General features: G+C 35.9%; 1 protein-coding gene across 1 annotated transcript; it reads right to left on the minus strand.

Annotated features, from left to right (window-relative positions):
* Positions 1-21,242: 21,242 nt before the first annotated feature.
* Positions 21,243-118,636, minus strand: LOC148955981 (uncharacterized). Its single transcript, XM_089088758.1, has 8 exons — positions 118,087-118,636; positions 93,885-94,011; positions 67,498-67,724; positions 53,307-53,593; positions 37,827-38,212; positions 35,849-37,255; positions 25,802-25,908; positions 21,243-21,545 (listed from the first exon to the last, which is right to left on the minus strand). Exons 3-8 carry the CDS (start codon positions 67,609-67,611, stop codon positions 21,243-21,245), a joined length of 2,604 nt encoding a protein of 867 aa, XP_088944884.1. The 5' UTR covers positions 67,612-67,724; positions 93,885-94,011; positions 118,087-118,636.
* Between the last annotated feature and the right edge of the window lie 6,886 nt (positions 118,637-125,522).

Below are 125,522 nucleotides of genomic sequence, written 5' to 3' on the forward strand. Positions count from 1 at the left end.
TTTGGGAGAATTATATGAACAAATTTATGCAAAATCTATGCGCAAATCTTTGTGCAAAATTTATACGCAAAATCCCAAGAATAAACTAGCCGATTTCTTTATTTAGGAAATAAACAGAGACAAAGTTGGCGTGTTAAAGATTCCGATTGCATTTGTATACTTATTTTGAAGTTTGAAATGCTTTTTAAATCGTTGATTACGTTAAAAGATCCAATTTTTAAAATCTCCACCCAAAGATTTTATTTCCTTGAATGAATAATAACAAATTGGTTAGGTAACAATTTTATTTCCACTACTTAACAACCAAATGCTACTAGAAAAAGTTTCAAACAATTCGATAGGTTTTCGGAGAACATTGTGAAGAGAATTTCAACACGCACAAAAAAGTCCAAAAAATAACGACAAATTTAGCAACTTCATTTATTTTAGAAACTAACGTAGATGATATTTACAAATGAAAGTTTTGTATTGCGTTTTTCTGCTTATTAGAAATTTGAAATAATGTTGTAATTAGTTGATTACATTTAAAGATCCGATTCTTTAAATTTCTACCCAGTGAATGCGTTTTCGCGAATAATAAATTTTAGTTAGGTAACTAAAATTTAGTAAATTTAGTAAATTTAGTAAATTTAGTAAAATTTAGTAAAATTTAGTAAAATTTAGTAAAATTTTAAAATTTAGTAAAATTTAGTAATTTAAGTAAATTTAGTAAATTTTACTAAAATTTCATTTTATTTTAATTTCATTAAAATTTCATTAAAGTTTTAGGTGCCGCAACTTTAGATCAAGCAACTGGCAGCACTGGTCGATTCATTTTTATTTTCCGAGGCTACCGGTTTGACCCCCCCCCCCCGAAATGTTTGTCTGACTCTTAAAAACGTAACAAAAATGGACATAAACCAATTTCATTAAAGTTTCATTAAATACAAATATCTCTATCTCTGGCACAAAACTGGAGAATTTAAATGTTTTTTCTAAGATTTCCAAGAAAGTAGGTGTCGGCTTTCAAAATTTCATTTTAAAATTTTACTAAAATTTAGTAAATTTTAGTGAGGTAACAATTTTGTTTCTATGAGCAAAGAGACAATTGCTAGTGACAAAATATGTCCGAAAATATGTCTCTGTTACATTCAGGGGTCAAATAAGGGGGAGGGAAATCGAGCCCCTAGATTTTGAAGAACATCTTTTTTGGATATTTTCATTGAAAGAAAATCTAAGAATGCCCTTAAGCTAGAATTGAAAAACGACTGTTTTGCATCTTTATTAGAAAATTGAGAAAAACTTCCCCCTCCAAAAGATTTCGTAAAGAGTTACTCCTGAGTTCATTTAGTTCATGTGTCTTGCGCTTTTTGTAAAACCACTCTGCTTTGCTCGCGGGGACTCATCTGCTGCATGACAAATAAAAAGAATAATAATAAACAGAAACTGTAGTTTAGTATAAAATTGTTTCAAGTTCTAATCATCTAAAATATTTTAAGGATAATCATGGATGAATGCTTGGCCTCCGTTAGAAAATCTCGACGATGATGCCATTCCAAGCTTCGTAGAGATTGATGCCATTCCAAGCTTTTTTCCCAGGAAAAAAGAAAGACTACTTCGCTATATTTCCTTCATTCCTTATTTAAGGACAGACAACCCCGCTATATACCGGTTTTAAGACTTCCTCGGTGAATATGTGAGCAATAAAAGATCGAAAAGGTTTTGAGCCACAATATTTTAAGAACTATTTTTCTTTCTCTGTTTTACAAATAAGATTGAAAACTAAGAAGAAATCACATTAGACAAAACCTGAATGAGAACACTCCTAGGAAACCGGTACCGGCATCGGAAAAGAAAAATGAACCATCGACTGGTGTTGCCAGTTACTTGATCTAAAGTTGCGGCACCTAAAAGTGAAAATGCATCGAAAACTCTATTTTTCTAGCGAAAATGCGCCGAATGAACGATTTTTCTCCTAAAAAATGCGCCAATTTGAAAAATTCAATGCGCAACCGCTTTAAATAAGCGCCAAAATGGCGCAAATGCGCCCCGTCTGGTCACTCTGCTGCCGACACAGGCGGAAGTGTAAAGTAAAGCATATGTTAGTCCAGTGTTGCCCACGGTTTGGATCACTACCCGGCACTGGCTCGTAGAAAAATTTTGCCGAGTCGCAATTGTAAAAACAAAAAGAAGCCAAAAATTGTAAAAGCGCAGCCAAAAACACAATTGTAAAAACACATCTCTTTATATATATTTTTTTACATCCTTGAGACTCTAGAAATAGTGGCAAAGTTGTGCATTTGTACTGTTTCATATTGCTCAATCCCCCACACGTTAGGCTGCTAATGAAGCTAGGTCTCACTCAGGATTCTTTCAAGGTGGTTCCTGTTAGTTTGCCGTCTTCAATATTTTGTGACTGTTGTGTTCTTCCAAAAGGGTATCTCTGCTTATTGTTGGATGTATCACCGATGAGAAAAAATGACGTAAGAGCCAAGTTTTCTGTATTTAACATGGTTTCAACTGAGAATAATTCTTATTTTTTTCTTATATATCCTTTTTAAAGTCTTTACGTTGGAAGAAATCAGACAAAAACTAAATTTTTGTAAGAAATAAAATTGGATTTTCTAAATAAGGGGACTTTTGTCATGACGTGGGTCACGATAAATTAAAAAAAAAACTCCTACCGACTCGCAATCAAACAGTTTGGGAAATGCTGAGTTAGTCCTTCGTTAGAATCACAGGAGTGTTTCGTTCGTAAATGTCTAACACTAGGAGTTCACAATAATAATTCGAAATCAGGCTATAAAGCAATAATTCTTTTCGAGAGAGGAAGGGGAGCAAAACTTAAAAAAAAACAACAGTTGAAATTGTGACAAGATAATTGTAAGTAGAAATTTAAGATCTCAGGGAGGGAGGGGCCGCGGTTCCTCGCTGCATCCATCCCTGTTAGAAGCACAAAATACAAACGCTAGATTTACGAAATTCAGCTCTTGCAAAAAGATTTTTGATGTAGAATGTAGGATTATCAAGAAACAAAAGTCTTACAAATCTGGTTAATGCTGAAAATTGGACTTTCAGGATTCGAAATGTGAAAAAAAAAGCATTGGATTCGAAAATTCAGTGAGAATGAGTATAGAAATAATTCATTGATAATATTAAAAGTATTACATTGATCCCAAATCAAAGTTGTAAAAAGGGAATGAGAAAAAAAACTAAATGCTTTAAATAAAATATGTATACTTTTAGTGACTGTCCTACCAGCAATGCCCGAAAAAAAAATAATGAAAAATTATCATTATTTTTCAACAAGATGGACCAGGAAAATAATTTTTAATTTGATAAGCTTTGCAACAAGCAAAACCTAACCGAGAAGCCAATATTCATCCAAATCTTAAAAACTTGAGTTTTTCTTTTTTTCCTGAATAATTTTACAAAGAAAGAAAAGATTAATCAAAATGACAATTTTATTTTCGAAGTATCGGATTAAAATATTTTTTGGATCAGATTATTAAGAAAAATAACTTTTGGAAGGGCCGTTGGCCTGTTTTAATTCTCTATTCATAAAGGTTTGAAATCCTTGCAAGGTACCCGCTGAAACATGGTACAACATAACTACGTTTCCAAAAAGGGTTGTGGTTGGAATGGAAAGGAAATGTGGTGGATATGGAACCTGTCTACAATAACATATTTTTATCATGATGGCCACTATTGTTTTAACAATTTAATATCATAACAAGAACTTTTGGTACTGGTGTGTTATATGGTCACTTTTATATATTGTACAAGGAAATCAGTCACAAAAAACCCGCCAGACGGGTTATTTTCAAGAGACCGCTATAGAGAAATGCTAATGTGCAAATACTACTGCTACTACTAACAACTCACCATAGCACCTATCTGCCTAAGGCCAACAAAGATGCGCACGCTCCTCATACATCCCAATATATTCAAAGCCTCTCTTTTTACACCCGCCCATGAAGCTCCCTTTAAATCTTTTTTTTATAACGTCCTCGCCCCCCGGACGAGGACGACCTGCTTTTCGTTCAGCCCTAAACGGTTGGTCAAAAAGAACAGTCTTCGGCAATCTGTCATCCCTGATCTGCACAACGTACCCTAGCCACCTCAACCTTTCTTTCATTATCAAACAGTTCGTGGTAACGAACTGTAAGTAAGGAGCGACCCGGCTCAATGGTAACCGAAACTCTAAAAAACGGAATTTTGATACCAATAGATACATCAAAAGAATCAGATTTTAATTCTGATTTTAAATATATAAGTTTCATCAAGTTTAATTTTACTTATGAAAAGTTACGTACCTAAAAAAATTTGGCTTATTTTCATGAAAAGGGGGAAAGACCCCATAGAAGTTACAGAAAGTCAATGAAAATCACACCATCATATTCATCGTATACGAGAAACCTACTGTAGAGGTTTCAAACTCCTATCTACAAAAATGTGGAATTTTCCATTTTTTTGCCAGAAGAAAGATCACGGATGCGTGTTTATTTGTTTTTTTTTGTTTTTTGTTTTTTGTTTTTTTCTTTTCCCCAGGGGTGATCGTATCGATCCAGTGGTCCTAGAATATCGTGGGAGAGCTCATTGGAATAGAAATTAAAAGCTCTAGTGCCCTTTTTAAGTGACCAAAAAAATGGAGGGCAACTAGGCCCCCTCCGACGCTCATTTTTTTCCCAAAGTCACCTGATCAAAATTTTGAGATAGCCATTTTGTTCAGCATGGTCGAAAATATTATAACTATGTCTTTTAGGATGACTTAATCCCTCAAAGCAATCCCTCAAAGCCCCCAGGGGGAGGGCTGAAAGTTATGAACTTTACCCACTGTTAACATATAGTATTGGTTATTGGGAAGTATACAGTACAGACGTTTTCAGGGGAGATTTTTCCTGGTAGTGGGGGGGTTCGGGGGTTATGTGGGAGGATCTTTCCATGAAGGAAGTTTTTATGTGGGAAGGGACATTGCTATGAGGGGACGCCGGACTTCCCAGCATTATTTAAAAAAAGATCAGAAATCAAATATAAAAAAAACAAGTTTTTCAACTGCAACAGCAGCAACATCAAAACTTTAATCGAACAGAAAATATTACATATATGATTGGGTTCACCTCCTAGTCAATACCTCACTCTTTAAGCCAGATATTTTTTAGTACTTTCATAAGAGCTATTTATTCTAATTAACGGCCTTTGTGATTAAGCGGTCAGTTTTAAAGAATTGGAAGAAAATTCGAACTTTCGCTGAAAGAGCAAGGTATTGACTAGGGGGCGAACCCCCTAATATACGTATTAAAAATATATGAATATAGAAGTTCGTTACGTAAATTAATTCGTAAGTTACGTATATTTATTACTAATAAAAACGTTCGTAAATAAAATGAAACCAGTTTCGAGAAAGCCATTTAACCAAATAAAAGTAAATTAATATGAAAATTTTGTTTTAATTATTTATGTACTGTGAGCCAAGATCAAAACTTTCATTTATTCAAAAACGTTAAAAAATTAAATAAAAAAAAAAGTTTTTTTAACTGAAATTAAGGAGTGACATTAGAAATTAAAACAAACAGAAATTATTCCGTATATGAAAGGTGCTGTTCTCTTCTCAACGCTTCGCTCTTTAAGCTAAAGTTTGACTTTCTCACATCTCTTTTTTTTTTAAACAATAAAAAACTTTAGCGTAAAGAGCGGGGCGTTGAGGAGGGAACACCCCCTTTCATATACAGAATAACTTCTGTTCGTTTTAAGTTTTAACGTCGTTCCTTACTTTCAGCTAAAAAAACTTGTTTTTTTTATTTAATTGCCCTAGAGAGCGGCATTGAACCACATTTTTCGTATAGCCTATTGTTTGAAATACGGTCAGTCAGCCGTGTACCCAGAACAATCCTTAAGCAATTTCTCTGGAAAACATCTAACAAATCTTCATCCGCTTTTCGGAGCTCCCATGCTTCAGAGCCATATTTGACCACTGTCATCACCGTACCTTCCAATATTCTAATCTTGGTTTGCAGACTTATCTTCCTATTTTTCCAAACTTTTTTTAACTGTGAAAAAACACCCTGAGCCTTGGCTATTCTACTTTTAACATCTTCACAGCTCCCACCATCTTAACTAATAATACTACCAAGGTAAGTGAAGCTGCCCACCTGATCAATCTTTTCATTACCCAACGTCACCTTTTCATCTTCACTTAATCCTAGCCTTAGTGACTTAGTCTTCTTAACATTAATTTTCAAACCTATTCTAGCACCCTGAGCTCACAAAACTTCTAAAACTTCATTCTTTCTGCTCACACTTTTATCTAGGATGCTTAAATCATCAGCATAATTTAAGCCCAGGAGACTTTTTCCTCCCCATTTGATTCCGTGGTCTCCCATTGCCTTTCCTGTGCTCCTTAAGACAAAGTCCATCAAAATAATCCATATAAAGGGGGATAGAACACACCCCTGCTTAACTCCTGATTCAATACAAAACCAGCTGCTTACCTCATTTCCTACCTTAACCGCAGCAGTGTTATTCTCGTACATAGCACTAATCACTTTAATGTATTTATCTGGTATACCATACAAGGATAAAATCTTTACTAAAGCTCTTCTATCAACAGAATAGAATGTGCAAATATATATCCAAAATTTTTTTATAAACTATTATATATTCATTCTATTTTATTTTATTTCATTAGCATTAACCAAACTTGATTTTTTAGAAGTGACCATTTAACGCACCAGTACCGAACTTTATTGACTGATTATAAAGGTCAACCAAATTTGGTCAACCAAATTTCACAAATGGATTGTAACAAAATATCGACGTTGGTGGGATTATATATTTATAGTTGAATACTTTACACCTGGGACTATATTTATGCGTAAATATAGATCGGAAACTCTATATTTATATGATGGGAGAGCCACTTGTCCACTTTGGTTAAGCTATCATATAAACCTAAAAAAATCCTCGCGTGGTCTGTCTAAAGACGGTACAACATTCCTATATTTCTGCTAAAAAGTTGACTGGTATTTCGATGAAAAATACGGAAATTTTAATAGTAATTGACCGAAATTACTAACCACCAGCACCGTATCCAGGATTTCTTTCGGGGGGGGGGGAGGGGATGTTTTACAAAAGAATTTTCTTCGGGGGGATGAGGGTTTGCAAAAAAACTAAAAAAAAACACATAAAAATTTGTATAGCCTATATCCATTTTTGTTACGTTTTTACGAGGCAGACAAACATTTCGGGGGGTAGGGGGTTTGTAGTCAATTCTACAAATTGAGTACCTGGTCAATTAGTATAATATTGACAGATGCTACAAAGACTATCAATTCCGACAACAAAACGCTACAATTTCAATCAGTTCCGAGCACCTTGACTACAGACTGGTCTACGATTCGTCAAAATTGACAATGTGAAGCTATCAAAAACGTCGACATACAATTCAACAAATATGGGTTCTCATCACACCTATGAATCACAGCTACAATATGAATATAAGGGTTATCATCACGCACTATTTTTTTTTGGGGGGGGGGGGTATTGTTATCGGTGATGTTTACCACAAGAATTTTTTTCGGGGGGATGGGGGTTTACACAATAAAAACTAAAAAAAACGCATAAAAATTTGTTTATATCCATTTTTGTTACGTTTTTAAGAATCAAACAAGCCTTTGGGGGGGGGGGGGTTAAACCCCACTCCCCTGGATACGGCCTTGCCCCCAAGCCTGTTTTAGCAACGAATAGGAGTATTTTGTTGATCGCGTAGAACTCCGGTAAAAGCAAACATAAAGCTATTTGCTGCCTCAGCTCAAGCTAAGAAACAGTCAGAGCTGTTCAAACAGTTCGTGGTAACGAACTGTAAGTAAGGAGCAACCCGGCTGAATAGTAACCGAAACTCTAAAAAGCGGAATTTTCAAACCAATAGATATATCAAAAGAATCAGGTTTTTATGCTAATTTCAATATATAAGTTTCATCAAGTTTAGTCCTACCCATCAAAAAATAGGCGCCTGATATCCTGATAGTAGAATATTGACAGATGCTACAAAGACTATCAATTCCGACAACAAAACGCTACAATTTCTATCAGTTCCGAGCACGTTGACCATAGGCTGGTCTACAATTCGTCAAAATTAACAATGTGAAGCTATCAAAATCAAGACTATCAATTCCGACAACAAAACGCTACAATTTCTATCAGTTCCGAGCACGTTGACTACAGGCTGGTCTACGATTCGATAAACTCCCTAAGGACATGTCCAGGAGGGGTTTGGGGTTTTGACTCCCCCCCCCCCGAAATGTTTGTCTGACTCGTAAAAACGTAACACAAACGACTTTCATTTAAAATAAACCTGAAGAGGATATTAGAAATGAGCTTGAATTAATAGAATATTTTTTTTTAATTAAATAAAATTTTAAATTTTTTCAATACAAGGAAACGCCAAAACTTAAAAAGAACTGAAATTATTCTGTATTGGAGAGGGGCTGCTACCCATCAGTCCCCTACTCTCTAAGATAAAGGTAAAAATATTACCATTACTATCATTCACACTATTACAAAGAAAACTAAAAATTGCCTGTAAAACAATAACAAAGGAAAGGCAGTGTTTCGTAATATTTTCACCAATTAATCCGATTAAAATAGTTACTAGACAAAAAACAATTTCGCAACGCACCAATCATTTATGACATTAGTGAGTGAAAAAATAAAAGTATTGGTAGCCCATAGCAAATTTATCAAATAGTTCGGGACAGTGAACTGCAAGTAAAGAGCAACCCATGCCAATAATAACTAAAACCCTAAAAGATGAAATTTAATTTGTTGTAAATGCATAAAAACATACACATGAAATTTATTAAGTTTATTGTAACCCTCAAAATATTAGCATCTTAAAATTTGCAAATTTCAGAAAAAGCAGAATATTAGTGATAAAAATTAAATCATCAAATTCAAAACACTCGAGAACCCTAGAAAACAGATTTTGAGACTCTATCTACAAAAATGGAAAATTTTGAATTTTTCCAAATTTCGAAAATTTCGAAAATCTAATGGTAAGGCAGGGGAACATCTAGAGCAAAATCTTTGAGGAGGCCCCAATGTGACAAGGGCGCCAATGATCAAAATCTTGGGGGGGAGGATGCGACAAAGGTGCCAATTATTAACCAAATTGATAAATTTATTCTAAAAAGAGAGTAAAAAAAAGAAAAAATAGGATAAGAGGACGCCAAAAAATCTTGGGGGGGGGGGGGGCAACCTCATGGTAAAGTCAGTGGTATAAGTCCGAACGATGGCGCATTCACCCTTAAAGATGGATGAAATGAAGTCCATCCAAGCTAGTTGACTATGATACGCATTTATATAAAGTAGTATATATATGCGTACCAATTATTAATTAGTGCGCGAGGGGGGGGGGTGTGAACATCAAACTTGAATTTGCCCAAATTTCTATATATAATTTCTTTATACGGCTTGCTTTCTCTTTACCGACTCAATTGTACGCGTGGAGATGTTAAGAAGTATTGTCTGGGATAAATTTTCACCAGGACTGAGTTGTCCAGAGGATATTTCCGTGGGGAGGGGAATTTTTCCGTGGAGGTATTACTAGATTCCCTGGCGTAATTTAAAAAACGATCAGAAATTAAATAAATAAAACAAGTTCTTTCAACTGAAAGTAAGGAGTAACCTTAAATCTTAAAACGAACAGAAATTATTCAGTATATGAGGGGGCTGCTCTTCCTCAACACCTCGCTCTTTACGCTAAAGTATAAGTTTTGTCCCGATTCTTTAAAAACGACGCCTGAAACACAAGGATCGTTTAATATAAGTAACTATTTTTAAAGTACCGAAAAACTTTAGCGTAAAGAGCGAGGCGTTGAGGAGGGGACAGCTCCTTTCATATACGAAATAATTTCTGTTCGTTTTAAGTTTAAATGTTACTCCTTACTTTTAGTTGAAAAAACTTGTTTTTTTTTATTTAAGTTATTTTAAGTAATGTATAGCTGCGTGCCGATTATTAATCGGGGGGATTGTGACAATTTCTATGCCTCAAATGAAGCTTATTAGGGCAAATATCCTAAATTTCAGTTAGAATTGCTTCATATACATATGGTGGCAGGGTCCTCATTAATACCCTAGCCCTTGTTCGCTCTGAGAAGCTCCCCCTTGAAATAGCGCCCCTTCTACGGCGGAATAATAGTCTCCAGAGAAAAATATTTGCTGGAGCGATTTTGTCTGAAAAACCTAAAACATAAGACCATGAAATTCACTTTTAAATCTCACAGCCCCCTATCCCCTATAAGGGGTGAACTGTTCCATAGATTATCATCATTCTGGAAGTATTGCTATGCAAAAATTATGCTCAACATAAACAGCAACAGGTGAGGAGGGTGGAGGCCTTGCATCTAAGAGAACACGGATCAAACCGTCCTCATACCAAACTGTGAGTAAGAACAACCTTTGTCAATAGAAACTGAAACTTTCAAAATGGAACTCTGACACAATATACACAAGGTCGTAACCAGGGGGACTAGAGGGTTTGACCTCCCCCCTCCGTAAATTTCTGTCTGAGTCCTAAAAATGTAGCACAAATAAATATAAAGAAATTTTTGATGCGTTTTTAAAAGTTTTTTGTAGCCTCCCCCCCAACTAAAAGAAAATCCTGGACCCATCAAAAGTTAATAACAAAAAAATTGCATAACTTTAAAAAAAGAGATTAAACCCGCCAGAATATGGCACGATCTTGAGGAGACTTACACCATGAAATTTAACATTCCTGAAAACCCCATTTAAGCAGGCAACTTACAAAAAAGAGTCATATTTTCCCTTAAAAGTATGGTCACTAATGTTGCTGTTTTTTTTCTTCAGGGGTGATTATATCAAACCAGTGGTTATAGATTAAGAGCATAGGGCTCATAAGAACCAAAATTTTTAATTATAAATCCCTTTGTCAGCTAAAGGCAGGGGCACAGCTCCAGCATTTTTACTGGGGGGGGCAAGAGGGGTCCATATCTGGATAGTCAAGGGGCAATGGCTATGTAATATTTTTTCTCTCCAAATTATTTAGGGGGCAATTACCCCCCCCCTCCCAAACGACGTCTCTGGCTACAGTAAAGATAGATTTCAGCCGAAATAGGGTCAAACAAGAAATTTTTGACCAGTAGGGTAAAAAAATAGGACTGTAATAGAAAAACCTTCCCGACCAATAAAGTTATAGTTTGTCGAAGCAAACTATTTTTTAAAGAACAAATTTTGAGAAAAGGGGAGGGATTGAAAGATTATCATCGTGTATTTTCGAATTCCGAGTCCCTTTGAAGCAAAAATATTGCTCTCTATTAAGTAATATCCATAATATATTAGACAGCGCTTCGACGGCTTAGGATCCAAGTCTTGCATATCTTTTAAAACACCTTAAAAGTGTCTCCTAAAAATATTCCCAATAGTAATATACCTCCTTAGTATTTTTATCTGATGATCTCATTTTCAAGGGCATATTTACTTTATAGGAATTTGGCAGAGGGCTAGCCGCAACTGGAACGAAAAATGCGTCAGTGCTATCATATAAAAGACCAAGCTTTCTTTTAAGTATAACCCAACAGTACTAAAAATAATCGAAATTACCAGTAGTTACCACATTACAAATCATGAATTACCAAATTACCCAACGCCAATATTATTTTCCACAAAAAAACACGGTCATTAAAGGAAGTTGCTTTTATTCAAATATTTAACTTTTAGACAGGATTGCCGAAACTAAATTCTGATAAATATTTCCGAAATGAACCGCGAAATATTAGCTTATAAAATTTAATTGTTTTTGGCGGTAATAATATAGGCGTTCTAAACCATTGTGGCGCTTAACAGAAGTTTCTTTTTATTCAAATACTTAACTTTTAGACAGGAATGCCGAAAATAAAAGCTTATAAATTTAATTTTTTTGGGCGGTAATAACATAGGCGTTCTAATCCACTGTGGCGCTAAAATTGAATGCTTTTCTTTAGGGTGCCACTATTACTAACGCTGAAAAATCATTGTAGCGCCAAGCTACGTGTGACCAAAACTGCCCACCCCTTTCTGCTCAGAAGGGAAGCAAAAATGTTTAATTCTTATGACTATACAGTTTTGTTTTTAGGGGGATGTGGAGGTAGTATATAAATGGAGATTTGTCCCCTACTTTTTTCTTTATATACTTTTGACTTGCGTTTTCCTAGCGAAATGGTTCAAGCAAGGAATTGTCAAACCAGAACCCTGTATACATTAAGGCAAAATCATGTCATCACCCGTACTTTTTAATTATCTTAAGTGCTAAAATTAGCAATAAATTTTTAGATAAACTTAAAATTTTTAGTTTAAATTTTAGAATATTACAAAAAAAAACTAGGGGACATTTGGTCTCCCTGATCTTTTGATCCTATTGTATATTTTTTAAAGCACTTTTTTGTGTATTTCCGAAGAGAAATTCCCCTTTTTGGACCTTTCATTTAAAAATTGAAAAAAAATTGCCCCCTCCCTATTTTTTTTTAAACCATATTTTGAAAATTTTATTTTTCAAAATGCATTTTGAAATATAAAATGCAAAACTGCATTAAAAAAAAAAAATTTCGCCAATACTACTAATAATACTACTGACAATAAATCTTAGCAGCAGACTACGAGTGACCGAACCCCCCCCCCCCTATTTGTTGGTCGAGGATGGACGTCTACTCCACAAATTCATTTGATTCTCTGTCATGAAACTTTCATTTCCTTTGAATTCTTTCTTGTGACCTATTCAAAAACATCCTATATTTCCTTTTGCTCCAGATAGACTTCCAAGAAGCACGACCTTTGGCACCATATTATCTTTCACCCGTAAAGCGCAACTTAACAATCTCAGCGCAATATTTTATTATTTATAGCCCGAGAAAATGGGAAAGGATCGCGTTTTTCCATACAGCCTATTGCTTGAAAACTATCCTTGGACAATTCATGTAGAAAGAACCTAGTCTATCTTTGACAACATTGTAGTTCATGAAGAAAGAACCTAGTCTATCGTTCACAATATTCCAAAGTATCTTCGGTTCAGGACACTCAATTTTGTCAAGACCCATCGTCATATTTTTCCAAACTTTTTTCAGCTTCAAAAAGCACCCTTTAGCCTTTGCTGCTTTACGTTCTACATCTTCACCGCATCTAATCTGCTTACCAATGACGCCATCTACATAACTGAAGCTATTTAACTGAAGCTCCATCAATATCTGACGATTCAGATCGTCAGCATAATCAAGTTGAATTTTATCTTCTCATTTGAAATCATGTAACCGTTTTGCCTTTGCTGTGTTCCTTAGGACAAAGTCCAACAAAATAATTGATCTAAACTTGTGAAAAACACAGTCTTATATAATTCCTCATTAAATCAATTACTACCCTAGGTTCCTACCTTAACTACTAATAACAACAAATCACTGGGGCACCAACCCACCTTTGGCTGAAACAGCTGCACACGATCCTCTTTCATCCCAATCTACCCCTTCACTCTTTACCCCTAAACCAAAATCTCTAATTTTCTTTAAATCCTTCCTTATGACTTCTTTCCATCCAAATGGGGGGGGGGGAGGGAGGAACTGTTTTTTGCTTGGCCACAGAAATAATATTCCATATACAGCATTAATTACTTTATGTATTTATCTGGTATACCATACAATGATAGGGCCTGCTTTTTCATAGTTCATGAAAAATAGGGTTAATGGGGTCTGGTGATTCAAACATCTTTCGGTCACTAATCTAAGCGGGAAAACTTAGATTATTTTGGATCTTAGAAAACTTAGATCTGTTCCTAATACCATACTGTTTTTCTCTCAAAAGTTTATAGCAGCTTTTATTCTAATTAAATAAAAAAAAAGTTTTTTCAACTGAAAGTAAGGAACAATATCAAAATGTAAAACGAACAGAAATTATTACGTATATTAGGGGGTTTGCCCCCTAGTCAATACCTCGCTCTTTACGCTAGAGTTTGAATTTTGTTCCAATTCTTTAAGAATGACCCCTTAATCTCAAAGGCAGTTTAATTAGAATAGATAGCTCTTTTGAAAGTGCTAAAAAAAATTAGCGTAAAGAGCGAGGTATTGACTGGGGGGCGAACCCCCCTAATATACGTAATAATTTCTGTTCGTCTTAAGTTTTGATGTTGCTCCTTACTTTCAGTTGAAAAACTTATTTTTTTTATTTAATTTCTGATCGTTTTTTAAATAATGCTGGGCAATCCGGCACCTCCTTCATAGCAATGTCCTTTCCCCCATGAAAGCTTCCTCCGTGGAAAGATCCTCCCACGTAACCCCCTTAACCTACCCCCCCCCCCTACTACAATACAAATTCCCCCGGAAAACGTCTATATACTTCCCCAATACTACTTGACTTGACGTGCTTTATTTACTACTAATCCTATATGTAAACAATGGGCAAAGATCATAACTTGCAGCCCTTCCCCCGGGGACTTTGGGGGATTAAGTCATCCTCAAAGACATAGTTATATTTTTCGACCATGCTAAACAAAATGGCTATCTCTAAAGTTTGGTCAGACGACTTTGGGAAAAAATGAGCGTGGGAGGGGGCCTAGTTGCCCTTCATTTTTTTGGTCACTTAAAAAAGGGACTAGAGCTTTTATTTTCCGTTCAAATGAGCCCTCCTGCGATATTCTAAGACTATGGGTCGATGCGATCACTTGACTTAAGGCACCTGCCGAGGGTTCGGCGTAGAGAACGATGAGACTAGGCGCCTCCAGATTGACTTGTCGCTTGCCAGGATCGCAGCTTCTTCCACCGGGATATGGGCTTGGGTGAGAAATTCATTGGCTTTGTCTTTCCACCTAGTGTGTTGGCGTCCTCTGGGTCGCTTCCATACGTGTAGGGTGGGGTCGAAGTCAAATTCGACCAGTGCTGGGGCGTAACGTGGCATGCAAAGGAGGTGGCCGTACCACCAAAAAGTACGCTGGGCGAGCTGCGTGGAGAAAGGAGTTTGAGCCGTACGTGATAGGAGAGTCTGGTTGCTAACGAAGTCAGTCCAGTGAAGTCTTTCGATTCTTCGGAGATGTTTCGTCTGAGCGACATCGACGGCGCTGAGGATAGATTTGGCAGCTGGCCATGTCTCCGCTCCATACAGCAGGACGGTGCTGACTGACGCATTGTAGATGCGCATTTTGGTCAAGCGGCTTATGTTTGGCTTTCGCCAGATGTTGCTAAGCCTCCCAACAAGTGCTGAAGCTTTGGCAATTCGAGATGTAAGCTCTTTTGTGATCAATCCATCATTCGACAGAATAGATCCCAGGTAAGTGAAGTCTTCAACCACATCTACTCGGTTGCTTCCGATGTTGACTTCATTTACAGTAGAACGGGACGTGGGGGTCTTAAGGAGAATAACTTTGGTTTTCTGCCAGTTGATCTTCAGTCCAACTTTCGAGGCTTCTTCTGAAAGCAACTGGGTAGCTTTGGTCATCTTATCGACGGTGCTCGGAACTAGCGCTATGTCGTTGGCGAATTCAGCATCAGAGAGTACCCGGTCTCCGAACTGAAGACCAAATTGAAGGCGATTCATCGTGCTGGCCCTAAGATGGTTTATGACGCAATTGAAAAGCTCGGGAGCAGTGGTGCAACCTTGCCGCATGCCAGTCTTCACTGGGACGGTGGGACTGCGCCTTCCATTAACTTGCACGCCGCTTTCCGTATCCTCATAAAGCTTTTCAAAGAGTGAGCAATATTTCTTGGGTAGACCCGTAGTTCTTAGTATCAGCCAAAGTGAACGGCGATCAACAGAATCGAAGGTAGCCTTAAAGTCCACGAACGCGATGTACGCTTTTTGGTGGAACTCCCGCGTCTTCTCGATCAACTGACGCATAGTAAACATTTGCTCCGTCGTCAACCTGCCGGGCATGAATCCGGCTTGCTGGACTCTTCTCTTTCTACGAAAAAAAGTGGAACACCTGTCCAGGAGTGACATGGCGAAGAGTTTACCAGGAACGGAGAGAAGCGTGATCCCACGATAGTTGGAGCAGATTTGACGGCTGCCCTTACGTTTCCAGAGCGGCAATATGATGCCAGCACGCCAGTCATTCGGTATGCTTTCCGTCTTACATACAGCTGAGAAGATTAGCTGGAGCCACAGAATCATCGCTGAACCCCCGTACTTGAGGAGTTCTGGAGAAATACCACAGACGCCGGGGGCTCGATTATTATTTAACCATTTTACAGCATTTTGGATCTCACAGGTGGTAAACGGTTGTGATACGAGGTAAAAAGTGGCCTCGGGTGTGGTCATTCCTGCTTGAATCAGATCAGGGTCGGGATGAGCAACTGCCTCGGCATTCAGAAGCGTTGAGAAGTGACTGCTCCATGCAGAGGTTGGCCTGCATCGTCATCAGGCATGCTTCCGTCAGCAGAAAAGACACAGCTCACGGTGGAAGTCCTCCTTCCCGTCAGCTCGCGGAGGTGTTTGTAGAGGGAGCAGGTGTCTCCTTTTCTCGAGGCATCTTCAAGATTGCTGGCTTTCTTGTCGACGAAGGTCTTCCTGTCACTGTGCAGTAGGTTATTTCGCAGGCCATTGGGTCGTCCGTACTCTGGCATATTCTTTGCTAAACGAGCCTTCCAATGCAGCTTGATTACGGACAGAGTCTCCTGGGATATTCGGGGCTTATTCTTGAGTCTCGTGCAGCCAATAGTGTTGGCAGTAGAATCGAGTACGTTATATTTGAAAGACTTCCATACTATTTTAAGGTCGCCCAGAGCTTGGAGGCGGCTCAACTAGTTAGAGATATCGAGAGTATACTTCTGCTGCATCTGAGACGTAGCCAGACTACTCAGATCGAGCTTGGGAGGCCGTCTTTCTTGTCCTTGTGCTCTCAGGCGTAGCCTGAGTGTGGCAACTACCATCCTATGGTCTGTGTTTCCAAGCTCGGCCGACCTATAAGTCCAGCAATTTGTTATCGACGAGCGCCAGTGACACGAGATCATAACATAATCGATCACCTTCTTTGTCTGGCCGTCGTTACTATACAAATAGCATTTGTGTGTATTTCGTCTCTGAAAGAGTGTGTTTGAAATATCCAGGTTATGCCTAGTGGAGAGCTGGAAAAGCCGTTTTCCGTTTTCATTAAGTGAATCTGGAGTCACAGGGCCGAGAACACTTCTCCACATGCCCTCCCTGTCATTTACCGTCGCGTTAAGGTCTCCCAGAAGAGTGACGATGTCGTGGGGTGGGACTCTAGACAGGGTTGCTGAGAGCTCCGCATAGAACTGATCCTTCACTTCCGCAGAACTAAGATTGGTGGGAGCATAGCATACAATAATTGTCCACTTTCCATGCTTGTGCTGGAGCTGAGCCATCAGTATTCTATCTGAAATTTGTTTATAGGAGAGAAGGCATCTCTTGGCTCTAGCGTTCAGCGCGAGGCCTACACCATTTGTCATGCTTTTTGGGTCACCAGACCAGATCAGGTGATATCAAAATTCCGTTTTTAGAGTTTCGGTTACTAATGAGCCAGTTTGCTCCTTACTTACAGTTCGTTACCACGAACTGTTTGAGAAGTGTCATTATACTAAGCAATTTTTTTTCTACCAAAGTCAAGGTAATCACTCAGCAACCACTACTTTCATTCTTATTGTCTTTCTTATAAGAAGACATAAAAAATAAAAACTTAAAGTTTTTAAAAATAAAAACTCGCTGCAGTACTTCCGCCTCCCAAGTCAAAAGAAATTGCCCCAACCTCTTTTACCAAGTTCTATTCAAATCTTCATTTTTTAGCCCCTCCCACAGAATTTCAGTTTCATTTAAATCCTTTCACATGACCTATTTTCACCCCACTGGGGACGACCTGCTTTTTGTTTGGTCCTAGGTGGATGTCCAGAAATAAGTTCTGCAAAAAAAAAATAAAAAAATAATAGAAGTTTCTTAATAAATAGAACTTAAAAATTTTTAATAAAATTAAAATTAAAATTTAAATTTATTATTTTTATTAATTATTACAAATTTAAATTAATTATTAATTATTTTAAATTAATTTATTTTAATTAAAATTTAAATTAAAATAAAATTAAAATTTAAATAAAATTAAAGTTTTTTAATAAAAGACATTTTAATAAATAGAACTTTTGATAAAAGTTCTGCAAAAATCACTAGGTGTTTTTCCTTTACCAAAAATCAGACTGATAATTTTTCAGCATCTTATCTCTAACTTTGTACCCATTACATATACAAAATATCTGTATCAAACCTAACCTATCATTACCTTGGCCTCATTATTTCTTATTTATGTTGGTACCTTCAGTAACTCCTCTTTACGGAATAAGTCTCCCCTTATTTCCAAATTGTTCATTAATTGCTCAATATAAATTGCTTATTATTCTCCACCTGTTAAACTTCCACTAGGGGACGTTAATATTTTTCTGGCCACCCTATTTGATGTTGTCTGCACTAAGTTTGTGTTTCTCCTACCAAATCTAATCAATATCTTAATAATTTAGAAAAAAAGCATAAAAGGAAAGTTTCTCTACTTTTTCCGGTTAGTACTACCTGATTCTTATTATTGGTAATGTCAGTAGCTTTTCTTGTCTCCTCCTTTCCTGTTTACGCCTTTTCTTTGTTTTTTTCGTCCCACCTCCATGTCCTTCAGAGATACTTTTTTTTACATACCTTTTTTACCTATATATTCTAAAATAACGTTAAAATACTTCCACAAAATACACTTACAATTTCAAAACTTATTAGCTGAGAAAATGAGAACAAGAGTTTGGGTTGCCATCTCGAATTAACCCACTCCAAAGACTTGGATATGAATCATCAGCAGGATACCTTCTTTTTTAGGCCATTTAGAAAATTACCCCTCAGTTTCCTTGTCAACACTTCTTTATTATTTTCTAGTAATGCCAACCTTCTTTAGAATCTATTAAATAAAAAAAAACAAGTTTTTTTAACTGAAAGTAAGGAGCGACATTAAAACTTAAAACAAACAGAAATTATTCCGTATATGAAAGGGGCTGTCCCCTCCTCAATGCCTCGCTCTTTACGCTAAATTTTTTTTAGTGCTCTTTACGCTAAAGTATCTCGAATTAACCCACTCCAAAGACCTGGATATGAATCATCAGCAAGATACCTTCTTTTTTAGTCCATTTAGAAAATTACCCCTCAGTTTCCTTGTAAACACTTCTTTATTATTTTCTAGTAATGCCAACCTTTTTTAGAATTTATTAAATAAAAAAAAAACAAGTTTTTTTTTTAACTGAAAGTAAGGAGCGACATTAAAACTTAAAACGAACAGAAATTATTCCGTATATAAAAGGGGCTGTCCCCTCCTCAATGCCTCGCTCTTTACGCTAAAGTTGTTTTTATTATTTTAAAAAATAGAGTTGTGAGAAAGAGTAAAACTTTAGCGTAAAAAGCGAGGCATTGAGGAGGGGACAGCCCCTTTTATATAGGGAATAATTTATGTTCGTTTTAAGTGATGAAACTTGATGAAACTTATATACTTGAAATCAGCATAAAAATCTGATTCTTTTGATGTATCTATTGGTGTCAAAATTACGTGTTTTAGGGTTTCGGTTTCCATTGAGCCGGGTCGCTCCTTACTTACAGTTTGTTACCACGGACTGTTTGAAATAGAAATCATTTTCTGACTTAAAATAAGTACGGTACTTTTTAGAATCAGTAGTGTTTTCTTTAATAATAAAAATAATTTTGTTTTCAATTAGCATACCAATTTCTTGCGCCATTTATTAGGACGCTTTTAGTTTCTATCAATTTGTTGACCCTTTTTTGTTATTTATAAATAAAAAATTCCAGGTTCAAAAAAAGAATCCTTTGAATGCTGCAGGACAATTTGTATATTGCAGAAAAAGTCCTTCAGCTGATTTATTTGAAGTGTTTTGGAAGTTTCATTATCCGAGTTGAGGTTTTATCATCCATTTTGCCTTTGCAGTTTTAGTGTTTACCTTTGCAGTTTTTGTGTTTTGCCTTTGTTTAGAGCTAATCCATTCTGCCTTTGTAGTTTTAGTGTTTGCTTTTGTAGTTTTTGGGTTTTACCTTTGTGTTGAGTTAATCCATTTTGCCTTTGCGGTTTTCCGAGGAAAATTTCATAGCAACACTGAAAGATGTGTTCCATTAGTCGCTATGAGAAGTTTTGGCTAATAAGTCTAAATTTTGTCTTATTTTGCACTATAGAAACTCAAAATGCAACAAAGGTTTGGCAATGTCAGAAGTTCCGACAAAATAAAACCTTGTACTAAACTAAAGAACATGATACCTTTTATTTTTTTTTTAATGGATAATTTTTTTATTAAGTTTGTTTTCTTCCGTTTTTAGATGTGGTGACGACTGATGCTGAATTTTGGCTAGACAAACGTCGTAAATCAAAGCTTCCTCTATTCAAGATTTTTTTGGCGTTTCCCTGAGTTTCCCTGAAAGAAAATTATATTCTTTGAAACCTCCCCAGAAGTTGATGTAAATGCGCGAACTTTATCCGAAAATACACAGCGTTAATTTTCGTTAACCTTAATTATCACGGAGATTTTGGAGAACCCAATTTCATTCCGGAGAAACCCGGGGAAAGGACAAATAAATTAGGGATTAGTAGAAACAGAGGGTAAGTAGTCGCAATTAATTGGGAAGCTTATTGGAAGCGTAAAATAAGGAGACAATGGGTGTTGCACACTTGTAATAAATGTGACTAATCTGATTAGAGTTTATATTACGTTCCTTTCAGTTGCAGTAAGATTACACCCATCCAGAGACTACTTTTAAGAGAGAAGAGATTCCTAAATAGTAAGAGAGGAGAGATTACTTCTTAGGAGAGATTCTTAAAAAATCTTAAGACAGATTTTCTACCAGAATTCACTTGCTCCAAGCTTGAGACGCAATGAGTCCGAATTAGACTTTCTTTTCAAGCAAATTTTTGATAGATAATGTCTTAACCAGGAAATGCAAATATTCCACTATTCCTGAATATTATTCCGGGAAGCAAATAAAGCCAGGAATGGCAAGTAAGATACTTCCACTCTCAAGGGAAGCATGCATAACACTAATGCCAATAAAACACCACAGGACCAAGCCGTCATAATCCAAATAACTGCAGATAATCCTCCCCCTCTTCAATAAAATTTCTTTTTTTATCTCTTTGGGGGTCCCTTAGGACCCCCAAGTCATTAAGATATTTTAATAAAATAGAAAACATTAAATATATTTAATGTTTCGTTAAACATAAACATTAAATATGTTTAATTATCTAAACAATAGAAAACAAGATTTTAATAAAATAGAAATACCTCTGTCAACTCTGTTGTCTCATTTACAGATTCTTCTTGTTTAGAATTTTTCTTCTTTTTATTAACTTGCGCATAAACTGGCTCTGATTTCTCAATCTCATCTTTAAGGGGAGTAGAAAGCTCCTCAGCATTCTCCTCAGATTTTAGCTCAATATCTTCATAAGCATCACTATCAGTTTCTTTATCCCCTCGTCTTTCAGTCGTGTTAGCAACATCATCATAAGAAAGCTCCTCCTTTTCGTTGTGTGTTGTGCCCTCAGGGCTCCTATCCTCTTGGTTTACATCCTATAATACAAGTCTATATTGACAAAAAGATAAAGAGCCACAACAGTTTCCCGGGGAAATTAGAAATAGTGGCCACACATTTCATACAGACGAGGCTTTTGTTAGAAAGCATATATAAACAAGCAAAATTAGAAGGAACTGCATTTGAAATTTTTTGTAATTATCACATATTTGAGAAAAATATGTCGACTCATTTCACGAATTTATATCTGAGGTAGAAATCCCATTAATTTATATTTGTTATATTTATATTTATACTGACTCGCAATATTTCAAACAGTAAGCTCTACGAAAAATGTGGCTCAATTCAGCTTTTTGGGCTATAATGAGAGAAAGGTTGAGATGGCTAGGATACGCTCTGCGGACAGTGTGACTTTCAGATCGTCTTTTTGGTCTTTCAGAACCATCATGTTGCTTTAAAAAAGCAGAACTGTCTTTCCATTTGCAAAATTCTGACTCAATGAAAGCCCTATTTCCAGCAGTTTCTCCAACCCTTAAAGTCCCCATAGAAAAATGGCGACAAGCAAAACAAAACAGGAAATTCAATTTTTTTGAGTATTCAATTCATTCGTAAGTCTTACAGTAATATGTACTGAATTTCGTTCCGTTAGAAGCGGAAGCCGGATATCTCTGAAGAATAAGTTCAGCTGGTTTGTCGTGACACGTCGTAGATATCTGAGAGACGTTCTTGAATGCTACTGCTACTGGAACCCAAAAGGGGTTCAGGAATGCAGACCTAACTTTCATGTTGACCTGAGGTATTTACTGATCCGCTTGTTTCCAAAAGACTGTTAAAGGTGAGGGAATTTATTTCCCGAGACTTTGAGCGCTGACACTATTGCCAGTTTCTTCATTTTTCTTACACATTTTCACCGCAAAAAATCCAAAGTATGTTGTCGCTTTCAACTCATAGTTTGATTTCGAATTCTTCACAAGAACAACAAAGAAATACTGACCAGCTGAAGCTTAGTTTTGAATAAACCATATTCAAATCGCATTTCCGGTCGAGGATTGGGTAATAAAATAGCGTAGACGCGCTCTTAAACATTTCAAAACAAGATTGTCTCCTAATGATAGAATTAGGGTGGTACAAGAGTTGGACAGATGGGATATTTCAAAACAAGGTCATCGAAAATTAATAGTGCTATTTAATATTTGAAAAAAAAACGAAGCACTGGGGTGACAAATAAAAACGACCAATTAGTCAGTCTCGCTGGTTTAATATAGCACATAACTAAAATAGAAAATAGCTGTGAAACATGGGCGCCCATAAGCTGAATGCCAGGGGGGAGCAAACCTCGTCTAATTGGCACTTTTAATGCTACATAATAGGAATCTCAGAACAAAAAAACAGGCAGCATCATTCAGCCAGGGGGGGGGGGCGGAGCCCCCCCCCTCGCTGCCCCCCATATGGACGCCCATGCTGTGCAATATAAATAAGAAGGTAATTTTCAAAGTCTGTCTGTGAATGAAAGATGACAGATTTCCAAAGATTGTCCTTGCCGGTCCACCATCTATGGTCAAACGTAATGCAGGCCGTCCCAGGATAGGTCGCAAGGAAAGATATAAGGGAAATGGGAACTTCATGGGAAGGTGTGAAGAGGGAGGCTTTGAATAGATTAGGATGGAGGAGGAGCGTGCGTAGCTGTGTTAGGCTCAGGCGGCTTGGTGCTGCGGTGATTTGTTATAATTTATTATTATTTTATTATTAATTGTAAACCTAACTTACGATTAAGAATTGTTGCAATAAGTTCTTTACTGTAAGTTCTTTGAACAGATTGGAATGGAGGAGGATTGTGCCTAGCTGCAGCACTAAGACACCTTCGTCCTTTTACTGAGTGTGGAGAGCTTAACACCGATGGCATTTTGTTTTAAACAGGATGTTCAAATTTTTCGCGCTTAATAGATGGTGCTGAAGCATATGCAAATCTTATCATCTCTGCTTTTTTTCGGCTAATACTGTTGAGATTTGAGAATTGAATTTATGATTTCGGGAAAGTATGTAAAAAGACGGTTTGTTTCAGCGTTTTCTAAAGAGTAGGTTGCGATCAGATTTGGATCCAAAAAAAATTAGTAAAATATCAGTTTAACAATAGGAATAGCGGGAAAGTGTATATCTACCCTTTCATATGCATTTATGTGCTGCTATGGGATCTGATGTTCATGCATCGTGCTACCAACATTGCTAAGTCGAAATACGTTTTTAAGCTCATATTTTTATGCCTACCGGTGATTTTGTGACCTTATTTATTGAATGAAGTGAATGAGTGGGAATTGACAAACTGTCATTGACGTTTGTTAAAAAAAACAAAAAAAAATTAAGAATAAGATATCAATTGGGTATGGGTGAGCTGTAGCAGCCGTAGGCAAGCATTGGGGGTAAAAAAAAAAACTTGCCATTAAATTTTCAATAAGTTTTGGAAGAATTAAATAGGAATAAGTTTTGGAAATAGATAAGGAAGAATTGGCCAAGTTTATAAATTACGAAAAATGTGGTCCATCAAAGAGTAAACTTTTTTCCGTTTCATGCCTGGAAATGGGGAAAGATCATAAACATGTGTTTTTGTATTGCAAGTCACGATCGCCTTCAAAAGGAAACGTTTTGAAACATCTATTTGAGCTAGGAGATGAAGGCTTATTGTTTCTGAATGAATACCCACCATATAAAATAGATGCGGATTGTCTAGTTAGGAATAGATTCCACAATTTCTGGTAGTTAATAAAGATAGGTTATTTGCCAAACATATTTGCTAAACTCAATTGACTGAGTTTGAATTTGAAAAGAATTATTTTAAAAATGGTCAAGTGTCAAAAAACGTTGGAACGATAATTGAAAAAGTGAACGTTTAAACAACGACTTTCAAAAAGAAATTTTAAACCCGTTAAAACTTCATATATTTTTTTCAAACCCATAAAATATGTGTTAGAGGAGATTTATGTGTAGAGACAGCATCAATTTCAATTCAAAAACATTTCTCCAAGATAATACTCAAGTTCAATTTTGTATTTTTAATAATTACACATAAGGAAATAAAAACAACACTTTAACGCAGGGTTTGCGATCGCGGGAAACTCCACGTAACTACTCAAATGTTAAATCAGATATTAATAAAATCCATTTAAAATAAATAGAAGTAAATAACTTACTAAATAAATAACAAATGATATCCAAAAATTTAAAAATAAAAATAAACTGAATTAAAAGCAATAGGTAAATTAACATATTAAAGATAACAAATCCAGCCTCTATCAGTCATCAATTTCTAACTACCACTCCTCCCTTCAACCCCCCTTCCTTCCCTAACCACTCTACCACTCATAATCAAATTCAAAAAATATCCCCCTCCTCCAAAATAATCTTTTAGTTTCTTTTTGAAATGGGACACATTTTTCAAGACTACTTTCCAAAATATTCCTTCAAATGGCATCTAAATTAAAGATCCCTTTTCTGTTAAAATTAAAAAGGAAGAAATATTTAATCTTAGCGACCAATAATCAATTTAAGAATTTAATTGAAATTCCATGCGACCCCGATCTAAAAAGGTGCTTGAAACTACACCTCTTATTAGATTTTGTTTGAGGTGTCAAAAGCAGCGTCCCAGCGTAAGCACAGAGCAATACAATCTTTTACCACATTTATTTGCGAAACTGCTTGCTCAGTCTTTGTGTCCTTAGAAATTAATACCCAACTAGGTTGAACATCCAAACCTGGTTTGAGAATAAAATTGAGCATCATTACGTCCAAATTTGAAATTATCATGTGATGATAGACGACATCATCGTTATTCCTAAGGACAAAATACGTTAAATAAATTACTTACTAAAGTTTTAAACTGATATAATTATTGATTTTTTAAATAAGGTAATATTGTAAATAACTGGATCTCCATTAAAAAAATTTGTTTGTATATAAGCCTTTTTTTTATTATTATTATTTAGTCTCGCCTATTTGTTTTCACTATCATTAACGGCCAAAGAAAATTGAAGGTTGATACCATTTGATTTACTGGACTAAGGATCCTCCGAAATCTTTAATCTTTAATTAATTAAATAAAACCTTTAATTTTATCAATCTCCTTTTTCTTTCTAGGAATGAGTTTTCGAGTAGTAGGACAATTTCGCTCTCAGGTCGTAAAATCCGGCTTTGCTAGAGCTTTTGATAAATCTTTAAAAATAATCAATTCATACACTCTTACTTTCCAATAATACTCAACTATAAAAAAAAAAAACCATATAAAATACCCAAGGCGTCTTACCAAAGAATCCGAGCTTATTGTTGAAGTGGTAGTATTTAAGCTCTCTTTCTGTATTTCAGCTTCGCCTCTCTCTGCCGTTACCTCTTCAGATGAGACATCTCTCTTGTCTAAATTTAAGAAAAAAAAAGTAAATACGAAATATGCAATTTTAAAAGCAGACGCTCTGAAATTGAACACAAGTAAAATTAGTTTTAATTTACTTCATATACTGAAAGACAAGGGATACATCTTTAGATAGTTTGATGCGGAAGTGGATATGGACACCCAAAATTGAAGATATTTTAAATTATTGCAGCCTGTTTCAGCTTTGTAAAAATAGAAACGAAAAATAGGCCTAGGTAAAATGCCAATATGCGCTAAAAGTGTTTTAAAAGATCAGGAAACTCAGAAATAGTATCGAGATATATCCTTTTCGATATCCTTGACTTTTCTGGAAGGTTTTCTGGAAGGAAGATTCGACTGGCAACAATTGTGAAGAACTAAGGCTGGTTATACGGGTTAAAATAGTTTTAGTGAGTCATCAAATTTAGAAATAATTTTGTCATATATTGAACTCAATATTCTAGTGTTCTTGATACCATCGGTACCACTTTTAAGTTATGAAAGGAATACAGAGTAAATTTTTAAATGACATTTCAGTCAATGACATTAGAAATGAATATCGGTAAAATAACAACATACTATTTTATACTATGTATATACTGGATTGGGTGGAGGGCGCCAGCTGGAACGGTTAAAAATCACGCGCACGATTTTGAATCCCTTCCCCACGAGGAGCAAAAATAATTAAAAAAACGTAATAACAGAGGAAAATGTGCAAAAGTCCCATTTAAATCCCGGTAAAAAATTCCTGGGGGGGGGGTACTTACCCCTCCCCCAGAAAAAATATTTTGGTGGCCTTCTTGTTACCAATTCATACATAAGACTGTTATTTTGGTATTAATACAATTTTGTTTTTTTGGTATTTGTATTTGGTTTTGGTATTTGTTTGGTTTGGTATTTGAATTTGGTATTTGGTATTTGTTATAAGACACAAATTTACAAGTTGATTAGTATTTCATAATGAAGTAGTATCTCGTAGTTCTAATGCAACAAATAATAATCAAATCCCAGTAGAAGAGAATCCCTGTTAATTACCTTGTTAATTACCCTGTTAATTACCTTGTTAGTTAAATGTGTGATAAAAAGGCCCAAAGGTGCTCTAAGTGGATTGTAAACAGGCAATTTCATCGAAACCATCATTAAAAGGGATCAGAAATCCATAAAAAGGAGGTATAGGACAGGCAGGTAAACAGGAATTGTTTTTGGGGATTGGAGCCGTTATCAAAAAGAATTATTTGAATGGGAAATGTCCAGAATTTGGAGAAATTCACGCTTTTGGTGGACCCGGACCCAGAGACTTCCTTACATACTCCCCTGGAATAGCATTTATAATGATATTTTGAATAAAATTTTTGAATGGAGGGTAAAGAAGAATTATTATAACATATTTCGAAATAACCAGAACTAATATATCCAGAACCTGAAAATTGATCGAGGAGCCAATCCGACAAGCGAAAAGGGATCTAACAGGGCTAATTACCATAGATCAGATGAATGGTTATCCTTCAAATGTAGCAGAAAAAATAAAATCCAAAATGTAAGTTTTCCCGATAAAGTGATTAAAAAAAAGACTTCAATAAAAATTGATCTTTCATCATAAATGAAACCGCTTATAAAAAAAGAACATGAAGAACAGGGCGTAATTTGCTATGGGGCAGGGGGCAACTACCCCTCCCATATCTCAGCTTGCCCCCCAGACCCCATTTTGCCCCCCTCCCCCATCTAAAATTTAGTTTCTTCCAAAATCTTGTCAAAGCTAAGATAAACCTACATAATTCAAACATCAACAGAAACAGATCAGTTTTTAGTACATATTTCCCTTTATAGTACGATAAGTTACCTTTATATAGTAGGCTACAATAATTTACCTTTATAATACTTTTAAAGTACTAGATAATACCTTCATGGTACCAAACGGCTTATTTTTTAGCTTTTACTGTCATTTTCACTTGATTTGGGAAAATTGGCTCCAACTCCCCCCCCAGGATTTTGACGAAATTACGCCCCTCATGAAGAAATCCTCAAGTCATTTGAAATTGATACTTTTGGGCATGCTGTGATCTCAATAAGAGGCGTAAGAAATATTTTCAGCCTTTCCATCAAAGTATCTTTCGAGGCTGATTAAAAATGGTTTAAGTAGTGTCAATTTAAAAAATGGAGCCTACTAAGTTGAAAATTTTTTCGAAGGCACAATTGAGAAGTTTTTTCTTTTTTTCTCGACTTTCATTTTTGAGCAATTATTTCTCGGCTTACTCATTTTTCGGAAAGTCAGCTAAGATTTGTAAAAATATGGAATTATCCTTGAAGTTGCCTCAAATTTAGCAGGATATTCTAAAGTGTTTGACTGTGTTAACCATGAACCCAATACAGGCAAAGATAAAGAATATAAACATTTTCAAAATGAACATAAGTTGACAGAATTATCTAAATAATAATTATCTTCAAGATGAATTTCAGCATATATGATTTTAATCCTACTGTACTGTTTTGAATTATTTTAGAGTCCTTTGCTTCTGTTTCACTCTCAAAAAGCTAGAAATTCCAAATACTTCCAGTATAAATTTAACGCATAGCTAATTTCCTTCTACATCCAGATTATAATAACAAGTCTGTGTAAAATCCAATTTATCTCCAGCGAACTCTTAGAAATTACCCAAATTGAAAACCGAAACTTAGAAAGTTTTCAAGGAAAGGAAATGTCAGCGTCCCATTAATTTTTATTAATAAAATTATTAGGATCAAATCAAGAGGATTCGAAAGTCAACTGGAATAATAGGATTTAGATTTCCAATCTAACCGACTTTCAGGTTTGTTTACACTTCCATCTTTTATTAGAAAGTATAAATGAATTCCATTTCCACTAAATTAGAAGGGGCAGAGGATAAGTAAATAAAACTTGTCTTATGAGTGATTATCATCGTTATTACCATATATTCCTAAGACGGTCTTTACTCCTAGTCTAAGATAATCTGGAAAATCCCATTACAGCATATAATGACTATCATCTTTTAGTTACCTGGGGATTGTTGTAGATTATTTCTTCTGAAACTTGGTGTCCTGACACTTGCACGTCACTTTTCAGGGGCGCCAATTGACGGGGGGGGTCTAACAATTACAACTCTCTAGATTTCGAAAATAATTCTTTTGGAATTTTTATAAAAAAAAACAAATCCCAATTAATCCCCAATTATTTTTTTTGCATTTTGATAAAAAATCAAAAAAGTATTTCTTCCCTCTACATTTTCATGAATTGACATCCCTGTTACTTAGTAGTATCAATGGGGTAGTGGAACGGGCGCTTGATAAATTACAAAATTAATCAGAAAATCGAAAATTTACGTTTATTAAAATAGAAGCGTGGAGTAGTCATGAAGCATTTTGTAACTGTTCAAAGACCTTCTGGACACCGTATCGGCGCGTACATGAAGACCTTATCATCGTTTTCTACCGGATATAGACCATCAAGGCCGTAGCCTGGGGGTTAGGGGGGTTTGAACCCCCCGCCGAAATGTTTGTCTGACTCGTAAAAACGTAACAAAAATGGATATAAACCAATTTTTTTTGCATTTTTGATTTTTTTTTGTTTAAACCCCCCCGAAAAAATTATTTCAGTAAACCCCTCCCCCCCCCAAAAAAAACAAGGAAAAACGGGGTACGAACGTATCGCCTCAGGCTTTTGTTTCTGGTTTTAAAATTTTAATCCTTCTGGATAGCAAGAAATAAAACTTTTTTTTTCCGTTTTATAGTCTTTGGAAGTACAAGAATTTTTCTTGAAGAATTTGTTTTATTTTAAATTATATAATCAGTTTTCAGGTTAAATTTTCCAAATAAATATCTTAAATTTGATCCAGTTCCTTTAGTTATTTATCGCCGTATTATAAACACACAAACGCAGCAGCGTCTGTAAGCTAATTAAAGTAATTTTAACTGTTATAGTTTAATTATTTAATTCATTTTATTTTGTTATGATTGTTTCGTGTATTGTCAATGGGAGTCAATATTTATACAAAGTTTTAGCTAAAACGGACAAAGGAGAGTTAAACCGGATAAACCCGTTTTAGCAAACCCATACGAGAATTCTATGCTAGCTAACTGATCGCTCAAAATTGCTTAAAATAATAAATCTCGATAAATTGTAGGTTCGGAGGTTCTCAAACAGTAGAAGAGGGTATGCTTTTTTAGAATTATTAATTCATATAAGAAAACAAGCTTTTTTCAATTTGAAAGTAATGAGCAACATTAAAACTTAAAACGAACAGAAATTATTCCATTGATGAGGGGGGCTGCCCCTTGCTCATCTCTCACTCTTTACGCTAAAGTCTTAAAAAATGCATCTCATTTAAATGTAACGACCCTTGTGTTTCAGGACTCGTTCTTAAAGAATTGGGAAAAAAGTAAAATTACATCGTAGAGTAAGGCATGAGGAAGTTTCACCCCCTCGTATTCGGAATAATTTCAGCTCGTTTTAAGTTTGAGTATTGCTGCTTACTTCCAGATGAAAAGACTTGTTTTTTATATTACTGTGTTTAGCAAAAATTTTATTTCTAACCGTTTTTCAGATCATGCCAGGAAATCCCCTCTCCCCTGGTGCAAGATGTCCCCTGTAAAATTCCCATCAGAAACTGCCCTCTCCACAAAAATTAGGAGAATCCCCCCCCTACAGAAAATTCCACTTCAAAAAATTTCTGTATATTTCCCAATAATAAATACTATATCTAAACAATAAGCAAATAGCATAATTTTCAGGCCTTTCTCCATGGGCGGTGGAAGGTCCTTTCATCCTCAGAGGGATAGTTATTCGACCTTTCAACCATGCAGAATTAAATGGCTATTTCAAAATTTTGATTGAATTTCTTTGGAGAAAAATGTGGCGTGGGAGGTGGGATAGTTGCCCTCCAATATTTTCAGTTACTTAGAAAGTGCAGTAGAACTTTTAATTTCCGTTCAAATATATCCTATACCAATCTTTTAGGAACAATGGTTTGGTGCGATCACCCCTGGAAAAAAACACCCCTATTTTTTTTTCTCTCACCTGGACCTAGATATTTTTTGTTCCTTATACAATCTGTAAATATATTAAACTTAGAGAAAAGAAAATGAACTGGTAACTCAAACAACAACAGGTAAAACAATGAAATATTAATCCAAGTCAGTGAATTTTTCATCCCTAAACGAATATTTCGGCACTTTATCCAAGGGATGTCCACAGCTGATTGTTGTAGTGACCGCATTTTATTGTAAGACTTATTTATATTTATATAAGTGCTTTGCCGAAGACGGCCCTTGGACACAGTGCCCAAATATTAATTTACGGATGTAAAATTTCACTCTCTTCCAATAATTGTTTTACCTGTTTTTATTTTTATAGTGGTAAGGCAGTCGGGTCTTCGTATTTATTTAGGAATGGTAATTTGTCTTTCTTAAGATTGTTGGATAATGAATCGTCTTGAGAGCGGTAAGTAAAATGGTAGCTTTTTTTTTTTACTTAAGATTATTGCATAACAAATTCCTTCACATTTTCTCATCTATATTAAGAATAAGATGAATTTATGGATTTCTCACGGTTGTTGCACAATCAACGTTAAATGTAAAATAGAGTTAAGATGACTTCACACAGTTTTTCAAGGACCAGAAAGTGAAAAATTCAAGTAAAAGCAGAACATCTATTCGAATTTTTAGAAAATTTTAAATCTTTTTTCCGCCTAACTTTTAAAATAAATCTGACAAATTATAATGATTGCCACCCCTTGGCAAAACATGAGCTGACCTGGTTCAAATGTGTTCTGAACAATAAAACTAAAAGCCTTAAAACGTTCCCATCTTCCTAGACCTAACAACCATCAATTCGTGCTATTTGACATTAACTATGGAATATTACTTTTAAATTAGGATTCATACATGATTTGTATAAGAAATTTGTGGATTTTCTGGTATGTTCAACCTTCCTATTTAACTCCCTCAGACTTTTCCAGATACCCGTTTCGGAGCGGGTCAACTCTGGCCGAGCTTAGAAAGTCACATCAATGGCTCCCGTAACAACAAAATCAGAATGATCAACCTTTTACTCATTATAGCTCTAGAAAGCGGGATTGAACCACACTTTTCATACAGCCCACTCTTTGAAATACGGTCAGTCAGCCAGGTACCCAGAACAATCCGCAGGCAATTTCTCTAGAAAAAATCTAGCAAATCTTCATCGGCTTTATGGAGCACCCATGCTTCAGAACCATATTTGACCACTAGTTTCAATTAGTGGCAATCACATTAGAAATTTCAGGATTGAAACTGGAAAGTACTACAGCTTCCATTCTATTAAACGAAAAGGGTGTTAAAAAAACAAAAACAAACCTTCTTTAGTCGTCAATTTTGGGAAGTAGAATTTACAACAGTTAAAGCTCAAAAATGGTATTATTAAGTACAACTGCTACTCATTGGAGCACGGAGCCATTAAAGGCCAGCGCAGCAACAACATTTATCCTCCATCCTCCTCAATTCGGAGCTTCACTTTTTAGTCAACTCCTGTGAAGTCCTTCTTCACTTCTTTAACCTTTCTTAAACAAACAAAAACAAGTTATTTTCAACTGAAATTAAGGACCGAGCAACAATAAAATTGAAAACGAGCCGATAATTCTTGTATGTGAGGAGGATACCCCTTCCTCATCCCTCAATTTTTACGAAAAAGTTTTAAATTTAAAAAAAAAAATACTTCAAATTCACGTTCAATGGCCACTGTGTTTCAGAAGTCACTCTTAAAGAATTGGGACAAAATATCGAACTTTAGCGCAAAGAGCGAAGGAATTCCCTCAAATACGGAATAATTTCGGTTCCTTTTAACTTTTAATGTTGCTCGTTACTTAAAGTTGAAAAAATTGTTGTTTAATTCAATTTCTACCAGTTTTTCAAATCATGCCACGAAATCCCCCTCCCCTTTGTAACATTCCGCCCAAAAACTATTATATCTATACAATCAAAACAAGCCTTTCTCCAGGGGCAGTGGAGGGCCAAGCCATCCCCAGAGTGATCGTTTTTGACCGTTCATGTACGCTGAACCACATGGCCATCTCAAAATTTGAATCAGATGTCTTTGTGAGAAAAACGGGTATGGGAGGAGGGAGTTACCCTTCGATCTTTTGGGCAAGTTAAAAAGGACACTAGAATTTCTAATACCCATTCAAATGAGCCCTGTAGTGGTCTCCCGTAACTACTGGTTCGATACGTTCACCCTTAAAAACAAAACAAAAAAACACGCATCTGTGATCTTTCTTCTTGTAAAAAATACAAAATTCCACGTTTTAAAAATAGGAAGTTGAAACCTCTACAGCAGTATTCTCTAATACCCTTAATCTGATGGGGTAATTTTCATGAAGATCACTTGAATTTTTTGGGGGTGGGTTTCCCCCTTTTTTGCGAAGGTCAGGCAGATTTTCTCAGGCTCGTAGCTTTCGATTGGTAGCATTAACCTTAATAAATTATATATATTTGGAATCAACACAAAAAGACAATTCTTTTTTTATTTGTTATCAAAATTCTATTTAAAGCTTTCGTTGCTATTGAGACGAATCGCTCCTTGCCTACAGTTTGTTACCATGAACTCTTTGATAATAACTTATTTCCATCTCATTCGAGCTGGGCCGCATCCAAGATTTTTTTGGTGAGGGGGGGGGGCTACAAGAAAACTTCAACCCCCTCCCCCCCCAAAAAAAAATATATTCATTTTTATAACGTTTTTGCGAGTCGGACAAATATTTCAAGGGGGGAGGGTTGGAGCACCCTAACCCCCCTGGATACGGCCTTGCATTCAAGGACACCCTGCTTTCGGAAAAATTAATGACTAAATAAAGTGTTCTCCTAAGCTGGGGAAAACAATTGCTGAAGTGGATCCCAAACTTTGAGTTCCGAAAAAGTTCTGTACATATGGCAAAACTACTTTTTATGGGCTATTAGGATAGGCCTTATTATGGGTTACTGAAATACCAAGGACGTCAAAATATAAACATTTTTACCCCCAGGCTCCATCTTACGTCTATTTATACCTGAAAACCAAGATGTCTACGAATTTTCTGTCGGGTGTTACACAAATATTAACATTTATTACATTTACAGAAATTACATTGCATTTACATCTATTATATATTAACATTTACAGAAAAGAATAGCCCAAACAGTCTGTCTAAAACGATATTTTTGGGGTTAATCAATAAACTAATACTTTGAAGTGTAATTAAGTATACTTCGGGTACACAGGTCTGGTAAAAGTGATGAAAGACTTCAAAACCTAATTAGTGTAAAGCAAATACAAATTGTATCTACGAGAGGCAAAGCTGGCACAACTTTTTCAGAGTTTAATATTACCTATATAATATTAGCAATTTAGACTTGAAATTTTTTGTCCGCGAGGACAGGGTTTCGGTTACTAGTGTTGTTGGTTATTTTGGTTTGAAGCAGGGGTCAGTGGCGAGACTCTAAGCTCAACCAGAGTCGACCCACCTCTAAATACTCACCTCGAGAAATTGGCGAGAGGTAAACAGGAAGGCTGTTCGAAAGCCCAGATTTACAGGTCACTCAGCCCCTTCATGGGCGCCCATAAGCGGAATTTTAGGGGGGGGGCTTACATGGTCTAATCGGCACTTCCAATGCTGTATAATAGAAATCTCAAAAAACAAAAATATAAAATATAAGGCAGCATCATTCAGCCAGGGGGGCTGGAGCCCCTATCTGCCCCCCCCATATGTGAGCCCATTGTCCCCTTGTACTTCCTTTCTGAAGGGTCACGAAACGCTGGGGTCCGGCCTCAAATCTGGCCACATAGTTTTTTTCTTAAAATTGGCAAATTGACATTTGTGGCCACAAAAACAATCTAAATAGGTCACAATTTTGAGAAATTCGTATTTTTCCTAGGGTGGCTGTACCGAGCCTGAAAAGGCTGAAATTGTCTGCAGTTAGAAGACAAACAGGAATCCGTGTAATGAAGCCTACCGCGTGCCGAGTGCCAGGGCCCGGCGGCAAAGCCGTCAGTAAGCTTACAGTTTTCAACGCAACAGAATGAACTTAATGAAATCGAATTACCGGAATTACATATATGACGAATGAAACATTACAAAAGGAACATTGCTCAGTATTAAATACCAAGTGTAATTAGTCTGTTTACAAAAGGCGTTTTAAGTAGTTTCATAATGCCTAGAGGACAAATGAACAACCTATACCTAACAAGGGATTACAAAAATTCAAACACCTTAAAAAAGAAAAAAAAAGAAATCTTGCGATACCCTAAACTCAGTAAGTGCTGTGTATAAGTCATTGGGACCCTTCAAAATTGTTTGTATTCACTGTGGAGCCCTCCATTTTCCAGAGGAAGTTTAATATAAAAAATAAAGAAGAAGTAAGAAAAATGTAAAGCACCTAAATTGTACGAGCTTCTAAATTATTATTATGAGCTAATTAGACTATTATTATTGAATTATATATGTCGTTACTGAACCTGGGTTATATCGATTTAAAAATTCTAAATGAGGAACACCCCATTGGCTTCTAATGCAAAAGACGATTTCATAACTGATTTTTTTTTTCAAGATTTTATATTTGAGCATTTATTATGCATGCAGGGCCGCATTCAGGATTTTTTTCGGGGGATATTTAACACAAGAGTTATTTTTTTTTGGGGGGGGACACAAAAAACGCATAAAAAATAAGTTTATATCCAAAGATATCGTCAGACAAACATTTCGGGGCGGGGAGGATCAAACCCCCTAGCCACCCTGGATATGGCCTTGTATACATGCCTACCTTCTGTCCCTTTCCGTGTCTCGTATGTCTTTCTACGAGTAAATAGCATATATGTACATGAATATCTAAACAATGAGCACTTGCCAATTCCACCAAAGGCTGGGAATGATTAGTAGGGATTGATAAGAAAAGTTAGAAAAAAGTAAGAAAAGAGTAAAGCACCTGCATTGTAAGAGCTTCTATGATCCTTATCCAGCTCAATAAAATTTGACCATCGAGATAAACGATTTTGGCCCATTGTTTCGTCTTTTTCATCAAACTCAAAATTTTCCACGAATCCCTCTCGCCTTCTGAATGCTTCTTCCAGAATTTTCTGCAGCCTTTCTTCCCTGAATTCCTCGTCAAAGCTATCCTGATTTAGATTTGTATTATCTCTGTTAATTTTTTGCTTTTCAACTACATCCGAAAATGATGATCGACAGCTTAAAAACTCATCTTTGTCTGAAGAATATTTCAGACTATCCACCCTTATATTTAGATTGTAGTCTCTCTCCACTTTGCCCTTATTTTTTCTTTGAATTTTAATGAACGCTTTGTCAATTTCTTCTTCAAATGACGAACGCCTTTCTGAAGCTAAAGGGCTTATTTGTGACAAAGAACTAGCACTTGAACTACTAGACATTAGCACATTACTGGTTTGAATGGTTATAACAGGTACAGAGGGAGAGCCCCATTTTCGTCTTTCATTCCGCTCTTGACTCTTAGGGGCAAATAAACTTTCATCAAAATCAATATCACTGCCGAAGTCATCACTGATAGAGACACTAGCTGAGGATTCACTATTATTAGCGGTTCTTAAGTGTTTGGTAAAATCATCAGGATCTTTATGTTGCTCTTGGTTCTCATTTGTTGGATATAATATTTTCTCACTGATACTGTCCTTGGATTTTATCATTTTCGGTGAAATAAGATGATCAATATGCTCGTCACTATGATTAGTGGTGGCGGTGAAAAATGCACCAGTACTACTAGGTGCCTCAAAATTTTCTTTCGACTTGGGCCGAACACTAACTACGTTAGGTTTTGGGGGGACTGCAGGTTTTCCTTTAACTACTTGTGAGGTTCTATCACTAGGTTTTGGTGGGACTAATGGTTTTTCTCTTAATAGCTCTGAGCTTTTATTGTCAGTATCTGGTGAATCTACAGACATCCTCAATAAGGGCGAACCAACGTCATCGGGTTTTGGTGCAACTACGGGTTTTGGTGCAACTACGGGTTTTGGTGCAACTACGGGTTTTGCAATTAATATGTGCGAGCTTTTATCAGTAGGTTCTGCTGGTGCTGCAGGTTTCTCTTTCAATAGGTTTAAACTTTCATCAGCAGACTTCAGCGGGACTACTGTAGGCTCTTTCAATGCTCGCGAAGTTTTGTCATTACGCTTTGGCGGGACAGGGTTGTCTTTCAATAGCGCTGGTTTTTTAACATTTTCAGGAGCAATATCTAAAGCATCTAAGCTCAAGGTTCTTGGGAGAGGTTTTGGATGGTTTCTATTTGCCTTCTTACGTGGGTTTGGCTTTGGTGTCTGTGGTTGTATATCAACTGGATGTGGGGTGTTAGTATAAGCAAGAACTAAAAAAGAAAAGCAAAAGGATAGAGGAGCCAAAACCAAAGCTAAAGCATCTAATCAAAATAACTACAAATAGCTAGGGTTATTTTAGTTTAAAAAAAATGACAGGAATTGTCCAGTAACAAACATTGTCAAATAAGACTACGAGTTTAATTAATTGTTTATTAATTTGTTATTGTGATAGATATTAAAAGATTTCTTCCAAATTTTGGAAATTCGAATGAAATCGTTCCATAGTTAATTTGAACTTTTTTCCTTTTTTTAAAAAAGTAAAAATACATCTTTACCCATTTTGGGCTAAATGTTACTTGGTACATTTAAACTACCTAAAGTACTCTTTCCGCCTAAACATAAATTTAGGAAGTAGAATTTAAAACTTATTTTAAATATTTTAATTTTGCAAATTAAAGCGTCAGGCTTTAAAAATACTTTGAGCTAAAATGTTCTAATTTTCTGCAACAAAATTTCAGTCTTATTTTTTAGCTTTCTGCTCAATTATATCTGAAAGTTGTTCTAAAAAAGAATTCCAGCTTCCATTATTAAAAGACGATGATGTTTTATTTCTAATCTTACCTTTCTTATTTATAGTATCTACAGGACTAGGTTTATCAACTATAACAGGGGGTTCTTCGACCTTTATTTCAACTTCTGGAGTGCGATTCGCCGTAGACTCCTCGGTTTTGGCAGTGGGAACTGGTTTAGCTTCTTCTACCATGCGTTCGTCAGTAGCTTCTGACGAGTTGACAACATTTGACGGTGGTGGTGGTGCCTTTTTGCTCTTCCTTAGCGCAGACAAAATACTCGAGGTGGAAGTTGAATTTGCCGTTGCGAGATTGCTAAGGGACAAACGGTTCCCAGCACGATTTTCATAAGCCAAATTGGAAGTTGATTTTGAAAAGGCACTCTGCAGCTTACTGGTCTCTGGCAGTTTTGATAAATGCTCTTTACTTAGAGGAGAGCTGAAAAAATAGTAATTCGTTAAAATCTGGACAAACAAAACAAATTATTTCCCTAGAATTTACAATTTCTTCATATAAAGTAAAACTCAATACAAATAATTCGCATACACTATTTGGATTGTAACAGATTCGAACTGAATAAATACAACCTAATAATTTCAGTGCAGGTATGTACACCATAATGTCGAAGTGGTTGGTGGGCTGAGTTGGGAATCATTTATCCGCTAGGCATGGGTTCGATCCCTGGCGTGGCCGGTTATTTGGTTTAGGACGGGGGTCAGTGGCGTGGCTCTGTAAGCTCAGCCAGATTCAGCTGATGGGCCACGAAACGGAGATCATTACCGCCGGTTTGGAAATTGAGGGTCTAGTGCTGTCATACTTACTTGCTTACTTTTCTAGGCAATAGGTGAAACTAAACAAGAGAAGAAACCGGCCGTATAGCCTCTATACAAAAAAAAAAACTTTAACAGATGCATCGAAATTTTTATGTTCACTTTGTTGCGTTTTTACGACTCGGACAAGCATTCCGGGGATCGGGGTTCAAACCTCTAACCCCCCCCCCCCACCCCCTCCATTCCTGGATACGGCCTTGGCTTACACTTAAGTAAATGCGAGTAAGTGTTATTAGCATGACGCTAAATGCTAAATAGTGGATTGAATTTCCAAAATTGTTTAAAATTTCTTTTTTGAAATTTTTGATTTTATTTGTTTCAAATTAAACAGATCATACGAGAATAATGGCCCATATTTTGTTTAATAGCCTCTATGATCATGAAAAAGAAGAAAATATCTGACTAAAATCTCAGAATTCTTCCACATGTATTCTCCAAACATTTTTCAAAGGGAGAGATGGTTTACATCGGTATTGGAAGACTTCCTGCTATCTCCTGTGCATTTATAATTTTACAAATGCTATGTAATCCCTGTCCCAACTACTCACCCTTGAAGAAATACGTGACATACTATGCAAAGCAAGAATGATCATGATTATCCATGGGGGGATAATAGCTACTAAAAGAGGATCCACAATCAATATCCACGAAGTATCAACTGAGAATGAAATAGATGATCTGTAAGTTAAGTAAAAAAAATGAGTTAGTCAAATGGGTCAAATTTTTACGTACCAAACGCAGATTCCAGTCTTATGCAGTCAAAGTCAAACCAATACTACTACTAACAACTCACCACAGCACCAAGCCACCTGAGGCCAACACAGCTATGCATGCTCCTCCTCCATCAAAGCCTTCCTCTTTACACCCTTCCAGGAAGCTCCCATTTCCCTTAAATCTTTATTTATGACATTCTCCCACCCCAACCGTGTTTAGCCCTAGACGGTTGGCCGAAAAGGACAATCTTCAGTCAAATTCAAAAGTTAGTCAAATATGTTTTTTTTTTAGACGTTAAGATGATTTGTATGTTAGTCAAATAATTGAAAACGATAAAAAAGACATAAAAAAAAAATGGTATGAAGTTTTCCACTTAAGCTCTTAAAAGCAACAGTTAGCTTAGTGACGATAATTCAAGATATTTAAGTCACCATTAATGGTAGTTCAAGCGTATAATTTAAGATAAGTCTTCTCACGAAAAAGAAATTCAAGTTCACATTATAATATACAGGATCTACTTTAAGATTAAAGCTTCCTTCAGAAACACCGATATTCCGCGCAAAACAACTCACTCCAACAACTCCACTCCAACTCATATGAGTTTTAACTATTTGATTCGAACTCCAATTTCCGAAGGTCTGTCTCTGATCCAAAGCGATGATTTCAAAAGAATTATATAACCTTATTGACTGTAAATATTAAGTAAGCAGTAAACTAGTAGCGAATCTACTCCACAACCTCACTTAAGGAGGAAACGATTATTTTCAACTATAATTAAAACTGAATTAATTTTAGTCATTTCAATACAACCAATAAGATAGTCCTTCAATAATAAAACAGACAATATTGCTCAAATCATCTAACTTGACTTTCATCAGCAAACTTTAGTAAGCTATTTCCAATGTACCCTTTCACCAGCATCTAAAGCCAAATTAATGTCAGGGGTGCTGACAAGGATGCTTTTTACGGGGATGCGGATTGAGGGGAAGTCAAGCGGAAAGCACCCCCCTCCCCCAGATTTTCAAAAATACTCTTATCTCACTGCTGCTTGACGAGAGGTGAATATGACCCTGTCCTTCAAGATTGCATTCATCTCAGAAGTGACTATTATTGCTGACAAACGATTTCCCTAGCTTCAGTAATTTCTCCCTTATTTACTATTAAAAAAATGAGCGGAGGAAGGAATTTTTTTTACATTAATATTATATTTTTATACGTGTTTTAGTTTTTATAATATACGTCCTATGTGCTAGTGATACATATGGCATTGAAAAAAAACTTTTTACAGGATTTAATTTCCCGATCAAAAATCAGATGTCACAACATGCTGACAAAATAGATGTCGTCAGCACTACCGATTCTAAACAAACTTAGGAAATCCATAAAATTTCAGAAATTTTTATTTTGAATTTAGACAAAATATCTGTGGCTCAAGTAGCTCACGTTCAAGACCCTGGATTACATAGAAAAAAAAACCCAGCTAATTTTACGACCGAAAATAAAGAGCGACATGAAAACAAATAGAAATCATCCTGTACGAGAGGGAAACCCCCACCTCCTAAACACTCCCCCTCTTTAAGGTAAAGTTTTACTAGTGTTTAATAGAAAGCTTCTTTGAGCGCAATAAATATTAGTTGTTCGATAATTACAAGGACTTCATTAGCCAATTACTTCACCAATAACTTGACTGCCGTTACTCGAGACGAATTTCACGACACATGAGAGAAATCAAGGTACTCTTGTACTAAACGGACTCTTTTATAACGGCAATGCATACCAGTCACGAAATAGACCGAGACACGTGATGAAAAAGAGGTTTACGCTGCCTTCTGGGATATAAACAAAGGCAAGAACTAAATTTAAATTGTTTTTTTGGGGTTTATAGGGGGGGGGGAGGTACCTAGGCTAGGTTAGGCTACGTATTTAATATATGGTATGCTTTGCCCCCCACACCCTCCTAATGTGCAAATATATAGCCCAAATTTGTTTAAAATAAAAGTTCGAAATAGGGACAAAATCCTTTTTAATAGACAGTGTAAAGAAAATTCACAAAAAATACCAGATATTTCGGTCACTTATACAGTGACCGTCATCAGTAGTAAAACTTTTGAGTTTTACTACTGATGACGGTCACTGTATATGTGACCAAAATATCTGGTTTTATTTTGTGAATTTTCTATACACTGTCTATTAAAAAGGATTTTATCCCTATTTTGAACTTTTATTTTATCGTCATGGAAAGGCAGTGTGGTCTCCGAAATTATGTACCAAATTTTTTTCTAAACTGTTATATATTCATCCCATTTTATTTTATTTCATTAGCATTAACCAAACTAGCACTATATAAAAGAGTCAGTTTAGTACAAAAGTACCGAAATCAACAAGGAAATAATACTACCCTTTCATAATGAGAATAAAAGAACATAGGAATGGGGGATTTCCAGACGGCATTAACATTGCAACTAAAATTAGAAATTTTTGATTATTATTGAATGAATATGTAGGCTACAAATTGGTAGAATTTTGTCGGTTTGAAGTGGGACTCTTTCAGCATATAATAGATTATAAGTAACAACCAAGCCTGTTGGATGTCAAAAGACGTATACAGAGGGCATATTCTCGAATCCTCAGTTTTCTTCAATTCTGGGCACTTCTAAATTATCGATTCGTTTCACTATCCCCCCCCCCCAAAAAAAAAATAATTAATGAATGATATGCATTAAAAAGGAAAAAAAAGGTAAGGTGTCCTCATTTGTTAAGACCAGAGAAAAATTGTCCCCCCCCCAAACACAAAACTTAAGAACCATCTCCGAAAAAAACTGCCCATGAGAGTATCAACTTGATGACCTAAACGAGAGAAAAAAAGTCAGACTTATCAAAACAAGGAAAAATTCATAGTTTGGTATACGAATTAAATATTTATTCACTCCATGTATTTGCATTCGCTTCTTTTCATGAACTATCACCCTAACTTAATCAATCAATCAATCAAGTTTATTATTACGCCAAAATATCCAAGAGAATAGAACTGGCATGTCAGAAAAAAAAGACATCACTGTAACATGTTATTATAATGTTTACAAAAGTATCAAACAGTTCGTGGTAACGAACTGTAAGTAAGGAGCGACCCGGCTCAATGGTAACCGAAACTCTAAAAAACGGGATTGTGATACCAATAGATACATCAAAAGAATCAGATTTTAATTCTGATTTCAAATATATAAGTTTCATTAAGTTTAATCTAACCCATCAAAAGTTACGTGCCTGAGAAAATTTGGCTGATTTTCGAAAATAGGGGGAAAGACCCCCTAAAAATTATAGAACCTTAATGAAAATCACACCGTCATATTCAGCGTATCAGAGAACCCTACTGAAGAGGTTTCAAGCTCCTATCTACAAAAATGTGGAATTTTACATTTTTTGCAAGAAGAAAGATCACGGATGCTTGGGTATTTGTTTGGTTGTTTGTTTTTTTTCTTTTCCCCAGGGGTGATCGTATCGACCCAGTGGTCCTAGAATATCGTGGGAGGGCTCATTGGAACGGGAATTAAAAGTTCTAGTGCCCTTTTTAAGTGACCAAAAAAATGGAGGGCAACTAGGTCCCCTCCCACGCTCATTTTTTTCGCAAAGTCACCCGATCAAAATTTTGCGATAGCCATTTTGTTTAGCATGGTCGAAAATATGATAAAAATGTCTTTTAGGATGACTTGATCCCCCAAAGTCCCCAGGGGGAGGGCTGAAAGTTATGAACTTTACTCAATGTTAACATATAGTCTTGGTTATTGGGAAGTATACAGACTTTTTCTGCGGAGTTTTTGTCTGGTAGGTGGGGGGAAGGCGCGGGGCGGGGGCTATAGGGACGGATCTGTCCATGAAGGAAGTGTTCAGGGGGGAAGGGACATTGCTATGAAGGGGGCGCCGGATTTCCCAGCATTATTAAAGAAAAAGATCAGGAATTAAATAAAAATAAAAAAAGTTTTTCAACTGATCAACTGATTGTGATTAAGAGGTCATTTTTAAAGAACTGGAAAAAATTCGAACATAGTTTAAAGAGCAGGGTATTGAATAGGGGGCGAACCCTCTAATATACGTGTTAAAAATTTATGAATATAGAAGTTCGTTACGTAAGTTAATTCTAAGTTACGTATATTTATTACTAATAAAAACGTTCGTAAATAAAATTAAACAAGTTTCGAGAAATCCATTTAACCAAATATAATATGAAAATATTGTTTTAATTATTCATTTACGTTTAGCAAAAATCAAAACCTGAATTAATTAAAAAACTTTAAAAAATTAAATAAAAAAAAAAATTTTTTTTAACTTAAAGTAAGGAACGACGTTAAAACTTAAAACGAACAGAAATTAGTCCGTATATGAAAGGGACTGTCCCCTCCTCAACGCCTCGCTCTTTACGCTAAAGTTTGACTTTCTAAAAACTCTATTTTTTTAAACAATAAAAAAACCTTCCCATAAAGAGCGAGGCGTTGAGGAGGGGACAGCCCCCTTCATATACGGAATAATTTCTTTTCGTTTTAAGTTTTAAAGTCGTTCCTTACTTTCAGTTAAAAAAACTTGTTTTTTTTATTTAATGGCACAAAGGAACGATCGTATCGCACACTACAATTAGCCAGAGGGAGCTTAATTTTTCTTTTCTCCAGTTTGACCCCCGGGTGGGTCGTGGATTTTCAAGAACTGGCGGAAACTCTGGAAGGATGCTACGAAAAAGATCCGACGGTAGGCAGGACCTTCCAAAAGTCATTAGCAGCTCGTGTCGCCTGGTAGATAGTGTATTCATGCCTAGTGATGTCAGACTCTCCTCATATGATCTATGTTCGTACCCACGGATGATTCGGCATGAACCTTTTTGAATTCGCTCGATTTTAAGATCCTGAGCTTTAGTGAGTCTGGGATGCCAAACTTGGCATCCATATTGCAGGGCAGGACGAACGTAGGTTTTATAGAGGTTGGTCAAGTTGTGGTGGGATAGTCCAAATCTTCGTAGCTGGGCAAATTGTCTGAGAAGACTGGCACCATTCTTCACCAATTCGGAGGTTTGGGAGTCCCAGCCAAGGTTATTGTCGATTATGATCCCAAGAATTTTCGCGGACTCCACTGCTTTAAGATCAACCTCAGATTATATTTGTTCCAGAATGTGCTTTGTAAAGTTGATTCGGAGGACCACACTTTTTTCATGTCTGATTTGAAGTTTGGCCTTGCTTGCTTGACGCCGTAGCTCCTCAAGGGTGTGCTTGAGTGCTTGCGATTTGGACGAGACTTTTAAGCTCAAAGCATTGCATCCTGTCGCTCAGAATACTGGCCATCTGCCTAACAAGAAAATGTCGAGCTTTCATTTCAGCTGTTCCAGAAACGACGATATAATGGTCTAAGAAGTCGAACGCCTTGACCATGTCCCCAATAAGAACATCGACGTAAGAGCCAGGATTTTCAAGGTGGCTCAGGATTTCTTCCATCACGATGACAAGGTAGTATAAAGTGCTGTGATTGGGGCGGAGTCCAAATTGCCGTGAATCAAGCGATTTCTTTATGTCGTCATAGAGCCAGCTAAATAGAAAATCTTCAAAGATTTTTGAGAAGTTGGCAGTCTTCGAGATAGGCCGCAGGTCTTTAGCTTGTGTCGGGTTCGGTATCTTTGGGATAGGGAAGATATACGCCACCTTAAATCGCTGGGGGAAGGTTCCTTGAACAAGGCACTAATTGAAAACGGCAGCAAGTGGTGTAGACAGTTCCTTCGAACACTGGGCAATGATTTTGATGGGGACTTCGAAGGGACATGATTCCTTATTCTGGTCCATCTTAAGAATCTTTTTCTCGACTTCTAGGGGAGTGATTGTCGGGATATTGTTCAGTGTTCCGTCGAATTCGGGTAGTTGCTTAAGAGGTCGATGTTTAGAGCAGATTTCTGTTTGTTTCAGCTTAGACTTAATTGTTCATTTCAATGTATTTTCGCATATTCATTCATAGTAATTTCAATTCCCTTTAGTTTGACTTGCTAAATGATTTTATTTCCGCTCATTTCAGATTTTAATATGTTTTTTTTTTTTTATCATTTTTCGTGATTTAGAAATATACCACAATGTTCTATTATTTGCAGAATAAGCGCCTAGTGAACAATACAGTACCTATTTGTAACTTAAATAAAATGAAAAAAAAAACTAAACAAATCGAGGAAGAGTTCTAATTAAAATTAAGAAAATATTACCAAAAATTGTTTTTCGCGATATTTGCAGCTTTTATTCTTTGAAACAAGGATCGGCTATTCCTTCTTTATTCGATTTTGAGATATTTTAAAATATATTTAGAACAATTGACTTCCACAAAAATGTGAAGAGGGCTCATAGGCAAAAAAGATTTTAGTTTTCTATTTTGCTACTGGTTGACATGACTTAAGTCCCATCCACCCTTGAATGTAATTTTTGGGCCTTTTTTTCACCAGTCCATTGACGAAACTCCTATATGGAATTCTATTCTCCGCCAGGCGGAGAAGGTGTGTCAAGTTGAGTGACTAAAAATTGTCTTTCTATCTCTTTGGGGGGCACCTTCTAGGTCAAGAACTATTCACCCGGCCTTCAAAGAATATTTTCGGGAGATGAGTGCTTTCAATACTTTTTGTTGCGTCTTAGTCATCAAAGTATTCTGTTGAGGATTGTAGGTTTGAGCTTGACATTTTGGAGAAGCTCGGGGTGGAAAATTCTATCACTATAGGTGATACCAGCAATACATCGTAGTAATTTGTTTCAAAGGTAACGAGTCGAAGCTGATCATCAGGTTTTGAGTCTAAGATTAACAGGCATAAATGCCCATAGCCACACTTGAAGCGTTGTCGATAAGTTCCTGTTCATCTAGATGAGCATCAGACTTTTAAGTTGGGATTCACAAGTGCTTGGTGTTTCTTGATGTCAATGAGTGGTTACTGTTGGAGGTGAGTAAGCTACCAAGGTAGCTAAATTCTTCGACCCATCCTATATTACCAAATTTACGCTGGAAGCTGGACATTACCTGGGAATAGGGTTTACGGAAGCAGTGCATGGCTTTCGTCTTCAAAGTCTTGGAAGATCACCCCAAAGAGGTTGGTGGTCATGTGGGTGATGTCGGTCTGAGATTGGAGGTCACTGAGGGACTCAGTAATTTGGGCAGTATCCTCGGCATAAGCAAGTTTGTCTATCATTAGTACTCATACGAGGACACCAAACGGGCTATCCGTGAGTGAAAGGACTCTAGTTAAAAGCAGATTGAAGAGCACCAGTTAGACACCGACCTTATGGAACACCAGTCAATGATCCTAAGTTTTCGGTAAGGCCTTCTCCAGTCATAATATGCCTACCAAACTTCTTACAGGAGTCTCTTATCAGGGAGACGAAGTTGGGAGGTATTTTAAAGTGAAGAAGATTGTATCATAGACCTATGGACCTTCTCTCCAGATGAAGTCAAACGCCTGTCTGAAATTTATGAAGAGGTGGTGGACACTGCGGTCTCGTTCAGGATATTTTCCGATGATTTGACGGATTTTATGCGGTCTAAAACCCACTTGATATTCTGGGATGACTGTTGAACCTATAGCTCAGATGGGCCCTAACATGAATTTTGTCAGTAGTCTTATTAATGTAGGGTTGTGCGTAATAGTAGCTCCCAACCACTACCACCATCCTTCTTATGAAATTTCTGCCCTGTTGTTAAATCAATGGTTGGAAATACAGACAAGCATATTACTTCAGCGAATTTCCGATACTGATTTTACTTTCCTTCAGTCTAAAATATTGTATGGATTCAATATTTGTTCAAGCCATACATTTGTATATTTAGCATTCCGTATTTAAATCCCTATATAGTTTTAGTATTTGATGGCTTGCTTTATACGAAACGGAATTTTCCCTAAATAAAAAAATAAAAGTTGATTATACAATATCTGGTCAGAATAGATAAACTGTTTTATTGCGTTTAGTAGTTCAACTTCTTTCAATTACTGTTTGTAGTTTAATATACAGTATTAGCCAAAGGAAATAAAAAAATCACATCGCAGTTAAAAAAAAACTAACATATTATTAGCTAAGTACTACGCCACAGATTTTAATGTTTTTTATTACAAGATTTGTAATAAAATAGGAAAAGCTGGTCATATTTTACCTGATCCAAATTAATACTGTTTTATTATGTTCGATAGTTCAAGTTTTTCAAAATACCGTGTCTCCCTTAATAGTCGAAGAACCAAGGACCTGATACAATGTTTTTTCTCATTGGACCCCCCCCCCCGCCCCTTCAAAGAAAAAACACGCGATTTTCTGATATTTTTCTTTTGGTTTTTTCAAAGTTACAAGTTTTAAGGCAAAGATCACATTTTCGTCAGTGTTGCCACGTTGAACTGTAAAAAAAAAATAAGCAGAACTATTAAATGAAATTTCACAGCCCTTTCATTCGTAAAACCCAAGTAATAACAATATTTTGTTTACCAAAGACAATTAAGCCTTCAAAGGAAAGCCTTGTCTTCTTAAACTGTTTGATAACTAATGTTTTGGCTGATTTTTCATCCGTGTTTTTTTTTTAGTTTGGCACCTGATATTACCAAAAACTGCAACACTGCATATGGAGGTCTTTTTCATTAGAAGCTGAATTCCTGATTACTGATTCCTGATTACATTAAAAACTGGATTCAGATTACTAGCCTATTTGATTTTTTTTTCAAATACATATGGTTGTGTAGGTTTTCACATGATCAATTCAAACAGTCGGGTTTCATATTTAATTTTTTTGCTATTTTTTTTTTTTAATTTTTCCTATTTCATTTTTTAAAACATTTTGTATCTAGTATTAGCCACAGGTAAACAAAAGTCATATCTTGGTTAAACAAACTAATTATTATTAGCCTAAGTACTAGGCTACTGGCCTACACTTAATCACAAATGTGTAAATTACGATCATATGGAAAAGTTTTCTCATTTAGAGCACACTTTTTTTTTTACCATTGCGCCTTCGACAAATTCAATTACAGGCAATAAACAGTAATTCCTCTTATGAGTCTTTTTCTTAGCGGAAAGATTAAGAAAGGGCCATGTTTCCTTAGCAGGCTTTTAAAATCTTGATGTATTTCATGTGGCTATAAAAAAGAAAGTATCCTAGAAACATGTGTTTTAGACAGAATGATTTATGGGATGGCTTCCAAATTAAATTGCTCCTTATGTTGAAACGTAAGTAAAAGGTACTGAGATAAATTGGATTGTCGAAATGTTTTTTTGTATGAATTAAAAAAAATCATAAAAAAAGTTTTTCAGAAGTAAATACCAGCATTAAAGCCTAAAACTGGGAGAAATAATATCATGCCATAAGTTAAACTTAAAATAAGCAGAAATTACTAAGAATGAATATACAAAACCTAAGGCGAACAGAAATTAAAATGAACAGCCGCGTTAAACTTAAAAATAACGAATATTATTATGGATGAATAAATGAAGCGTAAATCTCACCAAAATGGTGAAAATACCCGAGCTTGATTTTTTAAACTGTATTGTCTACGTAGCCTTCTTTTTCCTTTTTGCCGCGATTCTTCTGTCCTAACAAAAATAATGTCAGCCACGATTTTACTGACAAATGTATTTCCACGTTCCTCTTTTTCACTGGAAATTCTAGGCGGCCTTTTTTTCCATGTTTCGTCCATCATAACAAAAAAATACACAAAGCTTCTAACAGATTTGTTTCCGGAAACTAATAGAGAAATTGTCACTAAAGATTCTTAGTAAAATTATCTAACAACTGAAAATTTGTCGAAGAAATTTGTCGACAGATTTTTATTAAACAATTCATAGTTCTACAAAAATATTCGTTTTCCGATCCTTCAGCTACTGTTGGCTCTCGAGAGTGGGATGTTTTCAAGAGAAGCCTCTTGAAACAGGTCACTTGTTTCAGTTTTTGGCATTTCGCATTGCACATTAGTTTTGTCTTGAGTAATTATAAGCTTAGTATTTGTGTCGTTTAGAAGTTTAATTTTTTTCGTGCTTTTTTTTCTTTCTTTTTTCATTTAATTAATCCTCTTTTTTATATGTTTGTAAGCGGGCAAATATAATCTTATCTTTAATCCATTCTCATACTTGTTGCGATGTTTGAAATATTGTTTTAGGCTAATCTGGGGAATACGACATTTCCTGATTAGAAATGTCTTTGTGTGGGTTTTCCAAAGCTGGAATCAACCCCAGGCCCCGTATCACCTAGCGGAGATCAACTCATTATATTAATGACTCCGTTTGTTTTAGAAACTCCACTTTAAATTTGTCTCCCAATTAATGTATTGCCACTCATTGGCGTCAATGGCAAGTGGGCAGGGGGGGGGGCTTTCCCCCTAAATTTCCCCTATAGTATGAAATATATTTTTTTATTATTTTCATTGAAAAACACTTTTTTGGTATTTTCAATGAAAAAATTACCCCCCCCGCCAAGATTTTATGAAACACATTCTGCCCGCCCCCAAATTTTCATGATTGGCACACCTTTTACCAATAATTATCAGTAAGAAAATTTTGCTAATTAACTATTCCATTTCCGCGAGGTAACAGCAAATTGACAGCAATAACCGGGCAGCGGAAACAAGCTTAAATCACTACTGACCAGTTTAATTTTTTAGCATATGGGTTTGCTCATGAGTCAACATGTACTTACAGCACCGGTTAGTGAAAAAAGATTCATGTATTATTTAAATATATTTTGTTGAGATACTATGGTGATGTCTATGAATAATATATTCTACTTGATAGGCGCCATTATCACAGACTCATAGGGAGATGAGGTAACAAATCAAGGAAGCCAATGACTTTGGTCACAGATTAATCTCTGCTTTAGCCAAAAGACACAGTCCATTGTGTTTGGATAATAGAAGTGCTTTCATAGGCAAATTTTCGATCACAGCCATGAAAATACTGTTTATGACAAGATGAATCAATCAATCTAGGTAGCTTATAAAGAAAACTATTTAAAAAGAAATCAAAATAAATATATTGTAATAAATAAATAGGAACAGATGAAATCAAGATAAATGAATTACAGAAGGCTGGTACTGACTAGATAAAATACAACACTTCACCGTTGCAGTAGTGAAGAGTCATGTGCCTCCTATCTATTTTTTTTTTGTTTTTACCCCCTGACAACTTCGCATGGAAGAGGTGGTAGTAGGAAAATGGGAGGGGGCTCATTCGATTGAAAATTCCAAGTTTTAGGGCCAAGTTTAAGGACCAGAAGTTGTTTGAAAGAAGCCATCTCACTTTGAAAGAAGCTTGAAAGAAGCGTTGAAAGAAGCTTGCTTTATTGCCAGATGCTGACCCCTGTAGCCCCCCATAATTTGGATTATTATTAGTATAAAGCAATTTTTTAAAAGTTAAGCGTCAAAAATTGAGCGTAAAAGTGCCATTTAAAAACAAAATCGGATTGAGGTTTACATCCTTAAGTCCTTAGGCTAAAAGTCCTCGATGGTGAAGGAAACTTAAGAAATAGAAATATTGGTTCTGCCTAAAACGGAACTTAACCAAAGGCTGCAATAGGATTCAAAACTTTTTTTCTTAAAGGCTTGAAATCTTAAACTGTAAAACACTGGGCCAAGGGGACTCAAATGTGTAAAAGTTATCCCGGGGGCATAAGCCCCAGAAATCGGAGCCCTTTTTCCAACAGGCTTGAAACTTATATCCTTAGGTTCTAAGGCCAGAGAAGTCCTAAAGAGCAACAACAAATTGTGAAAGAAATTTCATTCCCTTGGCAATGGGGCGAAAGAGCTGCAATTTCGTTGTTGTTAGAGTATAGGCTCCACAAACAAGGAGCCTGAAAAATGGTTAAAATTTACTCTTTTGAATTGGCTACAAACTTTTGAAGTTCGCTACAAATTAGATCGGGGGCTAACACTGGTTTTATATTGGGAAGTAACTATAATTCCTTGTCTATTTCGAATCATTTCCAGATACACCCTAAAATTAAAATTTTATTAAGTGCAATTTATTCTATTATATACAATTGATTTACTAAACGTTGAATTTTTTAATAATTAAGGCAAATATTAGACCCACCTGGTAATTTTCTTTATGGTTTAAGAAATATATTTACAAAGTTTAAAAACGGGTTGTTTTAATTGAGAATACTGTCAAGACGGTACCCCAATTCAGAGTAAAAATTAAGAATTGCTCTATCGGTCGAAGCAACTGAATAATCCCTTCAGACTAGTAAGTCAGAAAGTAAGTATGACGGCACTAGACCTTCAAGGTCCAAACCAGCAGTGCTTATTTTCATTTCATGGCCCTTCAGCCAAGACGCGCAATGAGGGGGGGGGGCACGGCCATCCTGTGCTTTCACACAGACTAGTAGAGATAGTTCTCTATCGAAGCAATACCTAAGCATCCTCCCATTGAAGTATCTCTACATGGGAACCATTTCCAGAAAATTGGAAAAAATAATTAGATTAATAAACTGAAAAAAAAAACTTTCAATAAACTTTCAGTTTGGGGAAGAGAGTGTCAGAGGCTCATGAGGGTGGAAACTCAAACCAATCTCGGGGAAATAAAATACAATCAGCATCATCAAACATCCCGTAATATAAAAGCTATCTATTCTTTTAATTTTACCCGATATCAAACAGTTGTAACGACAGTGGTAACGTGGTAACAAACTGTAAGTAAGGAGTGACCTGGCTCAATAGTAACCTAAACTCTAAAAAACGGAATTTTGATACCAGTAGATGCATCAAAAGAATCGGATTTTTATGCTGATTTCAAGTTTTAAGTTTCATCAAATATAGTGTGACCCATCAAAAGTTACAAACCTGCAAAAATTTGCATGATTTAGAAAAAAAGGGGAAACACCCCCTAACAGTCATAGAATATTAATGAAAGTTACGCCATGAGATTCAGCACATCAAAAAATCACTTTGTGGATTTTTCAAGCTCCTATCTGTAAAAATGTGGAATTTTGTATTTTTTGCCAGAAGAAAGTTCGCGGATGCGTGGTTATTTTTTTTTTCCCAGGGGTCATCGTATCGATCCATTAGTCCTAGAATATCGTGAGAGGGCTCATTCGAACGGAAATTAAAAGTGCTAGTGCCATTTTTAAGTGACCAAAAAATTGGAGGGCAACTTGGCCTCCTCCCACGCTCATTTTTTCCAAAGTCACCCAGTAAAAATTTTGAGATAGCCATTTTGTTCAGCATAGTCGAAAATCTGATAAAAATGTCTTTGAGTATGACTTAGTCCCCCAAAGTTCCCGGGGGAAGGGCTGCAAGTTATGAACTTTGCCCATTGTTTACATATAGTACTGGTTATTGGGAAGTATTCAGACGTTTTCAGGAAGGATTTTTCTGGGTGTGGGGGGGGGTTGTAGGAGGAGGAGATTACACGGGGAATCTTTCCATAGAGGATGTTTCCTTGGGGGAAGGGACATTTCTATGAAGGGGGTGCCGGATTTCCCAGCATTATTTAAAAAAAGATCAGAATTAAATAAAAAAAAGAAGTTTTTCAACTGAAAGTAAGGAGCAAAATTAAAACTTAAAACGAACAGAAATTATTACGTATATGAGAGGGTTCTCCCCCTTTCAAAAGAGCTATCTATTCTAATTAAACGGCCTTTGTGATTCGAACTTTAGCGTAAAGACGCTAACGCAATAATTTCTGTTCGTTTTAAGTTTTAATGTTGCTCCTTACTTTCAGTTGAAAAAACTTGTCTTTTTTTTATTTAATCGGTATTAGAAGCCAGTAGTACTGCTGTTTCTTGGAGGACTTGCGCCATAGCCGATTCTAGTTTAGTTGAACTGAGTATGCTTACAGTCGATGATGCCATGGTTCGAGTCTAACTCCTACTTATGCCCTTGTCAAAGCTGTATAGGTTTACTTATATTCAACATAAAAAATTCTTTGGTATAAGAAAATAACTTGAGCTTCTAATTCTATGACTTTCCACTAGTCTCAGATAAAATAAGGTAAGAACATCGAATGCCAAACCCGAAATTTTACCTCATTCTATTTACAGGTGGCGGGGCAGGGGCCTGTCGTTTTTTGAATCTAGCCACTCCTCCAGTTCCTTTAGTACTGCTCGTGTCACTTAACATGCTCATCGTTTCTATGCTCTTTGCTGATGATATTTTTTCAGAATAGGATGGAGCACTGACAACTGAAGACGTTGCTAGAGGAGGCGTTGTTGGCGAGATGCTGTTGGAGACATCTGGAGAGGTTGAACGCACGGGAGAAACACTTCTATCACCAGTACTTCCTCCACTAAGACTACTGCTGTTGACAACGCTCTGAAAAAAGTTGAAAGTCAGTTTAAACTTAAAGAAAGAATAACTTAGAATATACTTTAATAAGGAAGTAAAAGACTAGATTACAAAGAGAATGGAATTTTATAAGCAAAAATAATGTGTAATACACATACAAAATATAACTGATAAAATTTTATATCAACATTATTGATTATCCTTTCAAGTCCGTAACAACCTAATACTACGCATTTAAAGTCCTACGCGTAACCCCCTCCTTTCTGAAACTTTATAAGAAAATGTTTCTAAAGAAAAGTATCCAGATGAGATTCATTTATGAAACTCAATTATTTCATAGAATTTTACTCTCCTCCTACGTACAAACTCAAATCCTTCTCCAATTAGCTACTAGGACCTATGATCTTATATTTTTTTCACATTAAAGGTATGAGTGACGGTAAAATTTAGAATGAACAGAAGGTATACTAAATCCTAGGGGACTAAAGACTCCCTCAGCTCAGTTAAATGAATCTTAGAAATAATTGTCTATAATAACCTTTTCATTTGCATCTACTGCGTGTATAGTCGTATCTGGCAACGAATAGATCGTCCTTTAGCAGAATTTCTACACAAAATGAGAGGTTTACTACGTAGCTTCCAAAATTTTGAACCGACGGGCTGTCTCTACATTTTCATATGATGGGCTATTAGCCCTAGCCGTCCAAAACTTCATTTTGTGGTGTTAATTCTCTTTTGCTAAGCACTAGAAACATATATCGCACTATAAATATATACTCCAAATCAACTAGTCCCACTCTGGCATCCACAGTTTCCAGGTTGGTATGTCCACCCTTTGAAAAAGGATCCTCTGAAAAAGAAGCCGCAAATAAACACATGTCCATGATACCCTTTTTCAGGAAACAAGACGAATAGATATAGAACTGAGACGTAATTAGTCATCAGACCTGCTGACTTTGATAGTGAAATTTTCAACAGGATGGCGCCCTTTTTAGGAGTATTTCCCATTTCCCCCCAATATATACACATTCTTATGCTAATTCTTTTGTAGGTAGGTTAAAAATTTCGCTAGCTTTAAGGCCACTTGATACCTTAAAATAATTTTGCGTGCCTCAGCGCCAGCTGATCGTCTCAAAAACAAAGAGCCCATTAGCCAAATTTTCCAGCATCCTCAGAGAACTCCCGAAGCTCCCATATTACTCAAGTGATATTTCCATATAATTTTGGTAAAAATTAACAGGGGCTAGTTTAAAAACAACCACTAATGCCACTAACGAGTGGCTAATTTAAAACAAAGAAAAATATAACATTTTACTAATTGTTAAGCAAAGTGCATTCTATAAAGTGTACCTAAAGCATGGATGATACATCCCTTGTGTTGGCCAGGTTTTCAATTAAAGCGGGTATTACCACAGGGAACTCTCAAAGCTGTCAAATTTCCCAAATGATATTTGCTTCGAGCTGATTTTAAAGTTTTCCCAGCAGGTATGCTAGGATTTTTTTGATACTGCCTTTAATTGAACTTTAAAAAGAAGATTCTGCTCCAAAAAAAAAAAAAAAATTCCCAGCACAAAACCAGGGACTGAATGACTTTTTTTAACATTCCCGGGAAGGTAGGAGTCCGATTTTAGTTTTCTTTCATTTATTTAGATATCTCATTCAAGCTCTACAGGCAGTGGTAGATCCAGGGGGAGAGGGGAGCGCCCCCTCTAGCGTAGACTAAAGTAGTGTAATTCACTTAATTAACGCAAGTTTGTGTTAATGAAACTTGCTCATAACGCAAGTTTATCGGATCAACCTATTCCCCCCCCCCGCATCCTGGATCCGCCCCTGTCTGCAGATTATGGCAAGACCACCAAATCAAGTTTAAACAGTTTGGCCACGCAAACTAAAAAAATTTGTAGTGGAACACATAAGGCGATTCTGAAGGTACTATCCTTAAACCATCGGCAGCTTTAAACTTGATAAATTTTACATACTTGCCAAAAATTATCCACAAAATCGGCATAAAAAGCACCTTGATGATGTATATACTGCTTTTTATTGACAATTACCGTTGACAAGCTTGGCTCTTTATTTGACGTGCACCCTCCTGAATTAATTGACAGATATTCAGAAAAACAAATGTTCCGTAGAATTTGTTTCGGGAGGCTAAACTTCTTCTTTTTTTTATAACAAACAGCAGAACAGCAGAACAAGAATCAATTATCCAAGATTCTTCGTTCATTTAATACCTTTCTCCGTCCAAATGTCTTGAAATGGAATTAGAAAAAAAGAAGCAATTACCCTAACTCAACAAGTTTTAAAAAGTTCGGAAAACTTGCGCCTCTCTTAGAGATGGAATAGAAATGTTGTACTGGAAATCGAATGTCTCATTCAAACGAAAAATAGTGCTCCGGCTTGACATTGGAGTATTATTTCTTTCTGTTTACAGCTTTTCTACTTTTAGAAACTCAAAATAAATAGAAATAGCACAGCTTTCGCCTTAAGGTTAACACGTGGAGGAATTTGAAAATAAGTCTCAGTGCAACTTACTGGCATTGATAAATGCAATCCATTTTTAGAGTTGCGGTACATTACATCAACTACTTTTTAAAGCTTCCCCGAAACCTTTTCTGTGGGTGGGTGATATTTACTAGAAAAAACGTCCTTTTATTGCTAATATTGGTTCCAAAGCCTAGTGTGAACACACACCTGGGCACAGGACGAAAAAGGAGGGGGAATCCCTCCCTCCTTTTAAGCAATTATTCTAAGCCATAATTTACATTTTAATTACTTTTCCTTACAAGTTTAGTATTCAGGAATAAATCTTTTGTTATCCATCCTCCTCCTTTAATTGTTACAACTGTGTACACTTTGTCCTAAGTTTGCCAATATCCTCACGAAATATGAAACAGTGGCGCAGCTTAGAACAAATTTAGTGGGATTCAGCCCCCCCCCCCCCCCTCAGTGAAAATGACATATAAAGATGCGTTATTTGATTACGAGACTTGTCACAGAGCCTGTCCAGTAACAGGAACAAAAAGAAAAAGAACTGCAACACTTGCAATTCTGGGAGGACCAGAGAAAAATAGTTCACGTCCCCCCAAAATTATAAATCTCCTTAGCCCTCTCTCCAAAAAAGTTTTCCAAAAGTTCCAAGTCTATCCCCATGCCATGGGACAAAATGTTACACAACCTAAGTAAAAAAAATTGTCACTAATGAAACCTTTTGACTGCTGCTATATTCAGATATAGTTGCTTGTAACAAAGAATATGGGGGATGCTCTCACGTGAGCATCAAACCAAATGACAGATCAAATCTATGCGTAACATTTATAGAAATACGTCATAGTTTTTAGATTAGTTATTGTCTGGCTGAATCTCATCGACGTTCTAATTCATATAAAGTAAGAGTGATAAAATTCACTTTTTGAGTTGACTCCCCTCCCAAAGCTCAACCATAGACAAGCCACAGAATTACATCCATTAAAAATGTTTCGAAATTTTGTTTTTCCCTTCTTAATTCTTTAGCTTTGTATTGAGTATTCGGTTGTGTTCTGATACAAGAAAAAAAAAGGCTCCTTCAACCCTAAGATAATTTTTTTTGCGTAAAAGAATTATTCTTATTTGTTACGGAAGGCTGTCACTTCATTTATCCACCCATTAGGTCAAAAAATAAGCATAATAGGCTAGTAGGGTAGCTTAACATAACAATTGTGCACTTAGCGAAGAAAGCATAAAAATTTTCAGGAATAGGCTTTGAACTATGGAGAATCCACTGGAAACCAGTGCCACTTTGATAAAGCGTTATATTGCGCACTTAAGGCGCTAAAGGCACGATTTTAGAGCGCGTTTCTTCAGTTTGACGGTAAGTGGGTCAAAGAGGAGTCTACTAGATGTGCAAACCTCTGCTGATTCTGAATATCATATTTTTTTTTGTGTAGGTGCAATAATGCGGGCGCCAGAGTGTCAAAAGTGAAAGCAGAAAGAGCCGAAAGTGGATTTTAACTCGTCTAGCATGTAGTGTGTATTGCATAAGATGATACAGATAGAATCAGTCAGTTTGAGAATCCCATTTCTGTGCAGAGTAGCCATTTTTCGTCTCTGATGCACCCCTGGGGGCACGGGGGGCGTAGAAAATAATGGCATGAAATATCTAAAATGCTTACATAAGTGCTGATGTCGGCAACAATGCGTCTGTCCGACAGAGAATTTTTTGCTCGATTCGAAAATGTCATCACTTTTTCTCAAGGTTGAAAAATGAGGGCACTAGGGCGCCAAAAATGTAATCAGAAAGCCCCAAAAATTGTTTAGTTCATTTTTTTTAAGTTCATATTGTTTTTACCGAAACGTCCATGCGATAGAGCTTTTTTGCTGAATCCAAATCCGTCATTGTTTTTTACATAGGTCCAAAAAGCGGCGTCAGGGTGCAAAACAAAATCGTCGAGCTCCGATAGTTCAGTTTTATTCGCCAAGTATGTAGGATGCACAGAACGTGTAAATAATTTGTTTGGGACTTCCTTCTCTAGACGAGACGACCATTTTCTCAGGTAAGCCCATGTGGGCGCCAGGGCGCTGAAGTAAGGACCGGAAATATCAAAGGCCGTTTAAATTGCCGCTATGGGGCTATTTTTGGTAGCATTGAATCTTACCACTATATGCAATTTCTTCTTTCGGCAGGAGCATGTCAGGAGACGCTGGGTCACATAACGGTACAGACAATAAGTCGACATCAGTTCGTTATCTGAACTTGCATATTGCCAAGAGTCGGAAGATTTCTGTTCCGTGCTGTAAAAAGAGACGATACGCCCGTTTAGTATGCTCTACAAGCGATTCACAGGATGGAGGAAGTCTGTCCATGGTTGTTGACCTCAAGGTAAACAGGTGCCTCCAAAGCTGATCGACAGAATCTTTATCATTGGTTTTGTCGTACATTCGGGCAACAAACTTCTCGATGATCGATAAATGGTTATCTGTCAACTCAACATTAGGTATCAAGGGCTCGTTGAATGTCACTGTTATTGTTGGATAGTTTTTCCGTGTCTTCCAGGCGTTTACCTTACCGCGGCATGCGAAAGCTGATGTTGTGTCGCAGCCGGTGAATGAATGCATGAAGAGAAGAGCTTTTGATCGATCACAGCCGAGCGCTTGAGCAACTTCATGAAGTGGGATGTATCTAAAGCTCTTCCCAAAGTCGAAGGCTACAACCAGCTCATCAACGTCAATGGCATATTCGGATGGAGCAAAAAATTATCTATCGGACAGATGCATTGTTGTGACATTAGCACTTATGTAAGCATTTTAGATATTTCATGCCCTTATTCTCTGCACCCCTGGTACCCCCAGGGGTGCCTTTAAACAGCTTTTGATATTTCCTGTCCTTACTTCAGCGCCCCGGCGCTCAGATGATCTTACTTGAGAAAATGGCCGTCTCGTCTAGAGAAGGAAGTCACAAGCAGATGTTTTACACGTTCAGTGCTTCCTACATACTTGCCGAATAAGAAAAAATCGGAGCTCGATGATTTTGTTTTGCACCCTGACGTCCCTTTTTGGACCTATGTAAAAAACAATGACTAATTTGGATTCAGCAAAAAAAAAAAATTATCGCAAATGTGTTTCGGTGCAAACAATACGAACTAAAAAAAAAATTGTCGGGACTTTCTGATTACTCTTTTGGCACCCTAGCGCCCTGTTTTTCAACCTAGAGAAAAAATGATGACATTTTAGGATCGAGAAAAAAAAATCTCTGTTGGGCAGACGCATTGTTGCCGACATTAGCACTTTGTAAGCATTTTAGATATGTCATACCCTTATTCTCTGCACCTTCCGCACCCCCAGGGAAAAAATGGTTACTTCGCACATAAATGAGATTATCAAACTGACTGGTTCTATTTGTACCATAGTATGCAATGCACCCTACATGCTAAACGAGTTAAAATCCACTTTCGCCTTTTTCTTATCACTTTTGGCACCCAAGCGCCCACATTATTGCACCTACACAAAAACAAATATCGTATTCAGAATCAGCAGAGATTGTCCCGTAGGTCCCCCTCCCTAAATTTTGAAAAATATCTATTGGGTTTTTTTCATCGGAATTTTTTTTTTATATATTTTCATTGAAAAAAAAAGAAAATTTCCCAACTGGATTCTGAAAAAAACGTATGTATGTTCATTAAATTTTTTGTATGTTCATTAAAAAAAAGAATTGAAAAAATGCCTTGTTTCCTTACATTTTAATAAATTGGCTTCCTAGTCAGATCCCAGTCAGTTTTTATACAAACCATCCTTTATGTTTAGAAAATTAGAACAAGGTACAAATAAATGTTTTATTTTTCTCTACAGATCATGGGTTTATCTTTTAAAGAAGTCATCTAGGAGCCAGGAGAAGGACTACAAAGTAATACTCCCTTCATGTAGTATTAGCTTTTCATTCATAATAGAAAAACCTTGTAGCTAACTTAATACTTTTTAAAAGCTTTGTATCCCCTGGTGAAAGGCAAGATAGGAACAGTAATGAGCGTAAATAAAAAAGCTTTATACCAGGGAGATGAAAGTAAAAATATATTAACAAATAAATTTAAAGGGACAGACAAACCAGCTTTTCATAAAAACTTGATCATTTAGAAATATTTTCCTGCTTGACCAACGTTAATCCTATCTGGAAAAATAATAAATAAAAAAAGTAAATCAAGTAAGTCCTTAGAAGCGTAGATAGCCCTTTTTTGTAATAGATAGAGCGATATATAGATATAGAGGGGAAAATCATACACAATCAACATTAATTTGAGCTCTCACTCCCTACACTCCCTACAAAAATTTGTCCCTATGTGTCATTCCTAATTTCAAATTTATTACTCTTATCAAAACCGTTTGATCTATACGTAATCGTAGTAATCATACGCCAAACATGTCCTTCCCAATAATCAAAGCTATATGTAAACAAAGGGCGAATGGCATAATTTACAGCCCTTGTTTCAGGGACTGTAAGGATGATGTGGTTTCTGGAGCCTGGAGCTTGCAGGGATGAAGTTATTGATAATTTGGATTATTACGAACAAAATGGTTGTATCAAAATTTCGATCGGATGTCTTTGGGGGTTGGTGAGGGGGCGGGTATCTAAACATGGCACTGGAGGGTGGATACTTGGCTTCCTGTCATTTTTAGTTGCCACCGTTCCATTTTTATCAAGAATAGTGTCAGGGATTTTCAGCCGTCTTCACACCTCCTTGTTGGTCACATGGTCGGTGTAGTTGATCTTTGCGATGTTGCATAGGTACCGCTTTTTGAACGCAAGGAGCTAGGCGGCACTTCATACAAGTGATATAGCAGTTGTCAGCAGTCAAGAGGCTGCCCCGGTAGACAAAACTATCGACTGTTTCGACTATCTAGACGTCAATGATTATGGCGGGAAGGTTTCTAGCTCACTACGAACGTCACCATGACTTTGTTTTTTTTTTTACATTTCTTTGCATGCCGAACGGTCTCGTCACTTGCCGAGGCAGCCCGCCTGTTTTTGGAGTTCTGCTGCGGTCTTGGCAATCTGATTGATATCGTCATCTTGGCCAGGATTATTAACAGTATGGCGTGTAGAAGCACATTAAAATGGTGTGACGACAGAAAACATCCTTGTAAGACGCCAGACGAGGTTGAAAATTCATCGGAGAGACCTCTGAAGTTCACATTGATCTACAGGTCATAATAGGATAGCAAAGCCAGTCATTCAGTCAAATGCTGATCGGCTCTGGTCAAGAACAGGTGGAAAACAAAATCTCAGAAAAACAAAATTTGCTCAGCAACATTTTAAATTCGCCCGTCAAAGTGATATTTATATTTAAAGTCCACTGGGTTTTACTTTTTTTTTCATCTACTGGCCCTTCAACAAAATTTTAGCACTTGATTAATTGACTGGCCTTGTCAGCAACATATATGTACACCAATGAGCCCAGGCAGCATAACAATGCAGTATAACATAATGAATATAATACAATATAATGAGATCTTTGGTTAAAAAGAGTAAGCAACATCTTTTGGAAGAGAATTTTGCCACCAGAAATTGCTATGTTTGAAAATAGTTTAAACACACTCGGTACTTAAATTGTACAAAAGCTCGATCTCTTCACGAGTTTAAGTTGCAAGGTCAAGAAGCGTCGATACTCCATAGATTAGAGTTTATCTAAATCTTGCTTTGGTTTCCATCCGAATACCCCTTGACTAGGTTGGCAGCTCGTAAACAAATAATTTAAACTTCTTTCCCTCCAAAATGTCACAAGTGGTAAAAAAACCACTGGAGGCACCGCAGATGGAGCATTGCTCACTTTGATCACATTATATCTTCGATTCAGCTGTTTTGCTAATATTTGAGTCAGGAGGTGGGCACGGTAATTAATTTTGTCCAGTGTACGACCAACCGTAGAAACGGCTTTGTCCCTGACAAGCTTTAGTTCTGATAAATTATGCAAGAGCTATTGTGTTTTTCATTTTTTATGCTTTCTATTAATATATATATATATATATATATATATATATATATATATATATATATATATATATATATATATATATATATATATATATATATATATATATATATATATATATATATATACATATATACATATATACATATATATATATATATATATATATATATATATATATATATATATATATATATATATATATATATATATATATATATATATATATATATATATATATATATATATATATATGTATGTATGTATACTTGTATTTATGATAGCCTCTTAATTTATCGTGCATATGGATTATATGAATTTATTATGCTATGTGAAGCATATAATTTATTATCATATTATCAAATAAAAGTTTTTTTGCTGATATAATAAGGTTACGTAAGGTTGATCAAAAAATCGAAATAACACTTCTGACTAAATCAAAAGAAAAACTTCTAATGTCAAATTCGAGGATGGCATTTTTGAAATAAGGTTTCTGGAATGAGATTTTTTTTCATAAATTGATTTCTCTTTCGAGTGCCAATTAGAACTTTATATCTTAAAGACTATAATATTGTAATCAAAGGAGACTTCTTCAAAGCTTTTTTGAGGGAAGCAAGAAGCAAGCTCTGTCACGAACATCTGAAGAGATAATTGAGAGCAGGAAGCAAAGTTCTTAATAATTGACAGATTTAAAAATTAGGAAGGGAACGCTGTTCTGCTGACACTTAAAACACATGCCCAGAGGCTAGAATTTTATTTCGATATGAAATTACCAAAAAAAAAAAAAATTATATTCTGAAATATTATTTTATACATTTCCAACAATACTTTTTATGGAATTAATTAAAAAACATATTTTATAAAAAAACTAAATTAAATAAAAGTAAGAGTTATGTTCAAACTTTAAACAAGCAGAAATGAATCAAACAGTTCGTGGTAACGAACTTTAAGTAAGGAGCCACCCGGCTCAATGGTAACCGAAACTCTAGAAAACGGGTTTTTGATACCAATAGATACATCAAAATAATCAGATTTCAATGCTGATTTGAAATATTAAACTCTAATCAAATTTAAAACGATCAATAAAAAGCTACGAGTCTGCAACTACTTAACTGAATTTCAAAGATAGGAGGAAAGATCCTCTAAAAGTTATGAAAATTAAATGACCATCACACCATCATATTCAGCGCATCATTAAACCCTACTATTTAAGCTCCTATCTACAAAAATGTGGAATTTTGCATTTTTTGCCAGAAGAAAATCACGGATGCGTGTTTATTTGTTTTTTTGTTTGTTTTTTTTTGTTTTTTTTTTCCCAGGGGTGATCGTATAGACCCAGTGGTCCTAGAATATCGTGGGAGGGCTCATTCGAACGAAAATTAAAAGTTCTATTTCTCTTTTTAAGTGACCAAAAAAATTGAGAGCAACTAGGCCCCCTCCCACGCTCATTTTTTTCCCAAAGTCACCCGATCAAAATTTTGAGATAGCCATTTTGTTCAGCATGGTCGAAAATATGATAAATATATCTTTTAGGATGACTTAATCTCCCGAAGTCCCCGGGGGGAGGGCTAAAAGTTATGAACTTTACCCAATGTTAACATATAGTATTGGTTATTGGGAAGTATACAGACGTTTTCAGGAAGGTTATTTTTCTGGTAGTGAGGGGGGTGGGGGGGTCCGGGGGTATGTTGGAGGATCTGTCCACGAAGGAAGTTTTCATGGGGGAAGGGAAATTGCCATGAAGGGGGCGCCGGACTTGCCAGCATTATTTATTGGTTATTGGGAAGTATACAGACATTTTCAGGAAGGATTTTTTTTCTGGAGGATGGGGCTGGATGAGGGGGTTACTCGGGAGAATCTTTCCGTGGAGGTAGTTTCTTTGGCGTAGGGGACATTTCTATGAAGGGGGTGCCGGATTTCCAAGCACTATTTAAAAAACGATCAGAAATTAAATTAAAAAAATTTTTTTTCAACTGAAAATAAGAAGCAACATTAGAACTTAAAACGAACAGAAATTATAACGTATATGAGGGGGTTCTCCCCCAAGTCAATACCTCGCTCTTTACGCTACAGTTTTTTTAGTGCTTTCAAAAGAGCTATCTATTATAACTAAAAGGCGTTTGTGATTCAGGGGTTTGTGAATTAAATTTGTTTTTAACTTTTAACGAAAAGAGCGAGGTATTGACTAAGGGGAGAACCCCCTCATATACGTAATAACATATACGTAATAAAAAAAACAATAAAAAAACAAGCGATACGGCTAAATAGTAATCGAAACTTATAAAAACGGAATTTTGATGTCAATAAATGTATCAAAAGAATGGGTTTATAATGCTGATTCTAAATATATAAATTTTATTAAGTTTAGTATTACTCATCAAAGGCTACGAGCCTAAGAAAATTTACCCGATTTTTTAAAGAGGGGGAAACATCCCCTACAAGTGAAAGAATTTTAATGAAAATCACACCGTCAGATTCAGCGTATCCGAAAACCCTATTACATAGGTTTCAAGCTCATATCTGCAAAAATCTGCAACTTTGTATTTTTTGCTAGAAGAAAAATATACGAATATAGAAGTTAGTTACGTAAGTTAATTTGTAAATTACGTCATAACCAAATTTAGTGACATCCATTTAGCAAAAGAAAAGTAAAATTTTTATGCAACTTTTGTTTACTTATTCAATGACGGTGAGCCAAAATAAAAGCTGCATTAACTAAAAAACGATCAGAAATTAAATATAAAAAACAAGTTTTTTTAACTGAAAGTAAGGAGCGACATTAAAACTTAAAACGAACAGAAATTATTCCGTATATGAGAGGGGCTGTCCCCTCTTCAACGCCTCGCTCTTTACGCTAAAGTTTGACTTTGTCTCATAACTTTATTTTTTGAAACAATAAAAAACTTTAGTGTAAAGAGCAAAGCGTTGAGGAGGGGACATCCCCTTTCATATACGAAATAATTTCTGTTCGTTTTAAGTTTTAATGTCGCTCCTTACTCTCAGTTCAAAAACCTTGTTTTTTTTATTTAATTTGTATAATAAATCAAGCTTAAATTAAACAGGGAATAGTATGAATGGATAAATGAATCCTAAGGAGCAGAAATTAAAACGGAAACGTTTCAAACTTGAAAGAGACAGAAATTACCGCAAGCTACTCAAGAATGAAAACAAAAATTTACCCTCTTAAATCGTCTATGATGGAGAGCCAATTTAACCACTGATCCTCGCTTGTTTTCATTAACTGATATTCAGGGCAGTTTTATACTCATAGAACTGGAAGAGCATAGCTGAGATTCCGTGTAATGGTATTAATGTTGAAAAGAATAGACAGAGGATACCCTCGTCCATATTCTGTTAGCTACGCTCCTAGTTGTAGTTATAGATGCAGCTGTATTTGGTTTAGACATAGTTCTCGTTTTAGTTTTTCAATAATTTAAATATGAAAAAAATGCAAAAATCCCAATCTATAGCTGAATAACATATCTTATGTTTCTGATCACAAAATTGTGCTGTCTGTGCAGTGTTTCTTGGACACTCTTTGATTTAAGGTGCTGTGATAACTTAAAGAATGATTAAAGGTGATTAAAGGTGATGTGATACAAGATCTTGTCCATTATAAACAAATTAGGTTGTGTGGCCAAACTAAAGAGAAATTGACTAGAGGTTGTTGCCATAGCTTGGAATATTATTAACTGCTTTCCATAGTGTAAAATACAAAAAGACTTCACAACCACAAAAAAGCGTAAAACAGAGTTACGCACTCGTCTTTCCAATAAAATGACATTAGAACGACTAATATAGATTTTAGCCAGCAAGAATTAAAACAAACGGATATATTGATGAAAAGTTACGTTCCCAAAGCGGGTATTGCCACCCTAAGGAAATATTTATCAGAACCTTATCGAAGTCCAGGTTAACTTACTATTTTAATCTAATTAAAACTTTTACGTTATTCTTTCATTTAATACTGTGTATACCTATTTACCTTTCATAAAACTGCAGTTCTAGATTAATAGGCGCTAGACTGGTAAAGGCTGGAAACTTATGGCTTACCATAGCTAGGTATATTTTGGAGTCAATTAGGTCGAACATTCTCTGCTTAGTAGACCTTACCAATTGGCTTAAGAGGATGCACTAACTTAAAATCATTTTGCCAACCTCATCGTCGGCTGGTCGTCATAAAGACAATGGGTCCATTAGTTCTCAAAAGGACAAGCTAGCATCAAGAGCTGTCGAAAATTTGTGGTTTTACTGTGAAATATAACTGAAAAGACAGCGAAATTTCACGTCTGTTTTGTTGGCGAGCTTGTCAATCAAAGCGAGTGACACCACACGAAACTTCCATAGTGGCCAAATTGCTCAAGTGATAATTCTTTTAGGCGGATTTTTAGCGTTTTCCTAGCAGGTATACAAGAACATTTTTAAAAAATATCCACCTTCTGATGAATGATCTTTCATTAAAAATGAATAGCTCTATCTCCGGCACAAAACACGAGAAGTTAAATGGTTTTTCTACAACTTCTGGAAAAGTATACGGTGTCGGCTTTTAGTTTTTTTGTAATTTATTCGGGTTTCTTATCCAAGCTCTACAAGTTATGACAAGAACACCCAACCGATTCTAAACAGTTCGCCCACACAAAATAAAAAAGTTTAAATAAAAAAAAAGTTTAAATAATAAAAAAATAAATTAAAAAATAAAAACCTTTAAGGTATAGCATCACCTAAAACTAAAGAGTTTCAAAGAAGAAGGTTTCTGGAAGCATGAGCACCTTGTAAATAAGGCCCACGCAAATATAACTCAACCCCTGTTACAAAGCCGTACCCAGGATTTTTTTCGGAGGGGGTTTTACTAAAAAAAAAAATGTGGGGAGGGGGGGGGGGGTACACAAAAAAACTCAAAAAACGCATACAAAATTTGTTTATGTCCATTTTTGTTACGTTTTTACGAGTCAGACAAACATTTCGGAGGGGGGAGTCAAATCCCCTAACCCCCCCCCTGGATACGGCCTTGCCCTGTTAAAAGCTTCAGCTTTAAAAATAGAAATAAGAAACAATATAGGGTTTCTAGGTTTTTAATGTTTATTCTTGTGTCCTACCACACACTTATAAATTAAGTTTCTCAAGATTTTGTCAAAAAAGAAAGAGGTGGGGGAACTTCAGAAAAGTCTTTGAGAAAGCAAGTTTTGGAACGAATGACTAAAACACTCTTTTCATTTTTCTACTCCCTGCGAAAACTATTCGAAACTCCCATATCCCTAAGAGTCGAGCCTGAGTGCAAATATCGGATGCGATTCTGAATCTTAGTAGACAAGAAAGACTTTCAGACTTTTTTTCAAACTTTCATGAGGAACCTTCCAATCCATCGTAACCCTTGCCTGCCCTAACCCTTGCCTGCGTACAGATATATTCACGAGATAACCACATGGAGAGCCAAATTTAACCTTGGAAAGCCAAAAATAAGAGGAATCTTACCGTCTTGGAAGCCTTCTTTCCAAATACAAAGCTAAAAAGCCCTCTTTTTTGTTTCTGTGGTGGTGGCGGTTGAATGGCAACTGATGATCCGTTCATGCTCGTTTTGCGTGGCATTTCCTCCCAGTTATCCGAGGAAATATCTTGTCTTCCGGCGGTGACCAGAGCCACTTCACATAAATTGTAATCTTCTAGCGTGGCAGACAAATTTAGCGGCTCTAGACGATTTACTACAAGAGATAAAAAGATTTATTCAATACATGTCTAGTAATTTCCTGGCTTAAATTAACAAGATGAAGCAGGTAAACAAAAAGCAGTAAGAAAAGAATGACTTGTATGAACAGTAATCGATCTTTAAAAATATGAATTGTGAATAAAATTAATTAAACATTCGTGTTAAAATTCACATACACTTGCATCAACGGGATCTCCGAGTTAGAGCGTAGAGATTCTGCGTGTTCTACGGATGTTACATTCTATAGCCTAGGACTTAAACCAAATTTCCGTCGATGGGCCGGAGAAAGGAAGCGGGACTTTCAAAAAGCCACAGTCCTTGCAAATCCAGGAACTTTTATTGAACTTGTAATTTGCAACAAGTGAAAAGATACACATGATTTGGCGTACAATATAAATCCTTTTCTTAGTTGGGCCTTCTCGTCAAGAACTTGAGCCCCTCCACAACCAGATACTGGCAACAACTCTACTCCAACAGAGTCGAGGTAAGACATTTGAATATATTCACCACGAAACAACGTATTTAACGACTTCTCTTTGCACTTACCAGCATGCAGTTCAACCTCAAAAAATTTGACCCTACAAGCTCTCAATGTCCCTTTAAATTTTACCTAAATTTGTATTTGGATATCTAATGTGGGCCACACGTAAAATATGTTGTTTTTTTTTAGTTGGAGCCCCCCCCCACCAAAAAAAGTTAGAGGAATGAGTTTTTTATTACACCTGATATAGAGCTGGGACTCCCAAAGTTGAATACGGGAAGCAAGGAAGAAAAACATTACGCCGTAACTTAGGTTCAATTCTACAGCAACCCAGGCTTGAGACCACCTAACAACCATGCAACAGCTGATATTTCAGCTTTGTGCATCCCCCCCCCATTAAAAACCAAAAATAAGCTGTGTTATATAACATCTCACTCAGTAGTGCATCCAGGATGATTCCTATGGGAGGGGGGCTAGAGCTTCAAAGAGCTTTTTTGCCTCAAAATACATTTTTTTTTCTTTTGTTCGACGAAGACATATAGTTGCAAGTGAAAAATAAAAAAAAATTAGAAATCATCCTAGCCACGGGGAGGAGTCATAGCCCTGGATCCACTGTCAATATGAATGTAGATAAATGCTAATTAATACGTTTAATATTATATTGTGTATTCTAATTATGAGCTTTAAGTTATTATTTATCATTTTTACCTATATTTTATTTATACATTTATGAACTAGTAATGATACGATATTTAATGAAATAAAAAAGGTTTGAAAAATTTAAACATAAAGTTAAGGAAAAATTGTATCCTATTTCTGAGTCATTTTTTCTTTTTTTCTTCTTCTTTTATTGTTTGAGGTGTGTAAAGGAGTATGGTGGATAATTTGGATAGTTTTTTCTTTTCTTTGGTCGTTACGGTGACTCCAGTAGCAACTCAGAAACGAATTATATATTTTTATTTATATACACATATATATATTTTTTGGTATTGTCAGTATTTCTGATATATTTAATTTGTGCTTATAACTAGTACTAGAATGTGTTTTTTTCTTCTATTCCTGGCGCGCCCCTAGGACAACTTGCCTTTGAAAGTTCATGGGCAGGCTAGAAGATTTAGTTGAATGACTTTGTTTTTCATGTATCATATATATGAATGCATTTTTTAAGTTCTATTTTTATTATTAAACTTAAACTTATTCAAAATCAGAGTTTAAAAAGAAATGAATGCCTTCATTTACTACTTTTGTTGCCTCGAGAAAAGCTATACAAGTTAGAAACAAAAACATCCAGATGAGAATTAAAAACTTGTGGAGTATGTGACGGAAGTGCAAAATCAATGCACCTCTGCATTGATCAAAATCAAAAATCAAATCAATCAATCAATCAATCAAATCAATCAATCAAGCTCTTCTAAATTTTTGAAGCTCTTCAATCAATAAAAGAAAGATCCGCTAATTGAAAAATCTTTTAAGAAAATTTTTATTTCGAGTTTTTACGTTTAATCGCACGATGAGCTAAATTGAGTTTTCTTTAGAGAAGAAAAAGCTGACACAAAATATTCCAGTGATGAAAAGAGGATTAGAGCTAGTAATAACTTTTGCTTTATGCAACTTTTTCTTTCAGTAGTATGATCACACAGGTCCAAAATTCACTCTAAACCAAAATTTAGTTACCATCTTTAAATATTTCAGTTGCCTCACCAAACAGCTACTCAGAGTAAAAAAAACAACTCGGTTGGATGATCAGAACAGCAACAGCCACTGATGAAACAGGTATCGAGACTAAATGTTTGTTTTGTATTATACGATTATTTTATTGAGTAGAAATTATTGCTTAATTAAAAAAAATAATATGGCCCTGGACTTTACAGTCCAAACCGAATGTGCTGTACTCTTCAGCCAGGAAATGCAAGGGGGTTTTGGGTCCAGCCATCCATTGTTTTCAAAGGTCCTTTCTGTTTTCCTTCCTCAGATTTCTCCAGGTACCCATTCAGAGCTTGATCGGCTCTGGCTGAGCTTACAGAGTCACACCAATGACTCCCATTCCAAACCGAATAACCAGCAACACCAGGACTCGAACAACATGGACTCCTACATGGACAACCAGGACTCCTAACAAACATGGAATTTCAAGTCTAGCGTGCTAACCACTTGACTAGGACGGCTTATTACTTAAACAATGATTATAAAACGGGAAAACGTTAGAGGAGGAAGAAAAAAAAAGTTAAATCATAGCAAGTAAAAAAAGAGAGAAAATCGGTCAACTGTCCTCAGTGTAAAAATAAGAATAAAACAGTATATAGATATAAGTCCACCGGGTAATAAAAAAAATAAAAAGACTTTCATCTATATATTTTATCCTCCTCTATTTTATTTTTTTATATTAGTCTTTTTACGTTTCCCGTTGGAATTTGATCTATTTTTTTCCTTAAAAAATTTGATCTCCTTTTGAAATGCTAAGCAATTGTGGACTCAACTATTAATTATAAATATTTTTTAATTGAAAGCTGATCATAGATATCAAACTCCATCATTTGATTAATGAAAAATGGGAAAAGAGCATATGGACGCAGTTTTAGCGCAGAAAGATCAGGAACAGGCATGAAGAACAGTAGTACTCCGTGACAACAAGCAGCAAGTGCAGCTTGATTGAAACACCTTCTTTTTTATTAATATTGCTGAAGTAGATTGCTTTTTGAAGCTATTCAATCAAAAAAGGAAGATCCAGCAACAAAAAACTTTCTATAAACGTTCTGTTTTCCAATTCTCACACAACGCAAAAATTAGCACCTACAACAGAACGCTTCAGGAAAAGAGCTGTTGAAGTTGATCGCGTAATGAGCTAAATTGGGTTTTCTTTGGAGAAGAAATCACTGATGCAAAATATCCCTCTTCTGAAGAGGGGCAGAGCAAATATTTGCTTTAGTCTAACAAAGTTAATGAAACGGAGACTGGTGAAAAATACCAAGTTCAAAAGCAAGAAAAACAATAGTATATGAGAGTGTCAACAGGAAAATAATGTTTACCAAGACAGTAATAGAGAGGATAAACTAATAAGATGAACTGCAGTCGAAGATCATTCCATCACGTGTCAATGGATTGAATGGCTTTTGTAGCCCCTCCTTACAGCATAATAAAGTAGGATTTACCGACTGGGATCCGTCATTTGATGCCAGTAGGAATTTTGTTGATATAGACAAGTTGGATATCTTAAAATTAATCTCTTGTTTGGAAGTTTCCATGAAAGTTTTATGAAGCATTTTAGCGATTGTCACTTAGTCAGAGAGACTTAAAATAATTTCTAGGTCCGTTAATCAAGTAGGATTACTAATTGTTTCTTTTTTTAGGGGGGGGGGATATGAGGCTTTGTTATATTTTCCATGTCTTTTGCATATTTTTCGAAGATTTTCCTTCCCTCTCCTGAAAAACGGCATGATAAAATTAATAAAATGCGTGCAACGACGATTATGTTAACTTGAGACGTCAACTAATTGCAGTACTGTATCCTTATTAACTCGTCATTCACCATATTCTTGACATGAATTCTAATGTGTCAGGTTCTAATATGTTCTTAAAACTGGGAGTTTCCTAGATGCGGATTGAGGGTACCGATCGAGGTCCCAGAGCAAGTTGGAGCAATAGGTCCTGGAGCAATAGTTCGATAAAAACTTCGGCATAAGAGCAGTTTTCATCTGTAGTTTCTTCGCCTTGAGCCGGCCAAAAGTTAAATGTCAAGCACTGTTGAAAATAAAATGATTCAATATTTAACCACTTTAAACCTCTGGGCAAAAACCATTCGCGTGCTGAAGCCACATCATTTGAAGGAAGTGGGCAATTATAACTATCTAACATTAAAAACACGCAACCGTATATATAAGTGAAAATGTTGATATAATTGCATAGCATGAATTTTATACTTATCTATTGTATTTTTGCTATTTTTTTCAGTTTAAATATTGAGCCAAGAATTGTATATTATTTATTTGCCACTAAATGAATAAAAACACCTTGTAATACCTAGTAATATATGTTTAGAAGGCCTAAGAGACCTTGTAGGCAGTGGCGTAATTTCGTCACAATTATGAGGGGGGGGGGGCACGTTGGAGCCAATTTTCCCAGATCAAATGCAAAATACAGTGAAAATTGAAAATGAATCATATATTACCATGAAGACAAAGATATAATAAATACAACTGTCCTGTTTCTCAGGATACTTGAATTATGCAGACTTATCCTAGTTTTGACAAGATTTTTTGCAGAAACTAAATTTCAGTTGGGGGGGGGGAAATGAGGTCTGAGGGGGGGACTTGATTCTGGAGGAGGGAGTTGCCCCCCTCCCTACCCCAGAGCAAATTACGCCCCTGCTTATAGGTCCGAGAAAGGCATGTACGCAGGAATTTATATTCGGGGGGAGGGCAACAATAAAAAAAATTTGCAGGGGGGGGGGGAATTATTAAAAAACAAAAAAAAATTTGTTTGTTAAGTAAATCATAAGAAGAAGTACCCAGAAATTCAAGAAAATTTAAGATCTAGGGGAGGTTAAGCTCCTGCTGGAGTCCCTGATTTGAGAGACACTGAAGCTGTTAAAATATTTTATGGGCAGGATGTAAATATCAGACCTAGGAAGCTAATCATGTATAGAGGAAAAAACAAGGAACAGAGATAAGAAACAATATTGAATTACTATTAAGAAATTATAAATAGATAAAAAGAATAGAACTTAGCAATAAAAAACTGCAGCAAGTAGAAAAAAGGATTATGAATACAAGGATTAGTAAGGACACATCAAATACCTTAGACAAACATTATGAAAAAAAATTATAAATTAGGAAGAAGAACAACCATAAATTAAAAATTCTTGAACAGAAAGAAAAATAGAGTACGCAAAAACATATAAAATAAAACATAAATGAAAAAAAATATAAAATCAACCACATATATCTAAATATAAGTAAAAACAACAAATAAATAACAATAAATTAAATAATTCAAGACAAAAACAAACTAAAATAAATGATATAATACCATGAATAATTGTGATATGATGGTTAGCCGGCCCCAAATAAACAATCCCGACAATTGAACAGCATTTGTCTAAAAAATCAAGAAATTTTTATATAATAAAAAGAGTCCTCACTTATTTTTTAGAAAAAATAATTATTTCTATTTATAAATTATTTTTCATTCTATATATTTTTACTATAAATAATTTTTTTTAATTCTTTTATTTAAAAAAAATTAAGTCTTGTGATTGATTTCCACCATTCACGACAGTGAGACTAAATAATATAATTTTCTAAAGTTATTGCTTTCAAATAAAATAATAGCAAAATAACTTTTACCTCCATATTATCTTCCAGTACATTATGTTTTGTTGCTCTCTCAGGCACAAACATTAATAAGATCCTCCTAATATTTTTGGTTTCCCCTGTAACAAGGTGGCATTCCTTATTATGGATTGTTTGTCCCGTAAAACCCTATTTGTTTCTTCCAGTTGCATAAATAATTTACTGAAAATGCTTGACATCTTTCTACACCTATTATAACATCATTTTACAAAAAACGTAAAATCTTTCTACAAGTGTAAGTTTTAAGCTCTGAAATGTGGCACGGAGGTGGCACTGTAATAAAGCGCTTAAATCAATCACGATTCTGATGAGTTGAAGCATAAAGACTAAACAAATATAAGATAACTTAATTAGCTAAATTCCTGGCGATAAAAATCGTCAATTAAAAATTGGCATCCTTTGCGGGATAACAAATCGTTATTATTTAAATAGTTAACAATTTTAATGGTACTTACGTGTTATCCCGACCACACTTAAGAAGTGAAGTTAGGCTAATAATAATAAAATATACCAAAATATAATGAAAATATAATACTTTAGTAACAAAATTATCGAAACTACAACATAGATTTATGGAAAGCAGGCTACACAGAACGCATATTATTAAATACCTAGCCTAACCAACTCTATATATTAAATATTTAATTAAAATATACTTGCATAGTAGTTTATTTCACTTAGGTTAAAATAATTGTCTCCGAATGCAGACAGAGAAACCGGTTTAAAACAGATCAAACTTCCTGAGTGTGGTCTGGATAACACGTAAGTACCATATTAATAATATTTATTAATAATTATTATGAAATTTCTCCAGGAGGGGGTCTGGGACTTCACTACAAAATGTCTTCCTTTATGTTACGTGCATGATTCAACACAGGAAGGAGACTGAAAATATCCTGTAATATTTGGAGACGAGAATTATCAAAATATTTATAGTTAAGATAATTTTGCTGCAGAAGTTTTAAGCTCCTATCTACAAATATGTGGAATCATGTGTTGTTTTTTTTTGCTAGAAGGAAGGTCACGGATGCGTCTTTTTTTCCAGGGGTGATTGTATCGAGCCAATGGTTCAAAAGGATCGGGAGAGGGCTCATCCGAACAGAAATTAAAAGTTCTAGTACCCTTTTAGTGACAAAAAGATTGGAGGGCAACTATCCTTCTCCTGTGCCCTGTTTTCTCCAAATACGTTTGATCAAAATTTTGAAATAGCCATTTGGTTCAGCACAGTTGAAAAGTTAAATGTTTATGCCTCTGGGGGTGAAGTGACCCCCGAAACCCTGTAAAATGGTTGTAAGTTATGCAATTTGCCCTTTGTTTCATATAGTGTTTGTTATTGGAAAGCCCTCTGGATTTTTTTTTGGGGGATGGGGTATTTTTCACGGAGAGAATTTTCCGTGAGAAGGTTCCCGGGGTGACTTTTCCAGAGGAATTTTATACGAAGGGGGGGGGGTAATATGAAAAAAAGTTTTTTTTTCACTGATTTTAAAGAGTAACATTAAAACTTAAAACGAACCGAAACTATTCTGCATGTTGGGAGCAGCTGCCCCTTACTTATCCCTCGCTCTTTACGCTAAAAGTTTGACTTTTTATCTCAATTCTTAAGGTATGACTCCTGAAACACAAGGGCCGTTGAATTTGAATGAGAAGCATTTTTAAAGAACTAAAAGACTTTAGCGTAAAGAGCGAGGGATGAGGAATGGACAGCCTCCCTCAACTACGGAATAGTTTCTAGTAGTTTTTATTTTTAATATTGCTCTTTACTTTCAGCTGAAAAAAACTTGTTTTTTTCTTTAATCCATGCAAGCAGTCGCTATCATTATTACAGGCAAAATATATAACGGGAAGGATACAAGCCACCGAATCTGTATTTAATATATGACTCGCCTGTATATTTATCTCCATTTTTAGGCTAGCGATCTTAAAATTTTTAAAGGCTTTTGGCAGCGGTGCTTGAGTAGCCATTCGAAGCCTGAGCATGTCACGTTAATTTGCTGATCAATATACACGCAACACTCGTGCGAGAACATAACTTAATTATAGTTTACCAAGCATGTGCAATAATTTGACAAGGTCGTCCCGAAGCAAGATTAAAAAAAAAGCAAAAAGTAATTTTTTTATGAACTCAGGCACGTCAGGCAAAAAAGCAGGGTATATAAAAGTGAAGAAAAAACATCAAAACAGAGTAAGGAGACCTTATACAGCGTACCCACCAGCAAGGTCGTAGTTGTTAGGGGGGGATCTGACCCCCCTTAAAATTGCTCAAAATACTTATAATGAAAATTCAACTAAACAAATTCTTGATGCGCTTTGTTAAAGTACTCTTTTGTACCCCCCCCCCCACCAAACAGTAATACCCCCCGCCCCCCAGAAAAAAAAATCCTGGACACGGCCTTCCCCAGCTGAGTCACACATATATGTCTAAAGAAATATTCAGAACACTAAAAATTTTAGCTTTTAAATTTATTGCCTAAATCTTGGAATATTTTACCAGAAATTAGGGGGATTTCGTGTTTATAAAATTCTCAGAAAAAAGTAAATGCTCTCTCCTTTATTCCACCACTCGCCAGTTTTTTCGTTTGTAGAACCGAACAAAAATAAATTACAACCGCTGAAGAAGACTCATCAGTTTTCAAAAATTGCATACGTGGAAGAAAATACCTCTCCTGACAGAACACTTCCTACTCTACGCGCATGAATCACATGAATGGGCATAAAGGAAATTCTTAGAGCGCAAAAAAAAGAAGTGCTTTAGCTTTTGGCTCATGCATAAAAAATATTACGGGAAATTTGTATTAATTGTTATTTATATCTATTTCAGAAATGATTGCACAGTGTTCATTCTTTTTCTATATAAAAAGAAAAATAGCATAAACATGATTTTTATTTGCAGAACAGAAAGAAAAAAAAATCTATTCGATGATAATCTTACAAAAAATACGTGCCAGCAAATTTATGTACATCCGACCTTTCATCTTTTATTTACGCATCTCACCGTATCGACATTGTGAAACAATGCCAATGCATCTATTAAATAATTCAAAGATTAAAAAAAAGGCATCTCTAATCATGAACAATACTTTTTTTTAATTTAAAAACGACAGAGATAGCTTTTATGAATGCTGATAGAATACCAATTGGTATTAAAAAAAAAAAAAAAAAAAAAAAAAAAAAAAAAAAAAAACTACGATAAGTACTGCATTTAACAATTCAATATTTTTATGACTTGTAAATTTTCAAAAAAAGTTTTCAAGGAATATGTTTTTCAATGAAAAGTAAATTGTCTTATAAAAACCTAAGACAAGCCTACAATTATTGTAGGTTCGTTTTTATAATAGGAGCTCGCAATATACGCAACGTACATTGCGTGTACGCAACGTACATTGCGTGTACGCAATATACATTGCGCATACGCAATATACGTTGTGCATACGCATTATAAAAGGCGCATATGCAATACGATAATGCGTAGGATCGCAATTATAATACGGGCCTAAATAAAGTCTTACAAAAATTTACAAGAACAGAAATTACTATCAATAAATTATTGAAACACAAAAACAAACTGAAATTCCAATTTTAGCAAGCAAAATTGTTCTCGTGTGATTATTAATTAAAATAAATAATCGCATAAAACATAAATATTTCAGATGCTCCTGCAGATCAAGTCAAATTTAAAATGAACAGAGAATTAACACAAAAGAAACGACAAACTAAGAAAACCTTACGTGCTAATTTAAAGTGCTAATTTAATAAGGCAACCCTTGGTCGGCTATTTAGCGCACTTTTCGCATTCCCATATATTGTTTTAGACGCATTTTTTGAAACGTTGCTCTTCCTCTGATAAAAAGAAAATCCGATTGTTGTTCTTTAAGTTCTACGAGTATTTTCTCAGTATCTCTATTTGGACCCGTAATAGTCACATTTCCCGACGGTAAGATGTTTTCCAAATTTGTCAAATGGATGAATTATCACGTAGATTTGCTGACCGCTGCAACAGAATTGTCAATTTCTGTTGTCAATTGTCAATTGACAATCAAATTGTCAATTTTTCCACTGATTTTGTCTTTTATCAAGTGCCTTGTGTCGTAGCAACGTTATTTGTTTCCTAAATAACGGGCCATTGAGCTCTTTGGGATATTGTTTTTGTTATTGCTCTTTTATTGAAATAAATGGAACTTGGGTACTTGTATGACCTACGCCCTACCTAATATTCCTCTAATATGTTTTTCTGACGCTCAGTCTTAATGAAATATACCTAAGTATGATAAAAATATAATACTTTAGAGACAAATTTGGGCTATATATTTGCATGTTAGGGGGGAGGTTAAAGTATAGCGGGTCTGAATGCCTAACGTGTTACGTACAATTATTCTGTATATTATGAAGTAAGGATTGTCTTCTAACTTCACACTGTCCAATACCTAGCCCCCCCCCCCCTAATGTGCAAAAATAACCAAATTATATATTTTCCATCCATTCCGTCACTTCTCTGCATTGTCACAAACTAAGCTGAAAGAAACTAAAAAAACCGGTTCTTTGCAATGCGTCAATGGTTCTACTAGAGCGGTAGGCCGTAGATCATACAAGTACCGAGCACTTGAACTTGTAAGATATAAAATGTCGTATAATTTGACCCTTGTAGAATGAGTCCTCAAAAGTTAAATTGTCAATATTTGTGCGTAAGTATCGTTTTGTCAGTGTCCTTCTCTCCCTTCTCGTTTTCCTTCTCTTTTTTCATACTCCTCTTATAGTACGTCTTTCCTATGTAGAGAGGGTAACAATAAAAAATTGTCATTATTATTTTTATCAAACAGGCTAAGGGCTACCACCTCCTAAACTTGCAAAGAGGTCATATTGTCATTTGTTCTTTATTGAAAACGATGTACATTTTTAATAGTGGGGTTTTTAACTGTCAGAACAGTGACAAAAACGTTTATGTAAAATCATCAAAATAATCGACATAAGCGAGAAAAAATGCTGAAAGTAGACTAAAGGTTTATCATAATGACGTTAATTTCTGAAAATTTTAGCGATTTGATTTTTTAATGTTATAATCAAAAAAAAAAAAAAATGATTTCTCTTGTTTACAGACAATCACAAATGACTCTTTGGTCTTATAAATTTTATTGGGTCCCCACTTATATAAGTCTGTTTTAAATTTGACCTGATTATTCAAATTTATTTCTGCAACTTTAAGATTCTCTTATTCGTCCACAGCTATATTTGTTTCTTTATGTTTGATGTGATGAATCTCTGGTCGTTCTAGGTTTTTTTTATTCATTAATAGAAATTTCTGCTCATTTTGAGTTTGAATCATTATAGGAACTTATTTCTGCTCGACTTAGGTTTTAAAATGGCTCTTTACTTTCCTTTGAAAAACATCGTCTGTCGAGGTTTTTTCATTTTTTTTTTCGTTTTTCAATCACACAATTTTATTGTTGATTAAAATTGAGAACAATTGAGAAGTTTCCTGAGTTGATCTGGCGAAGAATCAACATTTTGGACTGTAGTTTAAATGTTGAACAGCATTTTGGCAATCAGTCAAAATTTTCAATCAACAGTAGTTTTGTGTAATAGACTTTCAACAACGGCTTTAATAATAAAATCATGGGTGAATGGAAGTGAGTACTATCATTTGAATGAGGACTTTTATTTTGATCTTCGACGAGGCTGAAGTCATCCTGAACCCCATCCCGTAAATGCCCTTGAACATTCACGTATCTTAACCCACCATCTTACTTAAAGCGTCTTTTTATGTTATGCTTAGTTTTAATTGCTTGTTTGTTTTCTATCTTGGCTAATAGACTTGTGTCATTTTAAAGCTGAAAGGAAACACGAAGCATAAAGCCACATTTTGGGTATCCCAGGTCTTTTGGTCTGGAATGATTAAAGCATGCATAGTCAAGTAATTAGACTGAACAAGAGCGTTACGAGTCTTAGGAGATGGAAAAACGCTATAGGTCCACTCTCGTGCAAAATACTTTGTTTTTCAATTTTTTTTTTTCTGAGCATAAGAGTTTCTCTGATCCAACAACAATTTACGGATACAAGATTAAAAATAAATTGCTGGCCCTTTTTTGGACGAACCAATGAGAGACATAAAGTTTTTGCGCGTTATACTCCATTCCCGAAGCACAATATTTTGGATCCCCCTCCCCCCAAAACGAGATATTAGAGGCTTTTGACCCAGAAAATGACCCCTGGAAGTTTCGAGCTGATTGTATCCACCGCATTAAACAACCTCCCATAAACCTATGCTTAAACAATTAGTTATTTGCTTTTTTTACGGTCATTGCCCCAGTGGCTCTGGGGGTTAAGTCATCCCCATAGTTGTTTGTATTAGAAGTATCAACTATTTGAACAAAATGGGTATCTTAATCTTAAACATTGGTTCGGATGTGTTTGGCATTATATGGGGGCCAAATGACGAATGAATGCATGGATGGGACCTGCTTGCTCCCCAATCACTTTTGAGTCTTGGAACAAACACTAGAGCTTTTAATTTCCAATCGAATGAACCATCACTAAAGTTTTCGCGGCCATTCCTTCCATACGAAGTGGCCTGGCAAAAAATTATTGTATTGAAGTCTTATGCTCTTTACTTAGGAAGTGCTGTTTCTGATTATGGAACAAAAAATTTGAAATTAAGAAGGCAAGTTTGGCTTAGAAGACCAACAAAAAAAAGAAAATTGCTGTGCAACTGAGAAAAAATATGACAATTTTCCGGCGGACAACCCCTGTATTCAAAATTTAGCCCCCCCTCCCTAGAAATATTTTTTCAGAACCAGTCCTCATCCCCCTTGGAAAATAAGTTTTGACTACCTTTTATAATAGCTGACAGAACGAGTATAAACATAAAATTTTGACATTTAACACGTTTTCAGTAAAGCAAATATCCCAACAAAATTTAGCCAGGGTCTTCAACGGACAATTATATCCTTCTTTATAAGTGCTTATTTCAATTCATTATAATTTGGCATTTTTAACACCATAATACTTACATTTTCTTTATCCTAGGCACAGGGCAATGTTATGAAAAAAACCCTCAATTTTTTATGAAAATACTAAAACGCCATCTAGCTAAACTTCGAAAGGAAACAAGAAAACTAAATCTACGCTCATTCGCAAAGAGATTTTGCTAGCATACTAACACATTCAAAAACATGGTATTTGCTTGAAGACCGTTTCTGTTTATTTAAATCTTTAAGTACCAATGAAATGAGTTCCTAAACTACCGTAAATGCCGAAAGTATATGCAGTGAATGGCGTAAATACATCGTCTTCAATGGATTGTTAAAGCAACCTGAGCAAGGGCTCAGACTCCTACAAGTGTTTTGACAAGCATTTAATTGTGGTAATTGGTGAAGTAGCTTGTGTAGACAACATTAATTGCATCAGGCAACATTATAAACTTTCATTTTACTGTGAAATAAAACTTTCAATTGTTATAGTCAGAATGCTGAACTTGATATTCTTAGTTTCTTTAATTTTATTAGAAACATTATCTATTATAATTGAATCGTTATTGCTATCGTCTTGAATCGTTACCTATTTTATTACAAGATACATGTCCTTTTCGCCTTTATATATATTTGCTTTCCGTTGCTTTTCCAAATGTCTCGATTGAAGTCAAATTCTCATCCTTCAGTCCCGCATCCAAATTAGTGCCTGATTTTTCCAGTATTATATTTTGCAATACTAAGTAATTTCATTCATAAAAAAAGCTAAAACTTATCCAAAGAGCATATTTTTTTTGGTTAAGAAATAATTCAAAAATCACGCGAAAGAGCTCAATTGAAAGTACATCTTCTTACATCTACGAGCTACTGCCACGTAATAATTGATTGCAGCAAGTATCATTGCCACTATGGCAAGAGCCGTGTTTAGTTAAAGTCAGAAATCAAACGTTGCAATAACCGTTTTGACGTATACGCAGAACCTTATGTCTGAGCTCTCAACTCATTGGCCTCATCAATTTGGGGAATACCATCCACCCTCCTTTGTTCCAGTGGTGTAATTTCGTCAAAATACTGGGGGGGGCAAATTTGGAGCCATTTTTCCCAAATCAAGTGAAAATTACAGTGAAAAATGAAATGTGAGCCATATAGTACCATAAAGGCGAATATATAATAAAGAAAACTGACCTGTTTCTCTGGATGCTTGAATAGTGCAGGCTTATCTTAGCTTTGACGAGATTTTTGAGGAAACTAAATTTCAGCTCGGGGGACTTGAGTCTGAGGGAAGGGCAAACTGAGGTCTGGAGGGAATAGTTCCTCCATGCCCCATAGGACATTACGTCCCTACTTTTTTCAATCCTTTGTCTGTACTTGTTTCTCTAAAACAGGTTTAAACTTGATATTATTTTACAAGTGTCAGTGTAAAGTTTGTCAGTGTCAGTGTCAGTGTAAAGTCAGTGTGACAAGTGTCAGTGTAAAGTTTTGTATTAATACAAAGTGTATTCGACTTTATGTATTCGACAACAGTGGCGACAGTGGCGTAATATAACAAAAGCAAGCATAGCACAACAAAAATAGCACATTCTAGCAGAGCAAACAGATTAAATTATCGAAAGGGCCTAAGAAGAAAAAAACACACATACTCTATAATTTTGGTACTTAAAGACTTAAAAATGAATTTAGCCCCACAATATCTAGCCACCATAGGGCGATAAGATACGCACTTAAGGGGATTTTTACCTTAAGGGGCTTATTAAGCAATATTAAACAGTGTTTGAACATGATATGTGGAAATGCCGCTATGGCAAAAACAATCCTTTAATGAATACATAGAAATAAGCAATCAGAGGGCCGATATGAGCGTTTGAAGGATTTTAACTCCTCTTTATGTGACTACACCCAAGTTCTTTCGCTTCTTGTCCTGCTTATAAAAGAGTCACTATAAACTTCTTTGGCTAGACACCAAAACAAGAAACTTGAGGAAGTGCACAATTGCAAAGCAGATCCTTCTACAGGATTTAATGGAAAAAAGTTAATATGGTATATTGCAACGATAATGAGGAAACCAATAAGTATTCCAGAAATAATCAGACCTGGAGATTCAAACAGTTGACTGCTAGATATTGCATAACGAAAAATGCTTATATACTAAAATTCAGCTTCTTGACAACTTGACTTAGGAAATATAGGGGAATGTAAGGCCTTTTCGTTAAGCATTAAATGTAAGAAGCAATAAATAGATTTCAACAGTAAGCAAATGACCTCCGTATCTCCGTATAGTCCACGACCCAGATTGAACAGCTACTTCATACGCACAAGCAACTTAGGGCATAACTTATTTAACTTCTGCTAACAGAATATCGTTCAGCTTTAGCAATTTTGAATGGACAGATAGGAAAGATAAGCGGCGCCAGTATTACTTCAGCGTCTGGCAACATATTTTAAAAAGTTTAAAATTTTACTGAAGAGTTAAGATGATTAATCGGCAGTTTTACAAAATTAAACGTCGAAATTTTTAGTTGTGCAATAATGACTCAAAATTCTTTTCTTTCAAGAATATTTTCACTCAGAATTTAGCCGGCACAAAATATCCTTAGGTCAGCTCATGAAAATGTGGTCTCCTCTACACTTTAAACTACCTGAAGACAAGTAGCATTAAATTAGAGTAATAACTTAATTTAAATACCTAATATCTCTTAGAGACTTTGATTTTGGTTATGGTAAGAACCAATTAAAGATGAAATTACGGATGAAGGATTTTTCATTATCTTTGAAAGTAGTTGTGCAAGGAAATAAGACCCTCAGGACTTTGAGCTAGATCTATGCCCCTGGTGAATTCTCTGACGATAATAGGCTGGGTATAAAAGGTTGGAGCTGTTCCAGTAATGTGAGATGATTGAAGGGTCTCCCCTCCGTCATAAGTCATAACTAACGTCATAACTATGACTGCGAACAGCGCTGCAGGGTGACCCTGAAGAGTGGCACCCCTCGAGGGAAGTATAGCCAAGTAAACGACACAGTGTTTCCGCTGGATTCTGATGAATGGATAATTATTCTGGATTTTTTTTTTTGGGGAGGTCTTTTTGGGATGAAAAACCTTCAGCCAAATCTATAACCCTGACGAATGTCCTGGCAAGAATAGACTGGGTATAAAAGCTTGCAACTCCGGTTCTGTGAGATTATTTGGGTTTATGCTCTGTCATAAGTTCCTTTCTCCGTCCCTATTCTCGGAAGGAAATCCTGCTTGTGTGACCTCATAATGGCCAAATAGTTGTGCCAGGGGCGGATCCAGGATTTTTTTTTTTGGGGGGGGGGCAAAAAGGTATGTCCGATAAACTTGCGTTAGGAGCAAGTTTGATTAACGCGATCTTGCGTTAATTAAGTAAATTACACTACTTTAGACTATGTTAGGGTGGCGCGCGCCCCCTGGATCCGCCACTGAGTTGTGCTAGGAAATGAGATCCTCAGCGACTTTCAGTCAAATCTATACCAAGGAGGGTGTTTCAAGCCCAAAAGAATTGTGGCCTCTGTAAAAACGTCCAACGCTAGATAACGTAATTGATTTTTCGACACAAATGCTACTGCTTGCCGAATATTTACTAATTTTTACCCGGAATCTAATTTCAGATTCAGCAATGAATCAAAGAACGTTCACGTATTAACCTTTTTATTGTTCCAAGTTTGCCTATTAAACATTATTAGGCAAGAGAAAAAAAAAAACTATTGCAAAAGAAAACCCGAATCAAGTTGACGGTTATTGGTTAGGTAACATCATGAAGACAATCCAAGGAAGTGGATGCAATCTTTTTAGCTGAAGTAGTTATTACCAAATTAGGCTGGCGAGGTAATAGCAGCATATAGAATCTGATCAATATGGCAATTACATGGACATATTGGCAAGGAGTAAGGATTGAAAATTAGATTTTATGAATATACATATTTTCAAAAACAATTCAACGATTTGTCATTGCTGCAATCTAGTAAAGAGCAAACTACAACCCATAGTAACCAAAAGTTGGAGGACACGTTTTGGAAAAATGTCCAATGAGAAAAAATTCTCAAATAAGGTGATTCTGGTCAGGAAATTATACCTATTACATAGATTTCTCTTAGTAGTAATAGCTGGGAGAAATAAAAAAGAGTTTGAAACTTGGAATTTGAAAGAGGATCTAAATGGAAAACGCACCATAGGAATTACTATGGTCGAGAACCCCTTGCCTGGAGGTTTTAAGCACCCCTCTCCCTTCTTGAAAAACAAGGAAAATCACTTTTTTGCATGGGTAGCAGTGATGTGTCTCAGATTTCTTTTTCATATTACTTAATATAATTTTGCTAATAATAAAACTAATGAACGGAAGTCAGAGCTCCCCAGATTTGATTGGGGAACTCTGTTCCTTCGTTTCGAAAGGGCAATAATTTCCCTTGATCCTTCATTTCGTCTTTATTAGGTGGTTGGAAGAAAATAGAACATAATTTACGTTTCTGTGCCTGTTTATTATTCTATAAAATCTTCGAGCATTGGGACATTAGATAGAATTCAGAGACGCCAGTTTGGGGGGGGGGGCTGTCCCCCTCTATGTTTTTGACCCCCATCCTGAGTCTGAAAAATATATTTTTGAGTAGATTTTCATTTAAGAATTATATGTATTTTTATATCCCCCCTCCCCCTTAAATTTTTGTGAATTGACGTCACTGCTTGAATCACCACTTAGGACTGAAAACGTGGAAGAAGATGTTCCACCATCATTTTGAATCATGGACTATAACCGTAGGTGTGCATAATCATTATTTTGTGGACGGGGTACATGTTTCGAGGGTGGGAAAATAAATAAATAATAATGACAAGAAAATGTGTGATTATTTTGAAATATTAGGTCCATGTACTGAACCCCTTTCTCTCTGCAGAATCCCCTTGCAGAAACTAAACAGTTTAGCCATTCTTAAAAATCTTAAATTAGTTTGTGAGGAAAGGCGAAATTCGTCTATATTGCTACAATCATGGGCATCCGCAAAGCTTTTTCTGACGGAGGGTAATTCTGAAAGGAACAATCGAGATCGATGGGAAGGGCAGTTATATAAAAAGGGATGTTTTTCCATGATATCCTCATATTTTCCACGCATCTCAAAACTATGCCATACATAAACATTTTAGTCTTACAGGTGAGGGGGAAAGATCTAATTATTTTCTGATCGACCCGTGGGAGTAATCCATTAGGCATGGTCTCACTTAAGTAAGCAACAGACACTTTTACGCAGCTTCCCCTGTTATAAATAACAGGACTTCCCCTGTTACAAAATAACAGGGGCAAATTATCTATTGAAATTTTGCGATGAAATTGGGTCAAACATGCGTTAATAAATTTTTAAATAAGACCAAAAACACAATGTAAAGGTTTACAATTCCATCTTAGCCCTCAAGGTCTATGATGGTTTATTTTCAACAATGTAAAACAAAGTTAAGCAAATGTAATTAATTTTTTGTTAAAAAAAGGAGGATGATCCGTTATTTCTAATCTAGAGCGTAAAATCATTTGACAAAGAAACAATTTGCATTTAACGACATTGTAACACGACAACGTTGGTCATTTTTCAATCTAACATTTATGCTTCAAAGTAATAAAACATAAAAAAAATACTGTACAGATGTTAATTTCACATAAGGAACGCATTAATAATGATTTGAGCATTTGTTTTCTTCCTTTTGTTCGGATCCTGTGTTGTCCCCACCCAGCATGGGCGCCCATATGGGGGGGCTGAATGATGCTGCCTTATTTTTATATATTTGTTCCGAGATTTCTATTATATAGCATTAAAAGTGCCACTTCGATGAGGTTTGCCCCCCGCCCCTAGGATTCAGCTTATGGGCGGCCATGCCACCCAGGGTTGAAAAAAGCAATTTTCAATTTTTTCAATTAAAATAACAAAAACGTTATTGGTACTTACGTGTTATAGCGACCACAACAAAGAAGTGAAGTTAGATTAATCCTAATGAAATATTCCACAATCTGATGAAAATATAATACTTTAGTAACAAAATTATGGAAACTAAAATAGAGAATTATGGAAAGCAGGCCGCCCAGAACGCATTACGTTAAATACCTAACCTAGCCTAATCTAACCAACTCTATACATTAAAGATTTAATTAAAATTATACCTGTATATTAGTTTATCTCACTGAGACTAAGCTAATTAGCTTCGAATGCAGACAGAGAAACCGGTTTTACTCAGATCAAGAACAAACAGTTTAGTCACTGTAACGGTGTGCGTGTAACTGTAACCCTGTAACTGAACCACCGTGTAACTGAACCCCTGTATAACCGAACCCCTGTGCAACTGAACCCTCGTGTCACTGAACCACCAGGCAACTGAACCGCCGTGCTACTGAAACACCTTAAAACTGAACCCTCGTGTAACTGAACCATCTTGAAACTAAACCACTGAACTCAGTTTTTCAGTATTCTAAAAATATGAGGCAATATAATTGGGTAAAACACAAGTTGGAATTTTTAAATGTTCAACCTTGTTGTAATTGTTGCTTTCTTAAAGTCATGATATAAACGACTGTCAAGATCATTCATAAAAAAAGCTTTGTTTTATTTTTGCAAAAAAAGAACATCCGATGTCACAAACCATTAAAACTGATTTTATTTCTCTTTTTTTTCAGATGAATCAGACCTTTCTGGACGTTAAGTAATAAAGATAAGTATTTAAAATATTTGATCTTTGTCAATCTATATAACGAATTTTTATCAGATGTCTTTGTGGAGATTGAAGCTGAAAGGGATATGGGAGGGGGACTGGTTGCACTCCAGCCATTTTTTCAACATTCTTTCAGCATCCCTAGAAACTTTAACCTTCATACCATCAGGTGTATACCCTCAGCTATTCTCGATACATTGCAGCTACGTCTTCTTGTAAAACTGGATGCACAAAGTACCTTTTGATTTAGTTGAAGATGCTCCTAAACATCTTCCAAATGATGGCTGATAGCATCAGCCACTGTAGATATTGCTGGTATTTCCTTTTCACAACCAATAAAGGAAAAAATGTCTTTTGATTGGGTTTGGCATTCTTCTTGACATTTTCCTAAGGTTTGACCTTAATGCTCCATGCTTTTTGTATTTATAGGATCAAACATGCCCTCTCTTCTTGAAAAAAATACCTTGTATGTTAACAATAGGCAACTTGTATAACTTGCAGCCTATGCACCAGGGGCTAGGGGTTGTGAACCTTGGAGGAATAGTTATTTAACCTTTGATCTATTTTAAATAAAACTGTCATCTCAAAATTATCGATCGGATGTATTTGGGGAAAAAGAGGGTGGGGTGGAGGCCCTTCGATTACTTTTACCTCTTAAAAAGGGCATTGGAATTTTGATTTCCAGTTGAATGAGCACCCCCCCCCAAGTTCATACAAAAATCTTTTCCATAAAAACCTTATGTGTTAACAATGATTAACTAGCTTAGCTTACAGCCCTTGCCCCAGGAGCTGCTGGTGGGGTTGTTAACCCCAGAGGCATGGTTATTTGACCTTTAGACTATTAAAAAAATTAAGCGGATGCATTTGGGGGGAAAATGGCGGTTAAGAGGGAGGGGCTGATTGTCCTCTGATTAACTTTGATTTTTCAAAAATGAACTTGAAATTTTCATTTCCAATCGAATGAGCCTTCTCCAAAGTTTGTACGACCATCCCTTCTATAAAATTCTTAAATTCTAACAATGGGTAACTTGCAATAACCTACAGCCATTGCCCCGAGGACTGTGGGAGTTTTTGTCAATCACATTTATTGTTAGATTGGAAATTGAAAGTTTTAGTGCCCTTTTTAAAAGTAAAAAATGATTGGAGGAAGACCATCACTCCCCCCCCCCTCCCGGAAAAACACCTACTGTGGAAAATACCTCCGGGAAATACCACCTAGCGGATAATACCCTCCCTGAAAAATACCTCCCCGTTAAAAATCTCCCCCCCCCCGAAAAATAGCCCTTGCGGTTGGTTGGTATCCAATCACTTTCGACTAATAAAAAAGACTAGAACTGCCTGGGGATTATAAGTAATTTCTACCTCCATCCTCCTATCGTTTCTCCCCTAGAACTAATTCTGTATTTATCCGAAGGCTCAATGATAGTTGAGATGTTTTGGCATTAAAATGCATCCTTTGGGGTATCCCTCTGTCCCTAGCTACAAAACAATCAGAGAACCTCATTGCTAAAAGGTACTTAAAAAGTACCTTCTTAAGTTTTGTAATTTGTCCATTGCTTACAGATAGTGTTTGTTGTTGGGAAGCACACGGACATTTTTCGTGTGGGAGTTTTCTGAAGGGGATGGGAGAGTTTCTGGAGGATTTTCCATGAGATGAAAATTTTTGCACAGAGAAGGGGGCAAGAACTTACACATAAATTCCTCCTTTCCACTTCCCTTAGTACTTCTCAGCCAAACTAAAAAATAACAGAACCCAAATAAAAAATATTCCAATTTGAAAAACCATATTTACTACAAATGGGTATTGTCCAGGGGAGGGGTTTTCCTTCGGAGAGGAGGGGGAGGGGGTATACACCTAGACCCGTAGACAGTGACAGGGCGAAGGGAAACCCCATTAACAGCCATAAAAAAAACGAGAAATAAATCAGGCTTTGAGAGTTTGTGACGTCCGATTTTCTTTGTTTTTGTGACAACAAAACAGAGCTTTTTTTATTAATCATCTTGACAGTCATTTATTTATGACTTTAAAAAACAAACAATTCCAACAAGGTTAAACATGTAAAGATTATAACAGGTGTTTTACCTAATCTAAGTACGGTGTTTGAGTTGAACGGGAATTTAGTTATATGAGAGTTGCACGGGGGTTTAGTTAAATGGGGTTGAGTTGCACGAAGGCTCAGTTAAATGGGGTTCAGTTTCACGAGGGTTCAGTTACATGAGGGTTCAGTTACACGGGGTTTAGTTGCACGGGGGTTAAGTTGCATGGTGGTTCAGCTGCACGGTAGTTCAGTTGTGCGATGGTTCAGTTGCACGGTGGTTCAGTTACAGTGGTTCAGTTGCTTGGGGTTCAGTTACACGGGGGTTCAGTTGCAATGGAACACACTATAACACGTAAGTACAAGTTATCTTTCCAAACATAGAGAGTGGGTACCGCTGTCCCCACTCTCTTATTGTTGCTACTAGTCATGTGGGCAAAAAAAAAAAAAAAAAAAAAAAATTCAAGACTTGTTTAACCCGTTAATATAGGACTCAATAATACATGGAGGAGGGGGTTAAATATGTAAAAATATAGTTTAAGCTACTATTTTCACTTTCCCATTGGTCCCTCAGACCAAAATAGGGGGAGGAGATGGAGGGGGATAGTAAATTACCACATCATCACAACACAGCTAAAATTTCTAACGTAAATATATGAATTTTTTTTTAATGGGTTAATCCAAAAACGAAAAAAAAATCCCCAAAGGGACATAATATAGAAACCAAAAATTGGAGTGTTCCTTACTTATCAAATTTCAGCTGACATTTTTTTTTTCAGCTAAATTTTTCTCAGACATAGGAATCCTAAGACAGGTTCACGCAGGACTGATTTACAAGGGGGAGGGGGAGGCTGATTGGTATTTCAATTTAGCGATTAGGAATTTTATAGGAAAATGTGTTAACTTCAAAAATTTCTGATGACTTTTATATACATTCAATAAATAACAAACGAACCTTAGACTGAGATTAAATAAAAAAAAACAAGTTTTTTTTAACTGAAAATAAGGAGCGACATTAAAAATTAAAACGAACAGAAATTATTCCGTATATGAAAGGGGCTGTCCCCTCATCAACGCCTCGCTCTTTACGCTAAAGTTTTTTACTGTTTTAAAAAATAAAGTTGTAAGACAGAGTCAAACTTTAGCGTAAAGAGCGAGGCGTTGAGGAAGGAACAACCTCTTTCATATACGGAATAAATTCTGTTCGTTTTAAGTTTTAATGTCGCTCCTTACTTTGAGTTAAACAGACTTGCTTTTTTTATTTAATTTCTGAACGTTTTTGAATTAATTCAGCTTTGATTTTGGCTCACCGTACATGAATAATTAAAGAGGAATTCACATATTAATTTTCCTTTTTTTGGCTAAATGGCTTTCTCGAAATTTTGTTCTGACGTAACTTACGAATTAACTTACGTAACGAATTTCTATATTCGTATGTTTTTATTACGTATATTAGGGAGTTCTCCCCCTAGTCGCTCGCTCTTTACGCTAAAGTTCAAATTTTGTTCGAATCACAAACCCCTGAATCACAAAGGCCGGTTAATTAGAATAGATAGCTCTTTTGAAAGTACTAAAAAAAACTTTACGGTAAAGAGCGAGGTATTGACTAATTTTTTTATTTAATTTCTGATCGTTCTTTAAATAATGCTGGGAAATCCGGCGCCCCTTTATAGTAATGTCCCTTCCCCCAAGGAAACATCCTCCATGGAGAGATTCTCCCCCGTAAACCCTACTCCAACCCCCCTCCCCCCACCAGAAAAAAGTTCCTCCTGAAAACGCCGGTATACTTCCCAATAACCAATATTATATGTAAACAATGGGCAAAGTTTATAACTTGAAGCCCTTCCCCCAGGAACTTTGGGGGATTAAGTCATCATCAATGACATATTAATTAGATTTTCCACTATGGTGAACAAAATGGATATCTCAAAATTTTGATTGGGTGACTTCGGGAAAAAAATGAGCGTGGGAGGGGGCCAAGTTGCCCTCCATTTTTTTGGTCACTTAAAAGGGGACTAGAACTTTTAATTTCCGTTCGAATAAGCCTTCTCACGATATTCTAGGACTACTGGATCGATACGATCACCCCTGGAAAAAAAAGAAAAAAAGAAACAAACAAACAAATAAACACGCATCCGTGATCTTTCTTCTGACCAAAAATACGAAATTCCACATATTTGCAGATAGGAGCTTGAAACTTCTGTAGTAGGATTCTTGGATACGCTGAATCTGATGGTGTGATTTTCATTAAAGTTCTATGACTTTTAGAGGTTGTTTCCCCTTTTTCGAAAATAAGGCAAATTTTCTCAGGCGCGTAAGATTGAGTGGGTAAGACTAAACTTGATGAAAGTTATATATTTGAATTCAGCATTGAAATTTGATTCTTTTGATGTATCTACTTATATATTTGAAACTTATGTATTTGAAATCAGCAGAGCAATCTCATTCTTTTGATGTATCTATTTGTACCAACATTCCGTTTTTTAGAGTTTCGGTTACTATTGAGCCGGGTCGCTCCTTACTTATAGTTCGTTACCACGAACTGTTTGATAAAAAAAATTATATATTAAGCTACATCGTCCCAAAACAAGTGGAAATTGGTTCAAACTATGGAGATAATGGGCTTTAGAATTTTTCCTGAGGGGGGGGGGGGGGATTCAAAAACACATAAATATATTTTAGGCCAATATTTCTTTTTATTTTTATAGGGAATAATTTCTTCGTTAAAAACTCAGAGTGTGGGCGAACATCCTGCTCTATCTCTTCTGCGTTTAGGCACGATTACTGACAATGAATGGATAAAATAAAACAGATGTTATATACAAATTAGACCTTGTCCATGGTATAGACAAGATAGAGTTAAAAGCTTAACTATAGTGTGGTTACAATCTTGATTTCTAGATCCCCTCTTGGTATATGTACTAATGAAAATAATTTAGGGACCATCTTGATCATCTAGAGGTCAGTACGGGCCTTGGCTGCCAAAAGGCACAATAGGACACTACCTCTTATTCCCCACCTAGTTTGGTTGAAGCCCAAAGACTGATTCAAAAATATGTTTTCAAAGGCCCCACCCTCCTTTCCACATAGGCGGAACTGGTTCCTGACTTCAACAAAATAAGACTAGCACATCAAATCATGCTTTTGATAAAATTTGATTGGAGTCCAAAAAATCCTTTGGATACTGCTCTGATAACATTGACTTTGATTACTATTTTTTCTTCTTTTCTTTTTCTATTGTTTTGATCTTCTATTGACGAAGAATCGGGTCATAACCCCTCAAAGATTACACCTAGAAAATTAGGGTACTGTTCTAATAAATGCTACACACTCGAGAATTTGTGACGCGAACATGAGACAAAAACTAGTCAAGCAACTTCTTTAAGCGGACAATGCTTTGGCTCGCTTTGGAAAATACATTGTAGCTATAGTTTAATTAAATATTTAGTTGGTATTTTGGTTAGGCTAGGGTATTTTATATAATGAAAGGGGGTCTGTGCGGCCCCCCTTCCATAACTATTTGTGGTAGTTTTCATAATTTTGTTACTAAAGTATTGTTTTTTCATCATATTCTGTTTTGCTTCTTTAGTATTCACCAAACTTCATTTCTGGAGTGTGTAGTATATACTAGAACACTACGGAAATTAGCTCTCACTTCCCAATAGGTCTCGAAAAATCTGCCAACTTCTTCTGGCAAAAAATTACTCTTGTATCGCAGATTCGATGGCTGAGATTCGATTTTACATTCTTATGAAAAGAATTTGGGACACCTTCACAGAGGTTAGAGAAAGGAATAGACCACTGCAAGTACAACTAGGCCGCATACTGTTACTTTTTGCCAAGTTCGACACCCTTTTCTGCTAGCTGGCCTACTGACCCAGACTTAAGAATTAAGCCCCATCCCCTTTCCATCTTAACCAATGACTGATTGGATTCTGATCTCCAAAAGACATAGCTGGGAAAACAAAGGTTACATCCAACTGAGCATGGTTGAGATCCAACCGCCTCATTTTATAGATGTCCTGATGATAAGAATTTGAGGACCCAAATCGTCCTCCTCTTTCCTGGCAGAGGTCAGGTTGTGCCCAGACACCTCAGAAGCAAAGGTAAGACACTAGCATTTGTTTGACGTCAAGTTGAATTGAAACCTATCAATCTCTTCTGGTAGATGTACAAATGAAAAGATCGCAGAAAAACGCCCTTTCCTCGCTCTCACCTTTATTTAGGATTGCAGCTCGAGTGGTTTCAATCTGCTTCTGCAGAACTTACGAAGACACGCTTAAAAGACTTTAGGGTTTTCAGATTGATTTTCCTAGAGATACTTCCTAGAAATTTAGAGGATGCACATAGCTCTCGATCTCTTGATCTCATGCCTCGAGGAGTTAATTTCTGTTGTAAACAGATCTGACATTACATAATTCTTAAGAAGTTTACTTTCAGAGAAAAAATAGTTTAGTTTTGTTAATGCTATTAAGTAGGCTAGAAAACATTCTTTTTTCTAAAAAAAAATCCAATATTAGAAAAGTATTTAGCACTCAGAATTCCCCTATCTTATCGTTACCAGGCTACGGACTACTGATCACGAAATAAAAACAATAATATAATAGTCTCACAAAAATAAGTCTTTCAGTTACCTGGATGTCTCAATTCATATGCTTTGGGATTTAGTTGTTTTTCTTTGCATACAATTGATAGAACTGTCGATAATTGTGTACTCGCACTAACTCTTGTAACAAATAATTGATTTTTCGGAAGGTATACCTGCGAAAAGAAACAATCTGTTAGTTCTTTGTAGAATTAAATCAGGTTAAATTGAGGCTCAAATCGTACCGAAGAGCTTCATTAGAGACGGAGGGGAGGGCACTCAAAGAGGGGGAAAACTCCTTTTTGGGTATTTTTTAACCAGAATATAACCAATTATTTTCTAAATTACTTGACTAAAAATTATTTAACTAATTAGTTAGTTATCTAACTAGTTAAACAGCTAGTTTTCATAGTTGTATAGTGTTTCTCATTACATGGGGGGGGGTACTTCTTAATTATTCGGAACACACTCAAGGATTTTGATCTGTAGATCTGTAAAAACCAGTTTCATACCAGTTTCACACTTGGGTGACAGAATGCATTAGACTTCATTCATTGACGCATTACAGAACCGTTTTATTTTTTTGGTAGTTTCTTTCAGTTAGCGTGAGACAAAACAAAGAGAAGGGACAGAATAGATGGAAAATATATAATTTGGGCTATATATTTGTACATTAGGGGGGGGGGGTAAAATTATTTGGACAACGTGAAGTTAGAAAACAATTCTTCCTTCATAATATGCAGAATAATTGTAGCTAAAACATTTTGCATGCAGACCCGCTATACTTTACCTCCACCCCCTCCTAATTTGCAAATATATAGCCCAAATTATGTAAGTCCAATGCATTTTGTCACCCGTCACTTGTCTTTGTGGCTATGAAACCGGTTTTCTTAGATCTTACATTCAGATCAAGATCTTGAATGTGTTCTGAATAATTAACAATTACCGATGGGGGCAAGGGGTCAAATCTGGTGCCCCGCCCCCTATGATACAACCTTGGTTAAAATTATCTATTTTTTACCTACGACGAACAGACTATATAAATCCTGCACTCTTGCTTACAAATTACAGTGTAATTTTCTAAGATGATCTAACGGGCTGGTGGAAAAGAAGGTGAGAAGTGTTCATGTCAGCCAGGTATGTATACAGGGTTTGTTTTTCAGAAGAGGAGGGGGAAAATGGTAATAAAAACCCCGTGGTTTGAATGAAGAGTGTCCCAAAATCATAGAAATTTAAGATATCAAGGGGAGCGGGCCCCCTATGTACGTCAATGGTGCCAGCTTATGTGTGTGAGTAGAACCAATGAGTTCATTCATATTTATGCAATTGTAACCAGTCATTAAAACAGAGCTGTGAATTTTTCAGTATTAGCTTATCAGGCATGTATCCATCAAAGAGTGAATTGGTGTCCATACCCCCTTCGAAATCTACAGATTCTTTTAAAGCTGTATTTTCTAGAATTTTCCATGCGATTCCAATTTATTTCCTTTCTTACAGTCCCCCTCCCAAATACACAAACCCTGCGCATCTGCTTGCGGCCTATGTAGCCTATTTGAGTGCGGAGAATACGCTCAGAGCATTGTATTTTGGAATTAGATTTGCTTCTAAGAATTTGTTTAGAGTCCAGCGGTCAATTGTTTTGATTTGTCATTTCGGCAAATTTTTTGTCAAAATGTTCCAGCGAATATTTATAGAATTTTTTTTTGGAGCAACAAAATTGTGGATAAATCTTGATACTAAACTTTGATACTAAAATAAAGAAAGACAATTTTGCTTAATCAGAATTTTTGAAAGTAGTTACTCAGTTAGTCAAAGATTTTAACTGTTTACACAAAACGCATCCAATCCACTTAAGAAAACTCGAAGAAAATAGGGAAATATACGATACGGTGTGGCGGGCATTTTTGGCAATATAGATTGATTCCTTTAGCGTTAGTTAAATAAAAAAAACAAGTTTTTTCAAGTTAAAGAAGGAGCAACATTAAAACTTAAAACACACAGAAATTTTTACGCATATGTGGGAGGTTGCCCCCTCATCAACATCTTGCTCTTTACGCTAAAGTTTTTAGTACTTTTAAAAAAGCTTCTTAATGTTCTAATCAAACGAACCTAGTGTTTAAGAAGTCGCACTTAAAACATTGGGACAAAGTTTAAACTTTAGCGTAAACAGCAAGGTGCTGAGAAGGGGGGCAAGCCCCCTCATATACGTAATAGTTTCTGTTCGTTTTAAGTTTTTAGTAGGCACAGTCAAGCCCGTTGCCTAGTTTAAACTTCTAGGTAAAAAAAAAAGCAACAATACATTATTAGGTGTGGAGGGATGTTTTTTTTGTGATTTGAATAAGAAGTGCACAAATTGCAAGGAAATGTAAGATTTCAGGTGCGGAGCCGAGTCCCTTGCCTGCGTTTTTCCTACCTTCTTCTAGTATTTTATATCTCGTTTCTATGAAATGTTTTTCCTCTTTTAGGGGGGACACATAAAGATTCATACAGCTCCTCTCGAGAGGACACTAATTTCAGCAGTAAGGCTGTCGAAGCCTGGTAACCATCATTGGACTGGCTCCCTATACCAGACCCATTGCACATCTGAGTGAGCGTCACGGGACCTGTTGTAGGGTTGCAGATATCCGGGGTGAAACTAACCTCCTTCGATCCCAAAATTATCTTAGCTATCAAATAACTAACACAATTACTTTAAAAAATAATAGTCTTAGCAGCGCTACGCCTAGCTACTGCGCCTGGGGCTACTTGCCCCGATCTCCCCTCTTTGAATAGCCCTTCCCTCGTCCGTGCTGACCAGACATCTTTACAAGGAAGTTCTTATCACTAAAATGGGACATAATTACAATCTTCCCTGCGGGGGCGGTATATACCCTCTTCTATCAGAAATTAGCTGCATTCTTCTCTTCTAGGAGTGGAAGAGGATGGGTGACGAGTCTTCTAGCAATTCAATGGGCCTCTAAGCCCCTCCTCCCGATTGTATCTACGAGCTATGGCTCGCATATCCATGAGCAGGCATATCAAACAGTTCATGGTAACGAACTGTAAGGCCTGTGTGTAAGACCCGGCTCAATGGTAACCGAAACTCTAAAAAACGAAATATTGATACCAATAGAAAATTTGGCTGATTTTCGAAAAAAGGGGGAAAGACCCTCTAAAAGTTATAGAACCTTAATGAAAATCACACCATCATATTCAGCGAACCAGAGAACCCTACTGTAGAGGTTTCAAGCTCTTATCTACAAAAATGTGGAATTTTCCAATTATTGCCAGAAGAAAGATCACGGATGCATGTTTATTTGTTTTTTTGTTTTTTTTTCTTTTCCCCAGGGGTAATCTCATTGACCCAGTGGTTCTAGAATATCATAGGAGGGCTCAAGGAAGCGGAAATTAAAAGATCTAGCGCCCTTTTTAAGTGCCCAAAAAAATGGAGGGCAACTAGGCCCCCTCCCACGCTCATTTTTTTTCTCAAAGTCACCCAATTAAAATTTTGAGACAGCCATTTTGTTCAGCATAGTCGAAAATCTAATAAATTTGTCTTTTAGGATGACTTAATCCCCCACAGTTCCCAGGGGAAGGGCTGCAAATTATGAACTTTGCCCATTGCTTACATATTGTATTGGTTATTGGGAGTATACAGACATTTTCAGGAAGGATTTTTTTCTGGTGGGGGGGGGGGCTGGAGAAGGGGGTTACTCGGGAGAATCTTTCCGTGGTGGATGTTTCTTTGGGGTAAGGGATATTTCTATGAAGGGGACGCCGGATTTCCAAGCATTATTTAAAAAACGATCAGAAATAAAATTTAAAAAAAACAAGTTTTTTCAACTGAAAGCAAGAAGCAACATTAGAACTTGAAACGAACAGAAATTATTACGTATATGAGGGGGTTCTCCCCTAAGTCAATATCTCGCTCTTTACACTACAGTTTTTTTTTGTGCTTTCAAAAGAGCTATCTATTCTAATTAAACGGCCTTTGTGATTCAGGGGTTTGTGAATTAAAATTTTTTTTTAACTTTTAACGTAAAGAACGTGGTATTGACTAATGGGAGAACCCCCTCATATATGTAATAACATATACGTAATAAAAAAAAAACGATAAAAAAAAACAAGTGATACGGCTCAATAGTAACTGAAACTTTTAAAAATGGAATTTTGATGTCAATAAATGTATCAAAAGAATGGGCTTATAATGCTGATTCTAAGTATATCAATTTTATTAAGTGTAGTATCAAACAGTTTGTGGTAACGAACTGTAAGTAAGGAGCGACCCGGCTCAATAGTAACCAAAACTCTAAAAAAACGAAATTTTGATATCAGGAGATACATCAAAAGAATCAGATTTTTAGTCTGATTTCAAATATATAAGTTTTATCAACTTTTATTTTACCTCTCAACAGTGACTCGCCTGAGAAAATTTGGTTCATTTTTGAAAAAAGAGGGAAAGACCCCTAAAAATTATAGAACCTTAATGAAATTCACACCATCATATTCAGCGTATCAGATAACCCTACTGCAGAGGTTTCAAGATCATATCTACAAAAATGTGTAATTTTTCATTTTTTGCCAGAAGAAAGATCACGGATGCGTGGCTATTTGTTTATTTGTTCTTTTTCCCACGGGTAATCGTATTGACCCAGTGGTCCTAGAATATCGTAAGAGGGCTCATTGGAACGAAAATTAAAAGTTCTGGTGCCCTTTTTAAGTGACCAAAAAAAATGGAGGGCAACTAGGCCCCCTCCCACGCTCATTTTTTTCTCAAAGTCACCCAATTAAAATTTTGAGATAGCCATTGTGTTTAGCATAGTCGAAAACCTAATAAATATGTATTTTAAGATGAATTAATTCCCCACCGTTCCCAGGGGAAGGGGTGCAATTTATGAACTTTGCCCATTGCTTACATTTTGTTTTGGTTTTTGGAAATTATACAGACATTTTCAGGAAGAATTTTTTTCTGGGGGGGGGGGGAGGGGGGCTGGAAAAGGGGGGTACTCGGGAAAATCTTTCCGTGGAGGATGTTTCTTTGGGGTAAGGGACATTTCTATGAAGGGGGCGCCGGATTTTCAAGCATTATTTAAAAAACGATCAGAAATTAAATTAAAAAAAACAAGTAGGCTACTTTCAACTGAAAGTAAGAAGCAACATTAGAACTTAAAATGAATAGACATAATCACGTAGATGAGGGGGTTCTCCCCCAAGTCAATACTTCGCTCTTTACGCTACAGTTTTTTTTTTAGTGCTTTAAAAAGAGCTATATATTCTAATTAAAAGGCCTTTTTTATTATGTTGTTTTTTAATTATAATTTTTTTTTAACTTGTAACTTAAAGAGCGATTTTTTGAATAAGGGGATAACCCCCTAGTATAATTAATAAAATATACTTAATAAAAAAAAACAATAAAAAAAACAAGCGATACGGCTCAATAGTAAGCGAAACTTTTAAAAACGGAACTTTGATGTCAATAAATGTATCAAAAGAATGGCCTCATAATGCTGATTCTAAATATATGAATTTTATTAAGTTTAGTATTTTTCATCAAAGGCTACGAGCCTCAGAAAACTCCTGATTTTTTAAAGAGGGGGGAAACATCCCCTAAAAGTGAAAATTTTTTAATGAAAATCACACCGTCAGATTCAGCGTATCAGAAAACCCTATAACATAGGTTTCAAGCTCATATCTGCAAAAATCTGCAACTTTTTATTTTTTGCCAGAAGAAAAATATACGAACATTGAAGTTCGTTACTTAAGTTAATTTGTAAATTATGTCAGAACCAAATTTAGAGACAGCCATTTAGCAAAAGAAAAGTAAAATTTTTATGCAAATTTTGTTTACTTATTCAATGACGGCGAGCCAAAATAAAGCTGCATTAACTAAAAAACGATCAGAAATTAAATAAAACAAACAAGTTTTTTAAACTGAAAGTAAGGAGCGACATTAAAACTTAAAACGAACAGAAATTATTCCGTATATGAAAGAGGCGGTCCCCTCCTCAACGCCTTACTATTTATGCTAAAGTTTGACTCTGTCTCACAAATTTATTTTTAAAAAAAAAAAAAAAATTTCGCTTAAAGCGCGCGGCGTTTAGGAAGGGCCCGCCCCGGTCCTCTCCGGCCGAATTTCTGTTCGTTTTAAGTTTTAATGTCGCTCCTTACTTTCAGTTTAAAAAACTTGTTTTTTTAATTTAATTACTCATCAAAGGCTACGAGCCTGAGAAAATTTACCTGATTTTTAAAGAGGGGGGAAACATCCCCTACAAGGGAAAGATCTGCAAAAATCTGCAACTTTGTATTTTTTGGAAGAAGAAACATATACGAATATAGAAGTTCGTTACGTAAATTACGTCAGAACCAAATTTAGAGACAACCATTTAGCAAAAGAAGAGTAAACTTTTTATGCAAATTTTGTTTACTTATTCAATGACGGTGAGCCAAAATAAAAGCTGCATTAACTAAAAAACGATCGGATATTAAATAAAAAAAACAAGTTTTTTAAACTGGAAGTAAGAAGCGACATTAAAACTTAAAACGAACAGAAATTATTCCGTATATGAAAGGGGCTGTCCCCTCCTCAACGCCTCGCTCTTTGCGCTAAAGTTTGACTCTGTCTCAAAACTTTGTTTTTTAAAACAATAAAAAACTTTAGCGTAACGAGCGAGGCGTTGAGGAGGGGACAGCACATTTCATATACGGAATAATTTCTGTTCGTTTTAAGTTTTAATGTCGCTCCTTACTTTCAGTTTAAAAAACTTGTTTTTTTTATTTAATTTATCAAAAAGCTTTATATGCAATCAGTACCATTTTTTTAATATAATAAAAATATATACATTTCATGGTTAACAACGGCATGCTGATTTCGTTGTCGAAACTATCATTAAAACGACATAACCAACTAATTAATCATTGCACCATGATTCACAAGGAACATTTAAACATTCGAATTGAACGTTCTTGGAATGCTAACCTGTGGAGAATGACATCATCTCTTTCTAACATTACAGTTGTTGAGATTTTATTTCAAAGCAATTTTTTTTTTAATAATTGGGTAAGCATAAAAAGAAAGCCATAAAAAATGGAAATACACTTACGCATGCTGAATGGATGTGGCATGTTGCAGGCACGTATTCAGGAATTTTTCTCAGGTGGGGAGGGGGCAAATTACTTGATATTTTGAATACGAAGGGCCCTGAAAGTCAGGTAATTTAGGATTGGGGAGGGCAGCGCTCTGTGCCCCCTTCTCCTGAGTACGTGCCTTGGTTGTGTTTTAGAAAACAAAAATATCGTTTTGAATTTTCCCTAGTACAGGTTTCTTTTGTGAATTTTTATGTTTTATTGTTTTCCAATTATAATTAAGTGACCTTTTAATGGACTTAATGAAATAATGGCTATGATTCCGGTAATTTTTAAAGGAGTGTTAGAGGGTGCGTACTCTGTAATTTCAGTATTTTTTTTTAGGTCCATCACTTTTAGGCTACTTTTGATGGAAGAAGAAAACTAGCTACATTAATCACTCTCAAGCCTTGCAATCAGTTATTTGTTGGCAATTAAAATTAATCTATGATAATCTGTCGGATACAAGAAAGTATGAAAATAAAGAGCTAAGAAGCACTAGAAAATGACCGAAAACAAAGCAACATTTGTAAAGTGTTAAGAGTAAGGCTGAAATAGTGATCGGTGTAGTTCCGATTATGTTTGTCAGTTATTTTAGACATACACTTACAAATAAATTAACGATAAATTAAGACATAAAACTATTTTGAGGAGGCTGGGGTCCTTACTAGGGGGCATATATTGGAGGGGGCATACGTTCAAGCGACTTCCACCCTACGTAAAGGCCTCGTCTTTGGTACTGGATCCGATGTATCTTAGTCACAAGATACAGTTACCAATCACATAAGCAATAGAAGCACAACCATTAGAAGAGGTCATTAGACTAAATTCAAAGGAAATATGAACTGGAGGGGAGAGAATAAAGAGTGAAGCTCTGAACAGATTTGGGTAGAGGCTGAGCGTGGGTGTTTGCCTCAGGCGTCCTTGTGTTACGATGAGTCGTTACCAGTAGTAGCAGTAGTATTAGGATTAGTAGTAGTAGTAAAAGTTGTTGTTGTTGAGCTGAGAGAAACTGTCTCTGGTCTGAAATCTCACTAAAAGTTTTAACGATTTCCTCATATGACGATTTCGTATGAAGCATCGGACTTTGTAATTAATAAGTCATAGTTAAACTTTTGTCACAACAAATTGTTACATATCTACACCTTGATATATTATCTAATTAACCCAAATACATTTAATACAATTATTATTTTGGAAGGATCCATCAAACTGACCCATCCAATGAAAAGTTCTCTTAATATTCTCTATTGAAGGCATTCTTCAATATCAATTGAGATACATATATCCCCAACTGTACTTTCTAGTTGCATAAGCCTCTCAGCTGCCTTCTGTAGTTCAAACATTTCAGCTAATACAACCGTTATAAATTTCCTTATGCGGGGACATTTTACATCCTCATTCAAACTAGGGACATTCTGCTATATCACTATTCGAACCTCGATTTTTCAGGACTTCGTGAACTATCTATGTGACAGATTATTGCATTATTATAGTAAAACAGTACAATTCATTTTTACCCGGTTCTAGGCGTTTACCCCCCCCCCCTAGAAAATACCCCCCGCGGAAAATACCCCTAGGTAAAGACCCCCCCCCCCCCGAAAATACCCCCCGTGGAAAATTAGGCTTTCCAAATTTGAGAATTTTTATTTTTTTAATTGCCGTAGGGGGAAGGAATTTCGGTACTTGTGTATTATGCGCCACTCAAGTTTACGCTGTGTAAAACTTGAGAACAAACCGGTTTCTTCGTTAGTTTTTTTTCAGCTTAGGGCGAGACAAGACAAAGACAAGTGACAGAATATATGGGAAATATAAAATTCAAGCTATATATTTGCTCCTAAGAAGGGGGGGGGTAAAGTATTTGGACGGTTTGAATTAAGATAACAATTCTTTCTAGGTATTTTGACAACTAAAATATTACAGAGGAATAGCGAGGTATCTGGAAATTTTGTTAACTAAAAAAAAAAAAAAAAAAAAAAAAAAAAAAAAAATCAGTATAAAGTTAATATAATGTTTCACTTAAGTGTTTTTTCCAAGTGTTAAGTATTTTTTTTTTCAATGAATGTTTTTCCAAGTAGCCTATTAAGTACTATTATTTGGTTAATTTAGTGTTTCATTTAAGTGTTTTATGATGATCGTTGATCCAAGTTTGTTATTTTTGCCTTTCAATTATGTTATTTTACCGTGTTAATGGCCGTATATTTGGCTTTAAAATACACTTATCTATCTATTTAATATGCAGAATAATTGTACCAAACACATTTTGCATGCAGACCCGCTATGCTTCAACCCCCCGCCCCAATGTGAAAATCTATAGCCCAATTTTATTTCTAAAGTAACGAAGAAACTAGCGAAAAAACTGGTGTGTTCTCGTATTTTACACAGCGTAAACTTGAGTGAGTGGCACATAATACACAAGTATCAAAATTCCTTCCCCCTATGGAAATTAAAAAAATAAAACTCAAATAAAATTCTCAAATTTGGAAAGTCTTATTTCCCACGGGGGGGGGGGGTATTTCCCGGGGGTCATTATCCGCGGGGGATATTTTCCGCGGGGGATATTTTCCGCGGGGGTTATTTTCCGGGGGGTAATCGCCGGGGGGGGGGGGGTAAATGCCGACCACCATTTTTACCCTTTGTGGTAATCTGAAATAGCCTTAAGAATTTTACCGATTGGACATTATTATCTTTTGACATCTGCAGCTCTTTGTACGAAAGAAGTAATGAGTTGAAGGTATACATAATATCTAAATTTTTTCTCAGATCATGTTCCCATATTTAATGGTATTTCTCAGGGGACTATTCTAGGCCCTCTCCTTTTTTCCCTTACGATCAACACTCTTTCAACTCTTTATGACAATAGGTGGAAATTTGTCGATTACTTGACAGTTTTAGAGATGTCATAAAAACATTTTTAGCAACCCAATGGGCATACTCCAAGATATAGCCTGTGATGCCTCTTCCCTTGACATGACAGTTAACTCTTCTAAATCCGCAATAGTCTCAGTAAGTTTCCTTAAATCCTTTCCCCTTTTCTTCATCCTATTCCTCCAGAAACCTCTGTCACATCTCTTAAGCTCCTTGGTGTTACAATTTCTTCCAACTTGAAATGGGACGCCCACATGAATAATATCCTATGACAAGCAAACTCCTCGCTTTCCCTTCTTAAACTCTAAAACAAATTTGGTTTACCCCAATCACATTTATTACAAGTATACATTTCTTTTGTGCGTCCCATAGTAGAGTATGCTCGTCATGTGTGGCACCTTGACCTCTCGAATGAAGCAACACAAAAGATTGAAAACATCCAAAAGAGAGCTGTAATAATCATTTTCAAAGAGGGTATGGTACCATATTTGCATTTGTTAAACATTTCAAAACTAGAGACACTCGAGCGCAGAAGAAATAATTTGTGCCTCCGTTTTGGTAAGTCGGCACTTCTGAAGCCCCGTACCGCGAACCTTTTCCCTGAATAGCATGCACCTGAAAGAAATCGTCCTCCACGAACTGTGTCCCAGCCTATCCCCACCTTATCTCCCATTCCTTGTACCACCTCGCGATACAAAAAAATCTTTTATCCCTTTTTGTACTGACATAATAAATAATTTTTAATTTGTACATAACCAATGTCTTATATTGCCAGCGTAGCAAGTCTTTCCTAGCTTTTTATTTTTTGTTATTTGACTCGGAACGCGAATTTGGCCTTTAAAGGCTAGTGATAATTCATTTTTAAATAAATCTTATCTTATCTTACACCCTCCCAAACCCCTCTTTTCCCAAAATCGTCTGATCAGAATTTCAAGACAGCCTTTCTATTCAGCATTATGGAAAAATCCAACAACTATGTCTTCTAGGATGACATGACTCCCCAAACCCCTCGGGAAAAGGGCTGTAAGCTATGAAATTTGTCCATTGTTTAAGTATAGCACTCATTATTGAGATTTTCAGGGGGTATACAGTCATTACATATAGTATACAGAGATTTTCAGGGGGGTGGGGGAATTTTCCACGGGGAGAATTTTCCTTGAGGAGAGAAGTTTCCGGGGTGAACCATCCAGGGGAAATTTTACAGGAAGAACTTTGCCAGAATTTCAATATAAAATTCTTTTTATTTCTTTTACTTTCTCTTTGGCAACTAAATTCTACAGGTGGAGATATTCCGGGAGAATTGTCCGGAAGATATTTTCAGCGGCGTTGGAATGACTGGGATATTTTTTCGAGAGGGGAATCTTCCATTGGAGAAACTTTTCATTGGAGGAAGGAGATTTGCAAGAAACAATTTTCACGGACGGAGGAATTCCCGGCTTGATTGAAATAGGATCAGGTATTAAATAAATTAGAAGTATTTTTCAAATAAAGTATGCTAAGGGGAATTTTTCCCTGCTGAATTACCCGCAAGAAATTTTCCGGGCGGAACTTTAAGCGAAGATGGAATTATCCGGGGGAAATTCCCAGGGGAGGATTTTAAGCTTGTGTAACTTTCAATGGAGGAATTATTCATGGGGAGAGGATTGTCTATGGAGCGGGAGGTAGAAATTCTGGAATTATTTGAAAACCCATTAAAAATTAAATTTAAAATATGAGGGGGGATGCCTCCTCCCCAATGCCCTGCTCTTTACGCTAAAGCTTTTACTTTTTGTCCTAATTATTTAAGAACCACTACTGAAACCCATGGGCAGTTTTTAATTAGAATCAGAAGCTTTTTTAAAGTACTAAAACAAATTTTAGTATGAACAGTTGGGTAGTGAGGAGGGACAGCCCCCGAATACGGAACAATTTATGTTCGTTTTAAGTTTTAATTGCTGTTTGTTTTAAGTTGTGTTCGTTAAGATTAATGAGTTTATGAGTTTTTCTACAGAGGATTGTTATTTGGATATTTATTTCATTGTGCAACAAGTGAAATTGTGTACAATACTGTATATCGCTGTGAACAATTTGCTTTGGATAATATTAAAACCGTTGCTATGGATGCCAGAGTACGATGAAATAAACGTTTGCAGGTTTCCACGGTCCATCGCCCCCCCCCCGTCACGAAGGTGATTGCCAATGCCATCCGTGGGCCTGCTCAGTAAAAAATAAATGATTTTTTATTTTTTCTTGTTTTTGTCTTCAAGATGCCCTTTAAACAGTTTGATCTAGCACTAGCTCATTTCCAAGGATTCCTGTTATGGCCAGTCAGGGTCCTGCAGATCGTTAAAGATAGCAAAGGATGAGGAACCTTAATTGTTTTCTGCTCCGGAGATCATAAGGACATAAGACTCACTGAATAAAGTTTGGTATCGTATGAAGTTAATTTAAAGGAAGCGTCGTAAAAACGGGAAAGGGAGTAAAGTTTGCGTTTGAAGAAGCTAAAACTCTCCCGAAATCTACAAAGGAAGCAAATCATACGCTGCACTCAAAATCAGCGAGCCAGCGAGCTCGTCATCTCAGCTGTTGGAGAAAATTGTTGCTAGCGAGGATGAGATTGCAAGAACGCAAAAATCAATGATGGAAAAAATTACTGAGAAAGTTTTATAAAAGTACGGGGATAAACAACAGAAAAATGGGGATTCCTTCAAACAATCGTGTCAGACAATAATTAGTGAAATCTATGCCACGGTGTCCCTTGAGTTAACACCAAATTTCCGAAGCTTATTACAGTCTTACAAAAGTTTGAAAGCTGAAATTCAAAGGGTTGGAAAATCACGTGGCACAGATGGAAAGTAGAATCGAAGATTTTGAACAAGAAAAGCTCCTAGATAGCCTAGTTTTAGACGGTGTGAAGCAGTTACCGGGTGAAGATTTGAAAGCAAGAACAGCGAATATCATAACGCAAAAAATGGGAGTTACCGGTTTTTCGCAAAATGAGATCCAGAGTATTTACCGTTACCGTTTAAATAACTCCACTGCACAAGGCCAAAGAGATATTGGACAGGTGTTTGTGAAATTGAGAAACAGTGAATTGGCAAGGAAAGTTATCAAGAGCAAAACTAAACTTGCTAAGTCGGGCATTTTCGTGTCAGAGGCCCTAATGAAACGCCGTCGTGACATTCTGAATACGCCAAGGGATAGTTTTGAAGCGCGAAATGTCTGGTCTGATTGTGGGCTAAGTCTTGCAAAACTCCTAGCAGATACCATTGCTCGCAGGATTCGGTTAATGGCGGATTGCTTTTAGTTGGTTGTGATTACTTTGTTGTTTTCATTTATTGTCTATCAATGTTTTGTTCTGTTTTCATTTATTATTCTTATAATTATTTATCTGTTCCTAGAGCTCAGCTGCGGCTTTTTTCTTTTTTTTTATTATTTTTATTAATTTTTTTCACAATGAGAGCTATGAATGTGTTTACTAGATATAATATGTGTGATGTACTAATCAGTACCACATCAAGGTTAAGCCGGTTGGAAAGCTACCAATTTGATATTGATAGTTATTTACTTTCGGATGTGTCGTGGAACTGCCACCTTACTTCTTCGTATGATGAGATTTTTGATTTTATTTCGAAATGTCAGAATCCCATGTTATGGCCCTTTGTGAAACTTTTTTGAGCCACGAAAGTCCTCTCTCGTCTTTTAGTTTTCCGGGTTATCAGCTTGCCGCGTGGAGTAGAGCTTCAACGAACCGCGCAGACTCGGTTTGATAGTAAGTGATTCACTTAAATGGAAGCACAGGGATGTTTGATGTCTGGAGAGCTGGGATACCAAATGGACTCTTTTAGTGGCTTTTGGACACTTTTTCACTCTGAAGGACACCGGGACACAATTGGGTCAAAAAAGGCAGCTTTTTGAAAAAAAGACACTTTTTGGACATTTTTCCAAATCAAAAACCAAATGCCTTTATTTCTTCTTTTTTTAATAAATACAATTGCTTTTAGTTTGTACTTTACTTTTAAGCTTTGGTAACGTCTCGGGGATTTTTCTTAGACGTTGTTGCGCCCTGCGCGAACACTATTTATCAACCAAATAGGAATAGGACCTAAAGTCTTAACCAATGTGGTATACTAGAACTATCGAATCCATCTTTTTCTTTTATCTTACGGTTGAGGTTTGTCATCAAGTCGGTCAACTTCAAGGACCCACCTACTGCTGGTGGCAAAGTCACCAAGGCCGCTGAGAAGGCTGGAAAGAAAAAGTGAATGGCCATTCCGTGCTGGCACGTTCCGCGTAAATCCCTATGGCGTGTAGCCGTTTGCATATGGCTATTGTTACACTGCTGTCATAGAACGAAAGGAGTTTCGCAGAAAAGCTGTGTTGCGGCTCAATTTATAGCCGCTAGCGAATGTTTCTGTTTTATATTTTATACTTTCAGCTGTGACTTTTTGTCAAACGCTGGTCGCCAGTTTCTATCGAGTACAACTCAAGCGAATTTATTTCAATCAGCTTTGTCTTCTCACTCTTTTAGTTTTTTAGTTCTTGAAAACGTCATTTTTGCTCAGGGCTACTTCTAAATGTTCAGAAAACGGCAGGATAGAGGAGCTGTTAAACGATTTTAACCCTTGACCAACCATTTGGCTGAGTGGTTAAGGTGATCGACGTCTTATGTTTAACTATAAAACCATGTAGGTCAAAATAAACATTTCGTTGTTACAGCCGTTCGGACCTTGTCGCACCCAAAATCCTTAATAGCTACCGAAGATCAACGACTCGCATCTTTTTCACATAACTTATAAAATGAATCTCTATGATTGGTTCTTTCCTTTTCGACTAAGATAGGTAGTGGTATCGATAATCGATATAAAATTTCGCTCTGTTGACATTCTCATGACGATTTGTTTCTGCCATCTCTTCAAATTGGACTATCACTAAACTCAATTTATAGGTAGCGATAATGTAAAAGCTGGAAATACCTGCAGAACTCATGCAGGTAACAGACTGCTAGGTAGCAGAACTAAGTAGGACGAACTTCACAGGTTTTACGGCACTTTTTTCACAGGTTTAAAAATTTATAGTGGCAACCCTGTATTTTGGCTAATTTTCTAGAGGGACACTAAAAGTGTCCTTTTTTTGCTGATTTGGACACTTTTGTCCCTAAAAGTTTTAGCAACCCTGCTGGAGAGAAGGTAAGAAAGTAACCTTTTCAATTGAAATTGAGATTGATATGAGGCTTGGCGCGAGGAAAATTATCCTATCAGTAGTTTATACGTCTCCAAGTGCGTCGTATGACGATTTCACAGAAGGTTTCCAAAGTCTTCTAATGATGGTTCAGAGGTCACGGCAAGAGTTTTTATGCATGGGTGATATTAATTTTGGTCTTTTATCTACAGGTGGTTGTAACTTAGATTTTTTTAAATTTTATGGTTTCTAATGATCTTTTTCCCAGAGTAACAATACCTACTAGGATCACGGATCACTCTGCTACCCTGGTTGACAATTTGTTTGTCTATTCAAAGTATATCCAAAATGCGTTTTCTAATATTGTAGTGAATTCGGCGTCTAGCCATTTCCAGCAGCACTTAGTCTAGATTTAAAACTGTCACGCCAGAAAAAGCAAAAGAAATTTGTTCGAGATACTCAGCCTGAAAACATTCGGTTGTTTAAAGAAGAGATGAGTACAACATCTTTTGAGTCTGACTGGAACCAGGAAAACCCATGTAAAGCTTTTGAAAAACTTAATAGCATCATAACCACTGCATATGATAAAACTTGTCCGCTGAAGACACTCAGACAGAGACATAATATGTCGAGAAAACCATGGGTTGATGAACAGCTAGTGAACTTATTTGAACAGCGAGACAGTGCGTTTCAAGATTGTCTGAGACCTTCAAATGAGGAAGATAATGCTCATTTTAAACAGATTCGGAATATGGAGAACTCACTAAAAGGAAACAACTCGGCACTTTTTGAGAAAAATAAAGCAGATCCGAAAAGAACTTGGAAAGTTATCAATGAACTGGTTAACGGGCCTCGAACAACTCAAGACACTCGAACTGAAATCGAAGAAATGGTTGTAGAGGATAGCTAAGAGTTGTGTGACAAGTTTGGTGATTATTATATCAATATTGGAACGAAGTTACAAGCGGAAACTAGAAATCCCCAAGCTTTTGTGAACGGCAACTCGTTTGCTGGTGAGCGAGGCGTGGGAATAGAAATGAAATGTCTTCCCTGTGATTCAGCTGAATTAACAAAGATCATCAGCTCGATTGGATCCAACAGTAAAGGGTTGGATGGTGTTAACCTGAAGACTATTCCATTAATTCTGGTGTACATTCTTCCTCTGCTAGTGCACCTAATAAATTAATCAATGTAAAAGGGAGTTTTTCTTAAATTATTGAAAACAGCAAAGATTCTCCCTCTCTACAAAGGTGGATATATCGAACGGGAGGCCTATTTCTATTTTGCCAATGTTTTCGAAAGTTTATAAAAAATCATCCATGGAAGACTTTATGATCGCTTCACGAGCCTGCATGCATTGTATGATGGTCAGTTCGGATTCCGAAAGGGTAATTTGACTTCGCATGCTGTACAGCATCATTTAGAAAATGTTAATTTAGCTTTAGAAAAGGGTGAGTATTGTATTAGTATTTTTATAGATTTTAAAGAAGCGTTTGACACCGTTGATTTCAGTATTTTATTGGATAGACTAAGAGATTTGGGTGCATAAGGGTGATGTTTGGATTGGGTTAGTTCGTATTTAAATGGTAGGTCAGTGAGGGTAAATCTAGGAGAGTAGTTTTCTAGATTTTTTCTGTTTCATGTGGAGTCCCTCAGGGTTCTGTTTTAGGACCCCTGTTGTATTTAGTGTATGTCGATAGTATACAGATCTACATTCCCGGTGCGTCTATGACATCTTTCACCAATGATACAGGACTTGTTGTGGCAGCGAAGACTCTTGAAGAATTGGTCCAGAAAGCAAACAGAGCTCTGCAAGGGTTGAGTGAGTTTGTAGGAACTAGCTTACTTAGCATTAACGCGGCAAAGAGTAATCGTATCCTGTTTAATCGGACTGGTGTATCTCCAAATCTTCCCAGTGAAATAGGAGTAAATGGTTCTGTATTAAAGCAGGTTGAGGAAGTGGATTCATTCATTCGGTACCTAGGATTCATTCTTGACCAGAACCTCAGCTGGAGAAGACACGCTGATGTGGTTGCGTGTAAGGTAGCGCGTGGCCTTGGGATTTTACGACGTTTTCAACATTTTTTACCTTCTCATATTTTAGTTCTTTTATATTACTCTTTGATTGCGCCGTATATAAATTATGGATGTAGGATTCGCACTAGTAATTTTACGTGCAATTTTAAACTAGTGCAGATTCAACAAAATGAAGTAATGAGGTTAATTGGTAAGTATTATACAGGAGTTTTAAGTTTAGAGTCGATTTTCAGGAAACTTAGGATTTTGAATGTTGCTCAAATCAGAGATTTTCAAATTGGTATTTTTGTGTTTCCGAGTTTGAATCGTTTTGTGCCTGATATTTTTAATATTTTTTTTCGTTTTAATTCATTTTATCACGAATATGCTACGAGAAATGCTGAAGACCTGGTAAGTGAGCCAAGAAGTACGGTTCGCTCTAATCATGTGGCAAAGCACACGAGTCTGGTGGTCTCGAATACCTTTTCAGATTCAATTCGGAAAGTGCAAAGAGTGCTGCAATTTAAAAACCTGTTAAAGAAGCTTCTCTTTGCGGGCAGTTGTTCAGTGTGGGACAGGATTGCGAGAGAGGACAATTTAAGTATTTTAGTTTTTTTCTGTTATTAAATTTTTTTTAATTTATTGTTCTGTAATTATTATTAACATCTCTTTTTTTGTTCTTTCTTAGCGTTTATTTAAGTAATGGCTTGGTTAGTTGTATAATTTAATAATTGTGTACTGGTTACGTTTTTTAAGCATATTTGTGCTTTGTTTGTAACCAGTCATCAATCCGGCATGAATTATATTTAATAACGATGTTGAATCCTTTTTTTGTGTGACAGCATTGCCTCTGAAACTGAGAGGATATAAATTTCATTTTGATTGGTTTGGCCCGGTTTGGCTACCCTGGAATTTTCAGTCGACAGCATTTTGGGGCCATTCAGACCAAAATCCTATTGGCAGACATCTGCACTTTAATGGGGCACATGAAATAATTTTTAAAACAGAGGATGCCATTTCATTTATTTATCTTGACCTTTCAAGTCTACATTAAGAAGACATGAAGACATTTTTCTGTCGTATTTTTTCTATGGGTGGATTGTTTGGGTATTTATGGGGGAGACCTCTTGGGTTCGGTTGCAACTGAGGGTGACTTTGTTCTACTATAATTTCCTTTAATTATACAATTGGTGGTGAGCCAGTTTGTAGTTTATGTAAAGTGTACCAGATTATCCTTGTTATATAGCCAGCGTTGGTATTAACAACGTATGAAAACATTCAATGGTGGTATCAAACAGTTCGTGGTAACGAACTGTAAGTAAGGAGCGACCCGGCTAAATGGTAACCGAAACTCTAGAAAACGGTATTTTGATACAAATAGATACATCAAAAGAATCAGATTTTAATGCTGATTTCAAGTATATACGTTTCATCAAGTTTAATCCTACCCATCAAAAGTTACGCGCCTGAGAAAATTTGGCTCATTTTCGAAAAAAGGTGGAAAGACCCCCTGAAAGTTATAGAACCTTAATGAAAATCACACCGTCATATTCCGCGTATCAGAGAACCCTACTGAAGAGTGTTTTAAGATCCCATCTACATAAATGTGGAATTTTGCATTTTTTGCCAGAAGAAAGATCACGGGTGCGTGTTTATTTTATTTTTTTTCTCAGGGGTGATCGTATTGACCCAGTGGTCCTAGAACATCGTAGGAGGGCTCATTGGAATGGAAATTAAAAGTTATAGTGCCCTTTAAAAGTGACCAAAAATGGAGGGCAACTAGGCCCCCTCTCATGCTCATTTTTTGCCCAAAGTCACCTGATCAAAATTTTGAGGTAGCCATTTCGTTCAGCATGTTCGAAAATATTATAAGTATATCTTTCAGGATGACTTAAGCCTCCGAAGGTCCTGGGGGGAGGGCTGAAAGTTATGAAGTTTACCCAATGTTAATATATAGTATTGGTTATTGGGAAGTATACAGACGTTTTCAGGGGAGATTTTTCCTGGTAGTGGGGGGGGGTTGGTCGGGGGTTATATGGGAGGATCTTTCCATGAGGGAAGTTTTCATGGGGGAAGGGACATTGCTATGAAGGGGACGCCGGACTTCCCAGCATTATTTAAAAAAAGATCAGAAATTAAATATAAAAAACAAGTTTTTCAACTGCAACAGCAGCAACATCAAACTTTAAACGAACAGAAAACATTACATATATGATTGGGTTCACCCCCTAGTCAATACCTCGCTCTTTAAGCCAAAGATTTTTTAGTACTTTCATAAGAGATATTTATTCTAATTAACGGCCTTTGTGATTAAGCGGTCATTTTTAAAGAATTGGAACAAAATTCGAACTTTCGCTTAAAGAGCAAGGTATTGACTAGGGGGCAAACCCACTAATATAATTATTAAAAATATATGAATATAGAAGTTCGTTACGTAAGTTAATTCGTAAGTAACGTATATTTATTACTAATAAAAACGTTCGTAAATAAAATTAAACAAGCTTCGAGAAAGCCATTTAACTAAATAAAAGTAAATTAATATGAAAATTTTGTTTTAATTATTCATGAACGGTGAGCCAAGAACAAAACCTGCATTTATTCAAAAACGTTCAAAAATTAAATAAAAAAACTATTTTTTTTTTAACTGAAAGTATAGAGTGACATTAAAACTTAAAACTAACAGAAAATATTCCGTATATGAAAGGGGCTGTCCCCTCCTCAACGCCTCGCTCTTTACGCTAAAGTTTGACTTTGTCAACACTCTATTTTTTTTAAACAATGAAAAACTTTAGCGTAAAGAGCGAGGCGTTGAGGAGGGGACATCCTCTGTCATATACTGAATAATGTCTGTTCGTTTTAAGTTTTAATGTCGCTCCTTTCTTTCAGTTAAAAAAACTTGTTTTTTTATTTAATTCTTAATCCAGAGGCAGAACTGTGGCTAGTCATCAACAACTGTGGCAGTTTGTGTCATCCGAGTCGGGTCATGGGTTTTCCTTGTGAAACATTTAAAATTTTGTAACATTATTTTTGTCGAGTCGCCCCCTCTTTTGCGGGTGAAGTTTAATTTATAAATGACCAAATATTCATAAGCTTAAATATTTTTGAAGGGTAGCTTGAAAATTAATGCTTTTACATATTTGAAATCGGCATAAAAATCAGCTTCTAAAAATTTGTCTTGTCTGTGTTGTTATCAAAATTATATCTTTCAGAGTTTTGGTTTGTATTGACAAGGGAAGCCTCCACCATACCGCTGACTCCCATCCGCCATCAGAATCCATCCATCAGAATGCCACGTGTACCGCAAAGTTCCGCCACGCGTGGCAAGCGCCATTTGGTGTGCATAATTTCTGAGAGAGAGAGAGAGAGAAAGAGAGAGAGAGAGAGAAAGAGAGAGAGAGAGAGAGAGAGAGAAAGAGAGAGAGAGAGAGAGAGAGACAGAGAGAGAGAGAGAGAGAGAGAGAGAGAGAAAGAGAGAGAGAGAGAGCAGCCCCTTGACCTTCACTTGACTAAACAACCTGACCTTCACTTGTGCATCATTACCATGAAATGTGGGAATATTATTAGACCACTTGGTTCAAAAAGGATACATTGTTATCCAAGATTCTATTTCTGGGGGGGGGGATAGGGTTATAAAAAAAAAACTTTAAAAACCGTATCAGAAACGTGTTTATATGCATTTTGTTATGATTTTATTAGCAAGACAACAATTTCGAGGGTGAAGGTTTAAACCCTGAGCCCTCCCCGGTGGATACTGCCTTGACTGTGGAACAGCAAAGGCGTAATTTGCTATAGATAAGGGAGGGAACTGCTCCCTCTACATCTCAGTTTGCTCCCCTTTCTACCCAGCTAAAATTTAGTGTCATCAAAAATCTTGTCAAAACTAAGATAGGCCTACATAATTCAAACATCCAGAGAAACAGATCCGTATTTTTTAGTGTAGGCCTACCCTTGCCTTTGCGGTAGCCTATTATAAGGCTCATTTGGTCATTTTCAATTGACTAATGAAAATCGGCTCCTAATTTTGCCTACCCCCCCCCGCCCCTGTTGAACAGCAACGAAAATTGGCGTTTAGAAACGAATTATTAAAAACGAAATTCATACCCGGCAATTATTGTAACACAAGAATAATTTTCATCTTAAAAAATCTTTTCAGTGATGATATGCAGAGAGAATCAGCTGGAGAACCTGAAACAGCCATTATTGTTCAAAAATTAGACACACCTAATATCATTTGCATTATCTCCTGGTTTGGGCAAAAAGTGTCAAAGTGTTATCATTTCTTTGCCAATTTAAATAGAAATAAACAACCATTCTCTTAAAACAATATCTGTCTATGGGTCAAAAATTTAAATAGTAAGTCGTTCCAGTGGTTCGAAACTGAAGTCAATTTTTTTTTCTACAGTATTTGCTTTAAGGGGGGTGTCCACTTAAAAAATCGTATACATCATGCGGCAGAACTGTATCCAGGAGGCTTAGGCGGTTTGAACCCCCTCCCTGAAATGTTTGTGAGACTCGTAAAAAGGTAACAAAAATGAATATAAAAAAAAAGTTCTGGTACGTTTTTCACAAAGAAGTTATTTTTTGTACCCCCGAAAAAATCCTTTTGTAATTCCCCCCCCCCCCAAAAAAATCCTTTTGTAACCCCCCCCCCCCCGAAAAATCCTGGATACGGCCTGGCATGTGGCACTTTCCACGCTTGGTGCAAATACTACCTGTTTCGCGAGAGTTTGTCTAAGTACCGTGCAGTGTGTGCAAATAGTGGTAGAACAAGTTGCATTTCGATGTTATGTACACCAGATGTTGGAGATTGGGCAATCCCTTGGTGCTTTTTAGGACGTTCAGACACACTGGTAAAACGTGCATTTGCGATGTCAAACTTTGGGTGATTTCGGACAACTAATTATTCTGTCAGGAAAATTTCCAGAGATTTGAAAAATTCAGGGATAATGAAAGTACAGGTTCTAATAGACTAATACCCAAGGAGGTCTTACCGTAAAGCCCAGATTTTTTTTTTTGTCTTTATTATTTTTCGGTGTTTTTTGTTTTTTAAGAAATAAAATAATTAAACAGAGGTAAAATGTAGGACATGACGCAAATATAGTCAGTTAGGACTATTTGGGATTGAAAGTTAAAGGTCAGTGGTAATATATTTCCGGGCTAAGCATACGTTTTTACAGTCTGGAGGCCCTTTTCTTCTAATGTTTGAATCCTCCTGAGGAAATTTCCAAGACAGTCTCCCTCGGAGCGGGACAAAAGAACAGTGTTTTCTACTTTGACGAATTTTTTTGGAAGATTGGTTACATATTGAGCGTCGCAAAGGTTGTCCCCAAAAATGAAGAATATGCATGATTGCTCAAACTACTCCCAAAAATAGGAAAATAGGCGAAAACAGGAAAATGGGCTGAACTAATAAATTTTCCAAAAATTTCTGGCATATAAAATGTTTTTATATGCTGTAAGCTTATCCACAGCACATAGTTGTCAGCAGAGTCCTTCCTAGGGTAGGTCCCCCAAGCCTTAGCCCCATCCAGCTACGGCGACAAAACAGGGAATGGGCTGAACTCATAAATTTTCCAGAATTTTCTACTGACCCATCACTTAAAAATCTTAAGTAAGTTCCTGTACTTTAAGATTATTCTCAGCAGATAGCTGTCAGTCCCATAAGTAAGGACATTTGGGCACTCCTTGTTCCCAAATTCTCCAAATTTTCTTCTTTTTTCAGATCTTCCAACGCATTTCACCCATTTAAAGATTTTAAATATTTTTATTTGCTGTAAGCTTATCCAGAGCACATAGTTATCAGCAGAGCCCTTCCTAGGGTAGGCCCCTCAAGCCTTGGCCCCATCAATCTACTGCGCCTGGGACAATGACTCCAGTTGCCCCCCCCCCCCTTGAACGGCCCCTAAGTAGGACACTACGAAACTCCTAGTTCACACAATACAGATTTGCAAAGATATCTGTGATTGCTGGGATTTCAAAATGACATACATGCTGTGTTTTTTATTTTGCTTGTTTTTTAATATTATCTGATCATCCTTCCACTAAAAATGCTATTTTGGTAGCAGAGCCAGATGGGACTTCATTCCTTATATATTGCATTTCTTCTACTTGAATGGAGGCTGAATCGAACAACAATTGACGTTCTTTCATCTACAAGTTCAATCCGTAGCTGGAAAAGCCTTTTTGACGATTGGAATACTAAAGGAAATCCAAATCACCCCTTCCCCCCCAGCCTAGGAATATTGCTCTTTTGTGAAATTCAAAATTATGAACTGTAAGGTATGAAAGACAATAGCAAAATAGGTATCAACTCTGACCAAAAATTCAAATTTGAAATAAAATTCAGCTCAGATCCTGGGAACCACCCTCATAAGACAAAGAAAAAGCTGAGTGTAGGCTATGTCCAACATTTTTTTTTTCAATGTGGGTTTACCTGTCAAAACAGGTAGGGCCATACCGAGGACCTTACATGTAGGGATGGGATGGACGCTTAAGCCTGAGCATACCCTCTAGATTGCAATTTAAGATGAAGGTCTATTCCTTGAGATTTTCCTTTACTTAACTCGGCAACTTTCCGAGATAGCAATAAGCCACTATCCCAGACTCATTGTGAGGGAATAGCCCTAGGACTAATCCGTAGATGATATATCGCAATTAATGGTTGATTACAGAATACGGTACTTGTGTATTATATGGTACACACTCGAGAAACGAAGTTAGGTTAATCCTAATGTAATATACAAAAATATGATGAAAATACAATACTTTAGTAACAAAATTACAAAAACTACAAAAAAAAATTAGGTTAGGAGGGGCCGCACAGAACGCATTATGTTAAATACATAAGCCAACCCAACCAAAATACAATTTCCATATATTAAGTATTTAATAAAAATTACCTACAACTTAGATTTTAACTGAGCCTAACCTAATTTTCTTCAAAAACTGATAGGCATAAACCGGTTTTTGTCTGATCTCTAGATCCGAATTCTCAAGTTCGTACCATATAACACACAGGTAGGCTACCCATAATACTTTGCAGGTCATAAGAAAACCTTCTAACAGTTCAAAGATGTTCACATAATATATTAGAAATAAAAACTTACTTTTAGTCGAAACGTTTGCTCAAACGGTAAATTTAACTTCTTTCCTAGTTTTGTTCCGTTTATCCTACCCTTAGGAACAACATACACAGTTCTCACATCCAATGCTCCTAGAAATTATGAAAAATTAATATCCGCGGCAGAAGCGTGACTATACATCCAAAAAAACACATAATGATATCAAATGACCATAAAGCACGTATCATTTTCTGACACTGCACACTCACTCGCATACAGCCAAGCATACGAAAAGTCATTCTCTTGTTCGATGCCAAGCGGATCTCTTCTGTTGCTTAAGGGTACCATTGTGGTGCAAAAGCCATTATTTTCTGAACATAACCACAAGTACCAAAAAAGAACAATATTACACCTATAGATTATACCGGAAGTGGGACCATCTTTAAGTCACCCAGCCCAAATCATATTTACATATTTAGATTCGATGCCGATTTAATAATCAAGCAACTATCAATCGTTTTCTGCTGTACTGAAGGCCCACAAGCTGTTAATTGACTCTTTTTTAGTGACAGGAGATCGTTTGCTCCCGAGAGATTTATTATGCCGCAAAGTGAGAGTCGACTGATGCTGAATGACGTTCTTCTCAAAAGACCTAATGTGGAACTGAAATGTGGTTTTTAAATTCGAAATGACAATTGATCTAGCATTTTTGTAAAAGCAGCAAATAATTATGCAGTAACACGTAGCCTAAAATTAATTTTACATCCTCTTTTATACGTCTGAAAGATAAATTGAGAGATTGATAACATAAAATGGACGTGTAGCCTACAAATTTATTTTGTATCAAAGGTGAATGACCAGCGAAATAATACATAAACGTATACACAAACACAATATATTTTTTTTTTTTTTTTTTTTTCTTTTAATTTTTTTTTTTTTTTTTTTTTTTTTTTTTTTTTGATATATTTTATTATGTTTATTTTTTTATTTTTTATTATTTTTATTTTTTTTTTTTTTTTTTTATTTTTTTTTTTTTTTTTTTTTATTTTATTTTTTTTGATTATTTTTTTTTATCATTATATTATTTTTTTATTTATTAATATTTTTTAGTAATATTTTTAAATATAATTTTTATAATGATGTTTTTTTTTTTTTTTTTTTTTTTTTTTTTTTTTTTTTTTTTTTTTTTTTTTTTTTTCAGGGGTGGACGAATGTTCTGGGCTCGGGCTCCTCGCAGAAATTTTTCCAGAGTTTGGGGGACTACTCATTCAAATAATCAAATAAAGCTCTGTGTCAATAAAAGTCCACCCCCTCCCCCTGAGGAAACCAATGCTCATGCTCGTATATATTATGTAGCCTATATATGGTTCACGAAAGGGGGAGGATTTAAAAATCTTTTATAGTAAGTAAGTATTTTGGTCAATTATGTCTATGTTTTAAGTTTTGACAGTTACTCCATTACAAAAAGTAATCTTTGCAAACGACTATGTCTTGATTGGAAATGTCTACAAAACTGCAACTAAAAAAGGTACACAAATACACATTTTCCAAGTCTAGTTGAATCTATGAAATGTATAAACATGACAATAATCGACAAAATTTGTGCGTCGTGGCATGGTTTATCTTTTACGAAATAACACATCGAATAACAACACATAAGGTAACTTTTCTGGGGGGAAGGGGGTCTCTTCTACCAGCCCTTTGTACCTGAACCTAGCTTAGAGACAGCCCTACTTAAGGTCCCCATAGACATAGGGCTGTAGATTGAACGAAAGGTATAAAAAGCTCTCAATAATAAGTGGTACGCACAACTTGAATCAACAACTAATTATATATACTGTATTTACAAACGTATCCCGTAACCTCGGGGATCATGTTATATTGACAAGCTTTAATATTGTACACTTTCCACGAAATACACGTGAAAAATGATAAGAATATTGCCACGATTTAAAAATGCTAAAAACCATAAGTTTTCGATAGATTTTTGTCTCATCAAAAATGAAATAAGTCTGATATATATATATATATATATATATATATATATATATATATATATATATATATATATATATATATATAGTATATATATATATATATATATATATATATATATATATATATATATATATATATATATATATATATATATATATATATATATATATATATATATATATATATATATACGTATATATATATATATATATATATATATATATATATTTGGTATTATAATTCCTTTCAGGCTTTTTCCAAAAAACAAAACCTTTTTATAACTGGATCTGGAAAAAAAAAACCTGATGACTAAAAGAGAAAAAATGAGAAAGTGTCGAAATTTATGCTTAATTCATAAACTGATCCTTCAACGCATGGACAAGCATCCAGTAAAGTCAATTAAAAAGTACAGACCATGATTAACTGATAAAATGCTTTAATTCCATTAAGCTTTATGTATTCATTTGTTGCTAGAATATAGGACCCAATTTTATACATTAAGTAGCAAGTAGCTACATTTCATGCATATCTTAGAAAACACACACAAAGTCAAAACAGGGCAGTTAGCCATCCTTTGATAAACAATACATGTATAGTGGACAATATTTTGTTACAATCAGATTTTTATGTAAGAACATTTAATGATATGAAACTCTATTTCAACACATAGACTTGCATAATTCTAAGACTTGGAGGCAGACTTAGACGCATTTGCTGCGTTGACTAATGCTAAGTTCAACACATTAAAGTTGAATCAGTAAAGAAAGAATTGTTTTCCATGTATTATTTTGTTTTCTTTGAATATACAGCCTTACCCTGGGAATAAAAGACACCTCATAGGTTTTTGGCAACATTTAGAAAAGTCACTATTATTCTACTAGAATTATTTCCTGAATGGGCCTACGAGTCCCATTCATTGTGTCCGAAGTAAGTCAGTATGACCAATTCCGCCCTTTACATGTCTGAAGTGTTTTACATCTTCGATTTTTGATATTCTATGTTTTTCAATTTTGCGATATTGATATTTCGATATTTTCCATATTTTTGAAGTTTTAATTTCAAATTGCTTGATTGATCCTTACGTCACTAATAAATTAATGATAATTTCAGCTGCTCCTGCCTCTCTTGTTCAATTCTTTGCCTCCAATAAGGATTGGACTCCTTATATTGGATTAAATAAAAAAAGCAAGTTTTTTAAACTGAAAGTAAGGAGCGACATTAAAACTTAAAACGAACAGAAATTATTCCGTATATGAAAGGGGCTGTCCCCTCCTCAACGCCTCGCTCTTTACGCTAAAGTTTTTTATTGTTTTAAAAAATAAAGTTGTGAGACAGAGTCAAACTTTAGCGTAAAGAGCGAGGCGTTGAGGAGGGGACAGCCCCTTTCATATACGGAATAATTTCTGTTCGTTTTAAGTTTTAATGTTGCTCCTTACTTTCAGTTTAAAAAACTTGTTTTTTTTATTTAATTTCTGATAATTTTTTAGTTAATGCAGTTTTTATTTGCAAAAAAATTTTAATTTTCTTTTGCTAAATAGATGTCTTTAAAAATTAACTTACGTAACTAACTTCTATATTCGTATATTTTTCTTCTGGCAAAATACAAAGTTGCAGATTTTTGCAGATATGAGCGTGAAACCTATGTAATAGGGTTTTCTGATGCGCTGAATCTGAAGGTGTGATTTTCATTAAAATTCTTTCAATTGTAGGGGATGTTTCCCCCCTCTTTAAAAAATCGAGTAAATTTTCTCAGGCTCGTAGCCTTTGATGAGTAACACTAAACTTAAAAAAAATTTATATATTTAGGATCAGCATTATAAACACATTCTTTTGATACATTTATTGACATCAAAATTCCGTTTTTAAAAGTTTCGATTACTATTGAGCCGTATCGCTTGTTTTTTTTATTGTTTTTTATATTACGTATATGTTATTACGTATATGAAGGGGTTCTCCCCTTAGACAATACCACAATCTTTACTTTAATATTTAAAAAAAAAAATTTTGATTCAGAAACCCCTTAAGCACAAAGACCTTTTAATTAGAATTGATATCTCTTTTGAAAGAAATAAAAAAAAAATTGGAGCGTAAATAACGAGGTATTGACTGGGAGGAGAACCCCCTCACATACTTTATAATTTCTGTTCGTTTTAAGTTATAATATTCCTTCTTACATTTCAGTTTAAAAAACTTGTTTTTTTTATTTAATTTCTGATCGTTTTTAAAATAATGCTTGGAAATCCGGCGCCCCCTTCATAGAAATTTCCCTTACCCCAAAGAAACATCCTCCACGGAAATATTCTCCAGAGTAACCCCTCCTATAGCCCCCCCCCTCCAGAAAAAATCCTTCCTGAAACTGGTTGTATACGTCCCCAGACCCAATACATACGGCGGGCAAGTCCGGCGCCCCCATCCTGGCAAGTTCCCTTCCCCCCTGCAACCTTCCTTCATGCATCTCGCTCCCACTCGAACCCCCTACCCCACCATCCCTCCCACTACCAGAAAAAAACCCTCCTGAAAACTTCTGTATACTTCCCAATAACTAATACTATATGTTAACATTGGGTAAAGTTCATAACTTTTAGCCCTCCCTCTGGGAACTTCCGGGGATTAAGTCATCCTAAAAGACATATTTATCATATTTTCGACCATGCTGAACAAAATGGCTATCTCAAAATTTTGATCGGGTGACTTTGGGAAAAAAATAAGCATGGGAGGGGGCCTAGTTGCCCTCCATTTTTTTTGGTCACTTAAAAAGGGCACTAGAACTTTTAATTTCCGTTCCAATGAGCCCTCCCACGATATTCTAGGACCACTGGGTCGATACGATCACCCCTGGGAAAAAAAACAAAAAAAAACAAATAAACACGTATCCGTGATCTTTCTTCTGGCAAAAAATGCAAAATTCCACATTTTTGAAGATAGGAGCTTGAAAACTCTACAGTAGGGTTTTCTAATACGCTGAATATGATGGTGTGATTTTCATTAAGGTTTTATAACTTTTAGGGAGTCTTTCCCCCTTTTTTTGAAAATCAGCCAAATTTTCTCAGGCGTAACTTTTGATGGGTAGCACTAAACTTGATGAAAGTTAAATATTTGAAATCCGCATTGAAATTTGATTCTTTTTATGTATCTATTGGTATCGAAAACCCGTTTTCTAGAGTTTCGGTTACAATTGAGCCAGGTCGCTCCTTACTTACAGTTCGTTACCACGAACTGTTTGAAACCACATCTACGTTTGAGAGCTCCTGATCTTAGCAGGTTTTATTTACTCAACATTAAGTTTCTACGAGGCGAACCGTGGAATAAATTTTAGATTTTAGGTTACAAACATGAAAATAACTTTTTGGAAGTCTATTTGACAAATAAATAACAGAACTTGATCTCTTATTAATATGCATTTTGTTTTAATTAATATGCAAATTTTGTCTTAATTATTCATGTACGGTAAGCCAAAATCAAAACCTGCATTAATTTAAAAATGTTCAAAAATTAATTAAAAAAAAACAAGTTTTTTTAACTAAAAGTAAGGAACGACGTTAAAACTTAAAACGAACAGAAATTATTTCGTATATGAAAGGGGCTGTCCCCTCCTCAACGCCTCACTCTTTACGCTAAAGTTTGACTTTCTCACAACTCTATTTTTTTAAACAATAAAAAGCTTTAGCGTAAAGAGTGAGGCGTTGAGGAAGGGACACCCCCTTTCATATACGGAATAATTTCTGTTCGTTTCAAGTTTTAACGTCGTTCCTTACTTTCAGTTAAAAAAAACTTTTTTTTTATTTAATAAATAACAGAGCTTGATCTCTTTGTTCAATTTCTGGTCTGTACTCCCACCTCTCCTGTTCAATTTACGATCTTAATCGTTCAATAATAATTGGGACACTATATCCCTGGCAGGTTTTATTTAGTCATTGATTAAAAATAATAAATTTCTTTCAAACGAAAGCAACAAGCAACATTAGAACTCAAATTGAACAGAACAGTGAAAAGTGAACAGAACAAAGTGAAATGTGAGGAGGGCCACCTGTGTAAGCCCCTGCTCTTTACATGAAAGTATTATAGTGTTATGGTGAAAGCATTTATGAGAGCAAAAATGTAGTCAATACATAACTACTAGGGTTGATTAACCGCTTTTAGAAAATATTAACCAAAAATGTTATTGTTTTAAGCAAATGAAAGGCTTTTTAGTTTTTGAGTATTTTGTGAAAAACACTTTTTAACCCGTTACAGTTGTCCTTGCGCTCGAGTACTCGTTTTTAAAGCTTTGAACATCAAAGTATAAATTTAACAACTTTAATTTCAAACTGAAATAGTTTGCATATTTAGAATCACCATAAAAATTGATTTTTCCTATTGTATATATTTTTATCGTTACATTGTGTTTAGAATTTCAATTACTATTAGCACGATCACTTCTTACTTACAGTTCGTTACCATCGACTGTTCAACACCACAGGTATCAATTTAGTGAGAAGGGGGTAGTTACTGTCCTCTGCTGTTGTGCCCCGCACCCTAGATTTTGAAAAACACCTCTTTTTTAGTATTTTTACTGAAAGATGGCTCTTTTCGTATTTTCATTGGAAAAAATAGAAAAACGACAAAATAGCCAACTCTAGATTTTGAAAATAAACACACCCCTTCCAAAATTTCCGGGAATTGACACCACTATTTATAACTGAGCTTCCAGTGAGATTTACTGTCTGTGCTATGATTTATCAACTAGTTTAGAAGTTAAAGCTTCTCCCGTGAATTTCAAACTAAATGCCTAGATGGTCCATCTATGCTCATTTTATTATACTTTTTGTCAAATTAGTGCGGTTATGCGGACATTCCTTAAAGGTAAGGATTTATTAAAAAAACATCCACTGTTCAGTGATTTTTCACTACTGAACACCATATAGTTATTTAGAAGGCAACTTGAAAAATATTGAGCATGCCCCTTTTCTCATGATTAAAGGGGCATGAAAAAGGGGCATGATTCTCATGCCCCTTTTCTCCTAATAAACATTTTGCACGGCTTTTGTTTTGATCCACATCTAAATTATTATGCTGAAATATTGTATTAGTTTAGCAAATTGGTGTCGCCACTGGACTCCCACCGTGATCTGCTGCGCCCACTTCAACTATTCAAATCGCATATTGATTTAAGCCTTTCTAGTAAGTTTCCAACCCATACACAAGTTCCCCATCGTTATTTAATTTTTCAGTATCTAAAAAAAAAATAACAGAAGTTTTTTCCACAACTAATGCCAAGAGATCTTCGAGAACTCAGTTTTACCAGATTCATTCTACCAAGCACAAAATGAACGGTAACAAAACCTTAGAGTTGGTTTCTGTCTAAAGACAAATAATATAACAAGAAAAATCGAAATATAACTTTCGACCATACAGTTAGCCCGCTAAACCAAAGCAAAAATTAATCTTATTTCTGAAGTTCCTTCGTTGTTTGCCGTATAAACTTGGTCAAATTGAGCTCGGAA

Source organism: Artemia sp. Qi Xiang Cuo, chromosome 1 (genome assembly GCF_049724085.1).
Source record: "Artemia sp. Qi Xiang Cuo chromosome 1, ASM4972408v1, whole genome shotgun sequence".
NCBI classification, from domain to species: Eukaryota; Metazoa; Arthropoda; class Branchiopoda; order Anostraca; family Artemiidae; genus Artemia; species Artemia sp. Qi Xiang Cuo.

Excerpts from the sequence above, each read along its gene's own strand:
- LOC148955981 (XM_089088758.1), bottom strand. The coding sequence starts at position 67,611 with ATGCCACGCAAAACGAGCATGAACGGATCATCAGTTGCCATTCAACCG. Across the intron at positions 38,213-53,306 it reads CCACCTGTAAATAGAATGAG|CTCTCCTCTAAGTAAAGAGC; the intron begins GTAAAATTTCGG and ends CTATTTTTTCAG. Across the intron at positions 37,256-37,826 it reads AGATACTATAAATAAGAAAG|TTCTTGCTTATACTAACACC; the intron begins GTAAGATTAGAA and ends TTTCTTTTTTAG.